Here is a 107,055-nt window from a genome sequence, read left to right on the forward strand (position 1 = left end):
CTTTTTTGAGACCGAGTTTCACTCTTGTCGCTCAGGCTGGAGTGCAGCGGTGTGATCTCAGCTCACTGCAGCCTCTGCGCAGGTTTAAGTGATTCTCCTGCCTCAGCCTCCTGAGTAGCTAGGATTACAGGCACCCTCCACCATGCCTGGCTAATTATTCCACTTCAATTCACATGGCTCCCAGAAGCACCACACTCCTCACTACCCTCTTCTGACCCTGCCAGTACCAGGATACTTCCCCCAGTAAAGCAACATCGTCGTCGAGGAACGCCACAGCACACCCTGCACCAGAGCCCCCCGAGCACCAGGGCTGCACATGCAGCTTTGACACTGATTTTGATGAGCAGCTCTCTGTCCCTGGGCCACCCCATAGCTCCTGAGCCCTCCTAACCCTGGTCCTTTTCAGTGAGATGCCACCTTTATCACATCACTGGGAGAACACAAGGAGGCACATTTCTAACAGTGCCCCAAGCAGCCATGACTTTGAGCTCTAGTCATGCCAGATTTTCAGGCTTCAGCCCTTCTTTAGACGTCGGCTCCTCCCAGGATGTGCACAAGGACGGTGTCCTGGTCACTTTGGGCCTCTGCATTTGCTGTTTCCTGCTGGCCTCTGCTCCTCTCCCTGGGCCTCTGTGTCCACTGGTGTCCCTCTGGCCACAGCTGCTGCCACTGTGCAGGCCTGGGGTGGGGACAAGAGAGGAGACATCCTTTATGATTCCATCGCAAGCACAGGGCCCCTTAATTTCCAAAGTGGCGCAGAAACCAGCTTGTAAATTTTGATGAGACTATACAAAACTTTCAGGATCAAGTTTCACAACAGAGAGTTGTGATTTGATGTGATGGTCTCCTTGCCTAGCACTGGGCCTCTCTCAGGCCGTGGGCCTCACTTCGCAGTGTGAGAGCCTCATAAGCCGTCTGCAGTCCCTAGAATCCAGACTCCATGCCTGACACCCTGGTCCCAGGCTGATGGTGACAGCAGAAACGGTCACTGTCTTCAACAGAAATCCCGCCCACAGTGTCGGCTCCTCTCCTGACCCCAGTAGGGACGTGGCATCAGAATACAGGAATGTGAGATCAGCCTGCCTCCAAAAGCCAAGAGGGTCTTAGTTTTGAATGCTTGGTGTGCAGGACATTGACTGCACATTCCAGGTTGAATTTCCCACCTGCAGGCTCTGCTTGCCTATTTATAGAAGTGCCTCTAACACAGGGCAAAGATGGCGTTTCCCCAGCCTCAGATTGCCTGTTATCTAAGCTTCGTAAAGGCACACACACAGCTTCTCAAGCACCAGCAACTGTATGCAAGCCCAGGACAGTGCCAATCCAGTGGAAAACACAGGAATGCTTCTTGGTGCCTGGGAAGAACCAAGTCTGCAGAGCAGATGCTCACTCAAACACGAACCACATGTAACATTACCCGACACGACACAGAGCTTCTTAAGAAAGGCAGCTGCGGTTTTTCAACTGCGGCTGCACAGTACAATTAATCACCTGGGGAACACTTGAAATGACTGATGTCCGAGCCACACTCAGAGCGACAGAGTCAGAAGCTCTTAAAGGGTTGGCCCAGGAACTGGCATTTTCAAAAAGCTCCCAGATGATTCTGTTGTGCAGCATGTGCTGGAACCTGTGCTCTGAAATGCCAACATCCAGATGACTGGTGGTGTTAGTCAGAATAAGCTGGGTTCTAGAATAAGCTGGGTTCTCCTACAGTCACTCATAAATCCCAGTATTTTAGTGGCCTATCACAACAAGGGTTCATTTTTCCTTCACACTGCCTGTCCATTAAGGGTCAGCAGGAGACTCCACTCCACACAGGGAGCGAGTCACGGAGGCTTTGTTACTGTGTGACGGACGGCATTCTCTTAAATACTTGCTTCCTTGGTTGCCATGGCAGGGGAAGAGACATCTGGAAGGTCACACCAGGCTCTTCTAGGTTTTAGGCTGAAAGTAGCACCTGTCACTCTCTGCCATAGCCCCGGCCAGAGCTGGTCACATGGCTCTGGCCGGCAATAAGGCAGCTGGCAAGGAGGTGGTGGTGGGGATGAGCAGGAGGCTGATGGATGTTTGATGGATGCCATTGTTTCTGCCACACTGGTGTTTTACACATCTTGTCCCCCAGTATTGACTTGGTGCTTACTTGACTGAAGGGTCATTTCAGGAAATTATGCCAGAAGGAAAAACCAGCCAGCCTTAACATAGTGGTCAGGTTTAAGTCTCCATCACTTGGAGCTGCCTGCCATTTTGGCATTTTTGTAGCTTCCAAAAATCCCACCAGAGTTTGACAGAAAATGTAGATATTTTGCTTTGTTACTTATGTGCACAGTCAGCCATTTCAGGACTTTCCATTGATTTGTCGTTTCTCACATTGACAGTGCACTGTTTTAAGTATTGAAGCTTTGCAGGGCATATTGATACATTATAAGCTCAGTTACCTCTCAGTGCTTTTGTATTTCGGATATTATCTTGTTTTTTTTCTTTACTCATTTTTCATTGTACAAACTTTAAAAATAAGTGTTATAAAATTTGGTTATGATTTCTATTGGGATTAGACATCTTTATAATATAATCTTCTGCCTCAAGGAAATGCCCTATATTTCTAATTATTAAAATCTTCTGGCTGGGCACAGTGGCTCATGCCTGTAATCCCAGCACTTTGGGAGGTTGAGGCAGGTGGATCATTTGAGGCCAGGAGTTTGAGGCTGCAGTGAGCTATGATGGTGCCACTGCACTCTAGCCTGGGTTACAGAGCGAGACCCTGTCTCTAAATAAATAAATAAAGTCTTCCCCTGACTTTCTCAATGAATGTTAGCATTTTTTTCTTATAGGACTTACATATTTCTTACTAAGTTTATTTTCATATATACACATTCACATACCTATATATACATATATTCATATGAAATGTGTATAGCATATTTTCCCATCATATTTTCTAATTATAGATGATATTTAGGAATGTTATTGATATTTATATATTCTTTATAGAACAATCAACTTTATTAAACTTGAATGGATTTTTTTTCCAGGTAGAAAATCATATTGCCTGAAAATGAGTATAGTTTTGTCATCTTCTCTCTTATAATTTTGCATCCGATTTGTTACCAGGCCTTATGGCATTGACCAAGCCCTTCAGAACAATGTTTCACAACAATAGGACCGGCTGTGTTCTTGTCTTAGTCCTTATTTTAATGGTAACAACTGCAGTGTTTCCTGTTGATTGCTATTTTTGGATAGATATTTTAGTATCTCACGAAAGCATTCTTCTAATCTTAGTCCCCACAGTATTTTTTTCATCATTAGTAGTAAATATTAGATTTTATGAAATACTTTTTGCCATCTATTGATATGATGTGTGCTTTTTTTTTGCCTTTTTCTTTTATATCCTTTTTATGGTCCGGTTGATGTAATAGTAAAAATTAAAAAAAAATCATTGTATTTAATCCTTGAGGAATAAAGACAACTCTTGGCTTCACATTCAAGACTTTTTAAAGATGGACTCCAAACTGACTTGTCCAGTCTCCCATCCCATCATCTCTCCAAACTCACATCAGCTGCACCTGATGACAGGCATGACCCAAAACCTGTAAAGTGTTTTGCAGCCCCTCATGCTGTTCACTTTGTCTGAATTGCAGTATCATTATCTTCCAAATGGGGACCCCCTGAACAATCTTCTAGGGTGATGCCCCTGTGAAATCACCACTCTCAAATGTGTCCTGAGCTGGACAATGAATGACAATATATGGTCACCCTCTCCTAGGATAAATTGTCCCTGCTCTCAACCCCCTAAAGGGTTGGATGTCTCCCTTCTGCACAGCATACCTTCCTGGACATATTTTCACCATAGCTTTCTGCTCCCCAGCAGCAGTGAGCTGGCACACAGTAGGCACTCTAAGCCCTAGCCAGGGGTGTTAGTGGAATGAAAGAATGTTACGACCTCATTTTTAAAATAAGAGGAGCTGTCCTTGCAGGGCACCTCCCTCCTCAGCATGTGCCCACAGAAGCTTTCCTGATGGGTAGCCCTAGGCCACGCTGCTAGCTGCTCAGCCAGCACCCACAGAGAAGTGAAGACAGGAAGGGACTCCTGCAGGGAAATTGCTGGGGCCGTTGGGAAATGTATGCTGTGGGCTTGGAGCCTGCGAAATGGGGAGAGAGGAGAGGAGAGGGTCTGGAAGGTGGAAGGAAGGGATGTAGGACAGAAAGAAGAAAAAAGAGGAATGGAGCAAGAGAAAAGAGAAGAAAATGGCAGATGAGGGAAAGAGGGAGAGAAGAAGACAGAAATGGAGGAGGAGGAAAGGAGGCAGCAAGGCTATGCCCTGCTCGTCGCTCTCACACAGCTATTTTGGGGGGTGCTAATTTCCTGGCTATTTGGGGAAACTTTGCAGGCATATTCACTTATCTTGAATGTTTTGGGCTTCACCAGCCTATGACTGCAAAATAAGGTCACATTCCTTTTAACTAGTCAAACGAAAATAGGATAAAAGCTCTACTGCCTGTGATGTTAGACTCCCCTGAAGAGGTCCGATGGCCCTATTTCTGGGGGTTCCTTGGGGTGCAGTTCCCTGTTTGCTCAGAGGGTGGTGCCGGTCAAGGCTTTGCACCCTGGTCCCTCTTCCTGTGCTCGGGGCTGCCTCTGGGGTTGTGACCCTGGGAGGTCCTCTTCTTGGAAGCCTCCACCATTCCAGTGATTCCCCTGCACCCGCCACCCTGAACTCAGGGGAGAGGGACTGTGTTCCCTTTTCACTCCTCAGGCTCTCCTCTCAACTTCCCAAACTGCACAGCTGGCTCCAGGCCCTAATTACTGATGAGGCTTTCCTGAGAGTTGAGTGAAAATGAATAAAAATTAGGAGATATACCTAATGTTAAATGACGAGTTAGTGGGTGCAGCACACCAACATGGCACATGTATACACATGTAACAAACCTGCACATTGTGCACATATACCCTAAAACTTAAAGTGTAATAATAATAAAATTTTAAAAAAATAAAATTAAAAAAATTAAAAAAAAATAGATGAATGGATAAAGAGAAAAAAATAAAATGAATGCATGAATGAAAAAAAAAAAAAAAAGAAGCACGGCCTAGGACGTCACTTACAAAGATGCTAATCTTTAAGGTCCTTCCCTGGGGACTTCCCAGCCTGGCCCCCACCCTGCAGGCATTCAGCAGGGCCCCCCTCTACTCCTCCCTTATTCCCCACAGCCATGTGGCCCCTGAGATGAGGCCATTTTTCCTCCTCTGAGACCCGCCGCTGGAGTCTGTATTCGTCTCCCATGACTGCCGTAACAAATGACCATAAATCTGGTGGCTTAAAACAATAGAAATTTATTCGCCCAGTTCTGGAGGCCAGACGTTCAGGATTGAAGGGTTGGCAGGATTGGTTCCCTCCGGAGGCTCTGAGGGAGAAACTGTCCCTTGTTTCTCTCCTAGCTTGTGGCAGCTGGGGCCATGCTTGGGGCTCCCTTGGCTTGTTGAGGCACCACTCCAACCTCTGCCTCCATCTTCACATGGTCCTTTTCTCTGTGTGTCTTAAATCTCCCTCTCCTTATTCTTGTAAGGACAACAGTTATTGGATTTAGGGCCTACCCTAAATAAAGGATGATCTCATCGCAAGAGCCTTAACTTACTTACATCTGCAAAGACTCTATTTCCAAATAAGGTCACATTCACAGGTACCAAGGGTCAAGACTTGGACATATTTATATTTTCTGAGGCCACAATTCAACTCACCACAGAGTCCTTTTTTCCTATTTCAGGGTGGGCATTTTCTAGGATGAAGGGCTGTTATTCCTATATCAGCTACAAGTACGTGGTCTTGCTCTTTGATCCCCAGAGACAACTAAATTACATTGAACACACGAGTCCGATATCCATTCTTGTTATACACATCCTTTTAAAGGACACTTGGAGTGGCTTGCAGGGTGAACTGGGTGGACAGGGGCGCCCTAACCATCAGAAGGATAGTTCATGTCATAAACAGAAGGGTATGAGACACTAAATCCTCATGGAAGAGGAGCAGCAGGGGTAACAGTGGTCGTTAACTCCCGCATTGTAAAGGCAGCAGACTGGGAGCTGGAAGGGGGCAGCCAGAGATTCCGCGAATGCCTTAGGATGGCTCTAGCTCACCAAAGCTTGAATCCGTTAATGACCAGGTGCTGATAGTAGAATTAGAAGAGGCTGCCATGGTCACACAGTCCAGCTTTTCCTAAACTGTGCCTGCCAAGGACTAAGAATGTTGCAGCAGGCATTAAATAGGAGAGGGGATGGGGGAAGAGTTAATTATGTGATCAAACCAGCAGAGAACACCAGAGTTAAGCAAAGATGAATGCATTTCCATCGTGAAGAACTTCTTGGTATCTTAAGCCAAGGGTTGCAAATGGAAATGTCTACAGGGGCCAGACAAGTAGTGGGGATGACAGGGACCATAGTGACCAGACAGGGACTGTGGGACACTGGGGAGTGTCAGCCCTGTCTTTGAGGGCAGGCATCATTGTACAGGCACTTCTGATCTGATGTTAGGAGGGGTTGAGGCTGCTGAGGTAAGGAGTCCAAGGCAAAATACACAAATGCCAGGGAGGATTAGGCAATAAAATTTCAAAAAGAGCCCATGTGGCAAACTGAGCCAAGAGAAAGTGATCACCATAATGGGCATTGCACACAGCCCTGCTTCCCTCTGCAGCCTGCAGCATTCGGCTGCTTTAGTGCATTTTGCAAACTTGTCGGTGCAAAACATCGATATGTCAGGAAAAGCTGAGTAGGAACCCGAGCTCTGCAACAGAGCAACAACTTTCTTCCACTCACTGGTTCTGCTCACCAGTTAGTATGAGCTATCTTACGTTGCAGCCGAGTAGACTATACTCTTGTCCCAGTTCCCCTGCTGAAGACCTGAGTTTAGATGCTGGCTCAGGCTTCCCCACTTATTAGTTATGTGACCTTGAGCATGATTCTAAACCTTTGTAAATCTCCATTTCTCTGTTTCAGCTATTCATTGGTGTGTAACAACCCATCCCCAAACAGTGTCTTAAATGAATAACAATAATTTATTTTTCTTCATCAGGAGTTAAGTGAGCTCAGCTCGGCGGTTCTCAGGATCTCGCAGGTGGTTGCAGTCACTCAGTGGCTGGGACTGGGCTGGGGTGTTCTCAATGTCATCTTCACCCACATGTCTGGCTCCTGAGCTGGGGAGATTCACACAGCTGGGGCTGGAATAGCTGGGGCTCCTCAAGCATCCCTTTTTCCACATGGTCTCTCCGCCTGGTGGCCTCCAGGCAGACTCCTGACGTGGCGGCCCAGGGTTCCCAGAGCAAGTGTCCCAAGAAAGCCTGGCAGAAGCTCTGTGGCCTTTTTTATCCCAGCCCTGGGAGTCACACAGTATGACTTCCACCTCATTTTATTCATTGAGGCATCCACAGAGGCTCATCCAGACTCAAGGAGAGGGGACATGGACTCCACCTCTTAATGGAGTGAGTGTCAAAGAATCTGTGGGCTCTTTTTTTTTTTAATTTTTAGTTTTTGAGGGTACATAGTAAGTGTATATATTTATGGGTTACATGAGATGTTTTTATAAGGCATGCAATGCGTAATAATGACATCATGGAGAATGGGGTATCCTTCTCCTCAAGCATTGATCCTTTGTGTTACAAACAGTCCAGTTATACTTTTTTAGTGATTTTAAAATGTACCATTAAATTATCGTTGGCTATGGTCACCCTGTTTTGCTATGGAATAGTAGATCTTATTCATTCTTTTAATTTTTTGTACCAATTCACCATCTCCAACTCCCCCCAGCCCCTTCACTACCCTTCCCAGCCTCTGGTAACCATTCTTCTACTGTCTATCTCCATGAGTTCAATTGTTTTGATTTTTAGCTCCCACAAATCAGAGAGAACATGTGATGTGCTTGTCTTCCTGTGCCTGGATTATTTCACTTAACATAGTGACCTCTACTTTCATCCACGGTATTGCAAATGACAGGATCTCATCGTTTTTGATGGCAGAATAGTACTCCATTGTGTGTACCTACCATGTTTTCTTTATCCACTCATCTGTTGATGGACACTTAGGTTGTTTCCAAGTGTACACATGTTTTAAAACCACTACATTATCCAGTAAATGGGGCCAATATTACCATTTCCCATAGAATGGAAGCACCACAGTTTATTTCACCTGATTTTTCTTTTCTTTCTTCTTTCTTTCTTTCTTTCTTTCTTTCTTTCTTTCTTTCTTTCTTTCTTCTTTCTTTCTTTCTTTCTTTCTTTCTTTCTTTCTTTCTTTCTTTCTTTCTTTCTTCCTTTCTCTCTGTCTCTCTCTTTCTTTCTCTCTTTCTCTCTTTCTTTTTTGATAGAGTTTCACTCTTGTTGCCCAGGCTGGAGTGCAATAAAAATATCTTGGCTCACAGCAACCTCCCAACCCCCCCGGGTTCAAGCAATTCTCCTGCCTCAGCCTCCCGACTAGCTGGGATTACAGGCGTGCACTACCATGCCCAGCTAATTTCTTTTGTATTTATTTATTTATTTGCACCACCACACCCAGCTAATTTCTTTTGTATTATTTATTTATTTATTTTTATTTTTATTTTTTAGTAGAGACGGGATTTCTCCATGTTGGTCAGGCTGGTCTCAAACTCCCGACCTCAGGTGATCCGCCTGCCTCAGCCTTCCAAAGTGCTGGGATTACAGCATGAGCCACCACGCCTGGCCTATTTCACCTGATTTCTAAAAGCAGCCATTTTCGTTATTCCAGTGTTTTGGCCATTATACATAATGGTGAAGGGAACATCTCTGTGCATAGTTTTTTCTTTTCTATCTTCTGCTATTTGCATGGGGCTTCCAAGAAGGGAGATTGCAGGATCAAAGGGTAGGAACGTTTTAATCCAGTCTTCAGTTTTCAAGCATCTTTGAAGATATGGTGAGAAGCCTCCCAGGCTGAATCACACTTTCCACACCTTGGCTGTGTGTGTACATGGGCTGTGTGCGTATTTTGGGGCCTGGACTGAATGTGATTTTTGCTTGCTTACTTTTCGCCTTCACAATGCATAATAAAAATGCTTTTGCTTGAACACAGATAGGTTCAAAACCTAAAAACAGCTCCTGTGTGCTGCAGGGGAAGGTTATCTTTTTGTGAAATTCTGATGTGTCCAACTGGGGACAGGACAAAGCAGAGGGGACATGGAGGGACCCTGATCTGTAGGCAGTTAGTGGAGTTACAGGCCCACACTCACTCTGAGTAATGTTCCTCAGCCTTTTAGAAATATAAGCCCACATTTCCTCTAAAGCTTTCTTCCTTGATCTTCTGGATGAGCCCAGAAGTTGCATTATTTTGTGTAGTGTGCTCTATGCAAGCATTTGAATAAGATCTTCTCAAGCCATATCTTTTTCTTCCCTCCAGGGCTCCTCAACTGGAGGTTGGGCTGCTCTCTGCTCATAAGCCCTGTGTCTCCTTGACGAAGACTAAGAAGAGATCTGGAGCTATGACTACCATTTCAATGATTATTATTAGGGCAAACCTCCTCTGGGGAGGGATCTAGATAATTGCTTCTAGAATTGGCTTCTCTTTACTGTCTATGGCTTTGAAGTCAAATGACACATGCTAGGTACTTTCTATTTTAAGTTTTTGCTGGGTTTATGGGAGAGAGTTGGAATGTTAGAACTTTGTTTTTGTTTGTTTGTTTGTTTGTTTAAAGTAAATTTAGCCAGTAACCTTAGGAGGGACTTGTCACTTGGTTAAATCCTTTCACAGCAACATGGCAGAGAGAGCCCAGCCCTGAACTTGAGAGTCACAAGACTAGCGTCTTAGCTCCAGCTCTGTCATTAACCTGGTGGGTGACTTTGGACAAATCACTTCCTTCATATCTTCAGATGCCCCACTTGAGAAGTATGGACTTGAACTTGGCCAACTCCTACAGTCATCACAAGTCTAAAATTTGATAATTTGTGAAAGCCAGCTCTGAGTGTCTTTACTCCGAGAATCCTTTTAGAATTCCTTCCATCTTCCTCTGGCCAGCTCCAGATAAACACAAGGGTTAGGGCCTGGAGGAGAAGCACGTACTATATTCTTGGCAAAAGGGGTTGTCTTGTCTGTTATAACAAAATACTATAAACTGGGTGGTTTATAAACAACAGAAGTTTATTTTTCAGAGTTTTGGAGGCTGGGAAGCCCAAGATCAAGATGCAAGCAGATTTGCTGTCTGGTGAGAGCCCACTTCCTCACAGACAGTGCCTTCTTGCTGCATCCTCCCATGGTAGAAGGGACAAAATAGCTTTCTGGGATCTTTTTTTATAAGGACACGAATCCCAATCATGTGGACTTTGCCTTCACGACCTAGTCACCTCCTAAAGGTCCTACCCATCTCCTAATACCATCATCTTGGAAGTTAGAATTTCAACATATGAAATGGAGGCAGGCAGGAGCACAAACATTCAGACCATAGGAGGAATTTAAAATGACAGAGAGATTGTCTTAAGCTGGGATCTCCCAGAAGCAGATCTGTAGACAAGGACTTGAAGTGGTTTATTCAGGAGATTGAGGTGGGGAGTGAGATGGGGCAGAGAAGGAGGCTAACACAGAGAGTGCTGGTGAGCAGGCCATCACTGTGGGCAGCTGGGCTGCAATCCTGCTGAAGGCTTCTGGAAAAACACCTCAGAGTTGTCCACCTGAGGATGAGATCGCTGGCGTATCTATCCCCCAAGGGGTGCTAACCACCCCCCGGCCCCGCCTTGCACAAGCCAAGGAAAAGCTCTTGGGTGGAGCATTGCTGATGTTTGCAGTGGGCATGCACAGCATGTGCAGAGGATATGGGTGGGGCTTTGACAACGTCTGCTACTGCTAATGCCATGTGGCACGTTGTTCCGATTTTCCTGGTTGCTCACTGTATTAAAGTGCATAAGAAATATACTTTGCATGAGATTCTGCATGGGTTTAACAAGTTTAGGAGTCTTTTGATGTCCCATTTTGTCAGGTAAACAGAGACTGTATTGAATTAGAAGGAAATATCTCATTCAGCAAGAGGCTGGAGACATGGGAAGGATATATAAAGGTCTATGTTGAAATCATATGACATTGAATAAACTTACAGAGTTTGTGGTGAGAACAATGATGGAAATCCTATAAGGAAGGGGTTCAGGTGTGGAAATCAGGGCATGCATGGAACTTAGATGCCAGGAGCATCATGTAGACATTGTGTAAATGAGGACGGCCTGATGCTTTTCCCACTGACATGCTGCTAGCCAGAGTAAATTAGCCAAGGATCCATTGGTTCACCTTTTCTCCTCCATTCTGCCTGCACCGTTGTTGTGGGGAAGGAAATCTTAAAAGGGTGCAAGGAAGAGGAACCAACACCACCCACTTTGATTAGTGTTTGTGAGCATCTACTATGGCAGACAGGACACTCAACATTCGGGGTACTCAGAGTGAGGCACTAGTCCCAGCTTCTCAGGAGGCTGAGGCGGGAGGATCGCTTGAGCCCAGGAGTTCAAGGCTGCAGTGAACTGTGATCACATTACTGCACTCCAGCCTGGGCAACACAGCAAGATCCTGTTTTGTTTTTTTGTTTAAAGTGGGACAGCCCTGTCCTTTAAGGGAAGACAGAGTGAAATATAATTACAGTGAGAGGCAGAGGAATAAGGATCAGGAGAGAGGTATGAATGCACTGCTAGGCAGAACAGAGTAGAGGGCCTTCTTTCTGACTGTCAAGATCCAGGCAGGTGTCTTAGAGGGCATGGCAACTGAGCAGTGCTTTGAATTTGAATGGAGCAGGCACCTTTATATGAATAGAACTGGAATAGTCAAAGGTATGGAGAAGGGAAAGTTGAGGGTGTATCTGGGTTTCACTGGATGGTCTGATGTGACTGAGGCCTCAGCTTCATGCAAGGATATCATGGACAACATATGGAAAAAGGAGGAGGGGCCAGGCTGTATAGAGCCCTGGGTTGGAAAGAGGAGACAGGAGGGGGCTGTGGGGGCAATGGGAGCCGCTGAGGTGTCCAGAGCAAGGCATGGAGGGGTGGGCCTTTAAAGAACAAGGCTATGAGAGTTACCCATGACTCAGAAGCACCCAGTGTAGAAGCAGAGTGTCTGGTATGGTGGAAGTGAGGTGGTTTCTTGTGCATGGAGGTTTCTGAAAAGAAATCTCTACCTTTGGTTTTCTTTCTTCTGGAGAATAAGGCACAGACCTGGGACTTGAACATTGGTCTTCTAACCCCTCAGTAACCACCTGCCTCCATCTTATGGGGTCTATTTTTCCTGGTGGGAGAGTCTACCTTTCTGGATTGCTTCTGTCTAATTTCCATACCCACTTCCATCTCACAAGCCAGCCCACTCTGGGTTTGCAGAGTGGGCCGGCTAAGGATTAATCTGAGAATTGAAATCCCAAGAACTGTGGACTGTCTGAGACAGAGGACAGAATCAGGTTTCTCCAGGATGACTGGCTCCTGTGGGGAGACCTACTTGCTGGCACGCTTTGGAAGAAAAGGATAGGAAACTGGATTTTGAGGGTTTTTTTTTTTTAAATTTAAGTGTATTTATTGGCACCAGGGCCAGTATTAACAAAAACTTAAATTCCCAAGCAGCCTCCTTCACTTCTTGACCCAGCAAGGAAATGATTTCCCTGCTTATTCACTCACTTACCAAATATTTGTTGAGCATCTACTATCTGCAGTCTTTGCTCTAGGCACTTTGAAAGCAGGAATGAACAGGCGGACAAGTTTCCCGCCCTCCCAGAGTTTGTGTTCTAGTGGAAGACACAGAGAATAAACAAAGGACAAGGAGGTGCAGGAGATGCTGTCTCACATCCTTCATCCTTCCAGGCTCATGGCTTCTAGGAGAGGAAACCTTTTCCTGTGCCTGGCCTTCAAGACCCTTCCAAATCGGTGCCCATCCACCTCTCCAGCCACTTCTGCCCAGCCTCCACTTCAAATGTAAGTATAAAGTAGAACAAGAGATCAGAGCCAGAGATGATAACTAGGTCCAGGTGGGGGCATAGTTATCTTCCCAAGCTCTGATCTCTTCTTCCACTTTATGCTTTACAACCCAGATTTTCTGGAACCATCCCAATATAAATTTTTTTTTCTTCTCTTATATACTTAAGCCTCAAGTTAGGCAAAAATCATAACCAGATCCCGAGTTTGTCTTAGAAATTATGTTCACATTTCCGTGCCTCTACTGTTTGTCCTATCACTTTTAGTGGGGACTGTGTAGTGAATGTGCCCACCTCCCTTGAGCTCGAGAGCTTTGGTCCAGCTCTGTGTCTGCAGGGACATAGCTCAGAGCTCAGCACATGCTGGTACTCAGAAAGTGCTTTCTAGACAAGTGTCAGACTGGCATGTGGGCTTCATGTGGAGGCAGATCTGCCCACGACCCTTGGAACCAAGCAATATCCAGAGAGGGGAGTGGCGGTTCTTGAGCTGTTGCCTCCAGCTCTGCAGTGAAGACAGTAGGGAAGGCTGATAGCTGAGCTGGAACCAACTTCAAAGAAATGTGCCTTCCCTGGCTTCCAATGTGGGTCTGTGGCATCTCTGCAGGCCAGGCCTGGTAGATGTTTATTATACTTAAGAATATATTAAATGCAGGCTCTGAGCTCCGTTCCTGGCATAGCTCGCCTCTTGCCACTGGCTCTCTGATGACTGAACTGTGCAATCCTGCAGGTGGATGAGCAGAGCCTGGGGCACGTTTCAGCTCAAAAGGGCCAAATCAAACACTGAGTGTCTCAACTGAGCACATTCCTGAGCTCATTAAACTGGGCGAAGTGAGCCCAGCCGGATGGAGACCAGGGAGGAGACAGACGGTCATAGCCCCTGAACACAGCTGGGGCCAGGCAGCAGCGTCTACTCTGGAAAGGGGCTCAGCACTCGGTCCTCTTCCCTCCCTCTCCCTGTCCTGAGTCAGTCCTTTCCACAGCCCGTTATATCCCCCAACCATGGGGAAGCAGGACTGCACCAGCTTTGGGGGACGGGGATTTGGAGGGTTGAGGTCACCCTCAGCGCTGCCCAGAAGGAACTTACCAGCGGGCAGGCAGACAGGCTGTGGTGGAACCAGTCAGTCGGCAGGAAAGGATTATGTGAGATGCAAAGCTAATGTGACAGACCACCCAGCCGGAGAACTGGAAGGGTGGGATTTCATAACCCACGCAGAGTCAATCAAGGCCAAAGGAGTTAGGGAAAGCACAGGGGATGATCCTCATGGTAACTCTTTGGACGAGGTGCCCATGAAAGATGGACAGGGTGTGGCTTAGCAATTATTTTGCTTCACCTTCAAGCCTGCCTCCTTTGACTGTCCTTTGGTTTTGGAGCTAATGAATAGTAAATTATTTTAAAAGGCATGCATGACTTGGAATCTTAGTGAGAGATGTTGAATGTTATGCTCATTCATTTGCTTGTGCATTTAGAGAGAGAGAGAGAGAAGATAATGCAAGAGAAATCAGATGGGTTCTAATTCAGATGAGCTGTAAAGCCTTGGACAAAGTTGCTGAACATCTCTGAATCTGTTTTCTATTCTGTAAAAAGAAGAGGATGGTGACACGCTGAGTAGAACTGGTCCCTAAAAAAAATATTGTGCTGGATGTGGGAAAATTCAGGTCAAATAATGTAACATATAAAGGTTTATTTTAGAGGGTTTTTAAGCTTCAATGATATATACGTGAGTCGTGTTAGAACATCCTTTAGTAAAAATCCATGAAGACATAACAAAAGGAGGAGAGGGACACTGGAGATTGTCACAGCTCTGGGACCACAGAGTGAGTGAGCTAAGGGAAAATCTGGTGCTTGACCACAGAGGGCAGAGGGTCCAGCTAGGATGAAACTATGTGGGCAGCCCCTCCAGACTGCCCTGGCCATGGGCCCCCCCCCTTGTGTTGATGACATTTTAGAAACAAAAGCCAGGTGCCCATGAATAGCCTGAATTAAGGTGGATCAGCACATTGTCTTATGACCCAGCCATGAAAGAGGGGTTGGAGTGAGTTTTGGAGGGAATGTTGGGGACAAAGTAAATGGGGTAAACGCTTAGGTGGTCAATCAGAGGGCTAGCCTGAGCTTGCAGCCCGTGGGTGTACTGGGTGTGGCACATGCTGTGCAAATGCCCCAAAGGTCGCCATTTGATTGACTGCCATCTGGATGATATGTTGGAATGCGGAATGATGGAGCTCATTCTCTTGGAGAAGCGTTACGAGTTGAAATCCTTCCTTTTGCTTTGATTGTTTCCATGACACCTGCTGCTCCTAAGAAGGGTCAAGACCACCCCAAATACACACTGCTCAGGGTTCCTGAGAGTATTAAATGAAATACTATAGAGAGACGAGCTGAGCCCAGCATGGGGCATGAAGATGCTACTCAAATAGAAGTATCATTACTTGCATTCTTTCATTATTTCCAGAATATATTGAATTTAAAATTAAATTAAAGATCACTGTCCCCATTGCCACAGCATTAATTCCAACTCTTACCACCTCCTACCTGCCTTGAGCAGCAGTTCCTCCACTGCCCATCTTTTTCCAAACCTTCCCGTGTCTTAGCAGCTCAAAATAGATGTGATTTTTCTCAGAACCCCAGAGCTTCCTCTTGCCTGCCAGGTAAGACCCAAATTAACCTGATGTCCATGGTGTGGTGCTTGGCCCTGACCTTATGTCTCCAGCCTCATTTCACAGCGTCACTCACCCTGGGCTGTTTGCTGCTCCCTGGTCAGGCCTCTTTCCCAGCTCCACACCTTTGCATAAGCTCCTCCCTCTGCCTTAGGGTTCCTTCCCTCCTCTCCACTCCAGGGCATGTGGGTCAGTATCAGCCAGGAGCTGCTCATTTCCTTGAGTGTGGAGACTGAATTCAGCCCTCTCCCCTCAATGTCTACAGCAGTCCCTGGCAATAAATGGTCTCTTCAATGCCTGTTGACTGAATTGAATCAAGTTTTTAAAAGCCCCATGCAAACGAATTCAATGGAATCGTTATAAGAAATATACAGATTAAGCAACTGACCATATTTAAAAACCTAAATATGAACATCATTTGGGCTAGGGAAGCAAGACGACAGGAAAGCAGCCTTTGAAATTGAGCTCCTTCTGCCTGCCAAAGCATTTGCTTTTAGATTGGACGTGGAGGACAGACACTCTGTAGGTTTGAACATCTCAGAGTACTTTTCCCACTTCCAAGCTCCTGTATGTATTTACAGAGAGTGAGGCCCATGTTGTAAAGATGAGGACTATAGGAGCCCTGAGATAGACAGTACAGTTGCTTTCATGGAAGAAGATATGAACCACTGCATTTTCTCTCTGGCGTAATTTGGGCCCCTGGGCCTGGCAGTCCAGCAGTTAGCCAGGCACCAGTTTCTCCTTGTCCCACTGTTCAGAGGCCTCCCATGTCCTCCTGAAAACACCTGACTTTTTGATCTGTATTATAAACGTGCTCTGGTCTAGGGTCAGAGACAGAGAGCTGCCTCCTTGGGACCTTGGCTGAGTTTCTACCAGGGCTCTGATTTCCCTTCAGTAAAACAAGGGGGCTGGGCTAAATGTACTGTCACTGTACAGCTCCAGCTTCCCCAAGAGGTCATCCTTAGGACTCTGAGGAGTTCAGACCACAGACTACAGACCAGGGTCTTCCCTTCTCCCACACAGCTGGACTCTTTGAACATCAAAGCACTCACTTCCTCATGATCTGCGATTGGCTTGACCGCTCCATGGGCCAGAGTTCCTGATTCCATTTGTCCTCCTGGGCCCTGGACACTTGGTCCCTTGACACTCCACTTTCAAGAAACAGAGGGCAGGAGCTGCATAAGCTCTTGGTCCTGATTGAGGAGCTGATTTCCAAAGTAATTAGTGCCTACCCTGTGAGTAATCAGTGCCTTCTGTACAGGATGCAGATGGAGTTGGAGCTCACTCACAAGACTTGACTGACCTGACCCTCGGGGATCCATCCACGTGGCCCACCCAAGTAATGCACCTTTTAGAATATTTGCTGAAATAACTGCCACCTGGTGGCATCTTCTGGGTCAATGTCACTGTCCATGGTGGTATTTTCTTGTTAATGATATCAGCTACACATCTTTTAAATTCTCCATGCTAAGGGCTTTTTATAGCTCATCTAATTGAACTTTTACCACAACCCTGTAAATTTGGGTGATCACAGCCATTTTGCAGATCTGGAAACGGATCTGAGAGGCTGAGTGATTCTCTGTCAATGAACCAGCAAATGACAAATTCAGGATTTAAATCCAGACCAGTTTTACTATAAAGACCAAGCCCTTAACCTTATATTGAATATTTTAATCCTCAAAACAACCCTTTGAGGTAGCTTTTATAACCCACATTTTGCCGAATAAATCACTGAGATTTGGAGAGTTTATAAGACCTGCTGAAGCTATGTAACCAGGAGGTGGCTGACCTGGGATTTAAACCTAGGGGTGAGCATAAGCTCTTTCCATCCGTTTTCTCGCTTACTTCCCACAGCAATCCTGGGAGTTAAGGAGGTACTATCTCTGTTTAGTATATCAGGAAATCAAGGCTCAGAGAGATTCAGTAATTTTCTCAGGGTTACACAACCAGGAAGTGGCAAGCAGATGGGATCCAAAGTTGGTGGTCGTCCCACAGTGTAATACTATACAGAAATCCATTTCTGAAATCTGGACGGGTTTTCTTTGGTTTCATTCCGATACACAGAATCATGTTAAGACCTCCACATTTGAAGCCATGTCAATAGTTTTTGGTTTTCAAAGACTCTGTATGAATCAGCGTGGAAGGTCAAACAGTTAAGACGGAAGAATCTGACATGATGGGGCAGAGAGCTTGGATACATGAGAACGCGCTTACCTTTGGAACCAAACTCCACCCTGGCCTAATCCCATCAAGGCCACGCAGCACAGTGGACACATCCAGCTCGCAGATTTGTGGCTGATGGGTCCTGGCCTGGGGCCAGCCTCTCTGGAGGACCAATCCTGGTTGGAGGAGGAGACTTGCTGTAGGGACTTTATGAATGGCATGTGGGTGTGGGCTTAGCCCAGAGCCCTGGGGAGGAGCAGGACCTGCTGGGCTGGGGCCTCAGACCTGCAAGAGCCACTGGGTAAAGACTTCACTAACTTCGGCTTATTTATTAATTTTAAAATTTAAATTAATTTCTATTTTTAATTGATTTTTTTTAATGCAAAGAACCTATTACTTTCCATAGCTGTCCAGAGCTGCATGTCTGAATTTCTGTGTGCAGAAACATAAGTGACTCTCCAGGTGTCAGAGGGAGAGACTGGGGCGAGAGGCCAGAGCAAAGTAGAAGGGCACAGAGGGGCTTTGAATTTGAGGCAGAGGAGGAACTGCAGAGAGGGGGCGGGGAGGGCTCGCCGGGAAATCAAACGTCCATTTACATCTTGTCCTGCAAAGCTTCATCAAAACTTCTTTGCCGGCCAGTCACGTCCCCTTATCACTTTTCCAGCCCAGCTTTGTGACTGTAAGTGTTGGACGGAGAACTGATAAGGGTAGGTGATTGACACTCACAGCCTCCGGAACCCCCGCGCCGCCTGCACTTGCGTGATGGGGAAAACCTGGCGTTCCCGCTCTGGGTGCCCGAGGACAGCAGGGGATTCCAGGAGGAGACCTTGGGCATAGGGGGCCCAGGTATGCGCCCCCTGCCTGAGGATGCTGGGGTAGCCTTTGTGTTTTGTCAGTGAGATCTCCACTTTGCTTATTCAAAATGTGCTCTCTGCGACTGGGTTTAGGGTCTCCCCTTGAGAAAAGCGGTTGGGTGGTTGGTGAGGGAAGGGGGCTTATTCCACAGACTTCTTTATAAGGTGAATAAAGGGGTATAGGACTTTTTGGAATTTTAGGTACTCTTGCTTAAAAAAAAAAAAAGGGAGAGCAGGAATTTCCGTCTGATTTGAGGGAAAGTCCCTTTCCAGACATTTTCTTCAGCTGACAGCTACTCACCAAATGCTTTTGTCTTTTTCGGTTTATAGGAACCATGTGCTGAGACAGAAGGTTTCATGACTCTAACTAAACTTATATTCTATTACATTAAAGATGGTTATTTATTACGTTGTTGATTCAGAATGATCTTTTATAACTCATAATTACTTATACCAAATCAAACTCAATAAATGTCTTAATTGGCACATTGCAGTAACGGACTGACACATAAGCAAGTCTATACACCTGTGTGTAAAGATGTAAAACCACAGATAAAAATTCCTGTAACTACAAATGCTTCTATTTCCTGGAATGTGAATACAGATTAACATGCAATGGATTGCATCTCAGCTGAACAGGTACTTTTTTCTTTTCTTTTCTGCAATTAAATATTATGATTTTACTTAAAGAGTAAATACAGTTTTAAAGTTAAATGAAGGTGGTAGATGAACACAGTGGTTCTCAGCCTTAGCTGCTTGTTGGAGTCACCTGGGAGTTTTGAAGGGTCCTGATGCATGGCAAATTACATCAGAATCTTCAGGATGTGGCTGGGCAAGAGTAGGTTTGAGAACCGTGCAAAAATAATGTGAATTAAGGCATTTAGTGTTCACATGGGGGCCTTCTCACTTTAATGCAGGAGTATATAAGCTTGGCTATCTGATACTGATGCCTGGATCTCATTCCCAGAGATTCTGATTTAATTGGTCCAGGGTGTGGCCTGGGCACTGTAGCTGTGCCAGGTGATTGCAAGATACAGTTGAGGCTTTGAATATACAGCTGTAATGCCCCCTGACAACTGTGAAAGTCCCAGCACTTAGATTGGCTGGGCTCTCAACTTCTGGTATGATCCTCCACATGTCTTTAACTTTTACGATGCCTCAGTTTCCTTTAAAGCAAACTGGAACCTGAGATGATGGGTGGAATGAATGTCCCCTCAGAGCCTTTCCTGCTCTTCAAGGTGACTGAGGCCCAAGAGTGCTTTCATGAGATTGCAGTTACTGATGAGACTCAGCACTTGTGTGTCTTGGCTCTGGGTTCAAGAGTGTGGAGAGCGGCTCAGGTGGCCATGGGATGGATAGGCAGAGGCGGCTGGGAGGAGCGGAGAGTCCGGCCCAGAGACTCAGCCACCTCCTTCAGACAGAAAGGGGCCAGTTAGGGGCTGGCTGGACAGTGAAGGTGTTGATAAAAAGGGGCTGAGTGTTCCCCACCCTCTGGTGGACATATGATGTTGGATATCTCAGGTAGTCACCTGGTGAGACACTGTTGGGCTCAGAACTATAATAAAAACAGAATACATGTCTTTGCAGTTGATTCTCCAAAGGTTTTATTTTGTTTTTATAGTTCCTCATAACTCTGTCTTTATGCGGCATAAGTGTGTTTCCAATTCTTTTTTGGACTGGTCCAAAAACATACATGTGGAAAGATTTAAAAAATCCTGCATCATCCTTTGGATTATAAGAATATTAATAATCAAAAGCATAGCTCTCATTTCTTCAGGGCTTACTAGGAGTGTCTCTGTGCAAAACACTTTACTTTTTAATTTTAATTAGCTCATTTAATTTTTACACCAACAGTCTGAGCTAGGTACTACTATGATTACTACTATTATCATCCTCATTTAATAGTTGAGAATACTGGGTTCCACAGAGGTTAAGTGACATGCACCAGGTTACACAGTAGAGGGCAGAGTCTGGATTTGAATCCAGGACTGTCAGACCCAAAGGCAAAGTGCTAAACCACCACAGTTTACTACCCAGAGCACACCGTGGGTACATGCTGGAGTAGAGCCTCATTTTATAGATAGAGTGCCAGGCCCAGAGACCAGATGGATCTTTTCACCTGCAAAACAACAGCTGACCTCCCAAATGGTCCTGGGTGACAGGTCTTAGGGCTACACACATTTTGCAGATGAGGAAACTGCCATCCAGAAGGACACATGGCTGGTAAGTGGAAGGGCTTGGCCAAGCCCACCTTTTGGGGGTATAACACGTGCTCCAACCACCACTCACACTACAGGGGTTGGCAGAGCCTGATGGACTTGGTTGACTGTCTCTTCATCTCTGGATCCCAAGCCCCAGGCATGATGCCTGGCACATGGTGGGCTTGCAATCAATATTTGCTGAATAAGAACTCCAAAGACCAGACGTGCACAGACACATAGCCCCGCCCTCCACCAGATGCAGCCTTTTAGAGATTCAAGCTTGTGAATTACCTCCCCAACATGAGGAGCAATTGGTATTTTATGCAAATGTCTGACACCTGAATCTACTCCTCTGACTGCATTCACCTTCTTTACCCAGACTGTAAGTCAGCGATAACACTGTCTCATAGTAAGGGTCCTCAGACACTCACAGGCACCTCAGCCTTAAGGCAGTGAGCTCTGGATGGGGATTCAGAGACCCAGTTCAAACCTAGGTTTCAACATGAGTGATCTGGTGCTAGGCCCAGCCTCAGTTTCCCCACTTACGTGGTAGAGATGTAGATGCCCTTTCTGTCACTACGCAGCTCCTCCCCTGGCCTGGGTGCCTCCTCCCAGGGCTCATCACACAGGGTCAAGGAGAGGGGAGGCCTCGCATGATCCACTGTCTACAGAGACCCAGCCGGGCATGCAGGTGCCCCCCTTCCCCTCTGTGCTCCAGGCTACTGCCTGATTGCCCATGAAAAGAAGGCTTACCTCTGGCTGGAAACGCCTGAGGCAGCGGATTTTGGTGTGAGTAAGCAATTCCAGGGGCATTAGGGGGAATGCAGGCTCGTCTGGAGCGCATAAAGCTGCACTGGGTTCGATTCAAAAGGAGGAGGAAGCTTGGGCTTTCTCAGGGGCCAGGCATGCAGCCCCAATATTAAATCCCTGCGAAAGAATGTCTTCATCTTTATGGATAGAGGAAGAGTCAGATGCTTACAAAAGGAGCAAGGGACAGCAAAGCCAGGTCCAGGAAATCCCTTTCATCCTGCAGAGAGATCCAAACAGCCCAGATCTGGGCCCTCCACCCCACGGCAACCTCTAGGTGAACTTGCTTGATTTGAATTTGGGTGCAGGATCCCTTTTCATTTCTGTAATAATTGATATTCATGGCTAGGAGAGAACATAATAGAAAGCAACATCTGTTACTTCCCCATTCACAGACTGTTTGCACATATTTTGCTTTATTCAGTCTTTAACCACTTTACAGATGAGGAAACCAAGGCTCACAGAGGTATCTGTCCCTGGCTCAGATCACAATCACACTGCTAGCAAAAGCCACCGCCAGACCTCTGGTCAAATAACGCCCATGCTAGGAAGCCCTCCTTGCCCTCGCAACCATGGCCACCTCTGCACTGCATACTACATCTGCTGCCACACTTACCTCCCTGCAGTGTAATTCACGTTTATTTGTCTGCCATGAGTAGGAGGATGTGAGCTTCTGGAGGGCAGGGGCTCCAATTTACTCATCTCCATAGACTTAGCTCTCAGCATAATGTAGGGCCCAGAGCAGGTTAACAGTAAACATCACAGAAAAAATGAATGGATCCTGTGCTCTTTCCACGGCCCCACAAGACCAGGAATTCTGATGACCAGACAGATAATCACAATGACAATCACAACAACCACAGCCAACATTTGCATCTTGCTTATCAGCACTTTGGCACCAGGGGCATATTTTGCAACAACCAAAGGTGCCGACTTTTATTTCCACTAAGTGGACCAGAAGACTGAAGCTCACATAAGCTACAAGCCTTGCTCAAGCCTCTTTTTCAAGGTCCACAAGGTGGAGAAAAACCTCAAACCCAACCCGTCTAACTCCAAATCCCAAATGCTCACATAACATTCATAAAGCATTCCTAATCAATAAAACACATACTCATATAGCTCATTATGTGCCAGACAGTGTTCCAAACTGAGTTGCAAACATTAACCTGTCTAATCTTTAAAATGACACAATGAAGAATGTACAACTAGCATCATCCCCGTGTCACTTCCTTGGAAACTGAGGCAGGCAGACATTCAGGAGTATGACTTAGGCTGAATACTGCTAAGTGCCAGAGCTGGGATTTTTCAGGCAGTGTATGCTGTTACCACTCGGCTACACTGCTCTCCTTAAAAGTGACTGTTCCGTGCCAGGCAGTGGGACTCACTTCAATTAATCCTCATGATGGTCTCATATTAGCATCTCTAAGTGACAGTCACATAGGTGGTGAGTAGTAGAGTGGAATTTAAACCCAAGTCTGTATGATTCCAGAGTACAGAATCTTTCCTTCCTACGGCCTTGAGCATACTTCTTGCTTGTTTCGCAGTAGTCCCGGGCTGTGTCCACCACTCCAGATCACACCCCTTGGCTGAGGCTCAGATGTGCTAGGGTGAAGATGGGGTGGGGCCTGAGGTCTTTGTGGAGCTGAAGTTTCTGAATTAGGAGAGTTAAGGCAGAGCCCTAATTCAGGGGCACAGTGGGAGTGGTGGGAGGCTGGGTTATCACTGAACCCTGCAGTCCAGGCTCTGAGGCTCTTTTGCCAGGAGGATGAAGTTGCCTCAATTTGAATACTGAAGGAGCTTTGGCGGGGTCCCAGTTCCCTGGGTCTGGTACCTCCAGAAGCAGGGATGGCTTCATGGCCTCATGTATAGGAAGGCCCTGGGCTTGGCTAAACTCTCTGCTGTTACCATCTTGAAACATGTAATAATTTTTAACAAGGGGACCTGCATTTTCATTTTGCACCAATTATGTAGCCTATCCTCCCTCTCAGGGAGGCCTCTTCACTGGATCTTTCATCTGAATCAGCTTCGTGGTTTCCTTATGCTAACCACATATTTGTTTTGTATCCAGGCTGGCTGTATTTGCAGAGGCTGAGCCCAGAGGATGGCCATGGAGAATGCCTGGGCACTAGGAATAGCACTAGGGTGGAGGCTTTGCCTGTGAGAAGGGATGCTGGTGAGGAAACTGGGGCTTCAAGTTTAAGACGAAACCACCTGTGTGCTTCTGTAGCTGATCCAGGTACTGAGCCAGGTACAAGAGCTACACAGCAGATGTACAGGAAATGGATATAGTGCTGTGGATACTGAGAGATCCTCCAGCCTGGAAGTTGGCTGCCCTCAAAATGCATCTCGTTACCATAGCCTTGTCCCTTTGTTCTTGTCATCTTACCAGTCCCAGGACTCAGTTTCCCCATCATTTTTGTTTGTTTTAGAGATGAGATCTTGCTATGTTACCCAGGCTGCTCTTCAACTTCTGGCTTCGGTTTCCCCATCTTTAATTGCAGAAGGAACGTTGGCACTCAGTACCTGGATGAAAATGTAACTGAGTGCTCACCTGACCAACAGTGGGGCAGAACTGTCTAAGCATAAGAGCAAAGCACAATTCACTAAAAAAACCAGTTTGATTACACAGACATTACCCATCTGAACATTAAATACAAACTACATAACTAAAAGAATGAGTTATTTAACAAATACACATGCTATACATCTGGAAGAAAATAAAGCTAGATGTATAGCCTTACCATATGCAAATATTAATTCTTTCTGGATTAAAGATCTAAATAAAAAAGTACTGTAAAAATATTAGAAGTAAAAACTAGAAGCCTTAAGAAATAATCTTGGGATAGTTTGGGTTTTTTTTTTTTTTTCTTTAGAAATAGAGTCTTGCTCTGTTGCCCAGGCTGGAGTTCAGTGGTGCGATCATAGCTCACTGCAGCCTCAAATTCCTGGGCTCAACTGATTTTCCTGCCTCAGCCTTCAGAGTAGCTGGGACTACAGGTGTGTGCCACTACATTTGGCTAATTATTATTTTTTTTTTTTTGTAGAGATAGGGATCTCCCTATGTTGCCCAGGCTGATCTCAAACTCCTGGACTCAAGAAATCCTCCTGCTTCGTCTTCCCAAAATGTTGTGATTACAGGTGCAAGTCTCTGCACCCAGCCAGGATTGGCCTTCTTAATGCAGAAAGACATACCTAGTAGCCATACAGAAAAGATTGTCGATTTAATTATTTAAAAATTTCAAATTAGGTATGGCCAAAGGTAACATAAACATAGAAGAAAGATGAATGGTAGTTGGAGTATAACTTTTCTATTCTGCACTGTCCAATACAGTAGCCATTAGCCATATGTAGCTACTGGATCCTTGCAGTGAAGCTAGTGTGACGGAGGAAAAGAATTTTAGATTTCATTTAATTTAAGTTAGTTTAGATGTGTATAGCCACAGGTGGTTGGTGGCTGCCATATTGGCCAACACAGGCCTGAGAGGAAATACCTAAAACCCATATGACTGACAAAGGGCAATATCCCTAATGATCAAACTCCTCCAAATTGGTAAGAAAAAGACAAACAGCCCAGAAAGAAAAAAAATGGATAAAGGACATAATGAGGCAACTTCTAGAAGAGGAAATGTAAGTGAAAAATAAACTTCTGCTCAACTCTACCAGTAATCAGGGAAGTGCAGATTAAGACAAAGCCATTGTTTGTACATCTCATTGATAAAATCTAAGAAGTCAGTCACACCCAGGGTTGGCGAGGGTGTGGAGAAATGGGAAGTCATATGAATTGAATATAAATTGCTATAGATTTAGTGGAAAATTATTACAATTGAAGTTGTGCCTACCTTTGATGCAGCTAGCCCACTTCTAGGAATGAGAATAAAAGCAACAGTACTTAAGAATAGAAGTATAATACATTACAAGACTGTAATAGCCCCAAACTGGAAACAGTCTTAATATTCATCAATAAAGTAACTCGAGGAGGGACTATTCATTTTCCTTTTCTTTAGAAAGATCCTCAAGTGATTCTGATGGTCAGGTTTTAGACCAACAGAATTAGGTGTACCATAATTAAATTACTCAATTCTCTATTGAACATTTAGGTTGTTTTTCAGCTTTTTGCTGTTTTGAAGTATACTTTTGTAGGGAAATCTTGGATGCATATCTTTAATTTATTCTTTAGGATTCAATTCCCAAAAGTGGAATAGTTGGGTATAAGGGCATGTATATCTTTGAGAGCTTTTCATAAGTATTGCTAATTTATCCTTCTCTGACCTATTTTAGCTGAGTTTTGTTTCTTCATTGTTCTCGCTGTTTCTGTGTAACTAACTGTTGTAAAATTTAGTGGCTTAAATGCCAATACTCATTTATTTTGTTCACAAAGCTGAAATTTCGGCAGGGCTTGGGAATAGCTTGTCTCTACTCTGTGCAGTGTCAGCTGGGGTGGCTCAACCTGGGACTAAAGGATGAATTTTCAAGATGTCTCATTCACATGGTTGACAAGTTGGTGCTGGCCATCAGCTGGAAATTCAGCTGGGACTGTTGGCTGGAACATTTAACATGACTTCCTCATGGGGCTACTTGGGCTTCCTCACAGCATGGTGGCTGAGTTCCAAAAAACCAGTGTACCGGGAGTACCAGCAAGAATATGTATTACTTTCTATCATGTAGGTTTGGAAGTCAAACAGCGCATCTTCCATTTTTGTCACAAATCCAGATTTAAGAGAAAGAAAACACAGACCCCATTTTATTATGGGAGGGATGCCAAAATCACAGAGTAAGAAGACCATGTGGGAGGGGAGATGTTGTTGCAGTCATCCTTGGAAAACATAATCTGCCATACATTAATCGTGGCAGCCAAGTTTTACAGCTTCTAAAGAGGCTGACCTCTTATTTTTTTCAGTTAAATGAGCTTTGAGTTATTAAAATCTAAGCCTATGCCAGAATTTTATACTTTTAACAAGGATTTTAAAGAATTTTAGCAGTTCTAAGTTAAAATAGGCAACCTCCATCCAAGTGCTTTCCAACATTCTTTCCTATCATGGCACACACAGAAAACATTTGCCTTGCACATAAAGGTAAACTGGAGGGAATTTTGGAACATTTAAGGGGCTAGGTGAATAAATTCGTTATATTTTCTCTATAATATATAATTAGGATGAGTGAAATAATAGAAAATATCACAAAAATACTAAATATTGAATTTATATGAAACTTATAAATAAAAATTATCAAATTTCTTAATGAGAAACTTGAGTTTGCATCTACCTTTTTTAAAAAAATTAGATTTTATACCTGAAATGTCTCTATGCAATCCCTGATTATGATTTTTAAATTCAATACATACTGACTAGAAATTTTCCCACCCCAGTAAATGATAAAAAATTAAGAACAATGTTCATCATTGGAAATTATGCTTGGGGAATCAGATGGCCCTTTCTTTTCTTTCTTTGGCACTTGCAACGTTGATATTTCTTTGGATATTGTGAATGACTTTTGAATCCAGTCAACTTTTCTTTATCAAGTTTTAGAAAATAATCGTAAGCCTCTACTTTGCACATGTGTATACCTTGGTAGAACAGTCACCCTGAAGATAGCGGGAATGCCACACAAGCCCCTTGCTGGGGACATAGGACGTGCAAATCAATGTCTTTTCCTCCAGGGACAGAAAAGTGGAACGACTCCAAGCAAATCCCTTGTGTCCCAAAAGCCCTGCGTCATCTTTCTGGAAAACAGCTGTGCTTATAAAAGTTAAAAAGCAGTGGTGCAGTCTAGCAATTGGACACTAGAGGGTGGACACTTGAAACTTTGATTTTGTGATATTCTGGAGGGCACAGTTTACTTTAGCCAGGCCTGTCATTAGCTCAGTCATATACTAAAGATCACAGATACTTCATACAAAGATGTCTCCTATTCTTCGAGGCCTCAGTTGAGAGCCTGGACACATTTGTATGGTAGGAATGTGATAGAGTAAAATACTTTTTATATTCTAAAGGGTTAATTCATCCATCCACTCATTCATTCATTCATCTGTTTGTTCAGTCATTCTATTACCTATCCAGACATTCATTCAAGAAACATTCACTGAACAGCTACTATAATCAGGGTCCTTGCTGGTGCTAGGAGAGAAAAATGATAAGAACCCTCCCTGTCACTGAGACTTTCACAGTTTGGGATAAGAGATGTCTCATAAGTATAACAGCAAGCACCATAGAGTGTGATGCCCACTGTGGGAAGACAGAAACTCTGGGATTGTGTGAACTCAGAGGAGGGCACTGGCCAAGGGCTGGTGGCTGCACCAAAGGTGTTATGATGTGTGGATGGCCCACCGTCTCCAGATCGTTCTGCCTGAATCCTACACAGTGGGACCCAATCCCTGGGGCACATGCAGGTGGTCAGGCAACCCTTGGGAATGAAATTCCACAGTGAGAATGCCCCTTCAATCTGTAGGCACCCGGTTCCTCTCCCTCCCTCTCCATTGCCTGGACTCAAATCTAGGCCCTCCGCCTGGCATTCCTGTCCCTCCCCAGTGTGACTCCAGCTGGCCTTAGCAGCAGGAACTCTCCCTGCTCTGCTCTGCAGCCTCATCTCTGGTCACATCTGGGGTCCCTGAGCGTGAGCCTCACCTTCCTGCCTCCAGGTTTTAGAAAACTGAGCCAACAAGTTGCTGTTAGCATAAGTGGTTTATTAAGCAGTTGCAACTTATTAGGATATGAACATGAAATGAGTTGTTCTGTCCCCTGCCCCATTCCCCACAACTGCCCTGACTGTTTGTTATGCTGTTTCTCTGGGTGGCAGCTGCCCTAATAATGGTACAGCCTACTTCCAGAAAGTCCAGTCACTTGCAATTCTGAAGTACTCAGCCCTGGTCATTTTTAAATGTTGATCTCATATCTATTTAAAGCTTTTCTCCTCGGAGCAGGTCAGATTGGGAGCACTCATTGTTTGGGTTGGAGTCTGGCAGCTGGATTGGGGTGAAGGGCAGGGGCATGGTTTGCTCTTACTGCCCCCTCCTCTCCCCATCCTGGCACTCTTTCTCTGGAGTAGATGCAGGAGGAGAGAGAGGAGGACAGGTTTTCTTCACATCCTGATTGCAGTTGATTCTTTCCTGGCCAGCACTGCCAAGCCACCAGCTACAGCCAGGTAGGATCCATTTTCTACCCTCTTAGAGATTGGTGGTTGGAGGTGGTGACCTTGACCTTCTGTCTTCCTGGCTGTAGTCCCCATGGCATCCCTTTTTCCAGAGAGTTCCTCCCAGCTCTGGTCATACAGGGGTAGATGAAAGTCTGGAGACCAAGCAGATACCTAACCAGGGAACCAAATCTAATCTTTGCATTTTGAAAGCACTCCCCCAGATTTAAATGTTTTCTTGGGAGAGACACCCTGTTTCCCACCCCCACAGGGAAGAGGAGGATGAAAGTCTCTCTTCTCACAAATATAGTGTTTCCTGAATAGTGCCTGTCCCCATGTCCTGTCCTCCTCTCTGTCCAGGGGGCAAGGTAGGGGGAATTATAGGGCTTAGTCTCCAAAATGGCATCTCTAAATTGACCCTCTTACCCAGTGGCTGACCCCATTGCTGGTGGTGCTCTGGACTTCCAAAGTGGGGTAGGTGCCACCATTTGTTCCCAAATGTCTCTTTTAGTTGACATTTCAGAGCGACAAGAAAACTCCAACCAGGCACCCTATTACACTGGAACATCCTTTTGTAAAGGGGTCCTCAGGGGCCATTTATGAAGAAGCCAGGACATCATCCCAGGCCTCCCGAGTCAAGGCACGGTGCTCTTGCTCCACGCCAACCATCTCTCTGGGATGTTTGTAACTCAACCACTGTGGTGCTGCAGGAACAAGGTGTGTGAGCAGGGCTGGACTGGGCATGTGGTCATTACCATTATGCTAACAATTTGGGCCCCTTTAAAACACTAGTCTTCGCTACTTTTCTCAAAGTTACTTAGAGGAGAGGCTGTGTTTTGACAAGGAAGGGCAGAGAAGAAGGATGGTCTGTGGCACAGCCTCATCTCTCTTGTATTTCATGCTTTAAATCTGCATAAGCCTCACTAGCAAAATGCACCTTGTCCTTGGAGGGCAATCTCCTGCTGTTGGAACACTCCCAGGTTCCTGACAGCCTGGGGTAAAAGTGGGGTATGCTTGAGTTCTGCTGTTTATTACAAGATGGCAAGGCACCCCAGCCCCACACTTTGCAGGGGCCTCTTGGACGTTCTGAAGGCTCCTGTCCATTGGAACCTTGGACTTTGGACTTGATCTGGGGCTAGAAGGGGCTCTTTGTGTGATCTCAGGGTCTCTGCTTCCCCATCTAAAAAACAGCTGGGTGATTCCTGAAAACTTACAGCCAAAGCCCTGAGGCCCTCAAACTCTGGGCCTCTCTCTTGGTTTCCCTGCCCTTAACTACAGCCTCCACGTCTGGGCCCCGGACCCTGCCCCAGACCTCGGTCCTCTCTCCCCTGGGGGCTGCTTCGGCCCCCATTTACCTCCAGAACCAGCTGCATTGAGTGCACCTGTGGCCTGGTGTCCCCCCTGTCTGTGGTACCCTCACCCCCCAGACATTCTGCCTAGAGTTACTTAGATGCCCTCTAAGACCAGGCTTAGCAGATCAGCCCCTTCTTCCTCTTCATGTGCTCCATGTCCAAGCCTGACTCTGGGACACCTTTAGCTGGTGACCTCTGGAGTTTTGTGGCCATCCAACCTCCAGGCCACTATCTGTGGCCCTAACCTCTAGCCCTGAAGCAGGTCTATTTTCCTGCAGAAGCCCATGATGGGGCAGGGCCACTCACAGCATTGCAGGGAGCTGTATTGGGTGCTCAGCTTGAGGCTAACACATGCAGTGGCTCTTTCAAACCGGTCCAGCAGCTTGGCCTGCATTCCCGTGCCCTTCTGTGTCTTGGGATTGTACATTTACCATTCTGTGATAGCTCACATTCTTGATGACATCCTGTAGAACCTCTCATTGCAGAATATCCTGTAGTTCCCTTTGTGATTAACTGCAGTTAGAGCTGAAATTCTTCAGCCTCCTCATTTGTGTTATTAAGGGCTATAGAGCATTGGAGTTTTCCTTATCTATTGATGTGCCTGCTCAATGGGCACCTGCCCTCTAGCAGAGTCCCTTGTACCAAGTTCGGGAGCCTTTGGTTCTGATTGCCTGGAGCTGGGACTCTCAGCAGCATGTCTGATTTTCTAGAAGAACCCAGACGACAAATCCTTCTGAACTGGGGGTAAATTACCTTTGCAGGCTGACTTTGTTCATCCCTCCTGATAAAGAGTCCTGCTGATTATTGAGATGTAGGTTGTTAGGGTGACAGGAAAGGCCCTGAATTGGGCAGGGGTGATGAATGGATGCTGAAATGTCTTGGGAAAGCTTTTGCCTCTGAGCTGGGTTCAAAATTTCTCTTTGACTCTGCTCATAATGCTGGCGACCGTTTTGAGGTCAACAAAGTCTTACGGAGCCACACTGGCCTGTGATTCTCCTGCATTTACCTGGGGGCTCCAGGCAGAGAGGGCTGTGTTCATTGTCTTAAGACCTCCCATCATCCTTTCCTCTTTCTATCACTTTTTTCCCCTCTTTCCTCAGCTCTCTCTAGGATGGGGTACCTACCCAGGAGAGTGTATATTCCAGCTTCCCATTCCCTGTTCTTTGGTTGCAGTTTCAGATATCCCGCAGCGTCCAGATGCGGGGAGCCTGCTAAGGGAGCCTCCCGAATCAGCCCTGAGTAAGGAGTGTTTTTCTCAACCCCTCTGCAAACATCACCAGTCCTGAGAGGTGGATTATTCTGTGTGAGTGTGCCACGTATATTTAGTCCTTTCCATTCTGCATCCTAGCAGGAGGATGGGGCACTTTGGCAACCTCTGCCTCTCTGACTAGTCTTCTCTCTGGTCCCCCTTCCCCCTGCCCCACGGACTGTGATTCCCACCAGCCCTAGGACCTGCAGGAGCCCAGCCAGCCCTAAATGCCTTCTCTTTAATGACCTGCAGTGTTGCCATGGCAACAAGAGATTGTTTTAACCCCAAAATTGTCTTCATTAAGCTTCATTTGGAAACTGCTTGAGCTGGAGTCTGCAAGCTGCATCTTTAGGCAAGTCCTATAACATCAAAGAGTCTCTTTGGGTGGGACTCAAAATTGAAAACCGTCAGCCAGAGCTTCTAAGAAAATCCACCTAGACAGAGGGCCCTTATTTTGGGGGAGGGAAATTTGGGAACATTTCTGTTGTCGAAGCAGCTTCTCTAGGCAACATTTCATGACTCTGCATACAGCAGGTGCCCTATTGATGCTGGTTGACTTGAGTGGGCTGGCCTTGAGCACTAGCCCGCCTTCTCCATTGATTTCCCAGAAGCGATTAGGGCGTCCCCACCCTTAATTAGTCAGCCAGCTAGATGCCAGTGACTACACCAGGCACTGAAGCGGGGCTGCAATAAAGCAGGCAGGAATCCCGCCCTCAAGGGGCTTAGGGCAGTGGGAGAGTGAGGGCATGACTCCATGGCCTGCACAGAAGGCCAAAAACTTCAAGAAGCTTCCAGAAAAAGCATAGCTCCTAGTGGGACCCTCCCCTGCTTAGAATATTCCATGACGTTCACTGATCATGAGACAGTCTAAACTCCTCATCTTGTCAATCAAGTTTCTTCAAGCACTGAGTTGTTTTTTTACCCTTTAGTTTCCATTTTTATTTTAGTATACCATTACACAGAAATTGCACTAATATATAAATGTTATAAGCTGTACACAGCTTATGAATTTGTTCTTTGTATAAACCCCAATTCTTACACACACACGTGCCCATATAGCTGCCGCCCAGGTCAAGATAAATTTTGAGGGACAGAGTGAAATGGCTCTAGATTATATGCTGTCCTTCCCCCTGCCTTTCAATTAAGTCTAAAAATGATGTGGTTAGGAACAGACGATGCTTATTCTGGATTCGTTTCACATTTTTTCCTGTAAAAAATGTGGTAAAGACATAACATGAAATCTACCCTCAGATTTTTAAGTGTACAGTGTAGTTAACTATAAGCCCAATGTTATATAGCAGATCTCTAGAACTTTGTCTTTTTTAAAATAATTGTTATTTTTTTTGAGACAGAGTCTTGCTCTGTCGCCCAGGCTGGAGTGCAATGGCCCAATCTCGGCTCACTGCAAACTCCACCTCCCGGGTTCAAGTGATTCTCGTGCCTCAGCTTCTCAAGTAGCTGTGATTACAGGCATGCGCCACCACGCCCAGCTAATTTTTGTATTTTTAGTAGAGGCGGGGTTTCACCATGTTGGCCAGGCTGGTCTCGACCTCCTGACCTCAAATGATCCACCCACCTCAGCCTCCCAAAGTGCTGGGATTACAGGCATGAACCATCATGTCTGGCCTGTTTTGTTTTTTAGAGACAAGCTCTCACTATATTGCCCAGGCTGGTCTCAAACTCCTGGGCTCAAGCAATCCTCCCGCCTCAGACTCCCAAAGTGTTGGGATTACAGGCATGAGCCACCATGCCTGGCCTCTAGAACTTTTTTTTCTTGCATAACTAAACTCTGCACTCACTGAGCAACAACTCCCATTCTGCTTCCCCTTTGGCAGTCACGACTCTACTTTCTGCTTCTATGTGTTTGCCTACTTTAGAGACCTCATGTAAGTGGAATCCTCCAGTATTATCTTTCTGTAACTGACTTGATTCATTTAGCATAATTCCTCCAGGTTCATCCATGTTGTCGCATGTGGCAGGATTTCCTTCTTTTAAGACTGAATAACATTCCATTGTATGTATATACCACATTTTGTTTATCTATTTATCCCTTGATGAACATTTAGGTAGTTTCCACCTCTTGGTTATAGTGAATAATGCTGCAGTGAACATGGGAGTGCAAATAGCTCTTTCAAGATCCTGTTTTCAATTCTTTAAATAAATACTCGGAAGTAGTATTGCTGGATCATATGGTAGTTCTATTTTCAACTCTTTGAGGGACCTCCATACTGTTTACCACCACGGCTGTACCAATTTACATTCCCACCAACAGTGCACAGGGACTCAAATTTCTCTACATTCTCAACAACACTCATTATTTTCTAATTATTCATTATTTGATCACTAATTATTTGATAATGACTGTCCTAATGGGTGTGAGATGATGTCTTACTGTGGTGTTGATTTGCATTTTCCTGATGCTTAGTGATAATTAGGTGAGTTCATATACCTGTTGGTCATTTGTATGTCTTCTTTGGAGAAATGTCTATTCAAGTCCTCTGCCCATTTTTTAAATCAGGTTATTTGGTTTTTGGCTGTTGAGCTGTAGGAGTTCCTTATATCCATGTTTGTACTTTACTGCTACCTCCCTGAAGCAACCTTTTCACTCCTGAGGGAAGTGAGAGATTGAGGTGATGGCCAAATCGCATGGCCAGCAGTAGGGGTGGAGTTCCACCTCCTTCTTATTAAAGCCCAGGCCATTGTGAGCAAACTTGTCCTTCTAATGGGCAAGCCGAGAAACCTAGAGGCTGGGCACAGGGTGAGGAGGGTGGGGTGAGGCTGTTCTGGTCCTAGGGCTCCAGTCGATATTGCTGTGCACGTGATCCCAGACAGCTGGGTTTCCTCTTTCCAAGTGCAGTCTACCCAAGGCTGAACTATTGGAAGCTGTGCAGGGACAGGGCAGCAGCTGTGGAGGAGGAATGACAGAGAAACTGCAATGACACCTTTGATTCCTTGAAAATAAATGCCTACGTAAAAGGCATGTGTGAAACTCTCAAAGGAGCATATGGCTGGAGGTTGTGCAGCAGGGTTGGGGGCGTGGGGCAGGATTTGGAATACATGGCCATTGATGAAGGGTGTTTTCAGGGATGCTGGGGTGGAATGAATAACGGGAAGAGAAACGAGGTTAAGCTAGCATGGCTTGTTCCTGACGAACATGCACTGGTTCCTAGTAATCACCAAAAGTGCCTAGTAGCTATTAATCTCACAGATAGGTCTGGAATCTTGCTGAAATGGGTATCACATTTGCAGGGCCATAGTGGTAGCACCCTCCTAAGTCTTTTTTTTTTTGACAAATGGGACGACCACTTAGTAGCAGGGTGGCTTTGCTAAAGTTTCTTTCTGTGTAAAATGGAGATGGTCATAACACCTACTTCATAGCGTTTTTGGAAGAACTAACTAAGAGAATCCATCAAAATCCCTTAGCAGTGTGCCTGGCCCATAGGAAGGGCCTAGTAAATGTTACCTATTATGATGATTATTGTTGTTATTACTGGTTACTGATAGTAGTTTCATGATCTCACTTGCAAGATTTTAAAATTCCATTTAACAGTTAATGAACTTGATCTCTGGGCCAGGGACTGTAATAGCCATGGTCAGGGTGGAGAATAGTATAGGACAAGCTTCTTGCTCTATGGGATCACAGGGTCTAGAGCAGGTGATAACTACACAGGTAAATATCTTGAATTCCAGGTGGATGGTAATAAACGTTCTGGGACAGAGGAATAAACAGAGAGCAAGGGCTGGGGGCAGAATCCCTGGCCCCACTCTGGGTGGGGCTGATACAGAGAGTCTACCTGTCTATCTTTTTTTTTTTTTTTTTTTTGGAGTGACAGTATTTCTGCGTCTCTGCTGATCAAGCTGACGTACAGCCAAGCTGCAGCTCACCAGTTTGGCTCAGTTATTTTTGGAATGGTCCTGTAATAGTTTTGCTTATATGAGTGCAGGGAAAGCTTAAAAAATGTCTTTCCTAACCTACAGTATGCCTCCTGATGTACCCAGAACCACTAATTGGATGCCAAGAGCTTGCTTTCCTGCTGAAGAAAATGTCAGGCTCTAATAATATTCCATTATTAGGCCCACATAATTTCCTGCCTGGACAATTCTAACAGCTTCCTCACTGGTCTTCCTGCTTCAGATACATTCCTTATGGCCTATCCTCAACATTACTGCAGTGCAATCGCCATTTCTCTACTCAGAGGACTTCAGTGGTTCTTTGTTACGTGGGTCTGGGAACTAAGAGGTGGAGGGAGAAGTGGTCCTACTTACATTACTCCCAGTTAGTGAATGTCTGCATCCTGTTCCCACAAGTTTGGAGTCTGTGAGTCTGGAGGTCTTGACCTCAGGTTGGGGAAATGATTCCATCAACGGCTATACAAGTCCCATTAAATTTCATATTATGGCTGCTGCATGGTCACTGTGGGCAATTTGTGCTGACAGAAAAAGAAAGGAGTCACCATTCTAGCTGTGGTAATTGACTTCGATTAGGCAAAACTAAGGCTGCTGTCATCCAAAGGGGAGCAGAGAAAAATGTGTTTGAGACCAAAGTGATCCACTGGGGCTTCTGTCAGTACTCCCCTGTCCAATCTTCATGGGAAATGGTCAAGTATTGCTGCCACAGCTTGAGAAAGACATAATGACTTGGGGTTTAGACCACAGGTAACCCACAAAAGGCAAAATGCCTAGATCAGAAGTGCTCACCAAGAGTAAGGGGACTCTCAGATGCATAATAGAGAAAGAAGATAATAAGGACCAGTCATGTCATGATCTTGAGGCCAGTGGCAATGGCAACGCTACAGTCCAGCCAATTACTTTATTTTTGTGCCTTTCCCCCAGGAAAAGAGGCCCACCAGAATCCTGAAGGAGCTGCTCTCAAGACTTTTACAAAACAAGTGGATCTGAGTGGCACAACGGGTAGACTGTAGTGGATGCTGTCATTTGCCACCCAGATTTCTTCCACCTTTGAGACTGAAGCACTTAAGTCTTCTGGCTACAGGGAATGTTGAATGTTAGCAGCTTTCAGCTAAGTCCCTCTTCCCAGTGATTGTCCTTGGCTAATCATAATTATGCCCTTGTCTATTTAGGGATCCCATTACAAATCCTTTTATTAGGCCATCACATGCATTTACCCATTTTACTTAAAATGCTAAATATATGAAATTTCTTTGCAAGCTGTAAGTTATCCGATGCTTTTAAAGGATGTCAACAAGGTCAGGATTAAGGAATGGCCATTGCTGGTCATCTCTGGGCTGGCTGTCACACCTACTTCTAAATTAATACTCCTGGCTCTCAGGGGACCTGCAGGTTCTTTTCTCATTCCTGTCCCAAGAGCATTTATGTTCCGTTTTTCTCACTCTTCCCACCTACACCTTTAAAACCTCTTCTTTGGAACAGCAGACTTTACCTCCCACTCCAGACAGGTTTCTGTGCTAATCTTAATTTGGCAATCATCACTACAAATTGGATGTCTATTCAGCACCTCCTACACCTCTCTATTAACTCCAGTACATTAACAAATACCAAAATATTCATGTAAAAATATTTCTCCATTTAGAGAACATTGTACTTTATTCCAGGTTCCTCTGTTTAATGCCATCTGATAAGAGCTGACTATAGATCTAATTATAATTTTACTGTAACCTGACATTTCTCTGTCAGACATGCAGTGAAAAGAACTCGGAGCTGGGACCGAGAGAGGAGACAGGTGTGGAAAGGTGGTGGAGTATAGAGGAACACGTAAATTCCCTCTCCATAAAATTAATAAAAAAATTGAAATAGAAGACACGCCAGCAAGGAATAAATTGGTAGCATTCAACTAAATAAAGGATTACAAGCTTTTACCATAAATTTGAAAGGTATCATCAGAGATAGAAGCTTCTAGAAGTCAAAGCAGAGGCTTTCTCCACTGTTACAAAGCAGCACTTCTGCCACACATCTCACTCTGAAACTTCTATTTGAAGGCAACTGATGGGAATAGGTGAGTGGGAAGCCTAGGAGAAAGGTGTGGAGTGTTTCTCCTAGGTCAATGCTTCTCAACAAGGGAAGACATTTGGCAATGTCTGGAGACATTCTTGGTTGTCACAACTGGAGGTATGGAGGGTGCTACTGGCATCTGGTGGATAGAGGACAGGGATGCTGCTAGACATCCTGCAATGCACAGGACAGACAGTGCTCCACAACAAAGAATTATTCAGTCCCAAATGTCAATAGTGTCAAGGTAAAGATCCTGCCTTAGATGTAGAAGCCCTTATCTTCATTCTGCAGATAAACTGTATTTACTAGGAGAGGAGGAACCATTTTGTTTTTCTATGACTATTTACTCTATGTTTAACTGGCTATTTAAACACTATATACCAACTGAGTCAAAACCCAGCTATTGGAAATTTTTCTTTGTCTTTGATTTTTGATAGTTTGGTTATTATATATCTCGGTGAACTCCTTTCTGGGTTGGATTTAATTGGAGATCTCTGTGCTTCCTGTACCTGGATGTTGGCGTCTTTTCCTATATTTGGAAAGTTTTCAGCTGTTATTTTTTAAAACATGCTTTCTGGCTCTTTTTCTCTCTTTTCTCCTTCAGCAACTTTTATTATGTGAATGTTGGGTCTCTTGATGGTATCCCATAATTCCTGGAGGCTTTCTTCATTCTTTTTTTATTATTTGACTGGATAATTTCAAATGTCCTATCTTCAAGCTCACTGGTTCTTTCTTCTATTTAATCAAAATTTCTGTTGAAGCTTTCTATTAAAATTTTCAGTTCAGTTATTATATTTTTTATCTCTATAATTTCTATTTTTTATTGTTTCAATTTCTCTGTTAAATTTCTCATTTTGTCTGTGTATTCTTTTCCAAATTTCATTTAATTTTCTCTGTATATATTCTTTTAGTTCCCTGACCTTCTTTAAGAGGGTTATTCTGAATTATTTTTCAGTCATTTTATAGATCTCCATTTCTTTGGGGTCCATTGTTGCAGCTTTAGTAGGGCTTTCTGGATGTGTCATGATTCCCCGATTCTTCATAATTCTTGTGTCCTGTTATGGTTTGAGCCCTCTAAAAGTCATACAGAAACTGAATTCCCAATACCAATAATATTAAGACCTGTGGCCTTTGGGAAGTGATTGAGTCATGAGGGCTTTGTCCTCATGAATGAGATTAGGACCCTTATAAAAGGGCTTGAGGTTGAAGGGAACATCCCCTTGCCTTTCTGCCTTCTGCCATATGAGGACACAGCAACAGGCGCCATCTTGGAAACAGACAGCAGCCCTCACCAGAAACCAATGCCAGCTTCTTGATCTTAAACGTCACAGCCTCCATATTTACAGCCTGCTAATTTTTGTATTTTTAGTAGGGACAGGCTTTCTCCATGTTGGCCAGGCTGGTCTTGAACTCCTGACCTCAAGTGATCCACCCCCATCAAGCCTCCCAAAGTACTGGGATCACAGGCATGAGCCACAGTACCAAGCTCTATGGTGCTTCTTAAACTGTTGCCAGAGATGGGAGAATCTTACACCACACTATACCAAACTCTGATACAAATGAAAGATAGAAAAAAGAAGGGAAAAAAGAAGAATTTACAGATTAATCTCAATTATGACAACCAATGCAAAAATCCTAAATAAAATATCAGCAGAGAGAAAGCATAAGACACTAAAAGAAAGATACACAAAGATAAATAAAGCCCAAGAATGTAAGCATGGCTCAATACTAGAAAATCTGATGCCAAAGAACTCATTTGCCATTGCTCAATCTTCATTTTAGGTTTTTAAAAAAATTAATAAAATAGATACTTCCTTAGCATTACAAAAATTTATAATCCTCCACCCCAAACAATCACAACTTAATGTAAAAAGCCAAAAGCATTCCCATTAAAGTCAGAAATAAGAACTCCTATTATCATACATGAGAAAGACATAAGAGGTAAAAAATTTAGAAAGGAAAAAGCACCTGGTTATAAATTTATATCAAAAATCAAACCTTCATTATTAGTAACCAGTTAGAAAATTTAACAAAAGATGTGTTAGTCCATTCTTGCATTACTATAAAGAAATACCGGAAGCTGGGAAGTTATAAAGAAAAGAGGTTTAATTGTCTCACAGTTCTGCAGGCTGTACAAGAAGCCTGGCACCAGCATCTGCTTGTCTTTTGGGCAGGCCTCAGGGAGCTTACATCATGGCTGATGGTGAAGGGGAGCCAGTGGTGTCACATGGTGAGAGCAGAAGCAAGAGAGAGAGAGAGGGGAGGGGCCACACACTTCTAAACAGCTGGATCTCGCATGAACTCAGAGGAAGAACTCACTCACTCATCGCCAAGGGGATGGTGGGTGCTAAGCCATTCGTGAGGATCTGCCCCCATAATACAATTACCTCTCACCAGGACCCTCCTCCAACACTTAGGTATTACATTTCAACATGAGATTCGGAGGGGACAAACACACAAACCATATCAGAAGAAAAGATGCCTTTTACAATAGAAACAAACTAAATATTTAGGGACAAATCTAATAATCAATGTTAGGGCCCTATGCTAAAAACTTTAAATTCCTATTAAAAGCCAGAAAAAATAATTCAGTCAGTGAAAACCTCCCTTGATTTTCTTTAGAAGAGTACTCAATAGAGCAGTTTCAATTTCTGAATGTAATCTCTAAATTCAGTGTGTTTCCAATCCAATTACCAAGAGAATTTTGTTTGAAATTTGGTAAGTTAAACTAAATTTTATCTGGTAGAATGAACACATAATTGGAATCAGAAAAAAAATTAAAAAATAAGAATAATGAACATGACTATGATACTATCAGGTATCAAAACATTGTCATAACCCACACAATAAAATACAAAAACAAAGACAAAACAAAAACATTGTTTAAAGCTACAGATATTTAATACAATATAATTTTAGGGCAGAAATAAACTAAGAGACCAGTGTAAGAAAATAGAGAGTCCAAAAATGAATTCAAGCACATATGGGAATTGAGTATTTGATTAAAATGGCATCGTTAAATTTATCAGCAAGGATGGGTTATTCCATAAACGGTGTTGAGAAAACTGGTTAGTTATTTGAAGGGGGAAAAATTGGATTTCTTACCTCATTCTTCATGTGCAAATAAATTCCATATGGATCCAAGAGTTAAATATAAAAATGAAACCATTAAAGCTAAATTAAAAGAATGATTACAGAGTAGTTCGCATAACTCTGCAAACAAATTTTAAAACTTGGATAAGAACAAAGGTGAATTTTTACAGCCTTAAGAGTATGATAAAAAACACTAGGAGACATATCCTCCCAGGGGACTGTGGGCCGAAAGAAGGCCTGCCAGGTGAATCATGAAGGCTGAGTTGAGGCCAGGTAGGTAGACAGGTGGGAATGTGTTCCAGCACAAGCTGGCCCCTAAAATGCCCTTCCCCATCATCCTTTGTTAAGCAAGATCCGCTTTCCCAGCTATTACCTGAAGCAGACATGCATGTAGTAAATAGTAGGCACAAATAGTTAGCAAGTACTAATACTGCTAAAAGACAACCTGAAAAGACAGACAAATCGGCTGTTAAAAATGACAAGAGGCCAGGCACAGTGGCTCATGCCTGTAATCCCAGTACTTTGGGAGGCCGAGGCGGGCGGATCACGAGGTCAGGAGATCAAGACCATCCTGGCTAACACAGTACAACACAGTGAAACCCCGTCTCTACTAAAAATACAAAAAAATAGCCAGGTGTGGTGGTGGGTGCCTGTAGTCCCAGCTACTCGGGAGTCTGAGGCAGGAGAATGGCGTGAACCTGGGAGGTGGAGCTGACAGTGAGCTGAGATCACGTCACTGCAGTCCATCCTGGGCAACAGAGCGAGACTCTGTCTCAAAAAAAAAAAAAGACAAGAAATAAAGAGGTTAGAAAAATGACTAATTGCCCACAAATGTCCAGGATACAGGATGAATACCAGGCATAATCAATTAGGAAATTTACAGCTAAAGAGATTGCATTCACAGTAACAAAGTGTATTAACTACTTTGGAATAAACCCAGTGCAGGATGTTTGTGACCCAGGTAGAGAAAGCCGTACTACTTTTGATTCCTAAAGGAGACCAAAATAAATAGAGAATTGCAGTCTCCTGGCAAGGGGGAACAATAGTGTTAAGATACTGATTCTCCTCACATCCATTTATAGGTCACGTGTGGTCCTATTGCCGTGTGTCTGGTTTTGCAGCACTGTTGTACATTTGCAGCACGGTTCCAAGTTGCTTCTATGCAGCTGACCAGACTACCAGGTCCGGTAATTCCAGGTGGAGGTAGCCTTTGAGTAAATCTCTGCTTGTTTAATCCAGTGGTTCTCAAATTTGAGCATGCACCAGAATCACCTGGAGGCTTGTTAAAACTCAGATTACTGAGCCGTATACCCAGAATTTCTGATTCAGTAGGCCTGAGTGGTACCCAATAAGTTGTAGTTCTAACAAGTTCCCAGGTGCTGTTAATGCTGCTGGTTGGCAAACTCGAGTTAGAGAACCACGGGATTAGTCAAATGTCAGTGTAATGCGGAATGGGCAGAGCAGTCTGGACTCCGAGGCTCTTGGGATCCCCTCTAAATCTAGACAAATTTCCAGCTTAATCGCAGTAACTTTCAATAGGAGCCAGGCCTGGCAGGTGACTGTCATTTTTTACTGCCTTCTTTCTATACTTTGTCAGTGGGGAAGTATTGGGAAAGCAAGAAGGCAGCAGAGGCGGCTGTGCGTGTGTGTGTGTGTGTGTGTGTGTGTGTGTATGTGTGTGTGTGGCCAAGCACTTGAGATTTCAAGGCTCATGGGATTTAGACACAAATTCCTGAAACTAAGTGCTAGCCTTTATATCCTCTATGTAGCCCAGTAAATCCTAATCTAAATCTCCAATACCTCTCTTGAAACTTGACAGAATAGTATGCCCGGGAGAATAAATGGCCAAGAATAAGAAACAATTCTGACAGGGGTTAGGGGAGGAGAGGTAGGGAAGATTTATCTGCCTTTCACAAAAACCTGTTTTAAAGCAATAGTGATAAAAACAGCTGAAGTGCAGTCATAAAGAGAAAACTGTATATAAATCATACAAAAAGGACACAGAATTAGATCAAATTATATGAAAGGTGGCTATAACGTGTGAAGAGCTGAACGTCAGTAAGCAATATGGAAGGAAAATTTAATAAATCATGTTGAAATACTGAGGATTGAATTTGAAAAAGGAATTAGATTCACCGAATCTAATTCTGCTCACCGAAATTAAAGATAAATAAAGATGATAAATCATAGGGAAAAAAGGTTACATAGTACACAATTTACCATTTGCCATACTTCTTTGGAAGTGTAGGAGAAGTGAAAGAGAGCGCTTGGGGAGTGACTCCCAGACGTCAAAAACGTTAGTATCTTTCTCATTTCATCCCTACAGCAGCCCTGTGAGACAGCCATTACTCTCTACTCTCAGATATGGAAACTGTGGCTTGAAAAATCAAGTTATTTTCTCAAATTCAAATAGGGAGCAATCAGAAGAGCCTCAATCTGTCTGACTCTCATCCTGGGCTGCCCAATGACTGCCAACGAGTCAGGGTGCAGGGGAGGCGTGGCTGCCCAGTTCAGAAGATGAAGCCCCAGTGCCAGTCCAGTCCTAGAGGGGCCTGGGATGGTGGGAAGAGGAACAAGATAGAACCAAGGTTGAGGGCGATGCAGCAACCCAGTGGTATGAACTTGGTGAGCCTAGCAAGGGTGAAAGGCAGTAAATACATTCCAGGGGCCATGGGGGCACCCAGGGAGCTGGCTGAAGCAGAGGGAGGATGAGCTGCTGGGTCCCAGGGAAGGCTGGATATTTGATGGAGAACTGGGGGACACATATGAGCCAGAATTTGTCATCCACCTGACTTGCTCCTTAAACATCCAATCTCATATGGTTTAACTGTGTCCCTACCCAAATCTCATCTTGAATTGTAATTCCCATAATCCCCATGTGTTGTGGGAGGGACCAGGTGGAAATAATTGAATCATGGGGACAGTTTTCCCCCATCCTGTTCTCGTGATAGTGAGTTAGTTCTCATAGATCTGATGGTTTTATAAGGGTTTTTTCCCCCCCTTTTGCCCAGCACTTCTTCTTGCTGCCACCATGTGAAGAAGAATGTGTTTTCTTCACCTTCCACCGTGATTGCAAGTTTCCTGAGGCCTCCCCAGCCCTGTGGAACTGTGAGTCAATTAAATCTCTTTCCTTTATAAATTACCCAGTCTCGGGTATGTCCTTATAGCAGCGGGAGAGTGAACTAATATACAATCCCATCTGCCCAGACATAACCCTGGCACCCCTTTTATGAGGGGCCTGCCGAAGTCATGTGGTGTCACAGAAGAGCAGGTTCACTGGGTCAAGGAAATGGGTTTCACTGTCTGTCTGCCACTTTCTAGGTGTATGGCTTTGATCCAATAATCGAATCCCTGTTAGTTTCCTCAGTTGTACATCAGGATAACAATGTCTACCTCACAGAATTCATGTGGAGATTACATGAGACAAGTCAGGAAAAACACCAAGCTTAATAAATGGTGCAGAGTAGACATTCAATCAATATTTGTTGAATAAGTGAATGTATTTATATATATATATTTCACTGTATATATTTACTCACTAGCTCTGGAGGGGGTTCATCTAGCTAGTTCTGCTTGGAAGACAAGAATTTTTCATCAGTTTTAGCTGAAACATTCCAATTTAGGAAACTGGGTCAAGCCATATCACTGTGCATTAATTATAAGTTGTGATTCCAGCAACCTGTAGAAAGATGAGAAAATGGTCCAGTACCTTCAGTTTTTCACAGCAACAAATGTACCTTTGACAGTTCCATGATCACCACCCCTTCCAATTGCTTGGGCCTTCATTGCTTACAAAGAGCTGCTCACACCCATGATCACATGTAACTCACCTTCAAGGATGATCGCGTTATTCCATTTTGTAGATGAGAAAATTAAGGCTCCAAGAGGTGAAAGAGCTTGCTTAGATCATGCCTGGTGGTTGGTGGCAGAGAAGCTGGAATCTGTGGGATGTGCCTAAATTGATTATCGCTAGAGCATGTGCTTGGTTACTTTGTTAAAGGCATAAAGGATGAATTCAAGGAGGATCCTGCCTGGTGTTACCTGCCTCTGGCTCCCCTGAACCCCTCAGGTAGAGGTTCTGAGGGTCCCATCTATATATTACAGCCTATCCCTGTTCCAGAGCCAATTTGGAAGGAGACAGAGGTGAGAAGCAGCCTCAATCCTGTAGACTTATGGGGCCACAGGAACTATTTCTGTAATATCATTGCATCCTGGGACCTGATAGCCCAGCCAGGATGCTGTCATCTACTTGGAAGCCATGGAGATGTGACCAGGGAACTTGGGTCAAGTCCAGCTCAGGGATGGTGGTGTTTATCTGGAGTGACAAGATGTTACACAGGTGAGGAAAAAAACCTACTATTGATTTTTTTGTGAAGAGACGAAGACTGAGTGGTTGTGGCCGTGTTGGTGACCTTGAGCAGCAGTTGGCTTCTCCATGTAGAACCCGGGAGTAGGAGACTCAGAATCGAATCTCTTCTCCCTCCCCCTCCTGTTTTCAGCTTTGTGAGAAACCTTATCAGCAAACACAATGGCCAGCAACGTTACCAACAAGACAAATCCTTGCTCCATGAACTCCCATGTGTTCATTGGGAATCTCAACACTCTTGTGGTCAAGAAATCTGATGTGGAGGCAATCTTTTCGAAGTATGGCAAAATGGGCTGTGCTGTTCATAAGGGCTTTGCCTTTGTTCAATATTTTAGTGAGAGAAATGCCCGGGCTGCTGGAGCAGGAGAGGATGATAGAATGATTGCTGGCCAGGTTTTAGATATTAACCTGGCTGCAGAGCCAAAAGTGAACCGTGGAAAAGCAGGCGTGAAACGATCTGCAGTGGAGATGTATAGCTCCTCTTTTCACTTGGGCTATGACTATCAAGGTGATTATGATGACACGATGTACAGTTACTCAGCACGTGTGCCTCCTCCTCCTCCTATTGCTTGGGCTGTAGTGCTCTCAAAACGTCAGCGTGTATCAGGAAACACCTCATGAAGGGGCAAAAGTGGCCTCAATTCTAAGAGTGGACAGCAGGGATCTTCCAAGTCTGGAAAGTTGAGAGGAGATGACCTTCAGGCCATTATGAAGGAGTTGACCCAGATAAAACAAAAAGTGGATTCTCTCCTGGAAAACCTGGAAAAAATTGAAAAGGAACAGAGCAAACACGCAGTAGAGATGAGGAATGATAAGTCAGAAGAGGAGCAGAGCAGCAGCTCCGTGAAAAAGATGAGACTAATGTGAAGATGGAGTCTGAGGGGCGTGCAGATGACTGTGCTGAGAAGGGGGACCTACTGGATGATGATGATAATGAGGATGGGGGGATGACCAGCTGGAGTTGATCAAGGATGATGAAAAAGAGGCTGAGGAAGGAGAGGATGACAGAGACAGCACCAATGGCATGGATGACTCTTAAGCACATAGTGGGGTTTAGAAATCTTATTCCATTATTTCTTTACCTAGGCACTTGTCTAAGATCAAATTTTTCACCAGAGCCTCTCACCTAGTATCTTTGGCACATGCTCACTGTCCTTCCCATCCTTGTCCTTCCCATGTTTATTAATTCATATTGCCCTGCGCCTAGTCCCATTTTCACTTCCTTTGGCACTCTTAGTAGTTTTGTTAAGTCTTACCTTGTAATATTTGCTTTTAATTTTGATACCTCTTTATGACTTAATAAAAAGGATGTATGGTTTTTATCAACTGTCTCCAAAATAATCTCTTGTTATGCAGGGAGGACAGTTCTTTTCATTCATACATAAGTTCAGTAGTTGCTTCCCTGACTGCAAAGGCAAGCTTATTTAGTTGAGTAGCTCCTGAAAGCAGCTTTGATTAGAAGTATGTGTGTTACACCCCCACATTAGTGTGCTGTGTGGGGCAGTTCAACACAAATGTAACAATGTATTTTTGTGAATGAGAGTTGGCATGTCAAATGCATCCTCTAGAAAAATAATGAGTGTTATAGTCTTAAGATTTGTTTTCTAAAGTTGATACTGTGTGTTATTTTTGTGAACAGCTTGATGTTTGGGAACTTTTTTTCCTCAAAATAAACAGGTCCTTATTAAACCAGGAATTTGGAGGAAAAAAAAACCCTGTTTTTTAAATTTTTGTATTTTATTATTGTTTACTTCAAACTCTTTGTTTTACAGAGTCCTCCACAAAACCCCCAGAACGTACTAGATATATTTTTCTTGAAGTCATAATCATTATGCATACCAACATAACACTACTCAAATTCTATTTCATTGAGATGCATGTTGCATTGAGGAGTCAAATAACTTGACAGAGAGTGGAGATTGTTTTTCAAAATGGCTTTTACATCCTAATGAAAGTTTGGGAAGTATAGCCTCTCTGCCTTTTCATCAGTGCTTTGTGGTCCAGCTGGCACCCTTTTTGAAGTTTTTGTTGTGTGCTAAATTGTTTTGTCTTTAAATAGGAGAGGCTCAAAAACATTAAGATTTCAGGAAAATTGCAACAGCTGGAAAATGGAACCCCTGCTTTCTTCTATTTTGTCTTTTTAATTACTATTTATAGCCACAGTTACCTTCTGAATTCTGAAGTGTTACCTCAATGTTACTGAAAACAAGAAAATTCTTATTTCCTGATATTCCATAGTCTGCCTTCCCAGGTGATTGAGAACATAGAGAATGTTACACATTTATTTTACCCTAAATAATCTTTTACTCATATTAGCTAATCTTTGTGTTTTCTCTCAACTTTATTAATTGCAGTGATTGCATTTTTAGCATCCAGTCTTCTTAAGATGAATACATTAAATAGCTACCAGTGTTGTGATACCTCATCCTTGAAAGGCCTAGTTCATTTGTGTTTTATGCTTCAGTTTTTCCAGCACAGCAGAAAATGGCATTTATAATTTTTGTGCACACAAACCTTGGATTCCCCTATAAAGTTTCTATTGTTTCATAGCATGCAGCACTGGTATTTTTTCATCCTACCGCGTTACAGGCAAAACTCATGTCTTATTTATAAGGATTTTATAGATCATTTTATATAACAGGTGAAAAAAGCAGAATAGAAAGAAGAGGCTGAACTATGGACTACCCTTGGAGCCCAGATACATGATATCAAGGCACTTTCTTTTGTATGTTAATCGGTTAATAATACTACCCACTTGATGTTTTCTGATCTGATGTGATCTCATGTTACACAAACTTTTAGTAAGTAACCCATGACTAGAATATAAACTGGTTACTTAGGAAAAACAAAAAACAAACAAACAAAAACCCTACTATTTATTCAGTGCCTCCTATGTGCTGCCCCTGCATTATCCATAATCCCCATGGCATCTTGCGATACTATTACTATTATTCCCTTTGTATTGATGATGGAACGGAAGATTGGAGAGTGACATCTTACACAGCATCTCAAAGCTGGCAGTGGTCCAACCGTTCAAATCCAGGTCTGTGTACTATGATCCCATACTTTTCTCATCAAGGGGACTAAGGGACTCCTGTAACAAGGCTAACTCTAGTGTCCTCTTCCTGGGGAGAGCTCAGTCACAGACTTTGATCACTACTGCTACTGGGAAGGTAGGAATTAAGCACAATGCTCTGTTTGGATCCAGTAATTGAATTATACTCAACTATTGGATTCCCACAGAGTGTCTGTGCAGATGGAACAGGGCCTTCCTCCCTGACCCTGTGCATGTGCAGGAGGAGAGGCCTGACAGGGGGAACCAGGCTGGAGTCTGGAGCACCAGTAGCTGTAAAGATCACCTGGGGACTCTGCATAAGACTCAGCACCTGCTGCCTCTGGAGCCGGGGATTATGGTCTTCTTCTTCCCTAAAGGCTGCCACACTTACCTGGCTCACTCCTTTCTCTTCCTCCCTGGGGGAAGGGAGGGTCTGATAAAATTGACGAGATTGAAAAAAGAGCCTGAAGTTGGACCCATCAGCCCCTCCCAAGTGCTTTCCCCTTTGGCCTTCATGCATGTGAGCACAAGTTTTCCTCCTGTCCTCTCCCTCTCTGATGCTGTGCCCTGTTAGGGAGAAGCCTGTAGTTTTGGGTGGGTAAACCCAATTCAGGGAAATGTATTGGGGAACCCGATTGCAGCTGCAGATCCAAGGTGCCTTTGCCAGTTTAGCTTTACCTGCTATGAGGAAGACTCTTTGGTGACTGCTTTGTCATATTGCTTGGAGCCCATTGGGGAAAGAGGATGGATTGATTTCCATCTCAGTGGTTGCCCTGAAATGCTAATGTGGGGAATATGGGTGAGGAGAGAAGTAACCAGAGGGGGCATACCAGCATGCCTTCACGATGTAGTTGTTTCTGCTGTCCCAGAAACTACTGAGATGTTGTTTCTCAACAGGATGGACACTCCTGAGATACTTTGCTACTTGCTCCCCTGCTCTCCAAGCCCTCAATGTTTATAGATCCCAGGGCACCTGGCACACCTGGATTGAGGCCCCAACCTACCTCTCTAGGCTCCTCTCCCCCATGCTCTGACCTGCCTAGTCCGCTCTTGCACAACACCCTGAATGCCCCACTCAATTCCAACATCTGTGGCACCCTTCTGCTGGCAATGCTGAGGGTTAAATTGGAGAACCTGGCAAGAGCCTTAGAGGCCGTGATGCTCAACTCTCCATCCAGAGAAGGGGCTATCTGGAGTTGGCTTTCTTGGAGCAACCACTCCTGGGACTTCGTATTTCTGGTTCTTCTAAAACATTTCTTTAGATTAGAAATCTGCCTCCTTGCTACTTATGTCTGGTGTAGGTGCTGTCTGTGCCACCTCCACATATCCAGGCAGCCCTCCCCAGGCACTTGGTCCCTCTCTGGTCCCCTGTGCCATAGTAATTAGGTGGTGTTTCATCATCTAGTGACATGAAACAAGTGTTGCTAACTTTTTCCTTCCCTCTCTTGACACCTGCCTTATCTTCTCAAGCAGTTCAGAACTCCTTGAGGCTGGGGCTTTGCTCCAGCCATCTCTTTACTCCTCCCACTTAGCACAGAGGAGGTTTCAAGAAAGCCTACACAATTGTCTGGGCCCAACATCTTGTCCATCTCCCAACATTTCAACATGGAACTGAAGGGGTGGGTTGTGAAAATGGCCCCATTTGCTCATTGCCCACTGAGTATCCATGGGTCAACCTGGACTTTAAGTTGCTCACCACCTAAAGGAGGAAACTGACATGCAAGCAGAAAATCAAAATACAGTGCAACCTCGCTAGAAAGGAGGCCTATAGAGAATGCTGCAGGAACATAGGAACAAACAATCAGCAGACCAGTGCTAGGGTGAGCTGGGCCCAGAAAAGCTGAGCCTGGAAGGAGGGGCAGGAGTAGCTCATCAACATGGCATACGAACCAGTAGCAGCAGGGAGCAGGCTGGAGAGCTCAGGCTTCCCATTCACCAAGTGCCTCAAAGGTGGCCTTTCATCTCCAACTGTTAGACAGCCACAGAGATACATGGACAGTTTTGAAAGAAGGTCATCATCATATGACTATAAACTACTGTTCCATACTTAGGGTGACCAGCTTGGCCTCATTCACTCAGAACTTTTCTGATTTTAGCACCAAAGTCCCTTCAATCCCAAGCAGATCAGGGTGGATGGTCACTTAGACCTAAGTCTGGAATGGTAGTATAAATTATTATATGCTATAAATCCTTTAATTGTCTTCAGACCAGCATAAATTGTATCATAATATTTTTGTGCCAATGGCATTAGTGGGTTAGTTGCAAACATTTAAAATTTTGGCCCCCCACCGCCCAGCCTTTTTTTTTTTTGAGACAGAATCTCTCTCTGTCACCCAGGCTGGAGTGCAGGGGCATGATCTCAGCTCACTGCAACCTCCACCTCCCAAGTTCAAGTGATTCTTGTGCCTCAGCCTCCCAGGTAGCTGGGACTATAGTTGTGCACCACCACGCCTGGCTAATTTTTGTATTTTTAGTAGAGACAGGATTTCACCATGTTGGTCAGGCTGGTCTTGATCTCCTGGCTTCAAGTGATCCACTCACCTTGGCCTCCCAAAGTGCTGGGATTACAGGCATGAGCCACTGTGCCTGGCCCCTGCTACCATTTTTGAAAACTTGTATGAGGATTTCTTTATATTTTAAAAGTACTGAATGCTTCAGTCTTTGAGAGGCTCTGGCTATGGGCAGAGGATGAGGTGAGAGATGGCAGGGTGTATTTGGGGGCCTGCAAATAGTGGGAATATCAAGGCCCAGGGGACATGCCTTTTTGCGGGAAGGGTTGTGGAGGGGACCCTGAAGGGGTGGGCAGTGGTCACAGGGCCCCATGGACCAGGCCAATGATTCCATCTCATAGCTTCAGGAAGCCAAAAAAGATGTCATGCAGAAAAATGTCGTGGTGGGACCAGAAATTCCATGTGGATGCAATTTTGGAGAACTGATTAGGGTAGGGGGTGTAGAGGCCAAGATCAGAGGCAGGGAACCATTATGAGGGCCGCTGTATCATGCAGGTACAGTTCTATAGATATGGAGAGAAAGGTACCTTTAGTAGGCGAAAATAGACAGGATTTGGTGATTGGTTCATTGGTTGAGGAGGTGACTCACTTGGGCTCTGGGTGGTGAGGCATTTTCAACCACCAAGACAGGAATTTAATCAGGAAAACAGCTTCAGAGGGAGATGCTGCAATTGATTTTGGATGTGTTGTTTGGGCCCTGGGACCACTGCAGATTTAAATGTCTGGAACTTAGGAGAGAAACATGGGCTGGAGATAAATATTTGGGTGTCATCCACCTTCCAAGTCCAAGGCAATTGAAATGGACAAGCAACAAATGGAGGATAGGAATGAAAATGTTAAGAGGCTTCAGCTCAAGGAGTGAGGGGAGGGTTGACGGTTGAACTGGCCTGACTAGGTTAGTGGCTTTTGCTAGTGTCTTCAAGGTACATGTGCAACGTCCAATCCTCCTGAACCATCTGGAAACTCTGTCCTTTCTTGCATGACCTAGATAATATGACACTAATAATACCCATTGACTTCTCAGGATTGTGAATGCACAGGGCTTATTATGCAAATAACCTGTTCTGTGGCACAGACAGGGCAGGCAGATCATTCCCACATTCCTGTCCTCTCCCAGTATTCTGGAATTGTCTGCAGCTGCCAACTCATAGCCCTTGTCTTCCTGCAGGTATATGAAAGCTTGTATGTGAGCATCTCTTTAAAGCAATGATCTTAATGATCAGAATTGTCTTAAAACCATTCTGGGTGTGAGGGTGTTCAATCAAGGTCAATTTCTATATCCAGATAGAAAAAGCTGGTAAGAAGAGCAATATCACTGGGACTCGGGAGACTTAGGACCAAGCTCCCTTTGAATTCCTGTAAAATGAGGGAGTTGAGCTAGCTGAGCCATCAAGACCCAGTTCAGACATGCTGAGTATGTGATTCTAGTCAACAAAAACAGATCATGGCTAGCCAGTGCATGAAGCAGAAATATTAAAATGTATTTCAAAACAGGGAGTTAAAATGGTAATTTTACCATCTTATTTATTCACTCAATAAATAAGTATGGAATACTCACTAAAGATCAGACATGCTGCTGGCTATGGGTAGAGCACTGGGGAGCAAACATTGGTCCCTCTTAAGAGTCCAGTGGGAGGAACCCACTGAAGCAGCAGCTACAGGTGTGAGAGAGGCCAAGGGAGAGGGAAGCCAGCGAGGAGGCAGCTGCACTAGTCCTGGCTCCCTAAACTTGCTCACAACCTTCCTGCAGGCTGGGCCTAGCCCATCTCTACTTCCATAAGAAAATCTATAATCCCAGCTATTTGGGAGGCTGAGGCAGGCAAATCGCTTGAGGTCAGGAGTTTGAGACCAGCCTGGCCAACAGGATGAAACCCCGTCTCTACTAAAAATACAAAAGGTAGCTGGGCATGGTGGCGGGCACCTGTAATACCAGCTAGGGTCGGGAGGCTGAGGCAGGAGAATCACTTGGACCCAGGAAGTGGAGGCTGCAGTGAGCCGAGATCGCGTAGCTGCACTCCAGCCTGGGCAAAATAGCAAGACTCCATCTCAGAAAAAAAAGAAAAAAAGGAAATCTGCAATCTGCACCCACCCGCCCTGTAAGGAGGACTCTATCTACCCTGGGATGGAATGCGGCCTGCCGCTCATCATTCCAGACCGCCGAGTGTCAGTGCACATTGACTCCTCATCTTGTGACTGAACTATTTTTAACTGACTGTCGCCATGGCAGCGTGAGAACCACTGGGAAAGATGTGGCCTTTCTGACAGCATTCAAGATGCTGGCTGCCCACTTATCTCACTTATCTGCACCAGGGCCAAAATAATCTGTATGAAATCCCCACCTTCTATTGACAGAGACGGAGTTAGGACTTCTCTATGTGCTTTCTCATCTGCAAAGTAGGAAAGTAGGGCTTTTAATTAAAACACACACACACACACACACACACACACACACACACACACACACACAGAAAACACAAAAACAACTCCCTTTGTGAGTCTGCTGTGGGGGTCCAAACTAAGTTATTAAGGAACAGGAAAGTATTCTGCATGTCCCAACGTTAGTTTCTGTTATCAATGTCTTAGCTCACACGGCAACATCAATCCCACACCCCACCTCTGCCCTTCTCCACCTCCAGTTTGTTTCCTATTAGCATTCCTTGGATGTCTACAAAGTCTGAAGACATAGACAATATCATTTACTTTTTTACAGATTGCTGATGTTCTTGATGGTATTACCCGCATGTGCCTATGTTTCCAGGAACCCCCAAGCACTAGCACTGGCTGCCCCTAGGAGGTGGGTGCTGACACATGTACAGGAGCTCTCTCAGATTTCTTACCACATGGCTGTTATGTCCTGCATCCCTGCCTTGCCTTTACATCCTTTAGGGTGGGGGCTGTGTGTCTTTTCACCTTTGTACCCCAGCATCTGGTACTGGGTCCTGAGGATAGATAGACACTTAGTTAATATTTGTTGAATGAAGGAGGAATGAATACAAGGCCAATGGCAAGTGTAAGCCAATGAGGCTATCTCAGAGGGTTGGAAAGAGTGAGGCTTCATGAGTGAGGATGGTCTTGAGTCAAGGCATGGGTGGCTGGAAAAGGCAGTGATGCTTCTAGAGCACCTCCGATTTAATCCTCACATTCGTTGTCCCTGCTTCATGGAAGAGGATGCTGAGGCACAGAGTGGATGAGCGAGGGGCCCTACAGCAGCTGGTTGGTGAGTGGCTGGGATGAGATGCACATGCCTTGAGGGCTGGCTCGGAAGCATTGGTTCTTTCCTCTCTGCTAGGCCCTCTGGGAAGAGGAACAGAGTCTGGGGTGTGTTTCCATTGAAAGAAGTGGCCTGGTGAATATAGCCTTGAGGGCAGGAACCCTCCCTGCTCACAGTACCACAAGTTGGCCTGGAAACCCCTGGCATGGGTGCAAAATCGTGGGTGTGCGTGCAGGGATTTGAATCTTCCAAGGGGAGAGATGTACCACATTACAACATCTGCCAGATTCTTTAAAGAATCCTTGGGCCTAGGGATGCTCCCTCACTGTGTGGGCGGGACCTCATGGGAAACCTACTAGAGGCCAGAGCAGAACAAGGGATAGAAAGGAGCGACGTGAACGTGCCCTGGCTCTCGCGTCCATCCACACAGCCACCCTGTGTTCAGGACATCCCTGCCCTGTGCCTCCGGTTTTTGCTTTTCCCATCTCCCTCACCCTTCACACTAAACTTTCTTTCCTTCAGACCTGGAACTCAACCCACCTCCTTTGGGTCACGGTCCCCATCCTGTGGTGCACGTGTCTGTGTGGATTGGTTTCTTCTACTCTCAGAAGACAAGCAAAATTTTCTTGTTTTCAATTTTTTTTTTGGTGTGGAATTATTCTCTTAGATGCTTTCATTAAGAAAAAAAGTATTTGAGCACAAGCAGAAGCTTACAGAATTCAGTAGCTGTAAGTAGCTCATACCAAACTTCACAGCTAAAAAAAATAATGGCCGCTGAGGTGATAGATGGGAAATGGAGGAAGCACTGCCTGGACATGGACTCTCTCCCACGGTGGTTCAAAGAGAATGCAGCAGACAGAGGAGGAAGTACGGCAGGGTGTCTGCCACCAGGGAGAAGTTGTACCTGTCTTAGTAGGTAGTGATGTCTTCCTGAGGAAAAGCTGCTGCCAAGGGGAGGGAATGGGGTCTCCTGAGATGGAGTCAGTGGAATGGCTGCTTGCATGGGTGTCATGGAGAACCTGTTCACCTGGAAGCCTGACCATGGGGCCTGAGCCTTGCAGAGGGGCCTGGGGAGGCCTTTGACCTGGTCTTGGTTCTTCAGAGAGCCAGGAAAGCATACCTTCAACCAAGGGAAGGAGCAGGTTCAGAGGGAATGCAGCTTAATGATTTCTTCCTGGGGAGGGCATGGGGACCAGTCTTACTGGAGAGGCTAAGATCCTGTGTGATGGTCCCCTCAGACCAGAGGAGTTTTGCTGGAGATGGGAGACAGCAATCCTCAGGGAAAATGCTCCAGGCTTTTGCAGATGCTAAGCAGTAGGGCCAACTTGCAGGAAAACCAAAGAGACATCCTGTTGGTCCTGTCTGTGCTGCTGAAAGACACTGGCTCATCCCTTCAGACTTTGACCTCCCTTCCCTGCAAGCTTTCACAAAAGAACAGACTTGAACAAAGGGGTCTGGTCCTGCCTTCATCCTAGTCTCCTCCCCAGGCTTGTTTTTAAAAATAACTTCTCTTTTTCTTCTACAACAGTAATTTACCCTTTATAGGAAATACAGAAATATAGAAAAGTGCAAAGAAAGTGAAAACCAGCTATAATCCAATTACCCAGAAATAACCACTCTTCATAATTTGGCATCTAGTCTTTTCTCCATGAACATTAATGTGTATTACACATGCACATATATGTATGTCTACATGTACTTATTTACACGTATTTATAGAAATGCATGATTAAGCAATGACTACTTTTAGAGAAAAGGCATAGTATCCTGGTTGAGAACTCAGGCTCAGGATCCAGACTGCCTGAGCTCTAATCCTGGCTCTGTTATTTGCTGCTGACGTGGTCTTGATCTTTAACCTATCTGTGCCTCAGTTTCCTTATCCATAAATAGCCAAATTGGCTGGTGCAAAATAGTATCTCATTGTTGCCTGAATTTGCAGTTCTTTATTGGTCATTTGTGTTTCTTGTAATCTGCTTCTTCTACCTCTCCATCCTTTGATAATTCACCATCTTTGTTGTCTCATCAACTTCTCTGTATGTATTGGCTTCCTTCTACCAATCAATAAGACTGATTACAATGTTGGTTTTAAACCTACTCAGATGTCTCCTATTTAAAAAATTAAGCAAAACTCCTTGCTGAATGTGGGGAGCTCCTCTCTTTGTTAAACTTTCCAACAGTAGTCTATACCTATCATTTACACTTCCTCATCTGCCCTTCTCAACCTTAGGCTGGTTGCTCCCCATTTGAAACTGCTTGGGACAAGGTTACCAATGGCTCCCTGTTGCCAACTCCACTAGGTGCCTATTAGTTTTCATTCTCACCTGACCGCTTGCAGTTGGCACTAACGTCTACTCCCTCCTTCCCTGAGCACACACTCTCCTTCTTCCTGGTATCCCTCTCCCTACTCTTTCCATTCCTTCCTTATCTCTTTCATACATTTCTTTCCCTGAGAGTGCTTTTTCTCAGTCTTGTCTCCTGGTTCCTTCTGTTTGCTGAGACCCTAGCTGAAGTCACCCACATCCATATCTCCATTGCCTTGTCAATGTGGACAGTCCCCAGGTCTCCGTCTTTCACTGGGACCACTCTTCTGAGCTCCAGACTGATACACCCAACTGGACACCTCCATTAAGACAACCTGCAGAGCCATCAAATCAGTGTGTCTCAAACTGAGTTCAGTGCCTTCCATACAGACCCACCCCTCTTTTTGGTCTCTATCTTTGGAAAGGGTCAGAATCACATCTTTATTAAGGTGTCAGTGATGACTCTGTCAAAAGGAATCAAGGCAGTAGTTACGTTAACGGTTGAATTTTTGGAATAAGAAGATGGGGCAGGGGTGTGGAGGGGCAGCTGGGCCTTCCTAATATCACAGAAGTCACAGATGCTGCTCTGCTTCATATTCTTCTCCTGAACAAGGCAGACCCTGTGCTTGACAGACAACAAACACTTAAAATTACTAAATGAATGAAAACTCATGAGGCCAAGAATAATTGCTTTGCACAAAATGCTTTAGCTGGAAGGGCTCTCAAAGATCATCTAGTCCAACTGTGGCCCACATAAGGGTTTGTGCTTCTTAGCACATTTCTCGTGGTGCAGAGAAAAGACCCCAGACCTCCCCACTTCCCAAACAGTGTCATTTTTCCTGGGGCCCTAGATGTGGACATCAGGGCCATCCCTGCCATTACCTGAGAGGCATGGGCCCAGGTGGGGGCTTTGACCTGACATTGCTTTCTTTTCACCACCCATGTCCCCCACCTTAGATGTCCTTAGAAAAGAGTGGGGTTCCGTATTTTTTGCAGAGAATTTTCTTAACTCTGACTGGGTTCCCAGGCCCTGAAGTCACATGCGGATGTAGTTATTAACATCCTATGAAGGAGATGCTCTCTCTGGAAAAGTTATTTATTACAGAAAATTCAAAACATACCAAGAAGGGAGAGAAGAGTGCAAGGAATCCCATGCATTCATTACTCAAATTCCATTCAATCCCATCAAATCTGTCCCATTCTCTCCACCACATTTTTTGTTTGGTTTTGTTTCATTTCATTTCTAGATAATTTTAAAGCAATATCTGTCAGATTCTTTGGTCTCAAAACTCCTTTACACTTTTAAAAAATATTGAGGACCCCAAACAGCTTTTGTCAGTCAAATTTTTTATATTTACATTAGATATTAAAACAAAGAAACTTTAAAATGTTTACTTATTAATTCATTTAAAAATAATAGTAATACTTATTACATGTTAATATAAATGACATATTTTAAGTGAAAAAATTATATTTTGCAAAACAAACAATAACTAGAAAGAAGAGTGGCATTATTTTACATTTTTACAAATCTCTTTTATGTCTGGCTTAATGGAAGATAACTGGATTCTCTATAGAGAAAATCTTTTTTTTTTTTTTTTTTTTTTTTGAGACAGAGACTTTCTCTGTCCCCAAGGACAGAGTACAGTGGTGCGATCTGGGCTCACTGCAACCTCTGCCTTTCAGGTTCAATCGATTCTCCTGCCTCAGCCTCCCAAGTAACTGGGATTACAGACGCCCACCACCACACGCCCAGCTACTTTTTGTATTTTTTGAAGAGATAGGGTTTTGCCATGTTGGCCAGGCTGGTCTCAAACTCCTGACCTGAAGTGATCCACCCACCTCTGCCTCCCAAAGTGGTGGGATTACAGGCATGAGCCACCGCGCCTGGCCAGAAGCTGGATTCTTGTGTCTGCTTCTACATTCAATCGGTTACAATTGTTGTTTGATTGAAATGTGTGAAGAAAATTTGGCCCCACATACAGCCATAGATGGAAAATGAAGGCACCTTTTAATAGTGCTTGATGAGTACTTCCCATTTTGTCACATGAAATACTTAACAGATGTATTCTGAAAGGTCAAGATTTAACAAAATTAATAATTTCTATTGCTTCATGTAGTACCTTTTTTATTTTTTTGAGACAAAGTTTTGCTCTTGTTGCCGAGGCTGGAGTGCAGTGGCATGATCTCGGCTCACTGCAACCTCCACCTCCCAGGTTCAAGCGATTCTCCTCCCTCAGCCTCCCAAGTAGCTGGGATTACAGGCCTGAGCCACCACACCCAGCTAATTTTTTGTATTTTTAGTAGAGACGGGGTTTCACTATGTTGGCCAGGCTGGTCTCCAACTCCTGACCTCAGGTGATCCACCCGCCTTGGCCTCCCAAAGTGCTAGGATTACAGGCATGAGCCACTGCTCCTGGCCCAGTACCTTCTTAAGTTAAATTAACCTTTTTAATTTTTATCTTTTTTTTCCTTGAATAGGTAGCTATAAAGAATACAGTGACTGAGGCCAGGTGCGGTGGCTCGGGCCTGTAATCCCAGCACTTCGGGAGGCAGAGGCTGGTGGATCATGAGGTCAAGAGTTCGAGACCAGCATGGCCAAGATGGTGAAACCCCATCTCTACCAAAAAAATACAAAAATTAGCAGGCGTGGTGGTGGGCACCTGTAATCTCAGCTACTCGGGAGGCTAAGGCAGGAGAATCACTTGAACCCAGGAGGCAGAGGTTGCAGCGAGCCAAGATTGTGTCACTGCATCTAGCCTGGGCGACAGAGCAAGACTCTGTCTCAAAAAAAAAAAAAAAAAAAAAAAAAAAGAATACAGTGACTGCTAGAACTGTTCTATACCACTGCCTTGATTCCTGCTGGAGCATCGGCAGTTTTATTCATTATCGCTTTTGCATCATCAGTGCAAATGTCAAGGCAGTCAAAAAGGTAAGGGACATTGTAATATCGTAATTAAAATAGTTTAGATTCTGAAGATCCCTGAAGTAATCTTGGGGATTCCCTCAGATATCTATGGCCTGCACTTTGAAAAGTGCTGTTTTTAAGCAAATCCCAGCCATCACATCACTCACCTATAAATAATTAATATGCCTCTCTAACAAGGGCTTACAAAACGTGACCACTCTACTAATATCACTTTGAACACAATTAATAACATGTTCTTTACATCATCTAATAACACAGCCTGTGTTTCCCCATACTGCCTCAGAATTTTTTTTTACGGTGGCTTTGTTTGAATTAGAATCCAAATTATGTCCACACATTGCATTTTTTTATGTCTCTAAGAAATCTATTTCAGTGCCCCCTCTTCTCCCCATTTTCATTCCATTTACTGTATTTGTTGGAGAAAGTGGATCATTTGTGCTATACCATTTCCAGTATTTTAGGTTTGGCTGATTTCATCCTTGTGGTGTTATTTAACATGTTTTTTGGTCTCCCATATATATGGGAGTTAGATCTGGAGGAGGGCTTCTCAACGCCACACTGTTGATACTTTGGGGATAATTGCTTGTCGTGGGGGCTGCCCTGTGCACAGAGGGATGTTTAGCAGCACGCCTGGCCTCCAGACACTGGATGTCAGTAGCACATTCCTGGCTGCGAGTTCTAACAGCCTAAAATGTCACCAGGCATTGCCAAATGTCTGGGAGGCAAAATCACCCCCAGTTGGTTGAGAACCACTGCTCTAGAAACTCCATTAGATTCTGGCTCAGCTTTCATTTTGGCAGGAACAAGTCATAGGTTGTGCTGAGTATTTCTTATGACATTGACCTGATGTCTGATTGCCCCAACTTTCATATGTTAAAATTGATCCCTGAGTTCAAGTGTTGTCAAATGAACCCATCAACTTTAAAGATCTCTTACAACCCTTCTGAAAGTTTTAGCATCCATTGATGATTGTAGCCTGGATCCGTTATATCATTAGGGGTTGCAAAGTGGTGATTTTTTTTTCTATTTAAATAATTTGCTTCTGTCTTAATTAGCTGGTCTACTTCTCTAAAGAATAACTTTCCCTGATCAACTACTTGATTACTTTGAAATCAGAACAAAGTAGGATAAGTACTTGGTTCTTTTTCTTTATTTACTAATTCTCAGAAAAATAAGTTTGTGCCCCGTTCATTCTTCCATTATTTTTTCTTTCTACTTTGAAATAATTTCAGACTTACAGAAAAACTATAGGAATAGTTCAAAAAGCTTTTCCCCGCTGAACCATCTTAGAGTGAGTTGCTGACATGATGCCCTTTCATTCCTCCATACTTTAGCGTGTATCTGCTATGCACAAGGACCATAGTGTGTATCTGCTATGAACAGCCATTGCCTGACACCCTGCACTGAGTAGCTACCACTGCCACCATCCCCCTCCACCCCCAAACACCCTCCTCACCGTGTTTAGCCTCAACTCCCATGTCAGGCTTGCTGTACTGCTTCTTCTGCTATGCATGGGTGTTTTAGCATCTATTTCACTGGACATGCATACTCCAAATAGTGAGTTTCAAAGTCAGTTGAAATACTCCTCTTATAGGTGTATAACAAACTTGATATATAGTTTGTTTCAGTTTGTTTCCAGTTTAGGAAATTGGAAATTTGCTTTATTTTGTATTTTTAATTACATGAAACATTTTCTTGTTTCCAAATTCAAAACTAAAACCAAGAGAAGTCTAGCTTTTAGAATTCAGAGGAATCTTGCTTCCTTCCATGTTTCTTCCATTCTGTTTCTTCTCTCTCCCTATAGATAAATAATTTTTATTATTTTTTGGTTTATACTTCAATTGTTTGCTCACTCAGTACACTGTTCTATGCCTTGTTTAATTTTTTTAAACTTGATATTATAGCCTGCAGATGACTCCATAGCTGAACTTCTACAGAAGTCTTCCTCAATCATTTTTGCTTAATAGCTTCACTGAGGCATAATTTATATATCATAAAATTTACCCATTGCAAGTGTATAATTCAATGATTTTAGTAGGTGTATAGAGTTATGCAATCACCACCACCGTCTGGTTTCAGAACATTTCCATCACTCCAAAAAGTCCCCTTGTGTCCATTTGCAGTCAATCCCCACTCCCAAATCAGCCCCAGGCAACCACTGATCTGCTTTCTGTCTCTAGACATTTGCTTTTTCTAAACATTTCAGGCAGTCATATGGTATTTTGTGGCTGGTTTCTCTCACTTACCACGTTCGTTAAGCTTCATTCATGTTGTCGCATGTATTCGTACTTTGTCAATTTTAATTGCCTAATTGTAATCCATTGTATGACAATACCACATTTTGTTTATCTGTTATTTGTTAACCAGTTGATGGCTATTTGGATTACTTCCAGTCTTTGATTATTATGAATAATGCTCCTATCAACATCCATACATATGTCATTTTTTTTTTTTTGACAGTTTCGCTCTGTCACTCAGGCTGGAGTACAGCAGTGTGATCATGGCTTACTATAATTTCCAACTCCTGGGCTCAAGTGATCCTCCCACCTCATCCTCTCAAGTAGCTGGGACTACAGGTGCATGCTATCATGCCTGGCCTTTTATTTTTTAAGTTTTTATAGAGATGAGGTCTCACCATGTTGCCCAGGCTGGTCTCAAACTCTTGGGCTCAAGCAATCATCCCACCTCAGCCTCCCAAAGTGCTGGGATTACAGGCATGAGCCACTGTGCCTGACCTATATGCCTTTGTATGAACACGTATTTTTATTTCTATTGGATGGATTCTTAGAAATGGAATTTCTGGTCACCCTCATTCATTTTACCACTGCGTAGAACTCTGTTGCATACTGTTTCACTTTTCCTTTAGGCTATTACAAATAGTGCTGCAATGGATAACTTATGCATATGTAATTTATTCCTTTTTTCAGAGTATCAGTTTGACAGATTCTTAGAAATGGGTTTGGTGGGTCAAATGGTAATCACATACACAGTTTAGCTAGATATTGCCAAATTCTCTCCATAGGGGTAACGTCATTCTGTATCTCCACCAGAAATCTATGAAAGTGGTTTTCCACAGTCTTGGCATCAGCATCTATCACGCAACTTTTATATTTTCATGAATAGGTAAGAAATGTCATCTCATGACTTTCTAATTAGAAATGCTTTCTTTTCTGATTTATACTTTTTTCACTCATTCATTCATCCATCCCATACCACCAAGAGGCAGCACCCCATAAGTTACTCTTATTGCTATTACTATTGTCATAAGTGCCAGGTTCAGTACCAGCTCTCAACAAGGCAGGACGCATTCCTGCCATGTTGGACCTTATGTTTCGGTAAGGAAAGACAAATAATACACTTGCTAAGTTAGAACGTGTTCACATGGTGGTAAGCACTATGATGAGAACTGAAAGAGGGTGATGGGGTAGATCAGTGGATGACATCCATTCATTTATTTACTGAGCCCGGGCTCTAGACAAAGGGTTAGGGTGCTCCTGGGTAAGACGTAGAAAGAGTCTTTGTTAAGATGACCAGAGAAAGTGTGTGGGTTCTGATAGGTCACACAGAGCAGAAGGCACAAGCTGGCACTCCTGTACTGGGTCCTGGGAACAGAGAGGAGCAGATGTGGTCTCTGTTCACGGTCCAGTGCGGGAGAAAGACATGGAATTAAGCCACACAGTAAGAAAAATGCCCTCATACTACAGTGAGAGCCTAGGAGAAGGCATTCCAGAGCTTTCCTCAGGTTGATGAGGGGTCAGGGAAGGATGCACAGGGCCTGGGAAGACGAGTCAGGGTAGCTGGCAGCCCCGCAGGGAGAGCAGCTCAGCCTGCCCCTGGGCACAGAGCACTGCCCTCCTGGTGGGACTGTGAAGTAGCGAGGGCCTCTTTGGAACAAGCCTCTTCTTGTCCTATTTTCTGTGTTTACACAGTTCCTGGGACCTGGTGGCTTGTGATCTTAGGCACTTTACTTCTCCTCTCCATAGGTGTATCATGGGCCCCCAAAGATGTCCACATCCTAATCCCTGAAACCTATGAAGATGTGACTTTACATGGCAAAAGGGACTTTGGAGATGTGGTTAAGGATCTTGAGCTGGAGAAATTATCTCGGGTTATTGGGGAATAGGACAGGGGCTGATGTAATTCACAGCATCCTTATAAGACAGCAGCAAGAGAGTCGGAGTTAGAGATGCAGAGGTCTGAGTGAGTAGCCAGGAGCCAAAGAATGTGGGTGGCCTGTGGGCGCTGGAAAAGGCCAGGAAAGGGCTTCTCCCATGGGGCCTCCAGAAGAATATGGCCCTGCTGTACTGTTGATTTTAGCCCAGTGAGGCCCATTGCTGACTTCTGACCTCTAGAATTCTAAGATAATAAATCTGTGTTGTTTTAAGCCACTAAATTTGTGATGATTTGTTATAGCAGTGTGTTAGTCTGTTCTTGCACTGCTATAAAGAAATACCTAACACTGGGTATTTTATAAAGAAAAGAGGCTTAATTCCCTCACAGTTCCACAGACTGAACAGGAAGCATGGCTGGGGAGGTCTCAGGAAACTTACAGTCATGGTGGAAGGCATAGTGGAAGCAGGAATGTCTTACATGGCTGGAAAGGAGGAAGAGAAGCGGGGAAGTGCCACACACTTTTAAACAACTAGATCTCCATCACAAGACAGCACTAGGGATATGTAAGCCATCAGAAACCACCCCCATGATACAATCACCTCCCACCAGGCCCCACCTCCAACGCTGGGGATTACAATTGAACATGAGATTTGGGTGGGGACACAGAGCCAAACCATATCAAGCAGCAATGGGTAATGAATACAATACTTTAGTTTCCTCATCCTTGAAATGGAAATAATAACAGCTCCCATTCCATAGGGTTTCTGTGAGGATTAAAAAGCAAATGCCTGTTGAAGAGCTTAGTAGGGTGCTCTGCTCCATCAAGGTGGATGCTGGTTGTTACTGCTCCTGCTCAACCCTAACAGAGGCCCCTGCTCTCGTCTTGTTGCCAACTAAAGTCCCAAGGCCTTCATCTTTCCCTCATCCCCCTCCTCATCCCTTAAATCTGGACAACATAGGTCACAAATAGCCTTCAGGTCAACTGAATCATTGAATTTTATATTTTGCTTATCCCTTGGGTAAAAATGTTCCTTTGTTGATTTGACACTCATTTCTCTGATTACTAATAGAATTAAGCATTTAGTTATACATTTATTGTCCATCTTTATTTCTTCTTTTGTGACTTGTCTACTTATGTCCTTTGTTTATTTTCCTACTAGAGTGTTCATCTTTTTTTAATTCAACCATTTGTCATATAAGTTGGGAATATTTCCCCCAGTACATCATCTGTCATTTCATTTTATTTATGGTGTCTTTAGTTGAAGATCTATCAATCATGTCTTTTATAGCATCTAACTTTTATTTTATGCTTTAAAAGTTCTTCCTGCTAGCAAGATTACAAAATTTTTTCTAATTTTTTTGGTAACACATTTATGATTTTATTTTACAGTGTAAACTTTAAACCATCTAGCATTTGGTGTCAGAAATGAAGAATTAATTCATTCCCCGAAGTGACTTATGCATGTCTTGAATATCCATTCTATCACCAATAGTTTATGATTACATATTCATCATGCATTGACTTTCTATATATACTTAGTTTTATTATTCATGAGTCTACTTCTTTGCCAGTAAGATATTACTTCTAATTATCTATGTAGCAAATTTCTAGTACAACAAAAATACTGGACCTCTTTCTTTTACATTATCTTCTTTTTCAATATTTTACGTATTTTTCTTAACAAAGCTTGGTGTCAAGTTTCAAAAAATTTATTTTTGAGATTTTGTAATTGTGTTAAATTTCTAGATTAATTCTTAGAGTATTGATGTGTTCATAGATTAAGGCTTTTAATCCAAGTACACAATGTGTTCTTTTATTTATTGAAGTCTTTTTAATGCACTTCAAATAGTGATTTGTGATTTGTTGTGGGATAGTAGAGTAATATTTGGTCTTTGTCCTTAGTTCCTGTCATAGAGCTTCTAAAATCTTTGGAATTTCCTGAATGATAAGGGTGATAGAAGCATCTTTTGTTCTAATGAGGTGACTCCTGGTGGGCTTCCAGATACCTTTAGGTTAGGGCTGATCTCCATAAAGAACTAGACTTGATTAGAAGCTTGGAACTTTCAATGCTCCTCCCCAACCTCCGAGGAGGAGAATAAGCAACTCCTCAATGGCTAATGATTTAATCAACATGCCTATGTCATGAAACCTCCATAAAAACTTCTAAACAATGTAGTTCGGAGAGCTTTGGGTTGGTGAATACATCAAAGTACTGAGAGGGTGGTGCACTCAGAGAGGTCAGGGAAGCTCCTCCCCAACCCCACCCACACCTTGCCCTGTGTAACTCTTCCAGAAATGGCACCTGTAACTTATGTGTTGTATAAGTCTGTTCTCACACTGCTAAAAAAGATATACCTGAAACTCGGTAATTTATAAAGACAAAGAGATTTAGTGGACTCACAGTTCCACATGGCTGGGGAGGCTTCACAATCATGGTGGAAGGTGAAGGAGGAGCAAAGGCACATCTTACATGGCGGCAGGCAAGAGAGCATGTGCAAGGGAACCGTTCTTTATAAAACCATCAGATCTCATGAGACTTATTCACTATCACAAGAACAGCATGGTAAAAACCCACCCGCATGATTCAATTAGCTCTCACTGCATCCCTCCCATGACACATAGGGATTATGGAAGCTACAATTCAAGATGAAATTTGGGTGGGGACATAGCCAAACCATATCACGTGTTTTTCCAAGTTTTGTGAGACATCCTAGCAAATTACTGAACCTGGAGTGGGGGCATAGGGAAGTGGGACTCCTTGACCTTGTAGCCAAGTCAGACAGAAGTGTGGGGACTCTGGGGACCTGATACTTGTGGCTGGCATCTGAAGTGAGAACGGTCTTGTGGGACTGAGCCTTTAAACCTGTGGAGTCTGGTACTAACTCTGGGTAGTTAGTGTCAGAACTGAATTCCATGTTAGACACCCAATTGGTGCTGGAACTGGTTGGTGTCAGGAGGGGAAAAAACCCACAAAAACCTGTCTATTCCTTTTAAAGTTTTTTTCTAACCATTGCTATTGTGAATAGGCTCCTTTTCTCATGCTAATTCTTACTGGTGGTGATATAGGAATTAAAAAGAAATTAGGAAGATAGTGAGGGTATGGGAGTCCTCGGTAAGGTTTTCCTTTTAATGAAAAGCAGCCCCCAAATCATTTTCTTTTTAAGAAAGAACAGCCTGTAAAATCAAGCTGCAGACATAGACAAGCAAGCTAGAAGCTTGCACAGGTGAATGCCCACAGTTGTGCCAATAGGAAGAAACTACCTGGGAATAGGCATGATGATCAAAATGGCGGCTCCATCTTCTCTTTTCCTTGCCAACCACGTGTACAGCAAGGAGCAGACAAGATGGCAGTTGACTAAGTAGAAAGTCCATTTGCATAATAAGATTGTGGGGGCGACCAGCCTTACCCACACACCATGTAAACGTCACACCTGGTCAAACCAATCTGTGGGCCCTATGTAAATCAGACACCGCCTTCTCAAGCCTGCCTATAAAATCTGCTGCAGTCTGCCGCTTTTCCCCCTTTCAGAAGTCTCTCTCTCTCTCGCACGAGATATAGCTGCTCTCCTCTCTCTTTTCTTTTGCCTATTAAACTTTCTGCTCTTTAACCCACTCCATGTGTGTGTTTCTGTGTCGTCTCGTTAATCTTCTCGGCATGAGATGACGAACTCCAGGTATTTACCCCAGACAATGATGCCACTTCAGTGGCATATGGAATAAGTACTCATTTTTGTGCATTTATTGTGTAAAATTATTGATATATCTTTTAGTTGCTTTTCCATGGAGTGTGTTGGGTTTTCAAGGTGGGTAATAACATTATCTGCAAATATTCATAATCTCTAACATTTTAATATTCATGTCTTTCCTTTTTCTTGCCTTGCTCATTCCATCTTAGTTTTCAGATCCAGATTACAGCATCTTGAAGGCAAGTAACTTCGGTGTCTTATGCATGCACTGTCATCTGTCAGGTCATGGGGACCACTGTAGGCAATGGTTCAGAAGCAGTGGGTCTTGTGTTTGGATCCCACGGGGAGGGCCACACCCAGGCTGGCCCAAGGCTACATCAGTCTCTATTACTGTTCAGTGAAGCCATATGTGAAGCCAGGAGACTGCTGTGTCAAATCTAAGAAACCCAAGTAAGGATGGAAACAGGAAAGTAAACAGCAAGGATGGAGACCAGAGGGCTTGTAAACAAGAAAGAATGGATGTGACCAGTGGGTAAACAGGTATACGTGAGGTGGGTAAGAACCTGATAATGTGAAAGGTGAGGGTTTCTCTCTTGTATGTGTGCCTGGCCACGCCTGGCTGAGACATCATGACTACACATGGGCCATTTTTGTGCCTGCCTTGACACTACTGTAAATGAAAGAAAGTGTGAGTAAAGGCCTTGGGAAATGAAGGTCAGTTATCAGTTAGGCAGTGTCCAGGGAGCAAAGCAGGAGGCAATGGGGACTGGCCATCAGGTCCTCTTCATTTAGTGTTCCAAGAGCTTCTTTAATTTTAGAGAGTTTGGCTTTGGTGCCTCCATGCTCGACCTGGTCCTGTGAACGTCCCCCGCCTTCACTAAATCTGTGAGAGAAGTTCTTGGGCCCTAGGCTCCTGCTGCAGAGATGGCTCTCCTAGTGCCCCAGCCTCAGCAGCACCCCCAACTGAGCCTGTTTCCAGAAAAAGGGCCTCATCCATCACACTGTTGTTGATCTTCTGTCTGACATGTTGCAGCATTTCCCAAAAGGGGTTTTCTAGAAACCCTGCATAGATTTGGTTTTTCTGTTATTTCAAAATAATCTGGGATATGACTTGTTAAGGTTAAAAAGTTAATTCCTGGACCCTACCCAGGATACACAGAATCAGAATATTTAGACACAGAAATGTACATTTTCAGTAAGCTATCCAGGTTATTCTTGTGGGCATTAAGTTTGCAAATCGCTTTTTTTTAAGGCAGTGGTTCTCAAAGTGTGGTCCCTGCATCAGCATCACCTGGGAACTTGTTAGAAATGGAAATTGTTAGGCCTCATCAACCTCCTGAGTTAACAACTCTGGGTTTGAGGCCCAGTATTCTGAGTTTTGAGAAGCCTCCAGGGGATTCCGACGCACATTCAAGTGTGAGAACCACTGGATTAAGGCAAGGGTTCTCAACCCAGTCTGCCCATGAGAATATTGTTAGAAAAAAAAAAAAAAGAAAAAAGAGAATATTGTTAGAAAAGTCCCTAGGACCTTTTAAAAATTGGCAATGCTCAAGAAATTCTGGTTTAATTGATCCAGTGGAGCCTAGGCATTTTTTTGCATATGTGTGTTTTATTTGTTTATGTATTTATTTTATGGACTCTAGTTTTTAGAGAAGTTTTAGGTTCACTGCAAAATTAAGCAGACGGTACAGAGATATCCTGTATACTCCCATCCTTACAAGTGTACAGCCTCCCCATTATCAATACCCCCTGCCCAGAGGGTAAATTTAAAATGATATTTTTAAAAATAAAGTGTATAAATGATAAAGCTGTAGTGACAAATCATTATCACCCAAGACCACAGTTTACATTAGAGTTCACTCTTGGTTTTGTGCATTCTGTGGGTTTAGACAAATGTAGAGTGACATGCATCTGCTGTTATTGTATCATATAGAGTGGTTTTCCGCCCTGAAAATCCTCTGTGCTATGTATGCCTAGTCATCCCTCCCTCCCCACTATTGCCTGAAACCACTGATCTTTTTGAGCCCGAGCGATGATTTTAATATGCAGCGGGAGATGAAAAGGATGGTTTAGGACAGTGGTTCTCAGGGAATGATTTTGTAGCCCAAGGGATGCTTGGCAAAATCTGGAGATGTTTTTAGTTATCACAATGGTTGGGGAAGAGGCGGTGGTGGCTGCTACAGGCATCTAGTGGGGAGAAGCCAAGGATGCTGCTAAACATACAGAATAGCCCCAACAACAAAGAGTTACCTACGTGGAGATGTCAGTAGTGCCAAAGTTGAGATACCCTTGCCCCGGGGAACAGTCATACTCAAGAATCTCAGCTTCTAGACTTAGTAAAACAAAGTATATATTTGCTGGTATCCTCTCATTCTCAGAAGCAAAAGACATTACATCTAGCTTAATCATCCCTGCCTACATGATAGCATATACAGATATGCTTACACAAAATAACATTTGCATTCATAAAAGGCATCCCCAATATACATGTAAACACACACATGCAGATGAGTGTACATGTTGCCCACACGTGCATACATGCTGATACTCATATTTACTAAACCACACATACATACACAGCCACACACCCCACCACAACTCACAATCATTAAAACATGCACATATACATACACATGCACACACTGTCTATCCCATTTATTAAATGACAAGCACCCCAGGGCCACCCAATGTTCTCCTGCCTTCTCTGGCCCCATTCTCCCTTCATCCTACCTGAATGACTGTCTTCAGAGGCCTGGATGTTGGGCTTGACACAGTGGAGGCTTCCCATGCCAAGGTCAAGGCTGCATGTCCATGGGGTGCTGACCAACCAAGCAGGGTGCAAGGGGGCTCTACTGGGCAAGGTGCTTGGGAGCTGCGTGAGAGAGCAGTGAGAAGGGACCTCAGGTCCAAGACATGCCAGGAACCTGGGAGGGATGAGGGCAGGGAGAGAAAAAGGAGCCAAACTGATGCTCAGCTAGCTCAGGGGAGGAGAGTGAGAAAGGGAGGACTAGGGAGAGGCTGGGGCTGTGCTGAGGCCCTCGACGGAGCACACTGTCATCTCTGTCTGTATCTGTTGTCTTCTCAGCTGTTAACGGTCCACTTGACGCTATTTTAGACACTTCCATGTACATCTTTAAAAACCGTACTGAAAAGAGTACTTGTTTTTGGAGACAGGTAGGTTAAGTTTGAATCGTGGATCTGCTACTTGCTGGCTGTGTAATCATGGGCAAATTTCCCAAGCTCTCTTATCTTTCGGTCTCTTATATGAGAATTGGGCATAGCAATACCTATTCTAAAAGATTTTGTAAGGATTAAGTAGGAGGAAATATATAAATTGCTGATAAATTACCAGGCATGGAATATGCCCCTAGCAGTACTAGATCCTTTCTCTTACCCTCTCTTTAGGTACTTTGCATGTATTAATGCATGTTTATTCCTAGAATAAAGCCTTTTTATGCTCTGTTGAATTGGAAAACACTTCCAGAAGCAGGATAACTGGGTCAAAGGATATGGTCACGTTGATGATCTTTCATATTTATTGTTAATTCGTTTTCAAATACTATTTCTGGATATTTTTTCCAATGGATGTCTCTCAAAACGTGACAAAACTTTATGTGTGAAGACATTATTTATAATTGCAGTGTTATTTATAAACAATTATACAATAGAAAGATACACTGATTTAACACTTTTAGGAATAAGGCAGCGTGGAGGCAAATAATTAATGGTCAAGCCACTTATGAGATCACCTCTTGATAGGTTATTAATCAGACATTCAAATAATAAGAACAACGACTAGGGGGTAAAATCGGAAATGCTATATGACCAAATGAAAAGAGAAAATTTGAAATAGATTCTCAACGCTTATTACAGGGCTATAATACACACACATTTGAATACAATTTTAGATAACACTTTAAAGTGAAGCTTGGCAAACTTTTCTGTAAAAGGGCAGAGAGTAAATATTTTAGGCTTTGCAGAGCAGATGGTCTTTGTTAACAACCAGTCAATTCTGCTGCTGTAGTGTGGAAGCAACCATAAAGAGTACATTAATGAATGTGTTTTAATAAAACTTTATTTACAAAAACAGGTTGCAGGCTGGATTTGGCCCTTGGGCCAGTTTGCCAATCCCTACTTTAAAGTGAAAGTATTATGAATAAATGAGAGTATTTTTCTTTCTAAGTTTCCTTTTGTAGCCTTGCTATGTGATCATCTTTTAAAAACTTAAGAAAAAGATGGGCATATAATATGACAATGGGCAAAAGTCCTGGCTTGATGATTCACAGTAGGAATACCAGAGTTCCATGAACATATGAAAAATTAAATATTCATCACTTTTCAAATACAAAATGAAAATTTTTTAAAACCGTAAAATATTTAGTACTTACAGAAGTGTAGCAATATAGGCACATTATTACAGTACCAGTTGGAAAGTAAATTAGCACCCCCGTCACTTGATTAGAAAATTGTTGATATGCCAAGACTTTTCCAATCATTCAAAGCCAATCACCCCAATTTCCTAGAACCTGTCGTTATATAATAATTGAGCTACAGAAAGAGTTCTGGATTTATTATGGCAAAAAATTCTAAACAACTTAAGTGTCCAACAAGAGGGAAATGGCTTGTGAATTATAACGAAATGACAGAATTATGATACCATATGATGGAATAATATATACCATTAAAATTATATTTTTAAGCAGGAATAGCCAGAAAACTTCTGAAAAAAATGAGGGCTGATTAATCCTACCAAATATTAAAATATAAAGTCAGAGTAATTAATGTAGAACATGTGTCTTGTTAGAAAAATGGAAAAGAATAGAAAGTTCAGCAATAAATCCCAAACCATGTGGTAATTTATTATGTCTTATAGGTAGCACTTCTCATCAGGGATAAAGATATATTTATTATTGAATAAACAGTGTTAGGACACCTGGGTAGCTATTTGAAAAGAAAAATGAATCCCTACCTCACACCTTTCTCCAAATTAATTCCTTATCAAAGATTTAAATGAAAAAATAAAACTATAACTTACTTTAAAAGATAGAGGAGTTAAACAATAAGCTCAGAGATTGGAAAGCCCTTTAAAGTATGATATAGAAGTCATAAACAATATGACTATAGGATAACATGCATTTTTAAGTTTTTCAATCTTACTATATCAGATAGAAAATTATCAAAAATGTGATTGCACCTCCTCCCCACAAGGAGGGTGTGAGAAAACATCATCTTATATATTGCCAAATTGAAATTTGCAATATCTAACTAAATAAAAATTCACATATTCTTGGACTCAACAAAAATTCACTTTTAAATACTTATTTTAGAAATGTAGTTGCACATTTAAATGAAATATAGACAAGGTCATTGTATATTTCAATATTGCTTATAATAGCAAAAGATTGGCAACAAAACTTGAAAGTCTATCAACAGGGCCTTGTTAAAATATTGTATATATTATACAATGAAAATCTAAAAATTATACAACTGTATAGATGTCAATGCTTTATCCTTATTGATACAGAAATACTGCAAAATATTTGACTAAGTGAAAAAAGCATGGTGGAAAATTGCGTGCATATTATGCTAAAAATTTTATGGGGGAGAAAAATAGGATGTATACCTATGAAATGTGTAGACTGTTTCTGGAAGGATATATGAGAAACTTGTAAGAGAGAATGCATCTGGGGAGGAGAAATGGGTGGTTGGATAGGGAAAGGGAAATAAGCTTAATTTTCATTATATACCCTTTCATACTTTTTGAATTTATAAGAAAAGCGTTACCTGTCTAAAAGTTAGATTTTTCAAATAATATTTAATGACATGCAGAAATATTTTTCTCAACTATATTTCCTACTTCTCCACTTGGATGACTAAGAGGCATCTAAAACTTAACCTGTCTAAAACTAAACTCCAGATACTTCCCCAAGAATCTGTTCCATCTGCCATTTTTCTCATATCAGTTAACGGCAACTCCGTTCTTGTAACTGTTCAGGCCAAAACACTTGGAGTTATCCTTAACTTCTGTCCTTCACCCAGTGCATCCAACTCTGGCCACACTGGCTTTCTTGTTATTCCTGGGAAATGCCAAGCACATTCTGGTCTTATTGCTTTGTACTGCCTGTGCTGTCCTGCCAAGAAGGCCCTTCCCCCGAATCTGCATGCTTCTCCCTCTTCTTGTCCAAGTCTCTGTCCATATTTCACCTTGCTGAGAACTAACCAGCCCTCTACCCAGCGCTTCTGACCCATTTTCACTTTACTTAAAAAAAATTACAGGGTATTCATTACCTTTTAGCATAATATCTAATTTCCTTCCTTTTATATTGTCTGTCTCTTTCCACTTAACCAAGCTTCATGAGGGCATTGATTTTTATTTTTTTTCCATTGTTGTTTTCCCAGTGAGAGTGTCTGGCACATAATAAGCCCACAATAAACGTTTTCTAAGTGAATTAATGAATGAATAAATGAAGGAATATAAAGTTTATAGACCACAACATAAAATAGCATCTACAGTATTAGTTTTGTAAAAAATGCACATAAAGTATTTATAGATTGTTTTTTATAAAACATGTTACATTATGAGCACTTGGTAATATTTTTTCCTTCCCTCACCCATGAAAGAATATTCTGTCATTAATTGCATGGCCTCTTCTCCTACAATTTCCAGGGGAAGGAATAGATCCCCAAGTTCAGACTCTTCCAAGCAAAATTGAGAAAATAGGTAGAAAGAAAAGATGAATTGCAAGGAGTGAAAGAAGTTAAAATAATTTAGTATTGGGAATGAGAACAGAGTCTCTTAGAGGAAGAAGAGAAGCTTGAAAAAAGGAAAGGAGGGGGGAAAAGAGAGAAACACCAAGGTGGCAGGATTTAGGATGGTTTTTGGTGGTAGTTGAGAGTGAAGTGTTATGAGCACTTTGGGGAAGCTGCAGGGAATGGGAGGTGGCAAGAGAATGAGAACGGGCAAAAAAAATCTGTAAGTGTTTCTATAGATTATAAATTGTATTCCCTTGGATTTTCTTTGAGAATCTCCAGTGAAGAGCTCAATTGCTTTTGATCACTTTTGGAGACAGATTTTTTTTTTTTCTAAACTGTTCCCGGACTGGACCACAGGGATTCCTGTCTTTTTTAGGGGAGAAATAAATATATAGCAATATTTAAAATGGTTTGTTCAGAGCAGTGGTTTTATGTGATATTTTAATTTTCTTCTATTTTTTTCCTATACTTTTCCCATTTTTTTCATTATGAATGTATTACTTTTAAAATAAAGGAGAACATGCTTTAACAGTTTTCATTCCCTTTAGTTGTTTAAGGAGCCTCTGCACAGCAGTCGGTAGGTAGGGGCCTGACTCATCCATGCGCAGCCAGCTGGGCCAGGAAGGTAAGCCGCAAGGTTGCAGTCACACCCAGCTCATGACCATGGCAAGGCTCCTTTCCCTTTCACCTCCACTCTCACTCAGGCTGGCTCTGTTCTGTGCCTGCTTCAACTCCCCAGTGCTCTCAATAGCTGGCTACCTTGTGTAGGGTCCCTCGCCCTAGCTCTGGCCCTTTGGTCTTGAAACAGCAGCTGGATCTACTCCCATCCCCTAATGGGGTTTGGTTAATAACTGTATCCATCTGATTCATGCACATGAAATCTTTGTTTTGTTTTTAATTTTAATTTTATAAAATTTCATCATGATACCTCAGCTGAGGCTACTCTTCCAGGCCTCAGGAGAGGTAGCTCTGGGCTGTCACCTCAGGTGACCGATTTTTGTGTTTACTCAGGACTGGGAGGGTTCTTGGGGAATGGTGCTTTTTGGTGCTAAAACTGTGAAAGTGCCCAGCAAATCGGGGTGAGTGGATCACTGCTGTCGCTCCAGGAGTTTTAGTCATCTGCTGAGTTCAGCCGCAAGAAGGACACTCTCCTCCCTCTGTTGCAAGGGTGCGCTTTCCACAACAGGTGAAAGACATGCCCGTTTCTTTCCTGGATCATGGCAGAAATCAGCCTAAAGTGCAGGAACTGTCTTCCACAGCTCTTGCTCTAAAGGGAGTGACAAGAATGCAGGGCAGGGACAAGGGTCCTTGGAGTACACTGGTACAGCTGACCCCATCCTGCCCATGCCGCCAGCAGAGACTCATAGCCCAAAGGAAGCATCCTGGAGGGGCTTCAGAGGGGCCTCTGTTCAGACACTGCCCCTGCTATAAGCTCACACAGCACTCCCACTGGGGCCTGCAAACAAGGCCTGTATCTACACAAACAGGGCCACTCTGTGCTCCCAGTTCTTGGAAATTTGCATATCCTGAACCTCCTTTGGGAGAAGAGAGGGTTTTTAGACAAGATTATTTTAAAAACACAAGGCTCTCACAGGACCCAAAAGCACAAGCTCACAGCTTCTAACTAGGTTAGCTAAACAAGGACGTTCCTTGGAGGGAACTGCGAGCATGGACTCTATTTTAGGCATTTTGGAGGAGCACTGGTGATGATGACTTATACTGGATAGAGTGGCTATTTAGGGACATTTATTTTTGCTGAAATATTTGCTGACTATTTTTATAAAGAAATTTAATTCTGAAAAGACAAAAGCAATTTCTGTAGGAGCCTTTAGCAGAGGGTGGGAAGAAGAGGGCAGTCATAATATTGTTGCGTTTATGTTGCAATGACACCTTCGATACAGTCTCTTTAGAGTGAAGAGATAAAGAGCCCAAGTGGAGATGGCAGCACACATTTGGCATAAAGAGAATATTGTCAGCTCTCTGCCTCTGCTGGTTTCCCATAGCTTTCATTTCCTCAACTGGAAGGGGTGATGGTAAAGAAGTTCCAAGGGGGTCATGCCCCATTCTGTTTGGGAGGAAAAGAGGCTTTTGGGAGCTGTGAATGCATTCAGATCTTGCAATCTGGTTTTCAGGCAGCTTGCCCAAGATGGTTTCCAGCCACCCAGACCATTGTCCCTGTACCACCTCTGGGTGTGGACACTTTCATCCTGCTCCTCTGGAAAAGTCGGCCTCAGCAGCTTCTAGCATTAGGGAGGAAATGCGGTACAGCCAAGATCTTTATTCCAGTCGCCACATGAAAGTCGTCTGGGGATCTTTTAACAACCATCCGTGCTTGGGCTCCACCCCATTCAATTAAACAGTTTCTGAGGGTGGGGCCCAGGTATGGATATTTTAAAAAATATCCTAAGTAATTCCAATGGGCAACCTGTATCAGAATCACTGCTTTGATATTCAGAGCCCTTCAAACTTTAATGTGCATATGAATTATCTGGAGATTATGTTATCCTGATTCCACAGGTCTGGGGTAGGACATAAGATTTTATGTTTCTGACAAGCTCACACTTTGAGTAGCAAGATGTAGAGTAGAGCATACTGACTAGTTGCTAGGAACCTGAGGGATCCTTTCATTGTCAATAACTGTAACTGCAATCTTAGGTAGGCCTATGGCTGCAGTTACTGCATCTATGCAAAATATAAATTGGGGCTGGGTGCAGTGGCCCACACCTATAATCCCAGCATTTTGAGTAGCTGAGGCAGGAAGGTCGCTTGAGGCCAGGAATTCGAGACTAGCCTGAGCAACAAAGTGATCCGTATCTCTAAAAAAAGAAAAAAAGGGAAAAAAAGGCCAGGTGTGGTGGGGTGTATGTGCAGTCCCAGCTACCCAGGAGGCTGAAGTGGGAGGATTGCTTGAGCCTGGGAGGGCGAGGCTGTAGTGAGATTTGATTGCACCACTGCACTCCAGCTTGTGCAACAGAGTGAGACCCTGTCTCAAATACATAAATAAATAAATAAATTGGACCCAGTCATTGCTAATGGCACTTCAAGCTTGGCCTTTCTGAGATTTGGGGGATTTTGGACAGCTGTATGTTGGACCTGGCTTGTAACAGCTTGTGAGAACTGATTGTTAAGTTTCCTGGAATTTTGCCTGCCTGTTGTAAAACACAGCCATTATTTACAGTTGATGCAAACTTACAACTAAATACATTTTATTAAAAACACAGTAATAAGTACTCAAAATTCACTCCTTCCACATCATTGAGTACATTTTACGATTGTATATGTTCTTGAAGCTCTTTAGGTGTGTTTTGTTCATATGGTGGAAATACTGTATAATGGTTTGCAACTCTTTCCAACTCTGCATTTACTAATATTCCATTGGTAGCTTGTAATCATCCATGACAGACGAATCTACGCTAGGGAATCAGCCTATCCTTAAGAAAGTAAGCAATGGAGAAAAATGTTAATAATGCAGATTAAGCTTAAAATTAATGCTAAAGCTGAAACAGGATTTAGTTAATGAGTATAATTTGCATGAGAGTGAGAAATAGTTTAACACCAGGTCATATATCGACTGTGATGACAGTAGATTTACTAGCAAAAGAGTTAGTGGATTGGGATGTAACTCCATTTGTCAAATTATGGTTGAATTGCTTCATAGGTTGACCAGAGATACAAGAGTTTGTCAACATTCAATGAAACCATTCCGTGATAATCAATTGATTATAGAGAATTTATGAAAAAGACAATTGCATATGTTCTTATTATTTATAAATAATGTACTATAATCCTTTATATTAGTAAAGTTTAAACTTAAATATATGGGTGTCTATATGTAGACACACAAACATAGATAGATAGATAGATAGATAGATAGATAGATAGATAGATAGTTGATAGATAGATAGACAGATACACATACACATATATGTATACACATATACATCCATTTTTCCCACCAGAGAACCAGTTGCATTTACCAGCATACCACTAGATGTGAACATTCCAATTTTCTAAAGTATCTTTTCAAATTGCTTCCCAGGTAACGATATGTTTGAACAGACAATTCAAGATACATTTTCAGAGGCAAAAATCCCTGCACATGGTAGTCTGTTCCCAAATTCACACTGTGGTGACTAGGGTTGATGCCAGAGCCTTTACATTGAGCCAGGTGATAGGTGACAGCACCAGGCTCCAGAGACTTGGGGGCCCAAATACAAAATGTCTTTCCAGAGGAAACTGCTCCTGAGTCTGGGATTGAGAAACATTGCCCAATCATTTGTAGAAATCAAAGGCAGAAAGACAGAGTTGATTTTAAATACCCTTCTGGAAAGAAATTCTACATATCTTCCCTTCCAGTGTTCTTGAAAATGGGCTGCACATCAGGCCTGAAGGTCTCTGATGTTATATCCTTCATCTGTCATCTAAGCTGTGGCGTCTGCAGTATTTGCACATCCATTCAACACACTCTCACTGAGTAGCTTCATAATGCCAAGGCTTTGGGGAGTTCTATTCATGAGTAACTTGCTACTCATGAGTAACCAGCAAGTAGCTGGTTAGGGAGATGCACAGATGAAAAGGAATTTTGGGTTCTGGCCACTCTGACCTGTTCTGTCTAAACCTAAAAAAAACATAATTTCCTTGTTGGCAAATTCTTACTCTCTGCTCACAATATTTATTATTGTTTGACATATGCTTCTATGAGAACTATCTTAAATCAATGTCATCACTTTACATAGGCTGATGCCCAAGGTATTGAGTGGTTTCAGGAAGTTCTCACTGCTTAGAAAACCATGTTCCATGATGCTACTCATGTTGGTTGCTTCAAAATGTAATGTTCATTGGGTAACTTACTCCCATTACTGGCTGAGTGAAACAGCATAGGTAATCCAACCAATCTTGCTAAATGTTTCCATCTTATAACATAGACTCAAAGAGATAAAAGGAGGCTAGTAGTTATTGTCAGAAAATATTTCTTGTACTCCTGGGGACCTCATCCAAATAAATAGACTAAGTACACATCATGGGGAGAGAGTCGTCTATGAATTGACTCAGATGATTGAGCTCAGAAGCCTTACTGTCAAGTGTTTGTAGATTGAGCCTTGGAGACTTGTGGTCAGGGAGACATAGGCTTTTCTGTGGAAATCTACAGTCTGTAGTCACCAATCACCTTGAGAAAGACTGAGGTTTTATGCCAGCCTGGAGCTGATAATTCTTTAAAACAATGTAAGATTTTTCACTGGAAATATAGACCTCAAATTGATCCTCAACAGTAAGAAGATTACTGAACAGTATCATGATGATTAGAAAGGAAAACACTATTAGATCAAAACTGTAATCTTTTACTTTAGGATAGTGACAGATGGTGTGTGTTATCAGATTTTTACTCCTGATATGAATCTTATATCTGTTTTGAGAACATCTGGCTTCATGCATAAAGTTGTCACATCACATATTAATCTTGCAGAACACCCTTAAAGGATCATGAACATCACCAGTAAATTCTAGGGGTGTCTTCCAGTCCAAGATGGCAATGTTAGAACATCTACGTAACCAATTTTCTCAGTAAAGTCAGAAATGGAGAATAGATTTGGACTATCATCTCCTTTATTTAATATAATTTCTGAAGTGCTAAGCAATGCTATTAGATAAGAAATGAAGTATGAAAATATACTCATTGTAAAGACAGGAAAAATAATTATTTGCGTATTACAAGATTGTATACCTAGAAAACAAAGGGGGCCAATTGAAACATTTAGGGAGCCCAGTAAATTGGCAAATTACAAAATGAGTATATAAAAATCAATAACTGTCTTATGTTTCAATTGTATTAAGTTAGAAAATAGAATAGAAGAAAAGTCATTTACATTTGGGAGAAAATTTAAAATATCACAGCAGAATCCATTTAGCAAGAAATATAAAGTTCTAATATGAAAAAAGATAACGTTATTAAGCAAGATGGCTTTATTAAGGGTGAACTGATATTTCATCAAATAAAAAATTCAACATAATCCCAGTAAAATCCCAATGTTGTCTTTTTATAACTTTACTTGATGATTCTAAAGTTAATCTGAAAGAATAAATCTGTGATAAAATTCAGATTGTTTGGAGAGGGAGTTTAAGGAGAAACTCTCCCACTACATATGAAGTGTATCATAAACTTATACTAATCAGAATGAGGTGACACAAATAGAGAGAAAAATAGATCAATAGAATAGGAAGGAATGTTCACAAATAAATTCCAGTTTTTCTGGCAATTTATTGTGTGATAAGAGTAACATTCAAAAACAGTAGGAAAATATTTTCCTAAAAAATTATATTGGGAAAAAATTGTATTGGGGAAATTACTTGTCTGTTGGAACACAACTGATCTCAGTGCATATGTAGTTAATTGCACAAAATAAATACCAGATGGAGCAAAATACTATCTGTAAAATATCAAATTATAAGAAAGTCAAAAGAAGGTTGGAATTTTCTCATAATCTTTAGGTTAAAAATTTCTAAAACTTATTTATGGCAAAAGACAAGATAATAAAACTAAAATACAAATAAAAACTGGGAAAATATTTTAAATATATATGACAGATTAAGGATAAAATGTAAAATATGGAGAAAGCTTTAAAAGTTAATAAGAGAAATAAAAATCGGAAAGGATATGGACAACCAATCCACACATATACATACACACACAATACAAACAATCTGTAAATAGATACAGATTTCATCAATATATTCATTTTTGAAGAAATGAAAGTAAAAATAAGATCCTTTTTCCCCCTTATCAGATTGTTAGGGATTAAAAAGCTTGATAACGTCCAGAATTGCTGAGGGTATATGAATATGTTTAGTACCATCTTTTGTTGGTGGAGTGTAAATTTTTATAACCATTCAGGAGGATGGGGTAAAAATATTTATTAAAATGTTAAATATTGTGGCCAGACACAGTGGCTCACGCCTGTAATCCCAGCACTTTGGGAGGCCAAGGCCAGTGGATCATTTGAGGTCAGGAGTTTGAGATCAGCCTGGCCAGCATGGTGAAATCCCATCTATTAAAATACAAAAATTAGCCAGGCGTGGTGGCGTGCACCTGTAATCCCAGCTACTCGGGAGGCTGAGGCAGGAGAATCACTTGAATCTGGGAGGCGGAGGTTGCAGTGAGCTGAGATCGTGCCACTGCACTTCAGCCTGGGTGACAGAGAGAGACTTCATCTCAAAAAAAAAAAAAGTTAAATATTGTTTCTATATTTACTTAGCCATTTCTTTTGTAGGTATTTACTCTAAGAGCATAGTTGGACAAATACAAGATATAATTCTTGTTTAAAATCGTGAAAAATTGGAAACAGCCAAAATGTACGTCTCTTGTGGATTGTTAAATAAACTATAATACATTTATACAATAGACTATAACTTAGCCATTAAAAACTATTATGTATACTATGTTCACTGGCAGGAAAAGGTTTTCAGTACACAGAATATTGTTAAAAGTATAGTATGACACCATTTTCACATAATTTTTAGGTACATTTATAAAATAGAAATTTCTGGAAAGATGATCCCCAAAATGACAATAGTAGTCAGCTCTGAATTATAGACTGTCAGGTGATTTTCCTTTATCTTTATATTTCTTTGACTTGTTTGAAATTTTTCTTATGATAGAGTACCATTTTGTTTTTTTTTTACAAAAAGTTATCTTTTGTTGGGGAAAAACAGCGGGGAGGGATGGATTTGGCAAAGCTGTACCTTGGGGATGATTTGAATCCTTAAAAGAATTCAACTGTATACAAGGAAGAGTAAAACTGAATTAAGTGTGTATTCAACTCAGAAAGCTAGGAAAGAAACAGCCAAGGAAGGAAAATGGGAATATGAAATTAATAGAGATAAAAGTAATACAAAATGAATTATAAATAGAAAAAGGATACCCAGGAATTGAACTCAGCTCTGCACCAAGCGGACCTAATAGATATCTACAGAACTCTCCACCCCAAATCAACAGAATATACATTTTTTTCAGCACCACACCACACCTATTCCAAAATTGACCACATAGTTGGAAGTAAAGCTCTCCTCAGCAAATGTAAAAGAACAGAAATTATAATAAACTGTCTCTCAGACCACAGTGCAATCAAACTAGAACTCAGGATTAAGAATCTCACTCAAAACCGCTCAACTACATGGAAACTGAACAACCTGCTCCTGAATGACTACTGGGTACATAACAAAATGAAGGCAGAAATAAATATGTTTTTTGAAACCCACGAGAACAAAGACACAACATACCAGAATCTCTGGGACGCATTCAAAGCAGTGTGTAGAGAGAAATTTATAGTACTAAATGCCCACAAGAGAAAGCAGGAAAGATCCAAAATTGACACCCTAACATCACAATTAAAAGAACTAGAAAAGCAAGAGCAAACACATTCAAAAGCTAGCAGAAGGCAAGAAATAACTAAAATCAGAGCAGAACTGAAGGAAATAGAGACACAAAAAACCCTTCAAAAAATTAATGAATCCAGGAGCTGGTTTTTTGAAAGGATCAACAAAATTGATAGACCGCTAGCAAGACTAATAACGAAAAAAAGAGAGAAGAATCAAATAGACGCAATAAAAAATGATAAAGGGGATATCACCACCGATCCCACAGAAATACAAACTACCATCAGAGAATACTACAAACACCTCTACGCAAATAAACTAGAAAATCTAGAAGAAATGGATAAATTCCTCGACACATACACTCTCCCAAGACTAAACCAGGAAGAAGTTGAATCTCTGAATAGACCAATAACAGGAGCTGAAATTGTGGCAATAATCAATAGCTTACCAACCAAAAAGAGTCCAGGACCAGATGGATTCACAGCCGAATTCTACCAGAGGTAAAAGGAGGAACCGGTACCATTCCTTCTGAAACTATTCCAATCAATAGAAAAAGAGGAAATCCTCCCTAACTCATTTTATGAGGCCAGCATCATTCTGATACCAAAGCCAGGCAGAGACACAACAAAAAAAGAGAATTTTAGACCAATATCCTTGATGAACATTGATGCAAAAATCCTCAATAAAATACTGGCAAAACGAATCCAGCAGCACATCAAAAAGCTTATCCACCATGATCAAGTGGGCTTCATCCCTGGGATGCAAGGCTGGTTCAATATACGCAAATCAATAAATGTAATCCAGCATATAAACAGAGCCAAAGACAAAAACCACATGATTATCTCAATAGATGCAGAAAAAGCCTTTGACAAAATTCAACAACCCTTCATGCTAAAAACTCTCAATAAATTAGGTATTGATGGGACGTATTTCAAAATAATAAGAGCTATCTATGACAAACCCACAGCCAATATCATACTGAATGGGCACAAACTGGAAGCATTCCCTTTGAAAACGGGCACAAGACAGGGATGCCCTCTCTCACCACTCCTATTCAACATAGTGTTGGAAGTTCTGGCCAGGGCAATTAGGCAGGAGAAGGAAATAAAGGGTATTCAATTAGGAAAAGAGGAAGTCAAATTGTCCCTGTTTGCAGATGACATGATTGTATATCTAGAAAACCCCATTGTCTCAGCCCAAAATCTCCTTAAGCTGATAAGCAACTTCAGCAAAGTCTCAGGATACAAAATCAATGTACAAAAATCACAAGCATTCTTATACACCAACCACAGACAAACAGAGAGCCAAATCATGAGTGAACTCCCATTCACAATTGCTTCAAAGAGAATAAAATACCTAGGAATCCAACTTGCAAGGGATGTGAAGGACCTCTTCAAGGAGAACTACAAACCACTGCTCAAGGAAATAAAAGAGGATACAAACAAATGGAAGAACACTCCATGCTCATGGGTAGGAATAATCAATATCATGAAAATGGCCATACTGCCCAAGGTAATTTACAGATTCAATGCCATCCCCATCAAACTACCAATGACTTTCTTCACAGAACTGGAAAAAACTACTTTAAAGTTCATATGGAACCAAAAAAGAGCCCGCATTGCCAAGTCAATCCTAAGCCAAAAGAACAAAGCTGGAGGCATCACACTACCTGACTTCAAACTATACTACAAGGCTACAGTAACCAAAACAGCATGGTACTGGTACCAAAACAGAGATATAGATCAAAGGAACAGAACAGAGCCCTCAGAAATAATGCCGCATATCTACAACTATCTGATCTTTGACAAACCTGAGAAAAACAAGCAATAGGGAAAGGATTCCCTATTTAATAAATGGTGCTGGGAAAACTGGCTAGCCATATGTAGAAAGCTGAAACTGGATCCCTTCCTTACACCTTATACAAAAATCAATTCAAGATGGATTAAAGACTTAAACGTTAGACCTAAAACCATAAAAACCCTAGAAGAAAACCTAGGCATTACCATTCAGGACATAGGCATGGGCAAGGACTTCATGTCTAAAACACCAAAAGCAATGGCAACAAAAGACAAAATTGACAAATGGGATCTAATTAAACTAAAGAGCTTCTGCACAGCAAAAGAAACTACCATCAGAGTGAACAGGCAACCTACAAAATGGGAGAAAATTTTCGCAACCTACTCATCTGACAAAGGGCTAATATCCAGAATCTACAATGAACTCAAACAAATTTACAAGAAAAAAACAACCCCATCAAAAAGTGGGCAAAGGACATGAACAGACACTTCTCAAAAGAAGACATTTATGCAGCCAAAAGACACATGAAAAAATGCTCATCATCACAGGCCATCAGAGAAAGGCAAATCAAAACCACAATGAGATACCATCTCACACCAGTTAGAATGGCAATCATTAAAAAGTCAGGAAACAACAGGTGCTGGAGAGGATGTGGAGAAATAGGAACACTTTTACACTGTTGGTGGGACTGTAAACTAGTTCCACCATTGTGGAAGTCAGTGTGGCGATTCCTCAGGGATCTAGAACTGGAAATACCATTTGACCCAGCCATCCCATTACTGGGTATATACCCAAAGGACTATGAATCATGCTGCTATAAAGACACATGCACACGTATGTTTATTGCGGCATTATTCACAATAGCAAAGACTTCGAACCAACCCAAATGTCCAACAATGATAGACTGGATTAAGAAAATGTGGCACATATACACCATGGAATACTATGCAGCCATAAAAAATGATGAGTTCATGTCCTTTGTAGGGACATGGATGAAATTGGAAATCATCATTCTCAGTAAACTATCTCAAGAACAAAAAACCAAACACCGCATATTCTCACTCATAGGTGGGAATTGAACAATGAGGTCACATGGACACAGGAAGGGGAACATCACACTCTGGGGACTGTTGTGGGGTGGGGGGAGGGGGGAGGGATAGCATTGGGAGATATACCTAATGCTAGATGACGAGTTAGTGGGTGCAGCGCACCAGCATGGCACATGTATACATATGTAACTAACCGGCACAATGTGCACATGTACCCTAAAACTTAAAGTATAATAAAAAAAAAAGAAAAATATTATAATTATCAAGCATGAAAGGTCTGTCTTGGAAAGAAAATAACAAAATAGATAAGCCCTGACCAAGTCTTATTAAGAGAAAAGAGACCCCAAATAGCCAACATTAGGAATAGCAAAATGAGGACATAATCACAGACAAGAAGACTTTCCAATTTGCCTCTCAAATTAGCAAATATTTTAAAACATAGTATTACCGTAGTGCTCATGAGAGTGTATCATGGTACATTTCAGAGAGCAATTTGACCATTCTTAACCAAAGCCTAAACATTTTGTTACCTGTTTTGGAAATCTAGCCAAAGGAAATAATTATAAGATAGATAGATAGATAGATAGATAGATAGATAGATAGATAGATAGACAGATAGATAGATAGACAGATAGATAGATATAGATAGGGGAGCAGGGGAGGAGAGAAAAAGAGAGAGAGAGATAGTGGGTGAGAGGGAGGGAATTTGCATGAATTATAGATGAGTAATAGTGATTATCATCTCTCTGGATAGGGAAATTATGAACATTATTATTTACTTTACATTTTATAATAAACTATTAATCACAAATACAAGCAGAAAAATAAGTAGAAGATAAGAATAGGCAATTTACAGAAAGAGAGCCAGTAAACATTTTAAAAATTGAATCTGACTAGTAATAAATAAAACAATGACCTGATACTTTTATTTTTATCTATCAAATTGCCAACTTTCTTTAATGATTAGATCAAGTGTGGCTGAGGATGCATTTCCAAATATGATAAAAAATTAATGAAAATTGGTACAATCTTTCTGGAGAGTAATTTTTCAATCTATATCAAAAGTATTAAGACTTTGTGTCTAAAACTTCAAATGTTTTGCTCTAAGGAAATAACTCAGAATTTTGAAAAAGATTAACTGAGATTTATTCATTGCCATGTTATTTAAAATAGAAACTATGTGAAACCCTAACATTAAACAGATAATTTGTTAAAGAAATTATGATTCATGCATACACTAAAATATAATGTAGCCATTAACAATAAAGTAGAAGCGACTGGGCTCAGTGGCCCAAGCCAGTAATCCTAGCACTTTGGGAGGCTGACGGGGGGGGCGGATCACCTGAAGTCAGGAGTTCAAGACCAGCCATGCCAAAATGGTGAAACCCCGTCTCTACTAAAAATACAACAATTTGATGTGCGTGGTGGCACGTGCCTGCAGTCCCAGCTGCTCAGGAGGCTGAGGCAGGAGAATCACTTGAACTCGGGAGAGAGAGATTGCAGTGAGCTGAGATCGCACCATTGCACTCCAGCCTGGGTGACAGAGCGAGACTCCATCTCAAACAAACAATCAAACAAACAAAAAACAATAAAGTAGAAGAATAGCACGTAATGACTGGAAAGATAGTAGAGTAAAAAATTATAATCTAAATTGATAGCTTTATAGCTTATTTTTAAGGAAGAAAAGGGAGATACAAATGAATAAAATGAATATAATGTGCTGCATTATTTAATTCTATTTGAGTAAATTAATGTTTATTGTATGTTATATATGTATATATATATAGTCTCTTTTTCTTGCTCATCAGTGTTTTCCAAATTTTTCATAAAAAGCACTGTGATGGTCACATTATCCATTTCCCATTTGTTGTCTTTCTGACAGAACTCTGTTTTATCTGAGATGGCATTAGACCAGACCAAAGATAGGAATCATTTCTTGGTCTCAGTCAATCATAACAAGCTTGCTCTCCATTTTCCCAACATCTCTTGCATCTGACCCCTCCCTTCCTTCCTTCCTCCCTTCCTTCCTTCCTTCCTTTCTTTCTTTCCTTCTTTCTTTCTTTCCTTCTTTCTTTCTTTCTTTTTCTTTCTTTCTTTCTTTCTTTTCTTTTCTTTTTCTTTTTTTTTTACCTTAAACTATTAAGGGTTAATGACCCATTTCTAATCAAAAGATTCAAGAAGAAGTCAACTGGGAGATGTACTGCTGGGAAAGTTTTGCTCTTCTGATAAAAGGGACTGCTGTGACTGTGTCCGCCCCTTCCATTCTTCCTATCTGGAAAGTGGATGCTACACTTGGAGCTATCAGCAGCCTTCTAGCAATCTCAAGGGGAAAGGCCATGAGCAGCACTGCTGGCCTTAAAGTTCTAAGCCTCTGAACCATCATCTCCAACTGCCTACCTTCAGACTTTTAGTTATGCAGAGAAAACAAGCCCTCTAGAGATCTGTTACATAACATTGTGTCTGTAGTTAACAATACTGTATTGTACACTTAATTTGTTAAGAGGGTAGATCTCAGGGTCAGTGTTTTTACTACAATTAAAAAAAGAAAAGAAAAGAAACACCTCTTTGTTTAAGATGTGGCTTTATGTTATTTGCATCAATTGTGAGCCAGTTTAAATGTGCAATACAAATATTTGGAACTAATTTTTAAAATTAAAAAGTGGAATAGAAGGATGGTAAAAAGAAGTCCATATTTTATGTGTGTTTTCTAGAACATACCTGTAATACATTGTGATAAAAATCTAGTAAAAGTTATGTTAAAATTTACAATATTCTGGCACACATCTAATCACACAATGCTGGTCTCAAGAGACCAGGCAGGCCTTGTATTGAATTTGCCATGTGATTCTAGGGACACACCTCCTCCTCCTGGAACTTAACCTCCCAATCTCTGTGAATTCAGTGAATCAGATGACTCTTGCTGACAGCTCTAAGGAGCTCAGTGCTCACCTCTGAATCTGACTTTCTCTTCCCTATGGATAATGACTGACTGGTAATATACTCTGGAGAGGGAAACTGCTCAAGAGGTCAATAAAGACTTTACTTTCACTGACTTAAAACAGAGTGCACAGGGAACCATGGCACCTGGGATCACATCATCATTTTCTTGTAGGTGGTAAAATAACATTTGATGTGATTCTCTTCTGATCCAACTGCCTGTGTAAGAGTGGGTCAACCCTCCCCCAAATCTCTCAACCACAGCCCAAATTCCATCACACATTCTTTCTAGCACCCTCTTAAGTGAGACACCCCACGATTACCCATGGTATGTGTCCTCCCTCACTGCAACAAGTGATACAGCCAATTTGTTCAACTATACTTGAGTCCCTGGTGGTCTTAAGCTGGAGGGCATTGATAGTAGTAGATATTCAAAGCTTTTATTACTATTATTAGCAATTTTTTTAAAAAAAAAGTACTATTGCTGTTGTTGTTTTTAATCAAGTAGGCCTAGCATGTAAGGTGCATCTCTGAGGAAGTAGCTGAGATATCCATAAGAAAGCAGACTTGGAATAGGTTGCAAAAGTCCTTTTGCTTCATGGAACAGTGTGAGTTGATTCACTTACACACATACATACACACACATCTCCAAAGAGATGCTGACAAGTCTTTAGAATGCTCCTTTGCAAAGGCAGAGAACGTGCCTGTCTTATTCTAAATCTACAGCACTCCAAAAGAAGGCAGATCAGGTCACATAGCACAGACTCAATAGTAGATTTTGGCTGAAAACCAAAATGAATTCAAGCCTCCTAGGAGACCTTAACAGTTTAATTTAAATACTGATAGATCAGGCAGATAAGCGTAGTTAACACATACAGGGTGCTTACTCCCTATCAGACACTGTGCTAAACATTTTACATATTTTACCTTAGCTGCCTCTCATCCCAGTTGTAGAAAGTAGATACTAATATTAACCCAATTTTATGGACACAAAGGCATTTGGTGTCTCATCGGAGACACAAAGGCATTTGGTGTCTCATCAGAGACTATGCAGCTGGTGAGTGCTGGAATTGGGATTTAAATACAGGCAGTCTGACCCCTGAGTCTGTGCTCTTAATCAATACACTATACTGCCTGTAGTCCAAAGTAAAGATGTAAAGGTTGCTGATATGGTTTAGCTGTGGTCCCACCCAAATCTCATGAATTGTAGCTCCCATAACCCCCACATGTCAAGGGCAGAGCCAGGTGGAGATAATTGAATCACAAAGGCGGTTTCCCCCATACTGTTCTCATGGTAGTGAATAAGTCTCATGAGATCTGACAGTTTTGTAAACGGGAGTTCCCCTGCACAAGCTCTCTTGCCTGCCACCATGTAAGATGTGACTTTCCTTCTCCTTTGACTTCCATCATTATTGTGAGGCCTCCCCAGCCATGTGGAACTGTGAATCCATTAAACTTCTTTCCTCTATGAATTACCCAGTCTCACGTATGTCTTTATTAGCAGTGTGAGAGAGGACTAATACAGGTACTAATGTACAATTAACTTTACAGGTGTACTTGTATTGTTTGTGCCCCAAAACACAGAATGTACATTTTTTTTCTACATTAAGTGTGAGGGAAAATGCTTGTGGAGTATTTTTTATTTGTCATATAAATAGACCACAACACGGAAATGATGTAAATCATATAATTCAACTACAGCAAAATAATATTAATGAAAAATAGTGGGGGAGAACACAACATCAGGAATAAAAAGGGGATATAGGAATAGATTTAAAGGAGATGAAAAATTATAAAGGAGCATAATATGTAACATTATGCCAATACATTAAAAAAGGTAGATGAAATGAACTTTTTTCCAGGTAAATATAAATTACCCAAAATTGACTCAAGATGGGTCAGATGATGAATATGCCAACAAGCATCAATGAATTTGAAAAGATAATCAAAGATCTATCCTTCTAAAATCCATCAAGTCCAGACAGTTTCATGGGTATGTTCTATTAAACCCTCAATGAACTGATAGTTAACTTGATAATTTAAATATTCCAGAGTGTAGGAAAAAACAGAATGCGTCCAAAATCATTCTATAAGGTTACCATAACCTTGCACCAAAGTTGAATGAGAACCCTCATCCCCTAAAAAGGAAAAAGAACACAATTTTTACTTATTAATATAGACGGAATAAACCTTATATTAACATAAGTAAATTATTGCAATCTAGCAGTGTATTTGTATAAAATAACATACATTAACCAAGTAGAGTTTGTTTTGAGAAATATAAAGTGTTATAAAGGTGGCATTCACATCAGTGAGCGAAGAATGGACTTTTTGAATTGGTGTTGGGACAATTGGGTTCTCATCTTTGTCAGTTCCTTACCTTACCCTGTGCACAAATACAGTTTCCAGATGAAATGGTAATCTAAACAACAGAGCTATACATTACTAGAACATTTAGGGAACTGTATGGTGATTCTGGGGTACGAAGCCTCCCTAGGCAAGATGGGAAATCTAGAAACCATGCAAGATAAGACATGTGTTTGACTACATAAACCTTGAAACTGCTTTAGAGAGAAAAACTCCACAAACAGTAGGCAGTCATTATAAATATTGGGTACTAGGAGGGTACATTTCTCTAAGTGATACTATAGACACACTAAGTGATAAAGGCAACTTATGGAATAATATTTTTGCCCTTAAAAGATAAAATTGATAATCCTCCAGCAAGCTTGATTTAAAAAATTGGGAATGGAGCAGTAGAAAACACAAATAAATAATATCAGCAATAAGGAGGCCCAGAACAGTTTTAGAGATGAAAATAAATATAAGGTGACACTATTTGTAACTTTGTGCCAGAAAATTTGAAAATGTAAATGAGATGGACAATATCCTAGGAAAATATAAATTACTAAAAATGACTGAAGAAGTAGGGATTTAAAAAACATAGGGCAAATAGAACCCCTGTGTGCATATACATGTATCTAGACGAAAATGCTGGTTACCTCTGGGGAACTGATTAGTGGGGGAAGGACACTGCAGGGTAGGGGAGGAGGGGGCACTCACTTTCTATTTTTTTTGGAAAGCATTTTAGTTTTTTTTTTTTTTGTAGAGACTTTTTTTTTTTTTTTTTTTTTTTTTTTTTTTTGGTAAGTCTCACTATGTTGCCTAGGCTGGTTTTGAACTCCTGGCCTCAAGCGGTCCTCCTACCTTGGCCTCCCAAAGCGCTAGGATTACAAGCATGAGCCACTTACTTCCTAAATACAATGCCTTATGCTTTCAATCATATGCAGCAACTATTAACTACTTTGTAAAAAGGAAACGAAGATTGTCCGCGAACGACTCCACAGGAGGCCCTGGGAATAGGTAGCGGGTGGGCTAAAACATTGATTTGGAATGAAATCCAACGGCCGTGGAACCAGCCCTGATCATCAAATTATTCCCAGTTTTGAGGATCGCACTGCACCCTCCTCTCTCCCTCTCTTTCCTACACCTTGGACAGACAGCCTGAGATTCCAGGGCGTGTGTGAAGGAAAGCCGAGGAGGGCAGGGCCGCAGAGAGAACAAAGGGGACACGAGTTCAAATTCCTGCCAGGGTCTGAGACCTGCAACGTCAGACTTTGGGAGCGTCCCCTCACTTCTCCGGACCCCAGGAGTGGCCGCGCCTGCTCCGCGCTCACCCTCGGGGAGTCTAGGAGCCCCCTGCTAAGTTGCTGAGCGAGTCGGAGCCCCAAGAGCTAGGGTCGAGGGGGTGGGGCAGCAGGCGCCTCTGCCGAGGCTGCAGGTAGGCACTTCCCCACCCCCGCGGCCCCCTCCTTCCTCCTTCCTCGCAGCTCGCACACCCACACAACCCTCGCCCGTCGCGGCTGGAGAGCTGCTCTCGGCGCCAGCGGGCAGCAGCGCGTCGTCAGCCAGCACAGCCGGCCGAAGACCAAGCCGGAGGTCTGGGGCTGCGCAGAGACCTGCACACCCGCAGCGCGGAACCGGGGGCGATTCCTATCTTTCTTTCATGCTTCTTTCTTTTTCTTAAAACCAAACCAAACCAAACCAAACCCAAAACTCCCCTGCTCCCACCGCAACTTGGAGGAGCGGTGGACCGATTTGAAGGAACTGACGCAGAGGTTTTATTCACGAACCTTGAAGAAGTTCTGGGCAAGTGACTCAACAGGACCCGCGGGGCCCGGGGTAGCCCCAGCTCCCGGCGCTGGTTCAGTCTGGCAGTGCCCTCTGGCAGCCAACCCGCAGCTGCAGGTAGGGGTGCTGGACGCCCCCTGATTTTGTTTTGGGAATAATAATGACACTACCTATAGCCTGGACCCAGGTGGCCTCGCTCGGCGATTGTCCCCACCAGGTAAGCGCACCCCCAGGGGTCTGCATTGGTCACCCGGGTGGGGACCTCGAGCTCCCGAGAAGTCGGTCCATGCTGTTTAGCCACAGGCAGGAGTGGGGAACTGGTAGGAGACAGCTTGCTTTTATCACAGGAAATTGTGGGAGACGGGAATGGAAGGCGGATTTAACATTTTTTATTTTTGCATTGACGCGTGGGGATGAGATGCGTAGGGGCCTGGATTCTTGTAGGAAATGGTTGCGGAGCGGGGCTGGGTGATAGGTGTCTGGATTTTTGCAGGGACTGAAGGGGAAGAAAGGTCGTCAGTTTTTGCAGAAACCTGTGAGGAACTGGCGGTGAGAGGTTATGATCCTGAAAATGTGCACGAAATTGTAAAAAGTAGGCACCTAAGCATTTCTGAGAAATGATGGGAGAAGCACTTACCGCCCTGGTTTCACCTGACCCCCATGCTCGGCCTTCTGGAAGATGCCCACAGACACTGGCAATAATGGACGCTGGCACACTCTGCCGGCGCGGCCGGAGCCCCGGAGTTCAGCACCTCGGACAGAGCCCGAGCCCCGCCGCCCGAGGCGCACAGTGAGCGTGGAACAGCCCGGCTCCCTAGCCCCCGGCCAACGCTGCTCTCAGTTCAGGGCAGCTACGTAACACCGCCCCTAGCTCCGCGCCAGAAAGGGCTCTCGAATCGCAAAAGCAAACGTGTTCGATTTCTGATCTGCTTCTAACTGCTTCCCGTGACTGCAGAAGGAAGAGGCGGAGTGTAAAGATATCTCCCAAGCTTCCGCGAAAACTACAGGCAAACTGTGTGGCCTCCCCGGATTTCGGAAGGTGTACCCAAACTTCTTTAAAAATCTAGCATTTATTAAGCGCTTACCATGTGCCAAGGCCCCGTGCTAAGCCAGTGCACCACAAATTTGTGTCCTATGAGTATCCCCATTTTACAGATGAGAAAACTGAAGCAAGAGAGGCCGAGTAACTTGTCCAGGTTTATGGAACTAGCAAATGGTATGGCTGCGCTCTTAAACGCTGCCAGATTGCAGTGGTGGGAGGATGTGCTTGAGTGGAATTCCCTGCGTGAAATAGCTCTGAACTTGGGATCAGAGGAACAGAGTTTAAATCAAAGCTGTAGCACTTAAAAACGTGTGCCCTTAGACAAAATTACTAAATGTGTCTGAACTTCAGATTTTAACTATCTGTAAATACTTGATAATGCTTTCCTTGCAAAAGTGTCAGGGGAGGGTGGCCAAGGAGATCATATGTGTGGAAAGACTGGCAAACTGGGAATTGTGGTTGGGTGTTAGGGGCTGAAAGGAAGGAGCAGGTAATTAGAAGAGAAGGAGAATTGGTGGTGAACACTTCCCTCAGCACACTCCAAAGGGACTGGGCACAGAGCGGGGCTCAGTGGGAGGAATTCTGGATGAGCTTAGTTCAGTGTGTAATAGCCTCTTAGATTTTTTAACAGGACTTTATAGAGAGTGTGGACATATTGCCTACCATTTGATCCTTATAACAATGTTGTTAAGTAGGCAGGACTGGGGTTATTCTACTTGTTTGGCAAAATGATGCTTGCCCAAAATTACTCAGGTACTTAGTAGCAGAGCTGGGATTAGAATCCAGATCTCCCGCCTCTCTAGCTTATAATCCTTCCACATGGACTGGCACATCCTCAGGAGCTTGAATTATGGGGCAGTTAAGCACTAAAGTGTATTTAGACAAGTACTATAAATATGTGACATTAATGGTTTTTAAAACCATTTTGAAACAGCAGTTTCATATGGATTAATCTCATAAATGTTTATTGATTATATTCTATTTTGTTCCACAAAGAATTTAAAGCAATTTAGAAGGCTCCACAAGATGTCAGGTTTGCACGTATTCGAAGTAGTCGAGAAAACAGAGGTGAAACAAGATTAAGGCTATAGCCACAGATAAAATGAATACAAAGTATGTATATTATAAAGTCCTAGAAACTTGCTCTGGTCTCTAAGTACTAGAAAGTGTATAACCAAGCACTTTCTTGGAGGTCTAGGAACTTTGAAAATGTTTGCAAAAGTCCGTAGACTCTTCTCTTTTGTATAATTCCATCCCTTGCCCTCTGTGAGATCTTCACTGTGCCAAACAAGGGATGTTTAACTGGAAATCCAATGTCAGTGTGACTTGAAGAAGGGGAAATAAAGTGTATGACATTGTATCTGCACTCAGGTAATTAAGTGTTAGTTACATAATTTATAATGGTTCACATGAGCAAACCATACTTTAAAGTTTATATAAAGGTTTACATCCGTTAGCTTATTTAGGCCTTCTAACAACTCTGAAGAGATAAGCAGCTACAAAATGACAGGAAGGACAAAATCCTAGCATCGCGATTTTATATATTATGTATTTTACTTTCATACACAAACCCGCATCCCTATACAGGCCAGTTAAGTAACCTGAATGTGTGAATCGGGCCAATTGTAAGACTACGGAGAATGACAGGGCCTTTTCAAACTGAAGAGTGAATAATCCATCTTAAAACATTCAAAGAAAATTTAAAGCACAGTGCCAGCCAAGCAAGACATGACTGTGGGCTACATCGGCTGTCAGACCTTTAATATGTAATCTTGGTCTAAACTACTCAGGCCAAGGATCTGAGAAGGCATGGGAGTGAAAGACCCTGGATTCAGAGAGAGAAAAGTTTCAATTCCTGTATTTAAGTTTCCTGTTTCTAAACATGGAAGATTGAACAAGATGGCTCCTCTCAGCTTAAAAAATATAAGACATCTTTACTTTTGGGGACAATAAAATAATCAAAGGACATCAGGACAATAATAGCAAACACTTGCATCTACTTATTGCCTCCATGAAAGAAGGCATCATTTTAATTTTCTGACACTGGTGATATTTTAATCTTCAGTATTTCCTCTCCAGCCCCTGTGCCATTGGAAGATATAGTGGCCACCATTATAGTGGAAATGAGTCCAACAGAAAACAGACCAGAGAGGTGAAAGTGATGGTGGGGGTGGAGTGGGGGTGGGGGGTTGGCGGGTAGAGACAGGGAGTACAGCAAGGGAGGAACCAGGCAAACTTTGCTCTCTTCTCAGTTTACTCTTCTTATGAAACACATGAAAAAAACCCACTTTATGGTTGCTAATTTTTAAAGACAAAAATATTCTGGCCAGAGCAGCCAAAGTGGATGGGATCTCAACATTCTAGGAATGCTTCAGCTTTTTTCAATCCAGATTGTTTCTTTTCTCTCCAACGAGCTTAGAGATCTTGTAAATCATTTAATATTTCCAGTATTAGGTGTTCTTAATATTTATTCACTGTGATGCACAATAGGAGATAAATTTTCAAATGAAGGTAAATTAGATTTTGGTTGACACTTTCATCAAATGGACCACTATTCAGTTCTAACTTTCAAACATCTCTCCAGCTTGAGTCTTTCTCTATCTCCCTGCTGTGCTGTTTCTGATCCTCTTCATCTCTCAGGGGCTCCGAGATGACCCCCAAGCCTCCCAATCCATCTCCCACACTGTGGCCAATGATCATGTCACTCTCTTCCTTAAAATTCTTTACTGGTTCCCTATGTCCACACAGCAAACATCAAACTTCAGGACAAGGCTACAAGGAACTTTGAATCTGATCTCTGTAGACCTCCCCTTATTTGCTTGCTCCGTCAGTGCACTTCCCACCACCACCATGCACTAACCATCAAGTTCTTGAAATGTCCATGTTCTGCTACCTTTTGCCTTTGAACTTGTACTTACTCCTAAGTGTAATGACTTCCTCCTTTTGGTTCAACAACTTTCCACTCATGTTTTTCAAGTACTAGCTCAATTTTATTCTCTTTGTGAGCCCTTTCCTAATCTGCACCCCGAGTCCCTCCTGGCACTCATGTCTCCTTGTTTTATATTTGTCTTCCATTCTGGGACTTATTAATTACTTTGCACTACAGTTATGTCATGTAGAGGCTAAGAATGTGGACTTTGGGGTCAGACTGCCTGGATCTGAATTCCAGCTCCACAGCATATTGCCTGGGTGATTTGAGGTAAGTGACTTTACCTTCCTGAGACTCAGTTTCATTTTTGATAAAATGGGGATAATAATAGTACCCACCTCATAGTATTACTATAAAGATTAAATGACACAATGCATATAAAGTGTTCAGCACATTGCTTGGCACATGGCAAGCATACCATAAATGTTTATTACTATCATTAAAATATACATCCACCTTCTTTCTAAATTGTAAATACTTAGCAGCCATTCCTGAATTTTATACATCTCTTTATCCTTAACACCTAGCCTGGAGTAGATAATCAATATATGTTTGATCATGAATGAATGAGCAAGTAGATAGTTAATATATGTTTGATCATGAATGAATGAGCAAGTAATGCCAGTGTTTAGTCAAGGTTTACTTGCTTATAAGTAACAGAAGTTAATTCAAGCCACCATAAACAAAAACATGCTGACTTATTGGAAGGCTTCTAAGTCGTTCATGGACTCCAAAGTCAGTTGAAACTTCAGAGGAAGGAGGAAAAGTACTCTCTCCCTGCCTCTCATCTCAGCTTCTCAGTGTGTTTACTTCATTCTTCTTCCTCTGCACGTCACCTTTTCTGCTTCTGTGCACTTATGGCTAATCCATGAACGCAGCTCTTACATCCAGAGTTCTCTACAAACAGCCCAGCATAACTGGTGTTTCTCAGCCTCAATTTCAAAATCCACCCAAGGTTGAGTCAGCCCTGCACATGGGGCCGGTCAAATAATATAAACCATCAGCCTCACTCTGTGTGCAGGGGAAGGCAGGAATAATATCAGAAAGAAAGACTCACTGTAGCTTGTGAGAGTCAGAGTCACTCATTGATCCCTAAATGACCATGGGCAAGCCACTTCTTCACTTTTGGCTTCAGTTCCCTCATCTGTGAAATGGTAGAAAAACCTTCCTGAAAGGGCATTTCATGGTTCATGGGAGGCAGTTATCATCAGTCTGGAGCAAAAACATACATATTAACAGTTTGTTGGGCTATAATCCCTGGGGAGTAGGAATGAAGGAAAATGAAAAGTGACGCAAGGGAGGAGGAAGAGCAAATATAGGGGATACGTTATTGAGCTAGCCACAGCTTCATGGCAAATGCACTGATTATTCTGTCATATGGAAATTGTATAATCTATTGCATCTTGGAACAGGAAATTGGGTGAGGAGAGGGAGAAGCATTTATGTAATATCTCTTTCCCATCCTCTATTTTCTATTGGTCAACATCTGTTCTACAAAGGGTTAACTCCCTCATACTTCTTGGTTGAGTAACCTGGAGAAAGTCAGGCCAGGGTCAGTTTCTTCTAGTCAGCAGAAACCAGGTGTGGGGGTTCACCATTTGTAGCAGACAACAGCAGTAGTGACCTGACACTAAGTCTGTGGGAAAGGTTTGAACTTTGTTAAGACCACTCAGGCAAGAAAGCAAGGTGAGTGTGTAACACCCAGAGACAGGGAAAGTAGGCATGGTGGCTATGCATATCTGGGATGGTGCATGAATTTAGTCTGTGGTAATTTGTAAGGCTATTGTCAACTGCGACCATGTAAACAGCAGTCTTTTAAGCCCAGTATTCTTTTTTTTTTTTTTTTTTTTTTTTTGAGTTGGAGTTTTGCTCTTGTTGCCCAGGCTGGAGTACAATGGTACGATCTCGGCTAACTGCAACCTCTGCCTCCTGGGTTCAAGTGATTCTCCTGCCTCAGTCTTCCGAGTAGCTGGGACTGCAAGCGTGTGCCACCACGCCTGGCTAATTTTTGTATTTTTAGTAGAGATGGGGTTTCACCATGTTGGCCAGCTGGTCTCGAACTCCTGACCTCAGGTGATCCACCCGCCTTGGCCTCCCAAAGTGCTGGGATTACAGGCGTGAGCCACCGTGCCTGGACAAGCCCCGTATTCTTAAAATGAAAAGTGTACGATTATTGCAGCATGCTAACAGTTAATGTTAGCCTGGCACATTTTATCTGGGCTACAAGAGTGAGGTAAGCACCTGATTCTGTCCTCAGACAAAACTGTTGCATTTCATCACTTAAGGAACTTCAGATGGGAGGCCCACAGTAAAAAAATGGCTATAGACAACTTGCAAAAGAACTGACCACACAGAATGTTATGCCTATTGGTGGGCTAGATATAAATATTCCAGACCACAGAAAAGAACCTGTATGCCTTATCTGCAACCTGCTGCCTCCTTAGGTGCTGAAGGGGAAGAGTTAAAATGGGGACAAGACCTGAGCATAGGGGAGGAGGAGGCCGCTGATTCCAACTGAAAGGAGAGAAGGATTCTCCTACATACGCCATCTTTCCTCCATTTCTTTCTTCTTTGCCTCCTTTCCTGCCTCTCTTCCTCCCTCTCTTGACTTTGAGCTAGACTAGAGGTACGTGATTTGCACTGCACACAACATAAAAGGTAACCCGATTATCCATCCACCCTCCTTCCCACCTTCTTTTCCTTCTCCTTTTTCTCTTTCCTCCATCTTTTCCTTTATCCTACTTTCTAATTATCACACAGCTGAGAAGGGAGCAAAGACAGTATTTCTAGCTTGAGGGGTGCAGGGCTCTGTGGAGGGGTCTGACCCAGGTGATTAACGAGACTGATACTCAAAGAAAGTTGCAAAGTATTAAGTAACACAGGGGATGTGGCATCTAGTTTTGTATATGTATGTGTGTGTTTTTGTATGTGTGTGTGTGCATGCACGTGTGCAAAAGAAAAAGATAGAGAATATACAAATATGATGTATGGTATTCCAGAGTATGAAGATACTGCATTTTCTTTATCTATTTCCTTCTTCTTCTTCTTTTTCTTTTTTAAGAGACGGAGTCTCACTCTCTCACCCAGGCTGGAGTGCAGTGGTGTGATCATAGCTCACTGCAGCCTTGAACTCCTGGGCTCAAGTGATCCACCTGCCTCAGCCTCCTCAGAAGCTAGGCCTATATGTGCAAGCCATGACACCCAGCTTTTTTTTTTTTTTTTTTTTGGTAGAGGCAGAGTCTCACTATTTTGCCTTGGCTGGTCTCAAACTCCTGGTCTCAAGTGATCCTCCTTGGCTTCCCAAATTGCTGGGATTGCAGTTGTGAGCCATCATGCCCAGCCTATTTTCTTCTTGATGGGTTGTTTCCAGTTTTTGTCTTTAATGAATAGTGCTGCCGATGTCTTTTGGTACACATATTAGTTTATTCTCTAATATTGCTACACTTGGCCCAGGCCCTGGGTGTTTCTTCCACTAGTCTCACCTGGGTTCTCTAATGCAATTGCAATCCTCTAGGGGCTGGCTGGGGCTGGCTGGGGCTGGCTGGGCTGAGATTGTCTCACTCACATTGTTGCAGTTAGTTGGGGCTACCAGCTAAAACTTCATGTGCCCTTCCTGGTAGGTATTCCAGACTTCTTTACACAGCAGCTGGGTTCTAAGACAGCAAACTTGGAAGCTGCAAGAACTACTTAGGCTTTGCCTTGGAAGTCACACAGTTACATTTTATGGCTGAAAGCGAGACACAAGGCTGACTCCTAGTGTACATACGAGGACGGGAGGACCTCAAGGCCATCATTTGCAAACTACCACAGGTATAAACCTAGGCATGGAATTACTGTGTCAGAGTGTGGGCTTTGGTTCAGTCTAGTTCAATTTATTTATACTACCAACAGGTTCCTGTTGCTTCCTGTCTGCACGCCTCTTGGTATTGTCAGTCTGTCTAATTTTAGCCATGCTAAAATGGTATTTTGTTTTGCTTTAATTTGATTTTCCTTGAGTACTAATAAGGCTGGGTATCTTTTTATGTGCTTATTGGTCATTTGTGTATCCTCTTTTGGAGGAAGTGATTTGTAGGAGTTCTTTATATAGTCTGATGATGAGTCACTGTAATTTCACTCAACCCTCCCTCTTTGATCTTGAGTGATTTTCCTCTTGAGTACAAAGGAAGTAACATTTGAACTGAAGTTTGGGGGATGATGAATAATTAAAGAAGAGCAAGGACGCCTTATAGTTAGAAACATGAACAGTGCCAAGAGGAAAAACACATGAAGAATCGTGCATTTGAGAAATGAGATTTGAAGATAGAATGTGAAGAAGACTGGAGTGGCAGGGAATGATTCTAGAGAGGTAGGCTGAGGCCAGGAGAAGAAGGACCCCTTCGATGAAATGGAAAGAAGCATGTTTTCTCCAGACATTCCACTCATTCATCTAGTCTTTGGAAATTCTGCTTCAAATCTCCAGAGTTCAGAGACTGAAAAGCTTATTGATGCATAGGGCTTTAACACAACAATGCTGTGTAGGACCACAGAGGAATAAAAATAATTAAAATTGACAGAAAGAGAGGAGAGAAAGACCATTCACACACACACACACACACACACACACACACACACACACACACAGAGAGAGAGAGAGAGAGAGAGAGAGAGAGATCAGTAGGAGAATTAAGGAGAAAAGAGGAAGGGGATGGAGAGACAGAAACGGAGACTTGTTGTCAATGTATTTAATAAACACACAGTGCCCTTGAATGGTGGTAGTTTTCCTGGAAATCTAGCAGAACACATAAACACAACAACATCAGACTCATGTAGTTATCAGAACAATGCATTTGAGGAAGCAGAAAGATACACACTAGACTCTTAACCATGGTTACTTCTGAAGAGGACAGTGTTTTCAAGGAGGAGTGGGGGATGAATAAAGGAGACCTCTTCCTCTTTATATACTTACATGTAGTTTGGTTTTTGTTTTAAATAACAAGTATCTATTCATGTATTAGTTTTTTCAAAGGGATATATATAGCCATTTCTCAATTTCAACCAAGAAAAGCTTTTGCCTTCCAACTAAATAGAGTAATATAAATAAATAAATAACTGCTCAGGCAAATAGCGTAAGAGAAAGAATGATGTGAATCAGATGAGGAGGAAACTCAGGCATTGTGGCAGGTAGGCCACATGAGCCATCTGCTCATTAGGAACCTGGAGGCACAAAAAGCCTGTGTGAAGGTGCTGTGCTGGCAGAGACATGGCCAATGTGGTACCCGTGGGCTGGCAGGGCATCAAGACTGGGACACCCATCTCTTCTTATTTGTGAAGGGCCTCTCAAGCAACACATACGTTGAAGATTTTGAGTCCGGGAATTAGGGAACTTACAAAAGAATCAAAACAGAAAACTCAGGTTTGACAAATCTCAGCTGAGAAAGCTTTGGTCTGAGCTTTATTTCCTAACATTTGTGAACAAAAATGCAATCCTCTTCTCCATTCTCTGCCTCCTATCAGTTCAACCAGAGGGAAGGGAATAGCATGGCTTTATTCTGAATACGGAGAATATGAATTCTGACATCTGCTGGAAAAGTGAAGACTACAACCTGGAAAGGGATAACTAGATTGATTTGGTTTTACAGTTGTTTTCACTGTCCCTCCCTCATCAACCCCCATTACAATAATCATACATATTTATTTTGGGAAAACTGCAAAAAGAAGAATACGGAACCACTCATAATCCCACTGCCCAGAATAAGGATTGACATTTTGGTGTGTTTCCTAATAGTCTTTTTGATGTGCACCAACAACAACACATTAAACAATTATTTATGAGGCCACCTATTCACTACATGTGAATCATTGCCAAATGCTGAAGATACAGCAGTGAAGAAAATAATCGCAAACCTTTTTCTAAGGAATGTAGAGTTCTACATTTGTGATAAGTGCTGCGCAGTCAACACAATAACATCTTGCATTTAAACAAATATTTACTCTATGTTAGGCTTTATGTTAACTGCTTTTCATGTGGATGTTTTATACACACTCTCTTATGCAGTCTTTACAATGACCCTATGAGGTAGGTTACTACTATCACCCCCCCTGCGTCATGACACACTATTACAGATGCAGAAACTAACTCAGCAATGTTAGATAAGTTGGCCAAGTCAATGTAAGTTGGGATCAGGTTGGGATATGACTGTACCCAGACCCCGTAATAACCATGCTGCACAGATCTGTTATAAAACATATAACATTTGTTCCCTCTTCTTCCTTTGCTAGGTTTGATTGCTACTGTGGCTCAGGTCCTCTAAACTGTAGCCAATATGATGGATGATGACACTGAATTAAGGACTGATGGAAACTCTTTGTTAAAGGCTGTGTGGCTGGGGAGGCTCAGGTTGACCAGGCTGCTCTTGGAAGGGGGAGCTTATATCAATGAAAGCAATGACAAAGGCGAAACAGCTCTCATGGTGGCGTGCATCACCAAACATGTGGACCAGCAAAGCATCAGCAAGTCCAAGATGGTGAAGTACCTGCTGGACAACAGGGCAGACCCCAATATCCAAGATAAGTCTGGCAAGACTGCCCTCATCCATGCCTGTATCAGAAGAGCTGGGGGAGAAGTGGTCTCCTTATTACTGGAGAATGGAGCAGACCCCAGCCTTGAAGATCGCACTGGGGCTTCAGCTCTGGTTTATGCAATAAATGCAGATGACAAGGATGCATTGAAGCATCTCCTTGATGCCTGCAAAGCCAAAGGGAAGGAGGTGATTATTATAACAACAGATAAATCGTCTTCAGGCACCAAAACCACCAAACAGTATCTTAATGTCCCTCCTTCACCCAAAGTAGAAGACAGGCATTCACCTCCACTGTGTGCGTCTCCCTCTGACATAGAGCTGAAGGCTCTAGGCCTGGACTCTCCACTCACTGAGAAGGAAGATGACTTCTTCAGCCTCCAAGCAGGGCATCCAAGCAGTTGTAACACCTCCAAGGCTGTTAATGAGCCTGGGTCACCCACCAGGAAAGTCAGTAATCTCAAAAGGGCCCGTTTGCCTCAACTGAAGAGGCTCCAGTCTGAACCTTGGGGCCTGATAGCGCCCTCGGTGCTGGCAGCCTCGACGCGTCAGGATGAGACCCATGGTGCCAGCACAGACAACGAGGTCATCAAGAGCATCAGTGATATATCCTTCCCTAAAAGGGGGCCCCTCTCCAGAACCAACAGTATCGATAGCAAAGACCCCACCCTCTTTCACACAGTCACAGAGCAGGTTCTGAAGATTCCAGTCTCTTCAGCACCGGCATCCTGGAAAGCAGCCTATGAGAAAGGTCAGGCTCCCCACCCACGTCTGGCCAGGAGAGGAACTCTCCCTGTTGACCAAGAGAAATGTGGTATGGGTCCATCAGGACCCTCTGCTCTCAAAGAGCCTGCATCCCTCAAATGGCTGGAAAATGACCTCTATGACTTAGATATACAGCCAGGGCCTGACCCTCCCAACTCCATTTCCCTTGAATCCGGCAAAGGACCTTTAGATAGAAAGAAGCTCAACAGCTCTCACTTGTCTCTTTTCCATGGCTCTCGGGAGTCCCTGGACACTGTACCTAGCACATCCCCCAGCTCAGCACGCCGCAGGCCGCCACATCTTCTAGAACGACGAGGTTCTGGAACTCTGCTCCTTGATCGCATTTCTCACACTAGGCCTGGCTTCCTGCCGCCTTTAAATGTGAATCTGAACCCGCCTATTCCAGATATTAGATCTAGCAGCAAACCTTCTTGCTCTCTTGCTAGTGGCTTAAAATCTATGGTTCCTGTTGCTCCAAGTTCACCAAAGAGAGTTGACTTAAGAAGTAAAAAGAAGCTCCTCAGAAGGCATTCTATGCAAATTGAACAAATGAAACAGCTGTCTGATTTTGAAGAAATCATGACCTAGAAGCTTTAGAAAGGCTTAAAATAGTCAATATAGTTTATGGAAGGGACTATGGATGAGACTGCTTCCTGATCATTCCTTAATGTTGAACTGTGGCCACTTCAGAAGATATAAAAGCAGGATGCTGCTTCACTTCTGAGAATAATCCCTGGGTTTTTATAGGCCTACTTGAAAAGAGCTCAGGATAATTGGGTTTTGAAGATAAATTTTTAAAAATTCTGCAAAGGAAGAAAGCCTTTGGAATTTGAAGGTAACACAGCAAGTACAATGATGTAAGCTGGGGACATCAGTAGTTTTCTATCAGACAAACAGAAAAGAATTTAAATCAGGAGGTAGTATTTGGAGTATGTCATTTGTAATAAATCTATAAAGTGCCTACATAGAAAACGAGGCTTTAACATTTGTTAGAATGTACAAAAGCCCCAAACCAAACCCTCAGTGACTAAATCTGGGTGTCTGGGTTCTATCTGATGGAGTAGAAGCAGAATTCCCCCCATGGAAGAGGCTCTGGCCTGTGGGTCCTGGCTCTGACTCTGTCAGGGCACTGTAAATCATGGTGTGGTTGAACTCGTTCAGTAATCCAGTAATATATTTTGTTCACATACTAATTTGTATGTGCTCTGAGTACCCAAATATCCCATCTATGTGGCCCCTGAATTATGATATGTCATAGTAGCTGATGCCTTAGAGATAAATCTTGCTCCAGAAATGAAACTTTCCCCAGACCCGTCCCCTGACACAGGCTCTTGTATTGAAATCTTGTGAAAAACAGTCAAGGTTAACTAACTTGGAGTTGAATGTGATACAATTATAGATTAAAAATATCAGAAGCATTTCCAGATTATTCTTAAAAGTTGATGAGATCTTCCCAAACCAGAATGACAACTGAGGATGAGATGTGCATAGATTAAATGGTAAAGTGGGTGGTTCTCAGGTGAGAAGCAGTGAGGACCATTCATTTTGCAGCCTAAAAATTTTAGGGGATGCAAACTGTCATTTCCCCTTCAGTTATGTAAATAATTGAAGAAAAATCTGGTTTCTTCTCTTCCTGATCTATCTAGGTGAGAAGAGATTTGTAGAAATAACCTGCACAACCCTTTTAGGCTGCTTTGAGCAAATCCAAGAAGGAAAGCAGAGACTTAGCACATTTGGTATAATGTAGCCACATCTTAGATGAATATATTTTTGGTTATTTCCATTTATGTTTCCTCTCGTGCTGCTGAGATCTATTTGCTCTATGGTTAAAAAGTTCAATAGTTCCTGAGGACAGCATCATATAGAGGAAAGAGGGCTTTGAGTCTGACATATTTGGGTTTGCATACCAGTCTTATCATTTACCAGCTGCGTGACCTTGAGGAGGCAGCTTAACTTCTCTTAGTCTCTGTTCCCTCATCTGTAAAATAGGATTAGTAGTGCTGCACCTTACAAGGTTGTGATGAGAATTAAATGACACAATGTATGAAAGTGCTGCCATTGTGCCTGGCACAGGTAGAAGTCACTGGATAAGAAGTAGCTAATTTTAATGTATTTCTTGAGACTGCTGAAGCAATATCTCAAATAATACATACGCTACACAAAATGGAATAAAGTTTCTCTGGAAAAGTTCAAGTATCTCTATGAGATCCCCAGTTATTTTTATAAGTACCGATCTCTAAACTCATGTGTAAAGTAAAAAATTCTGCCATATAAACTCTACATATTATATAATTTTTCTATAACTACCTTTGCTAGAAATTTATCTGAATATTCCAAACAAAAGTGTTAATGATGGTTAAACAAAAAAACTCGGTGTTGTTTGGAGGGCTGTCTGTCCTGTGTGTTGTAGGATGTTTAGCAGCATCTCTGGCCTCCACTCACTAGATGGCAGTAACACCCTCTCCCCAGTTGTGACAACCAAAAATGTCTCTAGACGTGGCCAGATGTCTCCTGGGTGCATCACCTTCGTTGATCTCTACTGCTAGACCTATCGTATATGTCAAGAACAACAAAGCTGTATGGAAATGTGAGTGCTGACTGGACAGCTATGCCCTCCTGTTAACTTAAGACAATTCAAATTGTGCTTTAGTAAGAGGACTAATCAATACTAGTGTTGGGCCTTCAGGATTCTTGGCAAACACACTCCAACATGTGTGCTAATGGTCTCATACTTTGTAGGAAGGGAAGAAAATAAGGAAAGCACATAAACTAGCAAAAATCTATAGCTCATGAACTTGGTTTAGTGTGGACAACCCTGTTCTTTTCAGAACTATTTAATCATTAATAGTTCTTACCAAGTAGAAGTGATCCCAGGCAAAGAAACAACTTTCCAATGCATTCAAGAGAGAATCATACGGACAACCATCATTCTCAGCAGCTCATTAAATGCAAATACACACACGCAAAGAGAGAGAGAGAACACATTTTACATAGTTTTCCAGCTGTTGTTAGTGTCACTTAAAACTGATCTCTGCTGGTAGTATTCAGTTGTGAGTATAGCAAGACACTGCATAGGAGCATTTTTTTTCTAAACCTTTAGCTAAGATTTGGAAACCCAATATTTCCTAAGTAGTGAATGTGGTCTATTTATAGTAATTAGCTTAGGTGACACACCAAACATGATGAGTTGCTCATTCAGGATAGCCGGTCCATTGCACAAATGTGTAATATCAGGTACTCTCATGCCACTCATTGCCTGCATCAGTCAGTCATGACCTTTGCATCAGCCTTTCAATAGACAGTCATCAGGCTAGTATCTTATCTCATCACTACTTGACGATGAGTTCGCCGAATTAGACTGTTCTATACCAGTACAACAACCAAAATACTTTCTCATAGATTATGCATAAATACGCAATTTTGTCCATGTCAATGAACCTAACAAGAATGCTTTTTAAAAGTATATTTTAGATTCAAACATGCTTTCTAGATCAGAGGTTAACTTGTCTTTTTGAAATCCTGGAGTCACTTATAAGTTAGCTGCAAACTGTAGTTTCGGTAATTCAACTGCTTAAGCATTTCTGGACTGTTTATCAAAATATATTACAGAATGTGAGACTAAAGTTTAAAGTCTGGACCTTTGGTTTAATTTCTAGACTTTCCAAAGCTTTTTTTTTTCTTTTTAAAAAGCCCATTGTCAACTCTCTTAGAACTTCATCAAGTAAATGGTACCTTGCAAATGTAGGTTGTGTCTGACCTTCTTTCTTTTTGTGTGTTGGTGCCTCAGATGTATCATGTGCTGCTTGAACTGATTCTCTACAGTGTTCCTTCCTAGTCTCAAGCTGATGATGTGCTCAAAGATGTATCAAAATCCATGTAATGACACCTTTTAGATGTTTCTAATATGTCAATAAATGATATATTGCAATCCTTCAGTAGTATTTTCCACTTTTTCTCAGTGAAATCTCAATTATAAGTATTACCTTTTCCTTAAGATGAATTGACGTGACTGCCTAGTAACATCAACCACACACCCAATATTTTAGGAACACATAATTTACAAAATTAGATTTTAATCACACAAGTATTATGGTATCTTTCCTGGTTAAAAAAAGAGCACAGCCCAATGAATGAGAAGGTGCATTGCCACTCTGAGGGGTGAGTTTCTTTACTT

General features: G+C 42.6%; 1 protein-coding gene, 1 long non-coding RNA gene, 1 other non-coding gene and 1 pseudogene across 3 annotated transcripts, besides 4 other annotated features; 3 read left to right on the plus strand and 1 right to left on the minus strand.

Moving 5' to 3' along the window:
* Positions 1-283: 283 nt before the first annotated feature.
* On the minus strand, positions 284-92,522 carry ANKRD34C-AS1 (ANKRD34C antisense RNA 1). Its single transcript, NR_038997.1, has 2 exons — positions 92,226-92,522; positions 284-679 (listed from the first exon to the last, which is right to left on the minus strand). It is a non-coding gene; the product is annotated as an ANKRD34C antisense RNA 1 (long non-coding RNA).
* Positions 5,768-6,301: an enhancer, noted in NCBI's record as "OCT4-NANOG hESC enhancer chr15:79489533-79490066 (GRCh37/hg19 assembly coordinates)". NCBI's record gives its function as "activates a minimal SCP1, AML or CMV promoter by ChIP-STARR-seq in primed H9 embryonic stem cells {active_cell/tissue: H9 hESC(primed)}" and the evidence as "EXISTENCE:reporter gene assay evidence [ECO:0000049][PMID:30033119]".
* Positions 13,332-13,895: an enhancer, noted in NCBI's record as "H3K4me1 hESC enhancer chr15:79497097-79497660 (GRCh37/hg19 assembly coordinates)". NCBI's record gives its function as "activates a minimal SCP1, AML or CMV promoter by ChIP-STARR-seq in naive H9 embryonic stem cells {active_cell/tissue: H9 hESC(naive)}" and the evidence as "EXISTENCE:reporter gene assay evidence [ECO:0000049][PMID:30033119]".
* MIR184 (microRNA 184) lies at positions 18,365-18,448 on the plus strand. The gene has a single exon (NR_029705.1). It is a non-coding gene; the product is annotated as a microRNA 184 (primary transcript).
* HNRNPCP3 (heterogeneous nuclear ribonucleoprotein C pseudogene 3) lies at positions 44,909-45,782 on the plus strand (annotated as a pseudogene).
* Positions 91,234-91,773: an enhancer, noted in NCBI's record as "H3K27ac-H3K4me1 hESC enhancer chr15:79574999-79575538 (GRCh37/hg19 assembly coordinates)". NCBI's record gives its function as "activates a minimal SCP1, AML or CMV promoter by ChIP-STARR-seq in naive H9 embryonic stem cells {active_cell/tissue: H9 hESC(naive)}" and the evidence as "EXISTENCE:reporter gene assay evidence [ECO:0000049][PMID:30033119]".
* ANKRD34C (ankyrin repeat domain 34C) lies at positions 91,299-106,816 on the plus strand. The gene is made up of 2 exons (NM_001146341.2): positions 91,299-91,805; positions 101,818-106,816. Exon 2 carries the CDS (start codon positions 101,862-101,864, stop codon positions 103,467-103,469), a length of 1,608 nt encoding a protein of 535 aa, NP_001139813.1. The 5' UTR covers positions 91,299-91,805; positions 101,818-101,861; the 3' UTR covers positions 103,470-106,816.
* Positions 91,425-91,623: a silencer, noted in NCBI's record as "fragment chr15:79575190-79575388 (GRCh37/hg19 assembly coordinates)". NCBI's record gives its function as "represses an EF-1alpha promoter that drives an FKBP-Casp9 reporter gene in an ReSE screen in phorbol 12-myristate 13-acetate-treated (for megakaryocytic differentiation) K562 erythroleukemia cells {active_cell/tissue: K562(+PMA)}" and the evidence as "EXISTENCE:reporter gene assay evidence [ECO:0000049][PMID:32094911]".
* Positions 106,817-107,055: the final 239 nt, after the last annotated feature.

The sequence above is a fragment of the Homo sapiens genome, chromosome 15 (genome assembly GCF_000001405.40).
Source record: "Homo sapiens chromosome 15, GRCh38.p14 Primary Assembly".
Classification (NCBI taxonomy): domain Eukaryota; kingdom Metazoa; phylum Chordata; class Mammalia; order Primates; family Hominidae; genus Homo; species Homo sapiens.

Coding starts and splice junctions, on each gene's coding strand:
- ANKRD34C (NM_001146341.2), top strand. CDS start 101,862: ATGATGGATGATGACACTGAATTAAGGACTGATGGAAACTCTTTGTTA.